Below are 144,179 nucleotides of genomic sequence, written 5' to 3'. Positions count from 1 at the left end.
GCGAAACTCCATCTCAAAAATAAATAAATAAATAAATAAATAAATAAATAAATAAATAAATAATACCACTGCTGGGTGTACCTTCTTTTTAAGCTGTGGTTTGCCTTTCTTAACTGTAGCCATCACCGCATCACCCACACCAGCAGTGGACAGTCTGTTCAGCCATTCCTTGATTCCCTTCACAGAGATAATACACAGATTTTTCAGCTCCTGTGTGGTCAGCATGGTTGATTCCACTCCTAACAGAAGACCCAGGGAAATCCAGAATTTCATAGTGGAAGATCCATCACGTCCTCCCTTCAACATCTTAAAAGCTGGAAAAAGACAGAAAGCTGTATACCTTTTTTGATGAAGTGTTTGTTCAAATATTTTGCCCCTTTAAAAAACTGAGTATTTGTTTAATTATTAAGTTGTGAACTTTTATACATCTGAAATAAAAATTCTGTAAAAATAGGTGTTTTGCAAATGTTTTCTCCCAGTCTGTGGCTTAAGCTTTTTATTTTCTTAACTGTGTCTTTGAAAAGTAAAAGTTTTTATTTTTGATGTAATTCAATGTATCCATTTTTTGTGGTTCATGTTTTTGTGTCCTATCTAAGAAATTTCTGCCTAACCCAAAGATGTTCCCTATGTTTTATTCCAGATTTTTTATGGCTTTTAAATTGAGGTCTATGATTCATTTCAATTTTTATTTATAAGGTGAGATACAGTTCTTCTTTTTTTTTTTGCTTCTAGATATCCAATTGTTCTGCCATCTTTTTTATTTTTCATTTTTTATTGTGGTAAAATACACATAGCATAAACTTTATCATTGTAACCATTTTTAAGTATACAATTAAATTGCATTAAGTACATTCACAGTGTTGTGTGACCAATTTCCAGACCGCTTTTTACCTTATAAAACTCTGTACCCATTAAACAACAGCTCCCCATTACCCACTCTCTCTAGCCCCTGGCAATGACCTCTCTACTTTCTGTCTCTGTAAATTTTACTACTCCAGGTACTTCATATAAGTGGAGTCAAACAGTGTTTGTATTTTTGTTGTTGGCTTATTTCACTTAGCATAATATTCTCAAGGTTCATCTATGTTGTAGCATGTGTCAGAATTTCTTTCCCTTTTTAAGGCCGAATAATATTCTATCATATGTATATACCACATTTTGTTTGTCTATTCATCCATCAGTGGGTACTTGGGTTGTTTCTACTTCTTGGTTTTTATGAATAATGCTGCTATAAATGGCGCACTTTTTTTTTTTTTTTTTTTCGAAATGGAGTCTCGCTCTGTCGCCCAGGCTGGAGTGCGTTGGCGCGATCTTGGCTCACTGCAACCTCCGCCTCCGGGTTCACGCATTTCTCCTGCTTCAGCCTACTTAGTAGCTGGGATTACAGGCTCCTGCCACCACATCCAGCTAATTTTTGTATTTTTAGTAGAGACGGGGTTTCACCATGTTGGTCAGGCTGATCTCGAACCCCTGACCCCATGATCCACCCACCTCAGCCTCCCAAAGTGTTGGGATTACAGGCATGAGCCACCGCACCCAGGCTAAATGGCGTACTTTTTTAAAAGGCAATTGTTTTTATCATGGAAGTACCTTGGCATTTTATTGCAAATCAATCCACCACACACGTGGATCTATTTTCTGGATTTTCTATTCTGTTCCATTTACCTGTCTATACTCATGGCAATATCACATTGTTTCAACTACTGTAGCCTTATAGAAGTCTTAAAAACAGGGAGTCTGAGTTCTCCAACACTGTTCTTCTTTTCAAAATTATTTTGGCCAATCTAAGTCTTTGCATTTTCATATAATTTTTATGATCAGTTAGTCAATTTCTACCAAAACTCTTGCAGGAATTTTGACTGAGATTACACTGAATCTATAGATGAATTTGAGGGATGTCTCAGTCTGGGCTGCTATAACAAACTATCTTAGACTGGGTAATTTATAAACAACCGAAATTTATTGCTCACAATTTGGGAGGCCAGGAAGTTTGAGATCAAGATGTTAGCAGATTTAGTGTCTGGTGGGGCCTGTTTCTTATAGATGGCACTGGATGTCTAAGTGTGTTTCTCTTTTAATCACGAATTGATGCAGCTGCATTGTCCACAGTCATGAACATTTGGAGGTGCAGTTCTTAGAAATTCTTTAACTTGTGGCCCCTCCAATACAATAATTTCTTCAGGATTCACATTTGAAGGTAAAGACTCTCTTTCGCCTTGGTAGATGGGAGAATGGAGAAGAGGAAAGGGAAAGGTGGGCAGATACAATGGGTTAGGCTCTCAGATCAAGCAGAAAAGTCTTGCATCATGCAAGTGTTGCTGGCAAATGGCAAAAAGTCATGAGAAAGATGTAAAAGCAACTACAAAATATATTATGCTCAGTTTTCTTCTAATTCAGTTTCACACCAAGCAGAAAGTGAGTTTTTCTATTAGTAAGAAAAATGTCTGCAAAGTGCCAGTGATCCATTAAAATAATTGTTGTGAGGTAGGGGAAGGAAAACAATTTCTGAGTCACTTGGCTTATCACTCCAACAGCTTAGGGAAGTTTTGTTAATGGCCTAATGGATCAACAAACTTCAAAGACATTTATTTGCTTGGAGCTGGGTCGTTTCACCAAGCTACTGCAAAAAAAACTACTGTGTGTCTAAAAAGAAAACTAATGAATTCCAAAGGTTATTGTTCCCTACAATTTTTCAATGCATATATTTTTCTTTGACACTAGTTGTTCTCCAGATCCTAACTCCATCTTCAGCATTATTTGTCTGCCAATAGTTATTTCAGGAGTATCTCTCATTGTGAAATCAGATTGTTTTTCTTTGCATTATTCTCCCATCCACTCAAAGCCATGTTGAACAAGAAGAAAATAGTGCAATTCAATGCCAAAATCATTTGTTCATTCACAAAATATTTATTGAGCACTTAATATGTGCCAGGCACTGTTCTAGGCACTGGGAATATCAGCAGCGAGGCAAAGTCCCTGCCTTTACATTCTATTGGGAGAGACAGACAATAAACCAATAAACATAATATATTATATTCCTTGGTAGTTGGTATTCTAAAACAAAGCAAAGCAGAGTAAGGGGGAATAGAGAGTGATGCTTTGGAGTTGGGGCATAAAATTGATCATTTAAGTCAGGGAGATATTCAGTTTAACAGAACTTTATATGGTTTAGCTGTGTTCCCACCCAAATCTCATCCTGAATTTTAGCTGCTGTAATTCCCAGATGTTATGAGAGGGACCTGGTGGGAGGTAATTGAATCATGCGGGCTATGTCTCTCATACTATTCTCATGGTAGTGAATAAGTCTCATGGGATTTGATGGTTTTATAAGGCGTTTCCTTTTTAGTTTGGCTCTCACCCTCTCTTGTCTGCTGCCATGTAAGACGTGCCTTTCACCTTCCACCATGATTGTGAGGCCTCCTCAGTCACATGGAACTGTGAGTCCATTAAACCTCTTTTCTTTATAAATTACCCAGTCTCGGGTATGTTTTTATCAGCAGTGAGAACAGACTAATACAGAACTCATATACTGATTTATAATTCCATGAAGGCTGATACTGTGGTAATTGTCTTCATTTTTCACCTGGTTTCAGGTTTGACACACAGTAGATGTCCAATAATCCAATAGAAACAGTAATATGTAAAAATACCTACATTCTGCTTGAAACTTGTGTATGTCTTGATATTCCGTGGATGGACTACGATTCTAGTCCATACTTTGGAATAAAATCCATACTTTGCATTCCTTCTTCAGAACTGTGATAGTTAATTTTAGGAGATCCGAAAAAGCAAAAAGGTAGGGAGTCATCAGTAGTCACTTTCCTCCAGACCCATGGAGCCTGCCATCTTCTCATCTGTTCCTTTATTTCATCTCAGGGCTAATATCCCCAAAGCAGCCTTCGATAACGTCATCAGTCAAAGAGGAGTTTCTGCAGCCCAGTTAATCAGCAAGCACACCACAAATGATGAAAAGCAGTTACAAAATGCTTCCCGGATTCATTATTCACTTAACAATGATTTCCATTTTTATTTATTTTGTTTTATTTTTTGAGACACAGTCTTGCTCTGTCACCCAGGCTGGAGTACAGTGCCTTGATTTCGGCTCACTGTAAACTCCGCCTCCTGGGTTCAAGCGATTCTCCTGCCTCAGCCTCCTGAGTAGCTGGGATTATAAGTGCCTGCCACCACACCTGGCTAATTTTTGTATTTTTAGTAGAGACGGGGTTTCACCATGTTGGCCAGGCTGGTCTTGAACTCCTGAGCTCAGGTGATCTGCCCACCTTGACCTCCCAAAGTGCTGGAATTACAGGTGTGAGCCACCATGCCAGGCCGACAATAATTTTTAAAGCAACTACTCTGTACCAAGAAGTATTCTAGGGGTAGAGCAGATTATTTCACCTTAGTCCAGAATCTAGCCCTCAGCTACTTCGATGCAGAAAAATCGTATTGTTCATATATCAGAGATCATTAGATTTTTAATGACAAACTACCTATAATTAACTGTATAATTAAAATCACTGGAAAAGGCTAAGTCACTCATTTCCAGAGTGATTTCAAATACCCCCAGCTGGGTTTGCCTCTAAAAGTTGTGGGGTCAGAGCAAGAGTATAAATGGAGGCCCATGTATTATAGGTTTAAATATTTAAAAGTTTGAAATCTTGCTAACAGATTGTACATATATCCCATCTTCCTAACTTGACAAATATATCTTGTTAATGACCTAGGAGGTCAAGTCGTTTGGAGTTCTTTGCAGGAAAGGTGGTGGTGAGCAGAGCCCCTTCTCTGTTCCCCACCGCAGGGTGGAACCAGCCTAGACATCCAGGTTCTGCTCACATCCTCCTGCTGCAATCCCTTGCTTGACCACCCCTTGTGCCTAGAGATGTGCAACTCTGCAGTGAGGTTACTCCTGAGAAGGTGGTCATGAGGAAGAGGCCAAACAGACCCTGGAAGCAGACTCAGGAATTTGGGCAGAGAACTTGAGTGTTCTAGAAGGAGGATGGGGGTCTCCATACGTGCACCCTGTCTCCTTGGCCCATGGACTCCTCAGAGGAGGAGAGCCAAAGTAGGACCCTCAAAATGGGGCCCAAGGCCATGATTCCGGGCACTCCCTACCGACAGGTGAGGTACTAGAAAGGCAAACAAAATGCTGCTGGGAATTAGTGGAAAAGAGGACGGTTCACCAGCTCTAGAGCTGAGGCCTAGTTGACCATCCCTCCTGGCATAGAATACCCCCTAGCCAGAGAAGATACTTGTCCCCCAAATTCAGGTGTGTACCTCCTGTGATGGGGCTGACACAGTTTGCTTCCTCAACAACTCCCTTTTCTCTGAGGCTCAGGGGCTGCAAAGGTTCCCTGCAGACTGGGAGATTACACAGGGTTCACCACATAGCTGCTTTAGCTCAGAGGAGTGCTCTTTTTTTTTTTTTTTAATTCACATAAAGTGCTATACAAGGTAGCTGAGACCTGCTGCCAACCCATTTCCAGCTATACGGACCTGGGCGATTCAGAGCTCTGAGCACCCCTTGTGGTAGGAGAGAGTAAAATACAATCTTTTGTCTTTTTTCCCTTTTATGTTATTATTTTTTTATTTGCAGAAATTTATGGGGTACATGTAAATTTTGTCACATGTATATAATGCATATTGATCAAGTCAGGTATTTAGTGTGGCCCATCACCTCAGGACAATACACTTTTGTTAACTATAGTCACCCCACTCTGTTATCAAACATTGAATTTACTCCTTCGATCTAACTGTATGTTTGTGCCCTTTAACCTACTTCTCTTCATCCTCCCTCTCCCACCACTCACCTTTTCCAGTCTCTGTTATCTGTCTTTCCACTCTCCACCTCTATGTGATCAAACTTTTTAGCTCCCACATATAAGTGAGAACGTACAACATTTGTCTTTTTTTGCCTGGCTTGTTTCACTTAAGATAATGACCTCCAGTTCCATCCATGTTGTTGCAAATGATCTTTTATTATTATTATTTATAATTGACACATAATAATTGTACGTATTTGTGTGCTACAGTGGGATATTTTATTACATGTGTGCCATGTGTAATAATCAAATCAGGGTAATTAGCAAATTCATCACTTAAACATTTATCATTCCTTTGTGTTGGTAACATGCAAAAGTTTTTCTTCTAGCTATTTGCAAAGATTCAGTAAAATTATCTTAACTGTAGTCACTGTACAGTGCTACAGAACTTTCAATATGAATCCCTGATACCATTTTTAGTTCATGAGACTCTCAAAAATAGAGAAGACCCCAGAAAGCCACCATAAGTGTTTGGATAATAGACATCTCCATAATCCAAGGGTAAATGGCTTAATTTACTGACACAACTAGGTCTGTGATGAGAATAGAGTATGTAGTGGTATTGGTGACTCTGTCCTCATTATCTTTGTTTTACAGTCATAATTAATCAAAACCTACCCTCTCACCTTTCTCGTGCTCATGACAAAGAATTACCTGCTCTAAGCAGGAATTAACTGAGGGAGTAGATTGGTAGTGATCCTTCTTTGGGATGTGAGACAAGAAGCTTGGAAATATAGTCAAATGCACTATTATTCTAAGATATGACAGCAAGAAGCAATTTCAAAATATGCCTCTCTTGTAAACCATTGGGCCTTAATGACACAAGAGTAATTTTTCCATTACTGACAAGAGCAAATGAGTGCAAACAGAGGTGGATGATTTTTCCTGACAGCTGAACCAGGCTTCAGTTAGTATCAGGGAAACTTTCTATTTGAGTTGACCTGTCCGTGCTGCATCAAGTTGAGCCATCATTTCAACGGATCCAGTGAATAAATCTGGAGGAAATAATGTGCCCAGGACTTAGGTATGGTTTCGTTTTGTTTCTGTTTTCGTTCACTACCTGGTACCTACCTCTGTAGCGTGGCTTACCTTTGATGGCCAATCCCAGCCTCTTTTGGGGCATGATCTGTGCAAGATAAGAATAAGGATGAGGGCCCAGTGCAGTGGCTCATGCCTGCAATCCCAGCACTTTGGGAGGCCGAGGAGAGTGAATCACCTAAGGTTGGGGGTTCGAGACCATCCTGACCAACATGGTGAAACCCTGTCTCTACTAAAAGTACAAAATTAACCGGGAATGGTGGCTCATGCCTGTAATCCCAGCTACTCAGGAGGCTGAGGCAGGAGAATCGCTTGAACCTGGGAGGTGGAGGTTGTAGTGAGCTGAGATCGCACCGTTGCACTCCATCCTGGGCAACGAGAGTGAAACTCCGCCTCAAACAAACAAACAAAAAAAGAATGAGGATGAGGATGAGGATAGCCAGGCGCGGTGGCTCATGCCTGTAATCCCAGCACTTTGGGAGGCCAAGGCAGGTGGATCACCTGAGGTCAGTAGTTCTAAACCAGCCTGGCCAACATGGTGAAACTTCATCTCTACTAAAAATACAAAAATTAGCTAGGCATGGTGGTGCATGCCTGTAATCCCAGTTACTCGGGAGGCTGAGGCAGGAGAATCACTTGAACTTCGGAGGTGGAGGTTGCAATGAACCAGATCATGACACTGCACTCCAGCCTGGGTGACAGAGTGAAACTCCATCTCCAAACAAACAAACAAATAAACAGAATGAGGATGAGGGGAAGCCACAAGAGGGAAGAAGAGGGAAGAGCTAACTGTTTGGATCTAAAGAGAGGCTTTGCAGAGTGAGGGCTATCAGCAACTGTGGGGAGATATCTGATACAAATATAACGTCTATTTCCTTGGGCTCCTCAGATACTTTTCGACTCCAGTTCCATGGAGTTTTCTCCCTATGGCCCTCTAACCTCTCTCCATGCTGAGGATGCTCTCTAACGTATACTTGTATTGTTGGGAAAAAATAAGTATTGTTAATCTGAGTTCAGTCAGGGAAGCAAAACCATGATGAGCTGTGGAGGAAGCGATTTATCACAAGAATAGTCCGGCCCATGTTTGAGAGGGATGGGTGATGGAGGTCCAGGAGGAAATTGGAAGATGGGAGGAGCCACCCACCATCAGTCTGAGAAGCCCAGCACATCCAGCTGTGCAAGGGAAGGGGAAGCCGGGTTGGGGAGACCTATGGGAAGCTGTTCCTACCTCTATGGTCTGCAGCCAAGTGTCCGGTGGTGGCCCTGGGGCCTCTGTTAGTCACAGGGTCAGCACTCAGAAAAAAAAATCTGGACACAGAGTGAGGGGGAGTGAGGACAAGCGGGATCCCCTTTCACCTCTACCTCTGTTTGTAACCATGCCTAACCACAACAACTTTTGGAAAGTAACGGCTCCTGCTTCACTCCTACCTCCCATCTCTTGTGCAAATTCTCTTTTGGTCAACTCTAACCCAACGCCTTCAGGGACGGGGATCCTGGGAAATGTGATTCCAGCTTAGCAAGTCAGAACACTACGCACTACCACGCTAGGAAACACAGTGTGGCCACCGGGAGAGCTCCCCCAGTGACTGGCAGGGTACCAGATGGAGAAGATATAGATGAGTGAATGGTGGGGAGGGATGGGGGAGTCTGGAAAAGCATCCTTCGACCAATCAGAGCACGTTTTACTGTCCTGGAGATTGAAATAGAGGAGAAAGCTCATAAGAGTTTCCTGCTAGGATGGGACAAAGGATATCTTTACTTGGCAAAGGTGAGTTTAGGTGGAGCAGCTGCCTTCCCTCTGAACTGAGGTAACAGTCTGCAGCCAAAGTTTCCATAGCCCTTTGGTGCAGCTAGATTTAAAAAGAATCTTGTTCTCAGAAAGACTGAAGCACATGCATATTTAAAGAGTTCTTTTAACACAGAGTTATCTGAGAGAAAATTACCTTAACACAAATTCCAAAGACTCTACATAGTTAAGATGCACAAATTCATCATCAATGGTGCTGAGAATAGCTCCTTGGAAGGGATAAAATGTTTATTAGAATCAATTAAAATATGTTTGAGAGATTTATATTCTCCATCTTTATTCTCCTATTTAAAGAAAGTGCTGAGTTGTATATTAACACTTCAAGGTCTCAGTCACTGTTTGTCTTGAAAAAAAGAGAGAGAAAATGTTTGTCATTCTAGGAGCATAATCAGTTGAGCCAGTGCACAATGACATAGTTAATTCACCAACGGAATTTGTTGCCATAGCTTCAGCGAGGGACGGGGTAGATTAAACAATAGCCTTTTTCACGACTGCAGCTTTCACTACAACCTGCCTGTCCCCACACAACAGGCCATCATAGCACTAGTTCAGAGCACAGCAATTGTCAATGAACAACAGCCCAGAGGGGACAAGAGGAGGCTTGTGGTAAATAAAGCAAGAGTCCCCGCAACTCAAATCTCTCCTTATCCATAACTGGGACACTCTGAGCTCCTCCGAGCTTATCTTTTTTTTTTTTTTTTTTTTTTTTTTTTTTTTTTTTTTTTGAGACGGAGGCGTCTCTGCCGCCCATGCTGGAGTGCAGTGGCGGCTCTCACGAGCTTATCTTTGAGCGCTGGGCACAGAGAGCCTGCTTGACCTTTGGTCAAGTAGCAACAAAAATTTCATCCTGTGACTCAAAAGAACTCCAAAGGGAGGAGGCCTCTACAGAAGATAAAAAGATCAGGAGCAGGCATGGTAGGCCATCAGGAGTGCATCATGGAAGAGGACAATCGCGCTCCGCAATTGTGGCGCAAGGTAATGTGAATACTTTCTTACTGATTTTTGCCTTATTGAAGACCAAAGTCAGTTCAAAAAGTAAAGTCCTATGTATCGCGAGTGTAATGAATCTGTACTAATTAGTAGTCGCACTAAAAATGGAATTATTATCTTCTCCATCTTAAGGTGATAAAAAAAAAAAACAAAGAAAACGAATTGTGACTAATATTTATTTATCCCCTTGCAGAGTATGTCAGCTCCCTGGATAGACTTAGATGACAAGAACAAATCTGCTTACTAAAAAAAAAGGTCAGATCGATATGCTATGGGAGCCTGAGGGTGTTGCAGAAATGTTTTAACAAAATGTTCTTTATCCTATGAAATGAGAAATTCTTCTAGTAGAAACGTCACAAAATCCTGATTAGAATATCCATTCCTTTTATTCTGAGATGGAGTTACGCTCTTGCTGCCCAGGCTGGAGTGCAATGGTGCGATCTCGGCTCACTGCAACCTCCGCCTCCCGGATTCAAGCGATTCTCCTGCCTCAGCCTCCCGAGTAGCTGGGACTACAGGCATGCACCACCATGCCCAGCTAATTTTTGTACTTTTAGTAGAGATGGGATTTCACCATGTTGGCCAGGCTTGTCTCAAACTCCTGACCTCAAGTGAAGACTATCCATTTCTGGATTCAATGTTATGCAACTGTCACGTAAGTGAGACCTGTTTATATGGTCTTTTCTCTTGGGGAGAGGGTGCCCGGGGAACGTGTTTCTAGGGGAGCCTTGTTAAACTGAATGAGTTCTAGATGGAGAAAGTTTAGGCAGTGGGACAAAGTGTTAAGAAGGACCCCAGATGATGTGAAGAAGAGATTGAGGGCCAGAGGCAACTTCCCAACAACGAGGCAGAGGGAATTTCTTTGCTTAACTATGAAACTGGTTTCACTCCACTACCCTGAGAATGAACACTGGCCCTGCTCTCTCCTGTCCCAGCATCCTGTCAAAAGCTTCTCATGTCCCTTGGAATGGATATGGGTGGCTGGTTTAAGCACCATATTCCTCAGAAAGTAGTCTAGGTCATATTCAGCAGACACTTGAGCTACATGACTGATTGATCATTTTGCCCAGTTGGTCCCTTCCCCAGTTGCCTCCATGTTATCTTAAATTTGGAGAAATTTGTACTGTATATTGAAGACTCATGAGTTTTACTAGCTGATTGTATTGAGTTAATGGGGGAATCAGGAGGCATTGATTGATTGATTGATTCATTCATTCATTCATGCCTCATTTCAAAATTAGATTTGAAGTGGTATCAAAACAACTAGAGTCAGGCTGGCCATGGTAGCTGACACCTGTAATCTCAGCACTTTGGGAGGCCGAGGCAGGCGAATCACTTGAGGTAAGGAGTTCGAAACCAGCCTGACCAACATGGTGAAACCCCCTCTTGACTAAAAATACAAAAAACATTAGCCAGGCATGGTGGCAGGTGCCTATAATCCCAGCTACTTGGGAGGCGGAGGCAGGAGAATTGCTTGAACCCAGGAGGTGGAGGTTACAGTGAGCCAAGATCGTGCCACTGTACTCCAGCCTGGGTGACAGAGTGAGACTCTGTTTCAAAAAAAACAACTAGATTCAGTTCTGGACTGGTGCAGATATGGAAAGTTGAGATGATTCTTCTATGTTCCAGTCATGTAAATTAAATCTGTGCAAATATCATTCTGCATTCCAATACCTTTTGCAAATTGAAAATAGACAAAGGCCTAATTTCATGGTCTCCCAAATGCATCACTTATCATCATTATAATAGTTGACATTTTAGGGTGACATGCCCTGGACTAAGTACTTTCCATGCCTTATTTTATGTAATTATATTCAACAAAAGGACTCAAGCTCCTGACCACTTGCCTATGCTGCTAATTTATGCCTTGATTTCTCTATTAAATTGAATAGGCTTATTTAACCTCCTTGGGCAATTAAAATGGATTACATTATTAATGGTAACAATAATAAAGAAGTGATTTCATTAACATTTTTCTCATGCTTTTCGGTTCTCAGTGTACTTTTCCAACAGGCAGGCTCAACTTCTGTAAATTAAACTTTCGGACTACCAGCCCTTTGTGTACTATACATTGATACCCCCAAGCTGTCACACGACCATTTCTGGTTACTGCTGGTGGTGCTACTTAACAGCCAATAGTTATAAGCATTGCTGCTAAATATTGAATCTGAAAGGTGAAAATAATCATGAACTTAATAATCTTTTATAGCTCTCTGGGGATGGAAACTACCTTTAAAATAAAGAGTTGAGTATTTATTTTCCACATATTTAATTTTGTACTCGGTGGTACTTATTTGGAAATAAGAGAATGCCCAAACATTACCTCAATTCCTCTTACCCCAAATACTGTGATGTAGATATTATTTATATTCCTCCCTCCGTCTTTATTTTATTTTATTTTATTTTTGAGACAAGGTCTTACTCTGTTGCCCAGGCTGGAGTGCAGTGGTGCAGTCATAGCTCACTGTAACTTCAAACTACTGGGCTCAAGTGATCCTCTTGCCTCAGCCCCCTAAGGAGCTAAGACTGCAGGCATGCCCCCCACACCTGGATGATTTTTAAATATTTTGTAGAGATGGGGGTTTTGCTGTGTTTCTCAGGCTGGTCTTGAACTCTGGCCTCAAGCGATCCTTCCACCTGAACCTCCCAATGCACTGGGATTTCAGGTGTGCGCCACTGAGCCCTAGCCTATATTCCCATTTTAAGTGAGAAAATTAAAGCTCACAGAGCTTAATTGTCCAAGATAGCAAGGATAGAGCTGGATTTTGGGTTCCCAGCATCCAATTTCACTTTTTCTTTAAACCTATACTGTTGAATAAGGTAGCCACTAACCATACACAGCTGTTTAAAATTAATTAATTGGTGGGTGGGGTGGCTCAGGCCTGTAATCCTGGCACTTTGGGAGGTCGAGGCAAGTGGATCACAAGATCAGGAGATCGAGACCATTCTGGTAACACGGTGAAAACCGTCTCTACTAAAAGACAAAAAAATTAGCCGCGTGGTGGCAGACGACTGTAGTCCCAGCTACTCGGGAGGCTGAGGCAGGAGAATGGCATGAACCAGGAGGTGGAGCTGCAGTGAGCCGAGGATTGCGCCACTGCACTCCAGACTGGGCAACAGAGCCAGACTCCGTCTCAATTTAAAACAAAAAATTAATTAATTAATTAATTAAAATTTAAAATTCAGTTCCTCAGTCACACTAGCCACTCTTTTTTTGAGACGGAGTCTCACTGTGTCACCCAGGCTGGAGAGCAATGGCATGATCTTGGCTCCTGGGTGCAAGTGATTCTCCTGCCTCAGCCTCCCGAGTAGCTGGGATTACAGGTACCCACCACCACACCCAGCTAATTTTTGTAGTTTTAGTAGAGATGGGGTTTTGCCATGTTGGCCAGGCTGGTCTCGAACTCCTGACCTCACGTGATCTGCCCACCTTGGCCTCCCAAAGTGCTGGGATTACAGGCATGAGCCACTAACACTAGCCACATTTTAAGTGCTCAGTAGTTATATGTGGCTCGTGACTATTGTATTTGGACAACGTAGATATGGAATATTCCATCAGTGCAGAAAATTCTATTGAATAACACTGCTTTAAACCATAATGTCTCTTTTAGATGTGTTGAGGTATGTCCTCAAAATATATTGCAGCTCTGTTACAAGTAATATGGATTTTAAATTTTACAGTAAAATCTCATTCATTTGAAGTCCCTTCATTTGCATAGCACCACGTTAACTTTGATCTGCAAATTAATAATATAGATAAGAGTTAAGAAGATGGTTAAATGCACTTCAGAGACCAAAGATTTTTAAGCACTATCAAATAACTCCAGAAGCACTCACTTAGATGCAAGCAATTGATATGATAATTACACATCATTTTTATTTATTCATTAAAACAGGGATCCCTAAGGTGCCCTTGTAGGAAATAATGTGGTTAGCCTTGTTATTTCTAGCAACCCTTCTGCTGTTTCGAAATTCTATGTGAAATCATTTTATACTACTGGTTTACCTTCCTCCTTGCCTTTGGATCACAAAGTGAAATGGTAGCATAAAACACTTTCACACTGAAATTTTGACTGGTTCAAGGTCTAATTCCAAAGCCCTCACTTCTTCCACTATATTGCGTGATTCCCTGGAAAAGGTACTGCTGTGGGCCCTGCATGGTGCCTGGTATGCAGTAAGGGTTCAATAAATATCTGTTGATGGACTGACAGACACAGTTCTTTCAAGAGACCAGTCATTGAAGTGGACTCCGATTTTCTACAGTGAATACATGTATCAAATGGAAAACTGCCTCCCAGTTTGTTCTTTCCTCTTTACCAGTCTTTGCTGCCAAGACTTCATGGTGAGATAAGGGCTTCCTGTCTGTGAAAAAGAGATGATTCCCAGGCATTCAGCTTGGGGGAGGGGGAGTGTGATCTGGCCAGAGGCTTTGGAAACGAAATCTTCCAGCTCCTTCAGAAGTGAGAACAGGGTGGCAAACATGCTGCCTTCCCAGGCACCAGTCATCAGTTAGCTCCATCAGTCCTCAAATATGTGGGGCACATGTTCCAGATCCCATGCTGGTTCTAGGTAATAAATAGGTGAGAAGAGAGAATGTTGAGTTGTTAGAGGAGAACGGCACTTGCATTTCCATAATATCCTTAGTGGAGGTGGTTTCTTACAGCTTGCTGGGACTGGTCATAGCAAACATTAATGCCATGTCTTTTTAGCGAAAATACAACCCAATTCCTCAATTTAGCAGTGAGCATCAAAGGATATGGCTTGTCTCTTCCTTGTCTTCTTTAAGGAAAATTTTTAGCCACGGTAAGGAAAGAAAAATTAATAGAAACAATGTAAATGTTCATTAAATATTTAGTCCTTATTGGAAGGAATTGAACAACTTAAAACTCTCCAAATTATGAAGCTTAGATATCTGAACATTTTTTAAAAACCACTTAAAGGGAAAGGAGATATTATTTTTACCTTTTTTTTTTGAAATGGAGTCTTATCATGTTGCTCAGGCTAGAGTGCAGTGGTGCGATCTCAGCTCACCTCAACCTCCATCTCCCGGATTCAAGCAATTCTCTGCCTCAGGCTCCTGAGTAGCTGGGATTACAGGCACCCACCACCATGCCTGGCTAATTTTTGTACTTTTAGTAGAGATGGGATTTTACCATGTTGGCAAGGCTGGTCCTGAACTCCTGACCTCAAATGATCTGCCCGCCTCGGCCTCCCAAAGTGTTGGGATTACAGGCGTAAGCCACTGCGTCCGGCCTTATTTTTACCTTTTGTTCCAAACATCAGTAGGCCTTCTTTCCTCTTATCTATCTCCCTGTAATTCCTCTACATAAGCTCTAATACTACAGGTATGTATGTGCATAGCCTTCAAGCTAACTCAACGCAGTTTTGTCGCCTTCAGAAACTATGGGGTAGGCTGATTCAAGAGTCCTCTTAACTCACTTAGTGGATGTATAATCACTGCCATAGGCTGCTCTGCTGATAGTTCTCACTCTGAACATTGACAGGTAGAGCAGAGGCTAATTCTGAATCTGGTTCTCCACTTGATCTTAGCCAAAAGGCTGAGAAGCGACGTGAATCTGGCTCTCTAGAGTGCACTAACCTCTTCCTGGCAGACCCTAGATCCCTACCCAATGTGGTCCTCTAACGCAAGTCTTGGTGACCATGCCTTCCCTAACTCCTCCTTGGCTCCCTGAAACGGCCCAATTACCATGCAAGCAGATGTGGAATGAGAGGCTAGATTTGTGTGTCTCTTGTGAAACCTGGGGTTTCCCCAGTCTTCCCAGTGCTGGGAACTATGGGGGAGAAAAATAAGTCTCGTTAGTCTCTTATTTTTGTCCTTGGAGAAAAGGACTTGGAGCCAGCTCTCAAATACTATGGGGTAAAGAAAATGGTGCAATTGGCATAAAATTAATTTTGCCCCATTCTCACAACGAGGCCTCAAAAAGTGAAATATACTTTTTATTCAGTCCTGCCCCAGGTATTAGAACATTTTAAAGTTTTCTTGTCTTCCATGAACTACAAATTCTTTCTCTCTCTCTCTCTCTCTCTCTCTCTCACACACCACACACACACACACACACGTGGAAAGAGAAAAGAAAATTTAAAAATTGGTAAATATGGCCCAGGAGAAAGAGAAAAATAATACCTGTTTCAAATCTTTTTCCTTAGCTCCATTGATTTAAGTCAAAATAAAGGTACAGAATAACTTAATGATAATTTCTTTTGAAAGAATAACATAATTTGTAATAGTACCATTATATTTACCAAAAAATCAATCTTTAAGAGTTTGTCCTACATATATCTTTACATATGTCTTCTTGTTCTATATATCCTTTGAGAGTGGAGATGATCACATTTATCTTGGATGCATGACTTCCAACATGCTTAGTAAATGTTTGTTGAATGAGTGAAAGGAATTTAAATCACTGTTATTCTGTATCCTCCTTGCCCAGAGAGACTCCTGAGTTTGTCCATCTAAGGTCATCTCTAGGCTGTTCAGGAGAATGAGTGGTTTTCAACCCAGATTTTGAGTGAGACATGGATCAATGTTGGATGGACCAACTCCAACTTGACTCCAGCCTCTAAACTGATTAACATTATCATTAACATCAGCAACATAGACGTTGTGATCACTGTTTACAAGGCTCTCCACCTCAACCCTGCCAGACTTCTAGGGTTGTTAGAGGTTTCTGATGTCTGAAGGCCAGGTGAGACCCACCTAGAGATACCACAGATGGCTGACTCAACCTTCTACAACTCCTCAGCTCTCTCAGAGGTGGGCAGGAGCTGGGCCAGCCTCGAAGAGAGATAGGTAAGACTTGTGCACCTACCTGCCTCATAAATTTTCTTCCATGTGGTTATTACATCTTTCCTTAGGATGGCAAATGAAGGACTTTCTTAAGTATCACACAAAGAATTCAAGACAAAAAATGGAGAATTAATAAAAAAGCTCTGTAGGGCTTTCTACATTATACAAGGTAGGAGAGAGTTATAATCACCAGGAAGTACAGTAGAAGTTTTTTTAACCTCTACAGTGGGGACCAGTTGGTCAGTTAATTGAAAAATAAAATGGGGCCGGTCGCAGTGATTCACGACTGTAATCCCAGCACTTTGGAAGGCCAAGGCGGGCGGATCACCTACAGTCAGGAGTTCGAGACCAGCCTGGCCAACATGATGAAACCCTGTCTCTACTAAAAATACAAAAATTAGCCGGGCGTGGTGGCATGCGCCTGTAATCCCAGCTACTCGGGAGGCTGAGGCAAGAGAATCACTTAAACCCAGGAGGTGGAGGTTGCAGTGAGCCGAGAACACACCACTGCACTCCAGCCTGGGTGACAGAGTGAGACTCTGTCTCAAAAAAGAAAAGAAAAGAAAAAGAAAATGGGTATAATGGGGACTCACTTAAAAATGATAAATGCATACATCAAACATTGTATTTAAATTTAAAATAAATATATTATTAATTTGCCAAACCTTTGATTGGGCCACTGATTAGAGCTCTGTGTTGTATTTTTTCATTAGGCAGACACATATGCACTGCCTATTACTTCCATTTTTAGTTTATTCTAAATTGTGTGAAAACTTAAGATATCTTCAAAACACTTTGAACATGGAATCCTAGGTGTTTTGCAATTTTGTCCCTTAGCTTTTATAGTTGTCTTGCCCTCACCTAATTCAACAGTAATTTTAAATTTTATTTATTTATTTTTTTGAGACAGAGTCTTGCTCTGTCGCCAGGCTGGAGTGCAGTGGTGCGATCTCGGCTCTCTGAAACCTCTGCCTCCCGGGTTCAAGCGATTGTCCTGCCTCAGGTTCCCGAGTAGCTGGCACCACAGGCGTGTGCCGGCATGCCCAGGTAATTTTTGTATGTTTAGCGGTGATGGGGTTTCACCATGTTGGCCAGGCTGGTCTCAAACTCCTGACCTCAAGTGATCTGTCCGCCTCGACCTCTCAAAGTGCTGGAATTACAGGCATGAGCCACTGCACCTGGCCAGAGATGGGCTATTTTAACAAGAGAAATATAATCTGTTTGTGGAGCAGTGTCTGAATCCCCTTCATCTCAATCCTCCCCCATTGGTAATAGTTGGAAACAAAGACTAAAGAGCTGTCAGGAGATGGTACATCCTTTCCACGAGTTATAAAGTGATGCCCCGCTTCACAGTCTATTAATTAAGAAGGTAATCAGTGCATGCTTTGAGTTTGGTAAGTGAAACTTGAAGGCAATAAAATCAGAACACTACTTGGATTTTTTTTTTCTCATAAAGAAATGAATAACAAATTAGGGCTACAGAGCTAGAGTAATCACATTTTGAATTTCTCCTGAGCATGTCTTTAATAACCTGTATGTGTTAGGTAAGAAGAACAAAGAAAGGCAAAGTTAATTGCCCAGGAAAAACTTCACCAAGAAATTTTGGTTACATTAGCCCAGGGTTTCTCAACCTTGGTATGACTGATATTTTGGGCCAGATAATTCTTTGTTGTAGGGGCTGTCCTGTGCATAGGACTTAGGATGTTTAATAGCATCCCTGGTCTCTAACCACTAGATACCGGTAGTATTCCCCTTCCCCAAGTCATGACAACCAAAAATGTCTCCAGACATTGTTAAATGTCTCCTGTGGGACAAAATCACCCCCATTCAGTAGCTGAAAACTACTGAATTCACCATATACATTCCTTCTCATTCCCCATCCCCTGGAGCCCTCCAGGGTTTGCTGTGTGTGGTTTTTTTATTTGTTTGTTTGAGACAGAATCTCGCTCTGTCACCCAGGCTGGAGTGCAGTGAAGTGATCTTGGCTTAGTACAACCTCTGCCTCCTGGGTTCAAGTGATTCTTCTGTTTCAGCTTCCTGAGTAGCTGGGATCACAAGTGCCCATCACTACGTGGCGGCTAGTTTTTGTATTTTTAGTACAGATGGGGTGTCACCATGTTGGCCAGGCTGGTCTCGAACTCCTGACCTCAAGTCATCCCCCCAAACCTTGGCCTCCCAAAGTGCTGGGATTACAGGTATGAGCCACTGCGCCCGGTCAGTTTGCTGTTTTAAACACTTAGAATAAAACCTTTCAGATCAAGGCCATCTATCTACATTTTCCAGGGAATTATTTGGAAAGAAATTGACTAGATCAAAATTACTTGTACAGATAACAAGAAGGGCTCTTTGCCTTTCTGTATTGAAAAGTAGCAGGCAAAAAGAACAAAGGAAGATGGTCTAATAAAGGTATTTATTAAGGCATTCAGCCAAACACTTGACTTATATTTAATCCCCACAAAACCCCCAGGGGGCATTAATAGTTTTATTTTATTGTGGAAGAAACTGAGGCTTAAAGAGGTCAAGTACTTGCTCAAGAACACACAGTTTGTAACTTACTGGTGGAGCTAGAAATCTGACAGCAAAGTTTGTGCATTTGTGCATATTGCCTCAGTGTATGTACTTAGAATGTCATACATCTAAAAAAGCAAGGTGACCAGCTTTTATCCTTCTTAAAATATAATTTTTTATTAGGGAGAGCTTCAAGCATACACAAAATTAGACAAGATATTAATAGTACATTACCATTTGTACTGTTCATGTACTTGCCACCTACTTCAACAGTAATCAACTCATGACCAATCTTGCTTCATCTAGAGCTTCTCAACCTCAGCATAACGACATTTTGGGCTAGAAAATTGTTTATCACGGGTGTCAAGCACACACAAGACAAGGCAAGGTCTGAATGACTTGACTGGTAAAGTAAACTAATCACTTTAGATGAAGACAGTTTATTACTTACATAGCAAAGAAAACAGTAGCCAATGGTGCCAGCTTCGTACTGTGCTTATCCCATACCAAAAAGGACACTACAACAAAAGGGGCCAGATAACCTCGACTCCCATTGCTGAGGACCCACTGTAGATTGCAACTGTTTTTCTGTTCTGTAACTTTGTACTAGGAGGGGCAGGGCAGGAAGCCCCATATCCCAACCCAACAAAGTGACTATTAGAACTGCTTCATGACAGTTTCTCAGGGAGATAAGGAGGTGAGTGGCAAATGGCCCTGGAGCAACTCCTCACAGGCCTCTCTGTTCCAGGAGAGCTTGTTCCAGGAGGCTCACAAGGCATTCTCCAACACTCAGATGAGCTGCACGTCAAGCCTTTGCCTCTATGGACACATTCAAGGTCGTTAGGGTGCCATTATCTTACAGTGGACGATTGTCCTGTGCATTGTAAGATGTTTAGCAGCATTTATGGCCTTCACCCACTAGATGTCTAAAGCACCCCCAGCCCCAAGATGGGACAACCAAAACTGTCTCCAGACATTGCTAAATGTACCTTGCGGCAAAATCATATCCAGTTGAGAACCACTGATCTTGAGCTCTATTCACTCCCCACATCCAAACAACATACTTCATCTGCAAATATTTCAGTATGTATTTCTAAAATAAAGTTTTGAAAACATAAGCACAATACCTGGTGGGTTTTTTTTGTTTATTTTTGTTCTTTTTTTGTTTGTTTGTTTGTTTTTGTTCATTTGTTTTTGAGACAGTCTCACTCTGTTGCCCAGGCTGGAGTGCAGTGGCGCAATCACAGCTTACTGCAGCCTCAACCTCTTGGGCTCAAACAATCCTCCCATTTCAGCCTAGCAAGTAACTGGGACTACAGGTGCATGCCACCACACCCAACTAGTTTTGCTTTTTTATTTTTAGTAGAGATGAAGTCTCACAATTTGCCCAGGCTGTTCTCAAACTCCTGGGCTCAAGAGATTCTCTGGTCCTGGCCTCCTTAAGTGCTAGTATTACAGGTGTGAGCGACCTCAAGCAGCTACAGTATCATTATTATACCTAATAAATTAACAATATTCCTTCATAGAATCCAGAAATTGTTGAAATTTCTAATTGTTTTATAAACATTGTCATTTTTACAGTGTTTTGAATTAGGATTCAAATAATACAGTGTACATATTGCAATTGATTGATATGTCTTTTAGATCTCATTTAATCCATAGGCTTCTTGCAATTTTTTGGTTGAAGAAACAAGGTTTGTTCTACAGAGTTTTCCACAATCTAGATTTCGCTGATTGCATCCTGTGGTGTTAACATACTCCTTTATCCCTTCTGTATTTCCTGTAAATTGGCCTCAGATCAAGAGGTGTGATCAAAGCCGGTTTCTATTTACTTGGCAGACTATTTCATAGGTAGCACATGTACTTCTATCAGGAGTACATAATGTTTGGGATTGCCTGTCTTTCTGTCATGTTAGCAGTAGTTGTGCTAAGTGCCTAAACCCAATCTTTCCTTAGGGGTTATAAAGTGGAGATAATTCATACCATCTTACCTTCTTCATTACTCATTCTAAGACAAGATACTTCTCTTGTGTGGTGACCTAGAGGGACAGTTTGTATAGGAAAGTTTAAATAAAGGCTTATTTCCCAGTTTTCAAAATGCTTTTCTCCAGCATCTTTCAATGCAGACAAATGAGGCTTGGGGGTTTCTTTCGATAGTATTATGAACTCATGCATTGAAAATATTAGATAGGTTTCAATCAATTGCAATTCTTATCCTTATTGATACTTAAACTTTTCATCTTTGGCTGTCAGGAGTCTCCTAAGTCCTTCTGACGATTCTTATCTTTTTTAAAAAAAGGAAATAGAACTTATATATTCATATGAGTATTGTTATCTTCACACTTTCAAATGATGACCAAAGACTTATTCCAAAAATGTTTTGAGCAATGGTAATACCGTATGTGCTAGAGACTGCCATGGTTCACTGCTAATGGTTTTGTTCCTGTTGAGTTCCTGCAATTGAATGGTGGAGTGAGGTTATCCAGACCATTTTGTAGAAATAAAGGATTATTTTTCTTTGAAGATATGCTTATACCATACTTGGCTTACTCAAGAGAATATCTTCACAAAGCAAGGGTAGACTTCTGCGAAAGACCATTGACCGCATATAGCTCTCTAAGACACCTTAGTGTCCTTTTTTTTTTTTTTTTTGAGATGGAGTGTTGCTCCTGTTGACCAGGATGGAGTGCAATGGTGAGATCTGGCTCACTGAAACCTCTACCTCCTGGGTTCAAGCGATTCTCCTGCCTCAGCCTCCCAAGTAGCTGGAATTACAGGCACATGCCACCACATCCAGCTAATTTTTGTATTTTTAGTAGAGACAAGGTTTCACCATGTTTGCCAGGCTGGTTTCGAACTCCTGACCTCAAATGATCTGCCCGCCTCGGTCTCCCAAAGTGCTGAGATTACAGGCGTGGGCCACCGCACCTGGCCTCCTTAGTGTCATTTGACATGGCCTCTCATCTGGCATTTTAGTAGACTAGGTGTTTAAAATGATTGCTTTTGGAGATATTGAAAGTTTTTACATAGCCAGCTTCCTGGGACACATACGCAAATAGGATTTCTTACTCTTGATGCAAACAAAATAGAGATTCTTCTTTGCTTTTTGAGAGCCAAATAGTTTCTTTTTGAGAGCCAAATTCATGTATGAATAAAGTCTCTCATCATCTCTCCTTCATCACAGTGGTTCTGAACTTTTTTTTGTTCTAAACTTTTAAAAGCCCTGATGCTAAACCCAAGGACAATTAGATCAGAATCTTTAGGGAGCAGGAATCAGCCCTCAGTGCTTTTGAAAGCCCCTAAGGTGATTCTAATGCACAACCAAGGTTGAGAACATTCCAGAGTAGAGCAAAGAGGATAAGAGTCTTTATTAAGAGATTAACTTAGACTTCCTGCTATGGTTTGAATGTGCCCCCCAAAGTTTATGTGTTAGAAACTTAATCTCCAATGCAACAGTGTCTAATAACAGGTGATTAGGTCATGAGGGCTCTGACCTCATGAATGGATTAAAGTCATTAACACAGGAGAGGTTTAGTTACCACAAGGGTGGATTGTTATAAAAGCAAGTTCAACTCCCTCTTGCTTTCTTACTCTTGCCTTCTCTTGCCCTTCTGCTTTCTGCCATGGGATGATGGAACACAAAGGCCCTCACCAGATGCTGGAACCATGCTCTTGGACTTCCCAGCTTCCAGAACTATAAGCCAAATACATTTCTGTTCATTATAAATTACCCACTCTGAGGCAGTCTGTTATAGCAGCATAAAACAGACTAAGACACCCCTAAAGTGTTAGACACTCTTTTGTCAATAATAGGATATTTGTATACTTGTGGCTTTTGGAAAGATCATTTTCACCAGCACCACCTGTTATTCACAGATTTACACATTGCCCACAGAGAAGAAAACCTGGTGAGGCCACTTCTGCTTGTATTGCAGAGGAAGAACCCATCTGATGCCACTTTTAGAAGATTTATTAGAGGATGTGGAGACATTATCTTCAATGTGGTTTTGTGATGACATCCTGCACTGGCACTTACTGAATGAGTCAAATATGATATTTATAGGGCCTTAATAAAAGCTTTTATCTAGCTAGGTTGTATTATTAAATGTCAAACAAACTAAATTAAAAGCTTTCAACATGAAGGCTACCCAAAGAGAGCAGAATGAGAAAAGCATAAAAAATGTTGAGATACCGAGGCAGCATGCATTGAGTGGGGGCTTTGAGGTCCCACAGTCCTAAATGTGAAACTCAGTTCTGACACGGACCAGCTCTGTGACCTTGGGCAAATTATTTAATGTCTCTAAGCCCCAGTTGTTATCTGCAAACTGGACATAATTCCTGTTTCTGATACAGAGAAGGATGTCATAAATTACTAAGTATTAAATTTGCAGACAATGTTAGCAATTTTCTGCAATTGAATGACATTTTGTTAGCTTAATTTCCAGAATATCTGGAGATGAGATACCAGGCCCAGCTCATGCTAAGGAGGATGTGATAGGAAGAATAAGGGCCTCCCAAAGATGTCTACATTGTAATTTCCAGAACCTGTGAATGTGTTACCTTGTATGGCAAAAGAGACTTTATAGATGTGATTAAGTTAAGGGTCTTGAGATGGGAGAGATTATCCTGGATTATCCAAAGGAACTCAATGTAATTACAAGAGTCTTTTGAAGTGAAAGAGGAAGGCAGGAGACTCAGAGAATGTGTGACCAGTGAAGCAGAGGCCGGAGTGATGCAATTGCTGTCTTTGAAGATAGAAGAAAGCAGGCCAGGAGCCAAGGAATGCATGTAGCTTCTAGAAGCTAAAAAAAAAAAAAAAAAAAAAAAAAGGCAAAGAACAACTCCCCTAGAGCCTCCAGAAGAAATGCAGTCCTGCAGGTACATTGATTTTAGCCCACTGAGACCCATTTCAGACTTCTGACCCTGGTCCAGAACTTTAAGATAATATATTTGTGTTGTTTTAAGCCACCAAATTTCTGGTACATTGTTACAGCAGCCGTAGAAAACACACGGAAGCACAGAAGATTAAACTGAATCTCTCTTTGAGCATTCAAAGATTCTGAGTGCAGATTTTGCAAGACAAAGCGTCACTTTGGAGACCATGTCATTCAAAATCTAATAGTATAAAGTTCAAGGATTGTAATCATAGTTTACTTGCGAATGAATGTATCCCTCCTGGCATCAGACGGTCCTGATGACTCACTTGTCAATCAAGCTCACATGTATCATATGCAGAAGGCCCCCCAGCACAATGCTCAGGACCCTGCAGTACTCGCTGTAGTACTGGGAAACTGCCTGGTAGGACAGCAAGGAAGAAATCTCGTTATGGTACACCAATAATCAAGAAAGACCACTCTTTAGGGGTATACAAAGAAGTGTACATATGGTCAACCATGCTGGAGAATAATTTGATAACTGTGTCCAAAAACCATGTATCAAAAACTTTAAAAACATAAATACTCTGATTCAGCAATTCTACTTTAAGAAAATTCATCCTAGAAGGAAAAAAATTGGATTAATATGCACATCATTCACCTGCTTAAAAAAATCCATTCCTGGTTCCTATAATTGCTTATAGAATAACACTTGGGGAGACTGAAGGAGATAGCAGTACATCCACTTATGTTGGCTAATTAAGACTGGCAGGTGTTCATACTGGGTGTAGCTTGGTGTAGACTTGAACCTGGTTAGATTATTAACCTTGAAGGTCTCTGAGCCACCTTTGCTACATTTGCTCTTTTTCACTAAAATGACTGAAACAGTGATTGTGACTGAGAGTTTCAATGTTAAGTCAGTGCCTGGCCTTGTACATTTATCATAAACTATCATCCAATTTTGTGGGTTAAATAAATTACAACTTTATATATGTGTGCAACTGAGCCCTTAAGTGTTGAAAATTACCTATGGTCTTACTCATCCATTGACATTCAGATATATATTTGGCATGCAAAAATTGTGAATCCAAATTATGTTCAAATACAAGTGAGGAATATTTATCCATCTTTTTTTCTGATGTATTATCTGTTTCAATTGCATGTCTGGCTCAAACCCCATAAAGAAGGGACCAAAATTTACATGGCACTCTTGAGTATGATGGCGGCTGTATTTGGAGTTTTGATTAAACTGCGCTACATGTGTGATTATTACTTGTAAACAGATGATTAGATATTAATTAGACAATAAGTGATTGTAAAGCACTTAGAAAATAAAAGTGTTTATAAATACCACCAAGTAATAGCAACAATCATTCTTTACTGACTACACAGCTGCTAATGTCAATAAGAATGATTTATTCCAGCTAAGGGCAACTTTAATTTACGCAAAAAACCCACCATCATATTTGTTTTGCTACAGCAAAACAAAATATATCATATATACAACTGATTTTATCATCATTTAAATAAATACGTCTTGTTTTGATTTTAAAAATCTCTCTTTTAAGACCTTCTTACACACAGGTGCAATGTCTGGTGTCCTTGAGTGCTAAAAATATTGGAGCTGGGTCTGGTGCAGAGGCTCACGCCTGTAATACCAGAGTTTTGGAAGGCTGAGGTGGGGGGATCATTTGAGGTCAGGAGTTCGAGACCTGTCTCTACTAAAAATACAAAAATTAGCTGGGTGCGGTGCCACACGCCTGTAATCCCAGCTACACGGGAGGCTGAGGCAGGAGTACTGCTTGAACCGGAAGGCAGAGGTTGCAGTGAGCCGATCATGCCAGTGCACTCCAGCCTGGAGACAGAGCAAGACTCTGTCTCAAAAAAAAAAAAAAAAAAAAAGGAAAAAGAAAAAAAAGAATATGGAGCTCCTTGCTGTTCATCTCTCCAACCAGTTACAATACATATGCAAGACGTAAAATGACATTTTGTTAGCCGCATTTTCATGTATGCAATAGGTTTGTCATGTTGGGTCTGTGCAGTTTTTCCCTAGCTCCTTAAAACTGCGCTTACATTCAATTTTGGTCACATTGATGAGTGAAGGTCAATTCTTTTTTGATTATTATAGAAGTTAGAAAAAGAAGAAAATAAATTTTAATGATAAAACAAAACACTTTCTTTCTATCTTCTTGATTACCTCCCACCCTCCGCAAAAATAGATTTTGAAGCCCTGACTATTTTCATGTCTCACCATTATTTTTTTTCCCTAATGGGCTTTTTTGTTTTGGAAATGGAGTTTCACTCTTGTTGCCCAGGCTGGAGGGCAATGACGCGATCTTGGCTCACTGTAGCCTCTGCCTCCCGGGTTCAAGCAATTCTCCTGCCTCAGCGTCCCGAGTAGCTGCGATTACAGGCACCCGCCACCATGTCCGGCTAATTTTTTTTTTTTGTATTTTTAGTAGAGACGGGATTTCGCCATGTTGGGCAGGCTTGTCTGGAACTTCTGGCCTCAGGTGATCCACCTGCCTTGGCCTCCCCCTAATGGCCTTTATAGGTCATAAGCCTGTATCAGCTGTGCTCTTGACCCACTGGTAAGCCTGGCAATGCAACTGTGTTTTGTTTTGTTTTTGACACAGGGTCTCACTCCGTCACCCAGGCTGGAGTGCAACGGCACAATCTTGGCTCACTGCAACCTCTGCCTCCCAGGTTCAAGTGATTCTCCTGCCTCAGCCTCCTGAGTAGCCACCTGGAATTACAGGTGTCCACCACCACACCGGCTAATTTTTGTATTTTTAGTGGAGGCAGAATTTCACCATGTTGACGAGGCTGGTTTTGAACTCCTGACCGCAGGTGATCCGCCCACCTCGGGCTCCCAAATTGTTGGGATTACAGGCATGAGCCACTGCACTTGGCTGCAACTGTGTTTATTTTTCTTGTCGTTAGTAAATTCAAGCATCTAAAATGAGTCCAGATCCACAGTTGCACAAATATGAAATGAACTGAATGAATAAAAGTGAAGAATGCTTCACGTACATGAATTCAATAGAAAAGGGGTTAAGGGGTTATATTAGATGATGAGAGCTGCATGAGTTAGCTCAGCAGGCTTGTTAATAAAGCAAATCTAACTACTGTGTATCACACAATGAGGCAGTGTAGTTTAGTGGAAAAGAGTGTTGAACTTTGATTCAAGAGACCTGGATTCAAGTGATACTTCTACCACTTCTGCTTATTATGTGACCATGGTCAAATCACTTAACTGCTCTGAGTTTGTTCATTCATTTGAAATGTTTCAGTTTTAAAGCATGTCAGTCTCATAGTGCTATTATAAGTCAATGTGTGTAAAAGCACCAAGGGAGGGGTGAAATGCTTTCTACTGAAAAATGTTTTTACTACTATAATTTTCCTGGAATGGGTGGAAAGGATTTATGTATGGATTTCATTACTTAGTATGGTACAGTCTTTTCCTGGACTATTAGGCCCAGACCTTAAGCCACATGTGGATTGAGGTGGGGAAGTGGCTCAAAACAGAGACATAAAAGTATCAAAATTCCATAGGAGGTAATAACGCTTCCTGGGAAATCTGAAATTCTTCTGTCATCTCTACCCTGTGTTTTCCATCTCTCTTCCTCCCTTCCTTCATGATACATTTCTTTCTTTCTCTTTTTTTTTTTTGAGACAGGGTCTTACTCTGTTGCCCAGGTTGGAGTGCACTGGCGCAATCTCGGCTCACTGCAACCTCTGCCTACCAGGTTCAAGCAAACCTGCCTAAGCCCCCAGAGCAGCTGGGACTACGGGTACATGCCACCATGCCTGGCTCATGTTTTTGTATTTTTAGTAGAGACCAGGTTTTGCCATGTTACCCAATCTAGTCTCTAACTCCTGGATAGCTGAACAGCTGGATAGCTGCAGCTATCCACCTGCCTCGGCCTCCCAAAGTGCTAGGATTACAGGTGTGAGTCATGCCACCCGGCCATAAATTTCTTGTTTGGTGAATCTGAGGCAGTGAGAAGAAAATGAATAAAAACGGAAAGGTGGGCTGCACGTGGTGGCTCATGCCTATAATCTCAGCACTTTGGGAGGCCGAGGCAGGAGGATCACAAGTTCAGGAGTTCGAGACCAGCCTGGCCAATATGGTGAAACCCCCGTCTCTACTAATAATACCAAAAAAATTAGCCGGGCGTGGTGGCGCATGCCTGTAATCCCAGCTACTCGGGAGGCTGAGGCAGGAGAATTGCTTGAACCCGGAGGCAGAGGTTTAGTGAGCAGAGATTGCACCACACTACACTCCAGCTGGGAGACAGAGTGAGACTTTGTCAAAAAAAAAAAAAAGAAAGAAAGAAAGAAAGAAAGAGAGAGAAAGAAAGAAACATGGAAAGAATAGTAGTCAGGCCTGGCCATAGTGGCTCATTCTATAATCCCAGCACTTTGGGAGGCTGAGGCGGGCAGATCATTTGAGGTCAAGAGTTTGAGACTAGCCCGGCCAATATGGTAACATGGTGAAACCCGGTCTCTACTAAAAGTACAAAAAAACTGTCTGGGCATGGTGGCATGTGCCTGCAATCCCAGCTACTCGGGAGGCTGAGGCAGGAGAATCGCTTGAACCCGGGAGATAGAAGTTGCAGTAAGCCAACATGATCACACTCTACACTCCAGCCTGGGTGACAGAGTGAGGCTCTGTCTCAAAAGCAAACAAACAAAACAAAACAAAACAAAAAACAACTTTATGGTGGGCACCCCTTAATGGTATCTTGAGACCTTTTGAGATGCCCCAGAAGCCGGCTCTGCAAGAAAGATTCAAGTTCAAGTAGTTTATTTGGGAGACGATCTATCCCAGGAAATACTCACAGGAGCATGGGTAAGTGAAACAAGGAAAGGAAGGCAGTCGATAAAGGGTGCCCTGTGGCAAGTGGAACTTAATCCCACTGGAGGACTCTGGGAGTTAATATAGAACATGCAATTCAGAGTTATTTCACTTGAGGGCTGAGGGAACTAGGGTATGTATACTTTGACTTCTATCAGTCATTGGTTGAAAGCTCTTAGGGATATGGGCTGTTAATTTTCTGGCCCTTTAGTTCTGACTCAGTGGTGGTGTTGGGAGGGCAGGGCTTTGTAAAGGCCAGATAAAGCCCCCAGGCAGAGAGATGCAGGTGCTGGCAGTTGGCAGTGGGTCAGGTATTGACTATGGTAACATCATAGTCATTATGGTAAGGCCTGAGGGGATTTCGGCAGGATTGAGACAGCGTCTGCTCGAAAGAGGTTATTTTATTAGGTTGGTGCCAAAGTAATTGTGGTTTTGTCATTATTTTCAATGGCAAAAACTGCATTTACTTTTGCACCAACCTAATAGTTCTTCTTTGCAGATCTTTGAAAATAATGGTTTTTTTTCTTTTTTCTTTTTTTTCTTTTTTTGAGATGGAGTCTCCTCTGTTGTCCAGGCTGGAGTGCAGTGGTGCAATGTCAGCTCACTGACAACTCCGCCTCCTGGGTTCGAGTGATTCTCCTGCCTCAGCCTCCCTAGTAGCTGGGATTACAGGCATGTGCCACCACGCCCGGCTAATTTTCTGTATTTTTAATAGAGATAGGGTTTCATCATGTTGGCCAGGCTGGTCTTGAACTCCTGACCTCAAGTGATCTGCCCACCTCAGCCTCCCAAAGTGCTGGGATTACAGGCATGAGCCACTGTGCCCGGCCAAAAATAATGTTTTCAACAATTTGATGATGTTTATGTGAGGACTGCTTATAGGAAGGTAGATGTCATTTGTAGGTGTCTTCCAAGCTGAAGTTAAGGTCTCTATGGCTTGGCTTCCTCATCTGCAAAGTGGGGCAACTATACCTATCTGATTGGGTGTTGTCGGGGCTACAGGTAGGCTATGATAAGCATTAGGTTGGTGCAAAAATAATTGCAGTTTTTGTCATTTTATTTATTTATTTATTTATTTTGAGACAGAGTTTTGCTCTTGTCACCCAGGCTGGAGTGCAACGGTGTGGTCTCTGCTCACTGCAACCTCCGCCTCCTGGGTTCAAGTGATTCTCCCGCCTCAGCCTCCCTGGTAGCTGGGATTACAGGCACCCACCAACACGCCTGGCTAATTTTTGTATTTTTAATAGAGAAGGGTTTTGTTATGTTGGCCAAGCTGGTCTTGAACTCCTGACCTCAGGTGATCCGCCCGCCTCGGCACCCAAAATATTGGGATTACAGGCATGAGCCACCATGCGTGGCTGTCATTACTTTTAATGGAAAAAACTGCAATTACTTTTGCACCAACCTAATACCTAGCATAGTGCTAGAGACATAAGAGGTACTCAATAAACAGTAGAAATAATCATGATAGTTCTTGTTAGGGACAGCACTGATCTGACAAGTTCTCACAGAAGGCATGCCCTTCTTGTTGAGGTCACAAGACTCAGAAGCCCTGTCCCTAAACATTCTCTGGGACTTTTCTGAACAGCCTGCCTCCAACATGTTTCCTCTACCTCTGCCAACTGGAGATAGGATTTTAGGACTTTGCTCCAGCTTTGTTCCTCAGTTTCAGCTTTCTTGTTTCCTCTCACTGAGGTCTGTGCATCTTCTATTTGCTCATGACCTAACCACGCCTGTCTCACCCCAACCCTAATACCCAGCTCTTGATGTCTTTGGGGAGGAGAGTAATGTTCAGTGTTTTTTCCTAATCATAAGACTAATATAGGATTGGTGCAGTGCCTCATGCCTGTAATCTCAGCACTTTGGGAGCCAAGGCAGGCAGATCGCTTGAGCTCAGGAGTTCAAGACTAGCCTGGGCAACATGGCGAAACACCATCTCTACGAAAAATTAGCCAGGCGTGGTTGCACGTCCTGTAGTCCCAGCTACCAGGAAGACTGAGGTGGGAGGATCACCTGAGCCTGGGAGGTCGAGACTGCTGTGATCACGCCACTGCACTTCAGCCTGGGCAACAGAGTGAGACCCTGTCTCAAAAAAAAAAAAATGTTCATTTTGAATATATATATATTTTGAGACGGTGTCTCACTCTGTCGCCCAGGCTGGAGTGCAATGGCGTGATCTCCGCTCACTGTAACCTCTGCCTCCCAGGTTCAAGTGATTCTCCTGCCTCAGCCTCCTGAGTAGCTGGGACTACAGGTGCCCGCCACCACGCCCAGCTAATTTTTATATTTTGAATAGAGACAGGGTTTCGCCATGTTGGCCAGGATGGTCTTGATCTCTTGACCTCGTGATTCACCCACCTCGCCCTCCCAAAGTGCTGGGATTATAGGCATGAGCCACCACGCCCGGCCTTGAATATTTGTTGTGGGCAGAAATTTTTTTTTAAAAGTAAAACAAAAATCTTCCATAACCCCACAGTTTAAAGATTTCACTTTTAGCATCTTGATATATTTCCTTGCAATGCTTTTTTCTGTGCATGTACATATCACATAATTGGGCTCATGTTTTTGGAATCACATTTTGCAGCCTGCTTTTCTAACACTATAATGCTAACATGTGCCCATAACATTAGAATTTCTTCAAAAACGTGACTCTTAGTGAGTGTACAATACTATATTATATGGACTTATTTTAGCAATTCCAACTATTGCTGTAAGTTGTATCTTTTTTGCCTTTTATAAATAATTCTGCATTAAGCATCTTTGTACATAATTATTTGTGTGCTTCTCTATTTCTTTTGGGATAAATTACCAAGTGGAATCCCTAGGTCAAAGGGTATGAATATTCCAAAGGCTGTTAGCATATACTGACAAATATCCTCTATGAAATTTCTAATGAAGTTAACACATGCATAGATTTTGTGCAATCATTACCATAATCAAGATACGTAACGATTCTTGGCCGACCACGGTGTCTCACGTCTGTAATCCTAGCACTTTGGGAGGCCGAGGCAGGTGAATCACTTGAGGCCAGAAGTTCCAGATCAGCCCGGGCGACACAGTGAAACCCTGTCTCTACCAAAAATACAAAAAGATTAGACAGGAGTGGTGGCACACACCTGTGGTCCCAGATACTTGGGAGGCTCAGTGAGAGGATCGCTTGAGCCTGGGAGGCAGAGGCTGCAGTGAGCTGAGATTGCACCACTGCATTCCAGTCTGGGCAACAGAGAAAGATCCTGTCTCAAAAAAAAAAGCTACATAATAATTCCATTACCCCAATAAACTCTCTCCTGCTATCCCTTCATAGTCATCCCCTTCATAACCCTTATGGAATATTTAGCTCTGTAGTGTGGAATTAACTGATCATTCTTAGCTAATTGTCTTGATAGCATTACAATGCCCCCAAGTTAAAATACCCATTCAAGTATTACCAAGAAGTTTCTGAGTCAGGTTGCAGCAGCTGCCAGGACTGGTCTCCGAAGTGGGTGGATCTGATAAGGACTCCTCTCAGAGTGGTGCCTGACAGAGTCTATTTCTGCCGTTAAGACTGCAAGACATGCTGAGATTCAATCACAGGACTGTGGAGAGAGGAGCAGGAAGAAGCCAGGACTAGGCTGGAGTAGGACTAGTGGGAATGGAATTAGTTATAGAGCTTACCCTCAGGGCAGTTAGAAGTCTAAATTGCAAAGTTCAAGGACTTGGATGAGTAAGTTGTCAGGTGTGACTTGGACTTAGCACAAAGTGGCACTGAAAGCTAAGGATTTGATGTGGGTAACACAATGAAGATATCCTAGGCAGAGGCAGTATCTTGGTTCAATGGGACAGAGGAGGATTAGGAGGAGAGGAAGGTGAGGAAGGGAGACAGAAAATATTGGGAGTCTAAAGGAATCGTCTAGGCTCTTGGACAAGAGTTCACAAGGACCCAGCTAGACATCAGAACTCTGTGAAATGGGCAGGTGAACAGGTGAACCTCTCATTCTGGAGAGAGAATTAGGTGACCAATTAGGAACCAAGGGGTGGCTCAGTGGCCCAGAACACAGTGGTGGTTAGGTGCTTTCCAATGTGAACAGTGACTCTAAGGCAGTGGTTTATAAACTTTAGCATGGGCCAGAATGCCTCCCAAACCAGGAGGTTTTGATTCAGTAGGTCTGGGGTGGGGATCTAGAATTTCTGGCAAATAACCAGGGCTGCTGCCGCTACTTCTCGGAGAAGCACACTTTGAGAACCACTGCTCAAAGGCAAAAATACATATATTGAGTTTAGAATAAACATGTCATTTGCACGTCACCCAGTACATGTAGGAAAAGGTCTCCTAAATGTAATACAGGGCTTGGCTCTTCCAGGTGATGAGCTGGTAGAGCTAAACCTGCTGCTGGAAGTGTTTTGTGCTTCCACAAGGGCAAATAGGGTAGGAGGCAACTGGTCCCTTTTAGATAACCCAAGCGTCAGTGGAATTCTCACATCACTGGAGTTCTGTCCTGTATAGGACAGATAATACTCTTAAGTGATGTTATTCTGACTTAAAGGGCCAGTATCTGAAACTGTCAAACTGTAATTCTCTGCTACAGAATCCATTTTCTTCTTCTTTTAGGGCTAGCCCTCTTTGCTTATTGAGGAGTAACAAAAATAATGTCCCTTATATTAGCATAGCATGCTCCAATTCAAAAAGTGCAATGACATGATATCTCTTTTGATCTCCTTTCTGTGATGGAGGCAAGCCGGGTATTTGTATCCCATCCTTTGGGCTACTGATTCTCAAAGTATAGTTCCCAGACCTGCAGCATTAAGAACACCCAGAAACTCTCTAGAAAAGCAAATTCTGACCCTACCCCAGACTTACTGAATCAGGTCTGGGGTCTGACAGGGGGCCAATAATTCGCATTTCTAACAAGTTCCCTGGTGATGCTGATGTTGGTGCTGCTGGTCCCAGACCACACTTGGATGAAAACCACTGCTATAGATAAAAATGAAAGATGTAGAAGCCCAGGGACTTGTCCTAAGAGAACTCCTGCCTAGATCCTTTTCTTACTACACCTGCTGCATCCCTGGTCCCTACGCACCCGCCCCACCCCCACCCCCCGCCCTTCGCAAAAAAAAAAAAAAAAAATTCCTTCAAATGCCAGCTGCATTATTTTAGAATTATGTAAATGTGAATACCTGTAAAATGAGGAAAACAATAGGATCTACCTCTTTGGGTTCTTACAAAGATTAAACAAGAAGTAGGTAAAGTACTTAGCACAGTGCTTGTGCTTAATAAATGCCAGCGATCATCATGATTTTTTATTAATATTGAAAGTGACAATTCACAATGAATACCTTGGTAAGTTCTTTGGGTGTGTGTCTTCAGAATGCTCCTCTTAAAGTGTGAATGTCCCTAGATAATGTAGACATTAAAGCACCTGATCGTTAACGTTCCATCTCTGATTGCCATGAGCATTTGGCTGAGGGCAGGATACTTAGGAAATGGGATCCACGACAAGTAAAGTAGGAGCCAAGAGATAATAGAGCAGTGCATGGAACAGTGTATTGAAAAGCACCCAACAGCAAGACTTCTTGAGGAAACTTTGAATAGCTGGGGACGGGGAAGAGTGGCTGACAGTGGAAGCAACTGGAAAGGGCAGCCAGGAGTAGGAGGCAGACTGTTAAAGACAATCTACCTCCTTCAAAGTTCCCCTTTGGACAGCCCCAGGGGAGGGCTCCAGGGCTACACCAGGCCACAAGGGGATCTGCCAGGGTTCGCGTTGCATGAAGTCCAGGGGGTGAACACTCAGGTGCCCATAGTGAATGCCTGGAGGGGCCCCCCACAGGCAATTAGCACAATGAATTTGGGCCCAAACGTGGCTTTGTCTTCAGGGTGACTCCTATTTGGCAAATATCCTGACTATGGCACATCATGCACCAGCTCATCCCAGGGACACGGTCCTTTATTAGTGGAGGTCTGCTATGTTGTTTCTCAAGGCGCCCTAGGCCCCTCAGGAAGCGGTTTTATGTTATCTGGGTAGCGCAGCCCGGGTCCCGTGCCCAGAGAGGACGCAGACCTTTGCAACTGAATTAAACAGAAGAAACAAAAGCAGTAAGTTCGGGCCCGTGGGTACGGCGGGCCAGCCAATGGGGCCCGGCCGCTCCCCGGCGGAGTGGTACTATGATGACAGTAGCCAACCAGCGCGCTCTATGCAAATGAACTACTGTATCCCGCACCAGCCGCTTCAGTGTCGTCTGGTTGTTATAGTGATAAACTGAGGCCTTGCCTCTTGCCTTCTGACAGAGAGAGAGAGAAAGGGGCGGGGGGGGGGGTAACCTCTTTACTTCCCCCAGGGAAGACAGAAAAAAGGGGAGAAGAAGCGGGGGATGGTGGAGGGTGGCGGGGAGAAAAATACGTGACAAAGAAAACATTCTCTGCCTGGGAGGAGACTCTCTGAGGGTGTAGAGCTAGAGGGAGCATTCACTGGCCATGCCAGTAGTTACCACTGATGCTGAGTCAGAAACAGGTATCCCAAAATCCCTTTCCAATGAGCCTCCCTCAGAAACCATGGAGGAAATAGAGCACACATGCCCACAGCCTCGACTGGTAAGTAAAGACAAAGGATGGAAATGTATGCGTGGCTATGGCATAAAAGAGTTCCTTATGCGCCCGCAGCCAGCGAGGAAAACGATGCCTAGAGGATTTTCATGTAAATGAGAAGAGCGCTACCGCCTAATCCTTCTCAGCTGTTTATACTTAGCTTCTATACCGGGCGCTGCTCTCAGTTTACAAAGCGTTATTGTATTGGCTGGGTAGGAAACGGGCTGCTTGGGATATGCTGTGTTTTTGTGCTTCGGGAGGAGGGGAGGGCCTTTTTCCTTTTAGGTGTGTTCTTGTCTGAAGGTAAAAAAATCCTACAGTGCAATTTTAAAATGGTATTCTCTTCACCAAGCTCGGGACGAGTCCCTTGTTAAGTTTTAAATTCTAGCTAAGGAATGATTCGTTCCTCAACTGATTTTGGTGCCTAATGCCAATTTGGGGGAAAAAAATGGAAACGACATGGAAGCAAAACTTCCCCATCCGTTTGAAAATGTTCAAAATAAATAAATAAATACATAGGAGTCCCTCAATGATTTACTTAGAAATAATACGCATTTAAAATGAATTGTAAAACATTTCCAGAGTGTGCTGTGAGGGTTTCTCTTCAGGTAGTGGAACCTGGGGACACTACATTTATTTAGAAAGGGGCTGCATGCCTTAAGAATGAAAGTGTGGAAACGGGGTACTGAGAGCGTCCTTCCGCCTCCATAACTGCACCGTAACTGCTCTCCCAAATTTGGTCGTTTCTCTACCACTGGTCATGATCTTTTAGGTAGATGTGAAACTTCGTTCCCAACCACCGCAGCATGTGTCCTCAAGGAATCAAAAACACGCATGGGTGGTGGGTTTTCTGTGGTCCGAAGTCTTGTGGAACTTGGGGACACCTCTCTTTGAGCCCCCCAATCCAAAAGACACACTAAAGCTATCCTTTCCTTTAGCGACTTCCCTCAAGTTAAGAGGTGGAATATTTTGATTGGCTGTGGAGTTTGACCCTGGGAAGAGTTTTTTTAAAAAGGATTTTGTGATGTAGCATTTTCTCTGAACCTGCAAAATTAGGGCTCACAGTTGAGAAGGCCAACCCACCATAAAACTGTTATTTCTTAATACGAGTTAATAAGCGTTCAAAGGAGGCTTAGAACAACTTCCTAAAAAGCACAAATACAGAGGAAGTTATATTAGAGCCCTGTGGACTTTTTTTCCCCTATGCTTCTATTTTTAAAAATATTTTCTCTTAGGACAGTTTAATAGTAACTGTACCCTAACACTTTAGCCACTTACTGAATGACATACACAATGTAGTGTCTATGTTCTCATGAGACACAAACCATCCCAATAAGTTTGTTACTAAGGGATTCCTTTGAGTCACTAAACAACTCATGGGTTTAGCATAAAGAAAAATGACCACTGAAAGCATATTACAAGATCATCATATGCACATATACATATATATACATAAATACAGAGAGAGAGACTCACTCTGTTGTCCAGGCTGGCCTCAAACTTGAACTCCTGGACTCAAGTGATCCTCCTGCCTCAGCCTCCCAAGTACCTGGGATTACAGGCTTGTGCCACAGCACTATATATGTGTGTGTGTATGTGTGTGTGTGCATGCGTGTGCCCATGCTAACCCAAAAATATATTTTTAAAGTAACCGCAATCTTCAAATTTGCATCACATACCTTCCTGACAGAGGTAAAGGGCAGAGGAGAGAAAGACAGCATCCAGCTCCAGTTTGTGCATCATTTCAGTCTCTTTTGTCTACTAGTTTTCCTTCCATTTTTACCTCTTAGCTATGCTGCTTCTTGGTTGCTAATGCCTGAGGGAATGGGCAGAGAAATTTAAGGGAAAGAAGAAAGTTCAAGTTACTTTTTTTTATAAGATGGAGTCTCACTCTGTCCTCCAGGCTAGAGTACAGTGGCCTGATCTTGGCTCACCACAGCCTCCACCTCCCAGGTTCAAGTGATTCTCCTGCCTCAGCCTCCTGAGTAGCTGGGATTAGAGGTGGGCAGCACCATGCCTGGCTAATTTTTTTTGTATTTTTGGTATAGACGGGGTTTTGCCATGTTGGCCAGGCTGGTCTCGAACTCCTGCCCTCAGGTGTACCCACCTCGGCCTCCCAAAGTATTAGGATTACAGGTGTGAGCCACTGCGCCTGGCCAAGTTACTTTCCACTTTCACTTGTGACAGCTTATTCCAGATGGTAACTCACAAGAACCACGCTAAGCTGGCAATGTGCTCTACAGCCTCACCTCCTACCCATTGTAGAAATAAGGAAACTGAGGTTCAGAGAGAGTAAGTGACTTGCCCAAGGGTCACACTGCTTTGAAGAGGGGAGAGCTAGGATTTGAACCCAGAGCTCTACACCTGAAAAGTGGAAGATCTTTCTTCTATAACAAACTCGTAAATGAGATACATTCCCTTCCCATCATTTTGGCAGTTCTGGTTTGTCTGTGTGTGTGTGTGTGTGTGTGTGTGTGTGTGTGTATCATACACATGCATAGGTATGATAGGGATGTACAGAAGTTGAACTGTTGAAACACCTGCTTTGATTTACTTATGATACAAAATTTTCCATGTTGTTCATCATTATCATGGGCTACTGAAATTTGACTGTTTAAATAGGGGCTTGCAACCAATTTATAAAACACTACTAAAATTGTTAAAGTCCCTTCTCTTATAAGCTAACTTTGATACTGTAGGGTTATATTCTAAATTTAGATTTATACTTCATAGCCTAACTTTACTTTGCTAATGATCTTACTTTAATAATGAAGGCACATGCTAACTACTTAACAAAAAAGTTTGTTGATGAAGAGAGTGAGCAGCAAGTGAAAACATGAAATTAACATTTCTTTCTGGTTTTTAGTAGTTTCTGTTGATCTTGTAGCTTTGCTAGTGTCTTCATATTTCAAACTGTATAAATTCTGCATTTCTCCCAGCACCCAGGCATATAGCTCCAAATTGCATGTGGGTCACTGACACCACAGCCATCATCAGAGTGTGGCTACTGAGTTGCTTAACTAACTACGGAAGGTGTATGAAATGTTTGCAGGGGGCCTGTTTAGGATTGAAGCTCCACACTTGGATTCTCCTTCAGAGGTCAGGCTCCTTCTCCCAGTTGCTGAAATGAAGTGGGGAGCTGGCATACGTGAGTGAATAAACAGGACTTTAAAGCAGTCTAAATTTTAGATCCCTGCAAGTAACAAATTGATAATAATATTGCGGATATGATTGAATTATATTTCAGGGGGAAGTTTTTCTGACAGGAATACTTGTAGTTACTCTACCTGCCTTATTCTTCATTAGAGGAACATATAAGAAAGGAGACGATTAAATAGAATGCAATAACTCTGATAAAGAAATTAGAAAAGAAATAACAAAAACATTACCTAGGTTTTATGATAGAGCCTGTATTTTAGGAATGTAATCTTACTACCCTTACCATTTTACCATGATGCTCTGATTTGAGATGCTTTTGAGAACTCTTTACATTGCTACAGTGTTTACTCTTGATTCTTGACTTGTTTTCTGTTCTTTACTATTTTCCTGATTAAACACGATGCAAGGTGACTCATAAGCTTGACTGTCAAGATGAGAAACTGAGTGACCTTGGGTGATATGATGTATAGCCCTTCTTGGAAACCTAGCCCCTGAGATACAAGGACTCCTCTGAGCAAGGACTGTGTCCTCATATCTTCCTAGCCCTCAGATTATGCCTAGAAAGATCCTCTGGGCTCAGCAGGTGTCCCAGAAGCCCTTTCTAACAAGGCCCAGCCACCCTGAAAGTTGTCTGCTTGAGGATTTGGTTAATGACCTTGGTCAAGTTCTTCTAGAGGTGCATTCTGTTGTCAGAAGGAATTGTAATTCTAGCCTGCAATAGTCACTTCCATGAAGATGGATATACTATGGATCAACTGAGAAGGCTTTGGAAATAAAAAAGGGCTGGTTCGATATGCCACGTTAGCAGGAGGAGTTCATTTCGGGTTTTACTTCAAAGCGGAGCAGTGCCAAGAGACTGCTGTCTTGCAGAAGGTTCATTATGTCAGTTTGGAGGTAGCATGCTCATCTGCTAGTGTTCAGAAAGATGATCAGATTTCCAGAGACGTCAATGGCTTTCCTTTGCTAATATTGCCATCTATTTAGCCACCCAGAACAGCATACATTTTAAAGTGAAACACTCTTAATGTGCAATATTGGCGAAAATAAACAAACATGAGCTTCCTTGGGCATTTACTGTGGTCAACTGGAATTCTGCCTAAGGTTATTATTAGATATCTTCCTGCTGGTCTCTATCCAAATGCAACATCCATGTCTTGCAAATTGATACTAGTCAGGTGTATTTAGCATGGAATCAGTCAATTAGTTTCTTTGATTCTTTTAGGTTTGTTCTCTCACTACCCCTCCAACCCCTATTTGCCTAATGCTAAACCCTTATGGAAGAAATAAATCTAAATCAAATATGATAGGTAGTTTCTGTGTTTTATTTTGGTGATTTAGCATATAGAAATCAAAAGAGTGCATGTATATCTCCTCAATCAGGCAGTGAGGAAGATTTAAAGTATTTAGCAATGCAGAGCTTTGGAAGATAACTGAGAGAAAACTGAGTCTCCTACCAATCTTTACCAACCCCTACCATTCCCCTTACCCATGGGATCCACAGTCAGCCAGGTGGTTAACCACTTCCAGACACAGCAATGCACCAGGTGCTGTGGAGAGAAATAAAAGAAGTGAATCCAAAGCCCTTGCCCCTAAAGGGGCATTTCCATTTGATAGAAGGTAGTAGTTTGGTTTGTGGAAGCATGCTAGGATGCTGAAATCCCTTAAGAGAGCTTTTTTGTAAGTTTGACTTTAACATATTAGACTTTCTTAAAAGCTGTATTTTATCCATTGAGCAGAAGTACTTCTCGGCAGGGAGGACTCTGTTAACCCAATCCCAAAGTTAAGACAAGTCCCTGCATTTGAATAAAAGGTTTCACTTGCTGACCCCAAAACATATTTTGGGACATGGAAAGGATCAATCTATTTTTGAGTGGATCTTAAGCCCCCATTGTGGGTGGCACATACTGGCCTAGAACACTAAAACAGCTCTGCCCAGTAGAAATACAGCATGAGCCACATGTGTAATTGAAAATTTTCAAGTGTCCACAGTTTTAAAAGTTAAAAAAAGGTGAAATTAATTTTGTATCCAAAATATTATCATGTCAGCATGCAATATAAAAATTATTAGTGAGATCTTACATTATTTTCTTCATACTAAGTCTGAAATCCAATATGTATATTGTATTTGCAACACATCTCAATTTGGACTAGCTAATTTCAAGTGCTCAATGGCTACATGTGGCTTTACAGGGAGCTTAGACACTTACCCAGCCCTGTTAGGATCAGTTCTGAGGACCTACAGTGATAAATAGTTTCACATTGCACAGTTCACATATACATATATGTAGTCATAACTAAAACCAAACATCACTTTTCCTTACTTCATGTTTTGCACTCTTATACTTTCTATGCTATCCTTTCTTATTCTATTTCAGTTAGGAGACTATTGCAGTAATCTAGACGAGAGTTAATAAGTTTGAAGTTATAGAAGGACAGTGGGAAAGGAGAGAACTAGATAGATTGGGAAACACTAAGGAGGTAAATGCCCTAGGATTTGATAACTAAGTCTGAGCATGGGGCAGGTTCAATGAAAGATCAAGGGACCAGGCGCAGTGGCTCATGCCTGTAATCGCAACACTTTGGGAGGTGAGGCAGGCGGATCACTTGAGGTCAGGAGTTCGAGACCAGCTTGGCCAACATGGCAAAAACCTGTCTCTACTAAAAATACAAAAATTAGCGGGGCGTGGTAGTGTGCTCCTGTAATCCCAGCTACTCGGGAGGCTGAGGCAGGAGAATCGCTTGAACCTGGGAGGCGGAGGTTGCAGTGAGCTGAGATCGTGCCACTGCACTCCAGCCTGGGTGACAGAGCGAGACTCCATCTCAAAAAAAAAAAAAAAAAAAACCATCAAGGAAGGCACAGTTGGTTTTCTGGCTCCAGCTAGTGAGTGTCATCACTGAGATGGGTGCGCCAGGGAAGTAGAGTTTGTGAGAATTATGTCTGAGGTGCCATGGGGACTTCCACTTGGAGATGTCTGGTTCATGTTTGGTTGGAGAATTCAGGAGAGAGTTCTGAGCTGGAGATACAGATCTGGGAAATAGCATGGAGGAGATGGAAGTGAAATGAGGCAGTGAAATGAATGAGAGTGAAATTGAGTTAGTTTCTGGACTGAGAAGGAAGTGAATGGAAATGGTTACCTAGGAAGAGTGCCTCAGGATAATCCACTACAGGGCTAATTCTAGAAAGTAACTGACCCTGAGCCATCCTATCAGGCTCTTAGAGGGAGAAAATAGAGGAGCTGTAATTAAAGCTATTAGATCTTCCTTCTATTCATCTGTCTCTACATGAAATCTGGTTAAGCTAATCTACTTCATCCCAGAATCTTCCCAGGTTGGAACCCTGAGAAAGACTACTTAAAGGGCCAATAGAAGAAGGATCATGAAAAGAAGACAGAGGAGTATTTCTCAAATAGTTGGGAGATCAAGGGACCAAGGGCAGTGTAAGTTTCATGGAGGGAAGAGGAAGCTTGACTGAGTGAGGAAGCAGATAGAATGTATAGTACCCAGAGGTGGACAAATCAGGCCTTAGGGTTACTAGAGACTAGGTATTCCCCTTCCTTCTTTTGTAACTTTCATCTTCCCTCCCTTCATCTTTTTTTCCTTGTATTTTTCATTCCTTTCATCCACCCAAGATGTCAAATCTTTTGGTTGGCTCATTCTTTTAAGATGATAGCAACTTGTGCCTAAATATAAATGGGAAAGAGCCAGTGGGAGAGGGAAAGGGTGATGGTGATGGGGACAACTGATGAAGGGAATGTCTCTTAGGCTGTACAGGTTGGACTCCAGTGCACAAGTTGAAGGATTGGCTTCAGGGAGAAAAAAAGACACCTCTCCCACTGTGGTGGTGAGGAAGCTGGCAAGGATGGTTTGGGTAAGAATAAGCTATAAGAGGAAGGGTACTGAAAGTTGAAGGCCTCTCCATCTGATAGCCTTTGTTTTTCATCTGTGAAGGTGGAAGCAAAATCATGGTGGTTTATTTCTGGCTAATGCAGAAGTATAATTCTGGGATATCCTGGGTAGTTGAGTCCAGCCCCAGGATATGTCCTCTCCTGAGGCCTCCAGGCTGTGAGTAGGGAGAAGTGGAAAGGCTGGGATGGTTCCTGATGAGGGCAAATGGATCTGCTTCCTTGTGGCCTCTGGGGCTCCACACCAATGCCCATCAAGCCAAATCTAGATCTGGCCAGGGAGAGCTAAACTAGCCCACAGTGAAAGGACAGGGGACTGGCAAGACAAATATGCTGAAGCTTGATCTCGACTTGCTGGAGCCCATAGTCTTGTTCCAGTGTCAGTTTTGCCATTGAATTATTGTGTGCACTTGAGCAAATCACTTTCCTCTCTGGATTCCATTCTGTCCCCCACAATGGATTGGATAGATCCTTAGACTGTGATTCTAGCTTTCATTGCCTTGGAACTTGGTCTACTGCAGTATGTTCTGTTTGAGCTCATGCTCCTATCAAAAGTCTGGGCTACCCCATTCCTTACCCCCTGTTGGTTTTATCCATTTGGGGTAAAAACAGGTTGCATGATCTTATGGTAAGACACATTGGCTAAATATGAATAACAAATGTTCACAAGCACTTTGAAATTTTACATTGATGTTGTACAAACCACTTCAGCTGTCTTCTGTTTTATTCTTCAGATGCTTCCTCAGAAAGGTTGAATGTATTCCAAATAATATATGGAGTGTTCTATTCATTGTTTAGAGAAACCTGTGTTGAATCTCTTCTTAATGTGAACAGTAGCCTCCTAATTTATCTATTTCATGCTACAGAAGTTTGAAACATTGGACCTTCTTTGAGGCATGGCAGTATGGGCTTGAAGTATAGGGGCCTTTTTTTTTTTTTTTTTTTTTTGAGACAGAGTCTCGCTCTGTCGCCCAGGCTGGAGTGCAGTGGCCAGATCTTGGCTCACTGCAAGCTCCGCCTCCCAGGTTTACACCATTCTCCTGCCTCAGCCTCCCGAGTAGCTGGGACTACAGGCACCCGCCACCTTGCCCAGCTAGTTTTTTTGTATTTTTTTAGTAGAGACAGGGTTTCACCGTGTTAGCCAGGATGGTCTCCATCTCCTGACCTCGTGATCCACCCGTCTCGGCCTCCCAAACTGCTGGGATTACAGGCTTGATATAGGGGACTTTCTTAACCAATGCTATCCATCTAAGCTTGCTACTTAGGGTTCAAGTCCAGCAATGGGTTAGGCCATAGTACCAAAGCTCTTGCATCTTTAGTTGGTGCCCCACACAAAGCATTTTAGTGACCCTAAGGGAAATGAATGCAGGAAAAGAGTTACTCCATCAGATCACTGGGGGGAAGAACGGAAAGGAAAAAAGCAAGGAAGGTAGAAACAAACTAAGTCATTGCAAGCTAGGCCTATTTTCTTCCAATAATCTCACAGGTAACAGCCTCTACCTTGCTAGGATCTGATTACCCGTTGCTGGCCTCAGACCATAGCATTATTGTTTTAACATTCCTACCTTCCTCTTTATCCCAGCATGAACCTGGTTGTATGGGAGGCTGGGAAGCTGACCTTGCTTGGGGATAAAGAGACAGTTTAGCACTCAATGATCTTGAAGTCAGACTTGAAAACACAGTGATTAGAAAATAAAGCAGTGAGCCCTGGTAGTGTGTGCCTGTGTAATAATGTGCAGGGCCACACGGGGCTAGTCTTTTGAGCAGAATTCATTTTCATATAATCTCCTCCCTCCCGCCAAAGTCTTTGACTTGGTGTTTTTGTTTTCTACTCGGTAATTCATGCATGCTGAACCTGACATCAGTGTAAAAGGACGCTGAGGGTTATTTAAGCTGTCATTTAAGAAAAATAACAACAACGATAATAGGTTAATAGAAACATCATGAATGATGTGTACAGCCTATTGCCAACCAAATGATGTTGAAAGCCCATTCCTGGTACATGCAGGCTTCTGTGTTTCATCTCTAGTGTGCCTAATATTGACTGTAGGCACAGTCACATAATAATAAATTATATTGTACCTCCAAATTGTTTAGTTATAAGGTAATTGTTCTATATGGGATTCGAGGCTAGTGGTCTCACTCCTTTTTCTCCATGGGCAAGTCGGGGAATTGAACAACCATTCACAGTGCACACTGTATTGGGCACTGTGTTGAATGCTCTATATGTATTATCTCATTTAATTAGGCTGCAGAACCATGAAATGAGCATTACTATTCCTCATGTTATAAGTAAGGAAATGAAGAATCAAGTAATTTCCCAAAGATCCAAATACATACATATATGTGTGTGTGTGTGTGTGTGTGTGTATTTTTTTTTTTTTTTTGAGATGGAGTCTTGCTCTGTCACCCAGGCTGGGTGCAGTGGCATGATCTCAGCTCATTGCAACCTCTGCCTCCCAGGTTCAAACGATTCTTCTGCCTCAGCCTCCCCAGTAGCTGGGATTACAGGTGCACACCACCACGCCTGGCTAATTTTTGTATTTTTTTTTTAGTAGAGACGAGGTTTTACCATGTTGGCCAGGATGGTCTAGAACTCCTGACCTCAAGTGACCCTCCCGCTTCGGCCTCCCAAAGTGCTGTGATTACGGGCGTGAGCCACTGTGCCCAGCCCCAAAGGTCAAATATTAACTGATTAAGCTGGGAGTTAAAATTAGGTTTGTCTGACTTCTAAAGCCCCTATTTCCATGACACATAGTTCTCAAACTTCAGTGAGCAGAGAATTGCCTGCTCAAGCTTCCAGGTGATTCAGAAGAAAGATGTGCCTAGATGCACTTTGAGAGATGCTTTATTTAGCCCTCCCAGTCATATCTTCTGTATTTGGGAACAGGAGTAGAAATAAATCAGATATCTATGTTCTTTGTAGTAAAACTAGAAATTCAATGTGAATATTTTGACCCAGCAGTTCCATTCCTAAGAAATTTGTACATATGGCCACCAAAAAAGCTAGTATTAGGATGTTCTTAGCAGTGTTATTAGTAATAACCCCAAACTGGAAACGACCCAAATGCCCAGGAGAAGCAGAATGGATAAAACATTGTGGTATACTCACACAATTTAATGCTGGATAGCAGTGAGATTGAAGAATCTACAACCACCTGCAGGAATATGGATGAATCTCACAAATGTCACATTGAATGAAAGAAGCCAGATACAAAATAATATGTACCACATGATTTCATTTCTATAAAATATAAAATAAAAAAGGCAAAGCTCATCTTTTTTTTTTTTTTTTTTGAGACGGAGTCTGGCTCTGTCGCCCAGGCTGGAGTGCGGTGGCGGATCTCAGCTCACTGCAAGCTCCACCTTCCAGGTTTACGCCATTCTCCTGCCTCCGCCTCCAAGTAGCTGGGACTACAGGCGCCCGCCTCGTCGCCCGGCTAGTTGTTTGTATTCTTTAGTAGAGACGGGGTTTCACCATATTAGCCAGGGTGGTCTCGATCTCCTGACCTTGTGATCCGCCCGTCTCGGCCTCCCAAAGTGCTGGGATTACAGGCTTGAGCCACCGCGCCCGGCCAGCTCATCTTTGATGTTAGAAATCAGTGTAGTGGCAGGAGCATGGATGGACACTGGAAGTGTTAGGTTACTTGATGTGTGGCTGTGTGTACTTAGCTTGTGAAAGTCCACTGAGCTGCACTTAGGATATGTGTACTTTTCTTTTCTTTTTCTTTTTTTTTTCTTTTTTTTTTTGAGACGGATTCTCGCTCTGTCACCCAGGCTGGAGTGCAGTGGTGTGATCTCGGCTGACTGCAACCTCTGCCTCCCAGTTTCAAGCGATTCTCCTGCCTCAGCCTCCTGAGTAGCTGGGATTACAGGCGTGTGCCACCACACCCAGCTGATTTTCTTATTTTTAGTAGAGACCAGGTTTCACCATGTTGGCCAGGCTGGTCTTGAACTCGTGACCTCAGGTGACCCACCTGCCTCGGCCTCCCAAAGTGCTGGAATTACAGGCATGAGCCACCATACCCAGCCGATATGTGTACTTTTCTGTATGTCTATTATTCTTTAGTACAAAGTTTAAAAATATTGTTATTCACAATAATCAAGAAAGGGAAACTCTACAATGTATTTCCCATTTCCAAATAATTCTGGTGATCTAATAAACTCTAAGGAATGGCATCAGATCCTTCTTACAATTATAGCTCTTGGCTGCTAACAGAGCTTCAAAGTGCTCAGGCCTTCCAGAGGCCAGTATATCCAGCCCCACAGAGAGCCTAGGTGAGCCCTTGAACAAAACACCTTATGCTTAGACCACTCCAGCCCTAGTCAGGTAATCTGTGAATTAAAATCCATGGCCCCAATTGTATACTATGCCTGGCCTCACAGTCAGACAGGTTGTGGGCTGAGGAAATGGATGGCATTGGTTAGGCAGCAAGAGTACCTCAGAATAATTCTGCTACAGGGTGAATTCTAGAAAATAGCTGACCCAGAGCCTTTGCATCAGGGTTTGGGAGGGTGAAAAATAGAAGAGCTGTAATTAAAGCTTTTAGAATCCTCCCTTTATCTGCCTATTGCTATAGGAAATCTGGTTAAATTAATCTACTTTACCCCACAATCTTCCAGGATGGAACCCTGAGGGTCAACATTTAGAGATCCAATAGACAAAGAGTCAGGAAAAGAAGACGGAGAGTACTTCTCAAATAGGTGGGAGATCAGAGGTCCAAGGGTAAAGCAATCACCTTACTGGTAGTTACACAGTTTTCTTGTAAAATATTGTTTTTGTTAAAGAAATCATCCACTTTGCAGAAAATATCATCTTTGAACATCTTTCCTTTAGTGACTCAGAAAAAAAGAGGTTTTATTATTGAAATAGAATCTAGCAAATACCTCAGGCTGAGACATGTTAGAAATATCTGTACTTCTATCTAAGTGTATTACAAACCTCCCACACTGCATAATTTGTTCTAATGCTTGTTTCTTTCAATCTTCAACAATGTTTTCTATATGTCTTCTAAATATATTTGCTGACAAAGGAATACATTTTAGTTTGACATGAGTTTTTTTTCCCTACACATTAGAGCAGCTAGTTTTACTGTAGCATGAAGAACAGATGATTTTGCAATGGTATGAGACTTTTGTTTTTTCTCTGTTAAATTATGGAAACTCAAAAAGGCTTCTAAACATTTATCATTACATGTAAAACAGTGTTTTGTGACATACTGGATTGAGTATCACATGACTCGCAACATTGAAACATTAAACATGAAAAAATCGTAGAGGTTTGTCTTCATGTTCTGGATGCTTCATTTTAAAATATGTTAATTACAATAACTTCATACCATCATTAGCTAATATCTCAAGGTGATATTTAATGTTATTGGTAGCAGATATTTCTAATGGTCTTCTGTGAGATAATTTTCAATTCAACTATCTTCTTGTCAGATCAGATTGGGTTGTCGTTGTTCGTACCTGATAATATGGTGGCTGCTGAACTTATGCAGGGAGTAGAAGGGTCAGCTCTGCCATTTTCTTGTTGTCCACTTATGCTTGCATTATCTTTGCTTTCCTATTTCATTGCAGGAAATGTTTTTCTTGTTGTTGTTGTTTGTTTGTTTTTGAGATGGAGTCTCACTCTGTCGCCAGCCTAGAGTGCAGTGGCGTGATCCTGGCTCAGTGCAACCTCTGCCTCCCGGGTTCAAGTGATTCTCTTGCCTCAGCCTCCCAAGTAGCTGGGACTACAGGCGTGAACCACCATGCCCAGCTAATTTTTGTATTTTTAGTACAGATGGGGTTTCACCATGTTGGTCAGGCTGGTCTCGAACTCCTGACCTTGTGATCCACCTGCCTCAGCCTCTCAAAGTGCTGGGATTACAGGTGTGAGCCACCACGCACGGCCTGCAGGAAATATTTTAAGCCACCTGCTGATTTGTGTGCATTGGTTTAGTTAAAACTAGATAATATAATCCACAAATACCTTTATCTAGGCTCAGGTGAACTGCGGTATATTGCAATAAGCTGAAAGCAAATGAAAAAATGTCAGGTGATGCAGGCTACCCAACTTTCAAGTTCCCTTTAGGATACCTCATGTATTTGATGTTGACAGAGATGGGGCACCAGTGTAAGCCCATGTGTTAGAATTAGAGGGCCAGGCATCATGGCTCATGCCTGTAATTCCAACACTTTGGGACGCTGAGGTGGAAGGATCACTTGAGCCTAGGAGTTCCAGACCATCCTGAGCAACATAGTAAGACACTATCTCTACAAATGGTTTTTTAAATTAGATGAACATGGTGATATGTGCCTGTAGTCCTAGGAGGCTGACGCAAGAGGATCCCTTGTGCTTAGGAGTTGGAGGGCATGGTGAGTGGTGATTGTGCCACCGCGCTCCAACTTGGGTGACAGAGTGAGATCCTGTCTCAAAACAAGCAAACAAAAATAGATATTTTTCTTGGTTTTTATAAAACTTTTTTTCTAATTTTTTGACGTGAAAAATAAACACAGTAAGTCCTCACATAACATTATCAAGTGGTTCTTGGGAACTGTGACTTTAAGCAGAATGATATAGAATGAAACCAGTTTTACTATAGGCTAATTTATGTAAACAAGAGTTAAGTTCCTATGGTATATTTCTGGCTACAAAAACATCACCAAACTTCTTTTTAAATTTTTTTATTGATATATATATTGAGACGGAGCCTCGCTCCATTGTCCAGGCTGGAGTGCAATGGTGTGATTTTGGCTCACTGCAACCTCCATCTCCTGGGTTCAAGGGATTCTCTCACCTCAGCCTCCGGAGTAGCTGGGACTACAGGTGCATGCAACCATGCCCGGCTAATTTTTTTATTTTTTAGTAGAGACGGGGTTCACCATGTTGGCCGGGCTGGTCTTGAACTCCTGACCTCAAGTGGCCTGCCCACCTTGGCCTCCCAAAGTGCTGGGATTACAGGCGTGAGCCACTGCACCCGGCCTGATTACACTATATTTCTACATACTTATGGGGTACATGTGAAATTTTGTTACATGCATAGAATGTGTAATGATCAAGCCAGGGTATTTAGGGTGTCCATCACCTTGAGTATTTATCATTTCTATGTATTGAGAACATTTCAATCTTCTAGCTTTTTTTTTTTTTTTTTTTGAGACGGTCTTGCCCTGTTGCCCAGACTGGAGTGCAGTGGTATGATCTTGGCTCAGTGCAACCTCCACCTCCCAGGTTCAAGCGATTCTCTTGCCTCAGCCTCCTGAGTAGCTGGGATTACCGGCATGCGCCACCATGCCCAGTTAATTTTTGTATTTTTAGTAGAGACGGGGTTTCACCATGATGATCAGGCTCATCTCGAACTCCTGACCTCAGGTGATCCACCCACCTTGGCCTCCCAAAGTGCTGGGATTACAGGCGTGAGCCACCATGCCCAGTCACTTTTCAAGCTATTTTGAAATATGTAATACATTGTTGTTAACTATAATCATCCTACTCTGCTATCAAATGTTAGAACTTATTCCTTCTATCTAACTGTATGTTTGTACCCAGTAACCAACCTCTCTTCATCCCAACCCCGCTCACCCACACACCCTTCCCAGCCACTATCTCAATGATAGTGGTATCTATCATTCCACTCTCTACCTCCATATGATCAACTTGTTTAGCTCCCACTTATGAGTGAGAACATGCAATATTTGTCTTTCTGTACCTGGCTTAAGTGGCTCTGAAAAGAACCTTTGGTTTTTGAAAGTAGAAGTTGTTTATTTGGAGCTGGTGTACTTGGTGAGGGCCTTGGTGTTGTCAGACACAGTGTGCTTGGCCATCTCCCTAGGCAGCAGGCGCAAGCTGTATGGATCTCCCTGGAGGTGATTGTCGAGTACTTGTAATGCATCAAGAATGATGCACTTGAAGATATTGACAAATGAGTTCATGATGCCCATGGTGTTCGATGAGATACCAGAGTTGAGATGGACCTGCTTCAGTACCTTGTAAATGTAAATAGAGTAGCTTTCCTTGTGGCTATGCTTGTGATTCTTGCCATCCTTCTTCTGGCTCTTGGTCACACCGCCTTCTTGGCACCCTTCTTTGGAGCAGGAACAGACTTGGCTGATTCAGGCATGTCACCACAAATCAATAACTGTACTGAGAAAGAAGCCACTTCAACACCACTACACTTCTAAATAAAGACCAAAACACTCCTAGTATCATTCAACATTGAAATACATGTGAGCTGTGTATACATTTAAGAAAGACTAATAAAAACAAGATAATCATTTACCAACTTATTCCAGTTCAGGGTAATGGGTGACTGGGACCTATCCTGGCACCTCAGGGCACCTGGTGGGAACCAGACCTGGACAGGACACCATCCCATCGCAGGGCACACTCACACACACACCACACTCATAACACTGGGACAATTTTTTTTTTTTTTTTTTGAGACAGAGTATTGCTCTGTCACCGAGGCTGGAGTGCAGTGGTGCAATCCTGGCTCACTGCAACCTCCCCCTCCCGGGTTCAGGCAATTCTCTTGCCTCAGCCTCCTGAGTAGCTGGGATTACAGGCATGTGCCACCGTGCCCAGCTAATTTTTGTATTTTTAGTAGAGAAGGGATTTCACCATGTTGGCCAGGCTGGCCTCAAACTCCTGACCTCAGGTGATCCGCCTGCCTTGGCCTCCCGTAGTGCTGGAGTTACAGGCATGAGCCACTGCGCCCAGCCCACATTGGGACAATTTAAAGACATTAATTAACCTGATGTGTACATCTTTGGGATGTGGGAGGAAACCAGAGTACCCCGAGAAAACCTACACAGGTATGGGGAGAATGTGAAAATGCTTCACAGACAGTGGCCCTGACCCGGAACCAAATTTTTTTTTTTTTTCTCATCCACGTTATAATGAAAGGACATTGAACAAGATAGCGTTATTCAAGGATCTGAAGTATAAACACAAGTGTTGCTGTCTAATGGATTGTCTTGCCCATCCCACATTAGAAAATATTGGTCTAGGCATTCTAAATCTTACCCTTGGATCCAACCATCAGGGAGAAAAAACTGTATTTTCAGTGTGCACGTTCGTTTGGCCCCTTGAAGAAAATGCTTTTCTGAACTACTTTTTGGTGCTGGGGTTCTGCCTTGCTTGGAAAGTACTATGGAGACAAATATGAAAAAAAAAAAAAAAAAAAAAAAAAACAGGATTTTTCTGGCCAGGTGCAGTGGCTCATGCCTGTAATCCCAGCACTTTGGGAGCCCGAGGCAGGTGGATCATGAGGTCAGGAGATTGAGACCATCCTGGCTAACACGGTGAAACCCCATCTCTACTAAAAGTACAAAAAATTAGCCGGGTGTGGTGGTGGGCGCTGTAGTCCCAGCTACTCGGGAGGCTGAGACAGGAGAATAGTGTGAACCCAGGATGCGGAGCTTGCAGTGAGCCAAGATCGTGCCACTGCACTCCAGCCTGGGCAACAGTGCAAGAGTCCGTCTCAAAAACAAACAAAAAAACCAGGACTTTCTCTACTAGGGGGCTGTTGTTGAATGTGTCAGTACCGATGTCACTACAGCACCACGTAGCATGCCCTATAAGGTGGCACCACGGGAGGAATTTCTCTCAGAACTCAGCATCAGGAAAATGCTATGCTTTTTCCTCAATAGCTATTTTGCTTTGTACTTAAGGACAATATTAACTTTGTTTTCCTCTTTGCTGTGACTGCTGGGAGCTTAAAGCCATTTTTATAGTCTTACCTTTTTGAAATGTAGAGGACTGTGATAAGCATTTCTTTGGGCTCATTTCACCCCTGACCTTTAAAAAACAAGCATATTTTGGCTGGGCACGGTGGTTCACGCCTGTAATCCCAGCACTTTGGGAGGCCGAGGCAGGCAGATCACGAGGTCAGGAGATCGAGACCATCCTGGCTGACACAGTGAAACCCCATCTCTAGCAAAAATACAAAAAATTAGCTGGGTGTGGTGGTGGACGCCTGGGGTCCCAGCTACTTGGGAGGCTGAGCGTGAACCTGGGAGGTGGAGGTTGCAGTGAGCTGAGATCCGGCCACTGCACTCCAGCCTGGGTGACAGAGCGAGACTCTGTCTCAAAAAAAAAAAAAAGAAAAACCAAAATAAACAAAAAAACATATTTCTCCTCCTCGCCCCAGATCTTGCAACTATTATTTTAAACTTTCAAATTTTATTTTTTAAGTCACCTCAAGTCCTTGGGGAAGGAGTTGGGATGTGAATATGATATAACATTGTTACTGATGTTCACTAATAAATTCCTTAAGTTCAATTGCCTAAGAAAAAATTATTTAGAATGTGGAATTTTTATCTCTCGGTAAAGATTGTTTTCTATTGTTAATAGCATCTATGTATTTCATGAGTCTAAGAGGTTATTCATGGTAAGTTGCACTTCCATTTCAAAGGTGTTACAATGTGGAAAAAATGGCCAACACTGATTTTAAGATAATATCTATTGTAAGATCCCTCCTACTCTCAGAGATGTTAAAATGTGAGGAGAAATGTACATTTTAGAATCAATGAAATGTGGTTTTACTTATAGTATTATGAGTGTTCTAACTATTTGATGTTCACTCACTGCTGCTGTGAGGTTGGAAAGTGGCCGCATGAGATGGAGTTATGGTTTATGAGTGGTCAGTGTTTTAAGGAAGCCTGTATCTCCAGGGCATAATAAAAATTCTGATCTCTGATCACCAGAAGGGCAGTATGTACTAGGCTGACCAAGATGTGAGCATTCAGGCACTGGTTTACTGGTTTACAAAATGAAGTTATTATGTGGGAACTCCAAATAAAGTTGGAAAATGCGTGGTTTTGTTGTTGTTGTTGTTTTGTTTTTTTGAGACAAGACTCACTCTGTCACCCAGGCTGGAGTGCAGTGGCATGCAATCACAGCTTATTGCAGCCTTGACCTGCTGGGACCAAGCAGTCCTCCCACATCAGCCTCCAGAGTAGCTAGGACTACAGGCGTACGCCACCATGCCCGGCTAATTTTTCGTAGAGAGAGGGTTTCGCCATGGTCCCCAGGCTGCTCTCGAACTCCTGAACTCAGGCGATCTGCCTGCCTCTGCCTCCCAACGAGCTGGGATTACAACAGTGAGCTACTGAGCCCAGCCTGGAAATGTGTCTTTAAAAGACATTTAAGATGATTTTTAAACTGTGCTATTGTTTTGCTTTTAACCAACTTCAAAACACTTATTCTCAACAATAGAAAAATGGGCAAAGGACAGATTATTCTCTGACGAAAATACAAATGGCTAATAAACATTTGAAAAATGTTCAATCTTTTTGTAATCAAAATAATGCAAATTGAAACAGCATGCTACCATTTTTTGGTCTATAAAACTGACAAAGGTAATACTCAATGCCAGTGAGATGGCAGCAAGATAGGTGCTTTCATACATTGTAATGTGAGTATAAATGATACAGCTTTTGTAGGAGGTAATTTACCAATACATGTTGAAATGTTCTTCAAATATTATCTTTAAAATGTTCATACCCCTGATCTAAGTAATTCAGTTTCTAGGCATCTATCATAAGGAAATAATCAGAGGTTCAGAATTATGTTTAGAATGTTATTATATTAGTGAAATATAATAATTTAATATTCAATGATAGAGAAGTATTTAAATTACGGTTCTTTTTCAGTGAAATGTTTTACGGCTATCAAAATTAGTGAGATTGAAAACTATTTAAATGACATGATAAGATAATCATGATATATTGAGTGAAAAAAACTGTCTATCCAGCAAGATTCCAAACTTGTTAATATGTATATATGCCATACCAGAAAGCCTGAAATGAAATATAGAAAGCTAACTATGGTTGTCTCTGGGAAGTAGAAAGAATTATTGGTAACTTTTATTTTCCTCTCTTAACTTTCCCAAATTTTCTATGATATATATTATGATGATGATAAGAAAAAGCTATGAAAGATTGACAATGTATTTATTTTATTATTGAGTTTAAAGTCTGTATTTGTCTTTATCAATTATCATTCTCTCTCCTGTGACTTTAAATTCCCCCATTCAACAAATATTCTTAAGGACCTTCTATATGCCAGGTACTGCCTGGTGAATAGGGATACAGCAATGAATAGACAGACCAAGTCCTTGCTTTCTTAGAGCTTCCCTAATAGCAGGGAGAGACTGAGCTTAAATATACAATGTTTCCTCATCTGATGACCTGGACCTCTCTTCTACCTGCCTCCATGCCCTTAGCTGAATGAGTGAATCTAGTCTAATGGCTTTATATATCACATACTCTGTCAGTTTCTAAACCTGCATCTCTAGTTAGTCCTTTCTCCCAAACACCAGACTTATACATCCAATTGTCTACCTGACATCTCCACTTGGAGATCTAACAGGTATGTCAAACCAAATCTGTGAGAACGAAATTGTTAATTCCTTGTTGTCCCTCCCACCCCTAGATCTACTCTTTCAGTGTTTTACCCCTCCTAGGAATGGCAATGCCATTTTTCCAGTTCTTCAGGCCAGCAGCTTTGGAATTATCCTGACTCCTCTCATTCTTTCACACCCTACACCCAATCTATTTCAAGTTTTATATATCCAAACTCTAACCAGAATCTGGCCACTTCTTACCACCTCCACTGCGATCACCCTGACCCCTGCCTCTGTCTTCTTTTGCCTGATTATTACACCAGACACCTCAGTGCTTTTCTTGTTTCTACCTTTGACCTCTTACAGTTTATTCTCAACAAATTAGCCAGATGGTCTTACTAAAGCTAAGCCGGATCATTATCATGCCTTGTTCAAAACGCTCTGATGCCCAGGACTTTGGGAGGCTGAAGCAGGTGGATCACCTGAGGTTAGGAGTTCGAGACCAGCATGGCGAAACCCTGTCTCTACTAAAAATACAAAAATTAGCCGGGTGGGGTGGCGCATGCCTGTAGTCCCAGCTAGTTGGGAGACTGAGGCAGGAGAACCGCTTGAACCCAGGAGGCAGAGGTTGTAGTGAGCCGAGATCGCACCACTGCACTCCACCCTGGGCGACAGAGTGAGACTCCGACTCAAAAATGAAACAAAGCAAAACGCTCTGATGGCTCCCATCTCCCTAGAGTGAAAGCCAGTCTTTACAGTGTCCTAAAAGGCTCACGCGACTGGGTGCCTCTCATCTCCTTTCTTCCTGCCTCACCTCTGGCTACATCTTTTCTTTTTTGCTCGCTTCCTCCAAGCATACTGGCCTTCTAGTTATTCCTGGAAGAAGCCAGGCATGTTCCTGCCTCATGGCCTTTGCCCTTGCTGTTTTATCTGCCAGGAATGCTCTTTCTCTGCATGGCTCACTTGATCCTTTATATATTTACACATACATCAACTTCTCTGACTATCCTATTTACAGTGATACCCCCAACACTCCCTATTCCCTTTCCTTGCCTTATTTTTTTCTATAACACGTAATCACCCTTTAACTAAAATACTACATGTTTTATGTTCTTTTTTGTTGCTTGTTTATTATCTTTAAGTATTATGAGGTCAAAATTTTTTGTTTTGTTTTGTTTCCTGATGTATCCTCAGAAGCTAGAACAGTGCCTGGCATACCGCAAGGACTCAAAAGTGTTTGTCTGATGTTAGAAAAATGAATGATGGGTAGATACCATGAAAGTAATTTAAACATTTTTAAAAGCTCAGATGAGTTTTAAATATTCCATATACCTGCAAGCCATATCATTTAACAGTTATTTTTGGGTAATAGTTTTTTATTTTTCAAAATACTCCTCTCTTCTTAATATAGGCCTCTCTCCCCCACCCCTGCCCCATTTGGGACACCTGAACCTTGATTAAATTTTCTGCCTCTCTGAATTTAAAGAAGAGGAGATATTTCTTTAAATTCATTTTTGCATTATGAACATTGCATGAATACATTCTCATTTTAAAATAAAACAGAATGACAGACATATATGGAATAAACAATGAAATCCCTTCATCTCTTCTCCAAAATATTATCTTCTTCCCAAGAGGTAACCCCAATTAACAATTCAATGTGTATCATTCAAGTCCAGTGTTTTCCAGTAGAACTTTCTGTGATGATAGAAATGTTCTGTATCTGCACTGCCCAATATTGTACCCAGTACCCGGTAGTCACATGGGTTATTGAGCACATGAAATGTGGCTAATGTGAATGACAAACTGCTTTTAATTTTATTTAATTTTAATTAACTATAATTTGAATTTAAATAGCCACATGTGACTAATGGCTACCATATTAGCAAAGTTCTAAACTATTTCTTTTTCTTTTCTTTTTTTTTTTTTTGAGACAGTTTCACTCTTGTCGCCCAGGCTGGAGTGCAGTGGCATGATCTCAGCTCACTGCAACCTCCGCCTCCCAGGTTCAAGCAATTATCCTGCCTCAGCCTTCCGAGTAGCTGGGATTACAGGCATGCACCATCAGACTCAGCTAATTTTTGTATTTTTAGTAGAAATGGGGTTTCACCATGTTGGCCAGGCTGGTCTTGAACTCCTGACCTCAGGCGATCCACCCGCCTCAGCCTCCCAAAGTGCTGGGATTACAAACGTGAGCCACTGCGCCCAGCCCTAAACTATTTCTACACAATTACCTCTCTCTTTTCTTCTTTTTCTCTCTCTTCCCCCTTCTCTCTCTTTTTACTATAAATGACATCATACTAGATAGCATGTATACATACATATTATACATATTGCTTTGTGACTTGCTTTTTGCGTTCAACAAAATGTCTTAGATATCATCTCTGTCAGTACATATGTATCTGTCTTGCTGTTTTCAATGGTGCCTGTTACTTATAACATGTGCGTACCATACATAACTAAATGAAAAAAATGGATATTTCTTGGTGCTGAATCACATACTGGGTCTCTTTTTTCTTCTCTCCAGTGACATTTATTGGTGACGACTTTGCACCAGCTGCCTGATTTAAGAGTCTACATAATCAATGACACAGTCTAAGAATCCAGTGATTCGTGTGTGTTGGGCCCATGGTCAACTATATTATCTATTTTTTTCTGTCCTCTCTATCTTCAAAAGACAAAATATTCTGATTCCATAATAAATAAGGCTTTAAAAATATGTTCAGAAACAAGTAAATAACCTAACAGTATGAGGCTGCTGGATGAGATTTTGTGACGTCTTTTTGTAATTCTGAATTTGTGGTTCTAAAGCTGATGAGTTTCATAGCAAAAGGCCTACCTGGAAGAAGTAGATTCTTTCTGAAGTCCTGTTCTTATCCTTTTTTTTTTTGGCATAAAATGTTCTGTCTTTGTATAATTCTTTTCTACTAGAGACATTCTTGAGATGGTTATAACTTTAGTTACTCCGGTAATTCACTTTTCAATTGATCTCTGTGCTTCTAACATACCTCATCAGCATTTTCTAGCTAATGTTGGAGCCTGACAACTGTTATAGACACTGTATTAACCAGGCTCTGTCAAGACACAGATGGCTCACTCTAAAGGTGAAATTTAAAGAGAGTTTAATAAAGGTAGTAGTTATAAAGGTATGGGCAGGGTTTAAGGAAACCTCAAGGAATAGTATAGTATCCTTGGCCTAGAAACAATGGGGAGTTGCCATCCCCCAGACTGGTAGGGGCAAGGGGTGAGTGTGGTTACCAGAACCTCACACAGACAGCTCTATAAAGAGGGCCCCCTCACAGAAGCTGCGAATTTTGGTAAAAGGACAGAACCAACACACTGCTTCCTAGCAGAGAGGAAGCCAGGGAGACAAATACCCTGAGCTCACTCTTGTCCTGCCCTCCACTGTTTCACACGCTTCCCAATCCAACTGGAAGCAGGAGGCAGAGATCCCATTGGTGCAGTCATAGGGGAAACCATACAGAAAAGAGTAGAGGAAAAGCATAGAGAAGGGTAGAAAGAGAGTGGATTCTGGAGAGGCAAAAGGGAAGATATGTATTACCCACACATTCTTTTAGTTAATCCTCACAACAGCTTATCCTCCTTTCATAGACAAGGATACTAAGGCTTGAGAGATTAAGAACCAGCAATTTGCTAAAAATCAAATGTAAAAATAGGGAAAGGGATATTAAATAATGGAGGTAGGATTTGAACTCAGGCCTGTCTGACAGGATTGCCCCACTGGAGTTAAGAATAGCTTCACTTAAACAAGCAACTCTGCAGTTGGCCTATCACCATCAGCAGTACTGTGCTAAGTTCTGATTGGTTGATTAGCTTGTTGTCTGATTGGTCCAGTTGTCAGTCAGTGATGTACATTGCATAAATGCAGATTCTAGCAACCATTTTTTTTCACTTAAGTAATATTTGCATTGTCCATTGTCCAGTACCTTATAACTTTTGTTTTAAGTCAATATTTGACAATGTCCAACTGAAGGGATTCTATACATGAAATGCCCAACATGTAATGTCTTCTTTAAAAGCCTGATGAAATGTGGCTTTGGTATGATTCTATGGCATAGTTTATATAACCAGAACTTGTGTGACAAATAGGTAACATATTCATCTTGTAGTGACTGAGTATTCTGAAATCTTCAATTAGGTAGAAAGAAGTTTTATTGCAATCTAGCTCCAAGTCTTTGGTCTGGCAAGGCCCTTGCATATGTGAGGTTCAGGGCACTGGGCCAGGGCTTCTTAACTCTTTATGATCCTTGCTGTCTTCTGCTAAACATAAAAATCTCATGTGCCAACCGAACCCCAAATTTGGAATATGGCTCTCTAGAGGGACATAGTCTTGTCTTCTGACAATCTTCACCAGTTCAGAAGCTTAGTTTCTATTATTTTCAGGCTCAAAAGAGTAGTGGTTTCCCCAAATATGAAATTATTGAAAACTGAACATGCCTTTTCAAACTAATACCTTCTCCCATTCTAAAAGGATCATTCTTCATTTTAGAAGATTGCTGCTGCAAAGCCAATTCTGTTCCTTTCTTATCTCTCTCCTCCATTTCTCTACCCTCCAAGCAGCTAGCATCATATTAAACATATATCATGTGCTAATACACACTACAAAATGTGATCTGGCTGATTTATAATCTAACCTGAGGCTTGCAAATAACTACAAGTAAGTCATTTGACCTGCTTCACTAAGTCTGGGCAAAAATATGGTTACATGGTTTTATTTCTTCAGTTAATTATTTGAGTACCCCCTTCTCTATCAGGAAATCATGTATCTCCTTTTTGAGGTTTCTCCATCCTTATAGTCTAAAAATCCTGAGGGTTTCCTCAGCTCACAGGGAACCAAAAAGGTAACTGAGTTTGAGGGATCTACCATTGCTGTTGCTTCTTGCTGTCACTTGGTGTCACCTTGAAAACTGATTCAGTGACGATAATATCTACCTCACAGAGGTGTTGTACAAATTAAATGAGCAAATACATTTAAAGTGCTTAGTATATCGATGGATACATGGCACTAAGTAGATACTCAAAGATTTAGCTATTACCTTATGTTATCAGGCCTCAGTTTTATGTAGGGTCTACACCAGAGGATCCCTGGAAGCATTTCAGCTTTGGCAAATGGTGAACTTAGCTCAGTCCCTGCCCCTCCCAGAAGCCTTTATCTTACTCATATTGTCCTGAAGTTGATGTGCCTCTAGTATATGGAAGAAGCAGAACCTAAGGAGCATAGAATTTTTATAAAGCAAATGATTTTTTCTGGCTCAGAGAAAGAGTTTTTTTGTTTTTGTTTTTTTTTTAATTGTAATCTGGGGTGTTTGGACTGACAATTTTTTTTTTTTTTTTTTTTTTTTTGAGACAGAGTCTCGCTCTGTCGCCCAGGCTGGAGTGCAGTGGCCGGATTTCAGCTCACTGCAAGCTCCGCCTCCCGGGTTCACGCCATTCTCCTGCCTCAGCCTCCTGAGTAGCTGGGACTACAGGCGCCCGCCACCTCGCCCGGCTAGTTTTCTGTATTTTTTTTTAGTAGAGACGGGGTTTCACCGTGTTAGCCAGGATGGTCTCCATCTCCTGACCTCGTGATCCGCCCGTCTCGGCCTCCCAAAGTGCTGGGATTACAGGCTTGAGCCACCGTGCCCGGCCGGACTGACAAAATTTTGTCTCAGGTCACAGGGCTGGTTGGTAGTAGCTGGGCCTTAACCAAGTCTTCCTGAATGCAGAGCTTGATCAACTCTAGAAGTATCCTGCTGTGCTTTAGAAAGCAATGTTCTGGAGAGCAAGGCTGTGGCTCATTTATTTTTGCATTCTCCCCATTCTGAGCACATTGCTTTATACATAACAAGAAATAGCTCTTCTTCATATCAACTGCTGTTAAAGATAGTCACCTGTGCACACATGCAAACACAAACACATTCACACACTTAGGCATTCTCTCTGCCTTCCATCTCTTTGTTTCTCTTCTTTCCTACTTCTAGGCCATAATAATTAAGAACGAAATGCACAGTGCATATAAACCTTTTCTTCCCCTTTGAGTAACTATTGTTGCTTTACAACTGTCCCTATCCCTGTTTTTATTAACAGATTTCATACCCTCAAGAACACACTGTTCTTGGAAAATGGCAACACTATCTCCTCTTTAATAAACTTTGTGACTAGCACATACAAGATCTCCAAATAGTAATTTATTTTAGGTCATGTGGAAAAGGTTCATTGCGCACATATACTAGCAGGTAATGAATCATTAATATAAGCTAATCCCACTTGCCAATCCATTTACTCAGTTGGGATGTGTGCTAAAAGTCCATTTATAAGTCAGTTTGCGGCCAAGTGTGGTAGTGCATACCTGTAGTCCCAGCTACTTGGGAAGCTGAGGCGGGAGAATCACTTGAACCCAGGAGACGGATGTGGCAGTGAGGTGAGATCACACCACTGCACTCCAACCTGGGAGACAGAATGAGACTCCGTCTCAAAAAAATAAATAAAGTAAATAAAAACGAGTCAGTTTGCTTGTTTCTATGGGTAACTATATTATCTATTATTATATCACATTATATATAATAGTGAATAATAATAGCAGTAAAAATAGCTACAGTTTATTAAGTACCAGGTATGTTACACATATCTCTGCTTTTCACAACAGCCTTGCAAGATGAATAGCCCATTTTACAGATGAAACTGAGGTTCAAATAAGTTAAGGAACTTGCTTTTAAGCACACAAAGTCAAAGATATTTCCTGCCTCAAGTATAACTCCTTCTGAAGTGGTAGTGGTGGGCCACTCATGACTTTCCTCACCACATCTGTTGGGCCCCAGGGTGGGCGCCTGACCCAATGCCAGCCAATCCTGATTAAGGCCTGATTTGAAAAGATGAATTTGGCCAATCAGATTCTCCCTTAGGAATTTGAATTAGAAAACATGGAAAGAGGCAATAAGTTGGTAGGAGGCTAGGGCTGAAAGGCACAATGGAAAGTTGTTAAATGAGTGTTGTGAAGAGAGGCTGAGGAGGCCATGATGGGCCGGCCTATTAGAGCTGAAGCTGTGAGGCAGTGGAAAGCAAGCAGTGGCTTTAATGTAGTAGAAGGAAATGGAGTCAATGGGGGTGGGACAGAAAGGATCATGTGCAGAGAGCAGCCAAGTTGGTGCAGAGCACTCTCTCTGGGGCCACGTTCTGCCCTTTCCTCCTTTTCCAGTTTTAGTTCCAGGGTAGTCTTAAAAGAAATCCTCCATCCTTTGAGCTAATGTTAGTGAGTGTCAGTTCCCTTCAACCAGAAGAGCCAAATTAAAATACATGGCCAGTAAGTGCTGGAGAGGGGATTTGAACCCTGGGTTTGTGGCTACAGAGTTTTTGTTCTTTTCACTGCACCCCTTTGCCACATTACAAATGCCACTGTGGTCTACCATAGCCTATGAGGTCACCATAATGTATCTGAAAAAGAACCAATAGTGAACCCAAGTTTCCTGAATCCTTGTCCCAAGTCTTGGTTTGCTTCCAGAGCCCTGAAGGAGAAAGTGAGGGCTAAGAAAATCTCAGATAACTGGCAGGCCTCCAGACAACATTGAGCTTCTCGGGTGGAAGAGATTGCAATGGGGAGAGGGGATGGGGACAGGGGAGGGATCAGTTCTCGTCAGTGCAGAGAATGGGGGCTCCCCAAGGGCAGGGATTATTGGTCTTATCCCTACTTCTATCCCCAGATTCCAAGATAGTGCCTGTCACATATTTGAATGAGTGAGCAAATGGATAAATAAATGGCAGAAGTGAGTCACAGCCCCTGTCCAAATGTATGGATCATTCTTCAGTCTAGTGTCCCCAGGTTAAGGAACACATCTTAACCTGTCTCCATCTCTAAGAAACAATTGATGCAGCGCTGTGAATAATGTTTACTGTGACTAATCCACTTTAGCTTTAAAAATCACAAAGATGATGTAGTGGTGACTGCGTTCACAGCACAGTTCAAAGACTACAAATGGACAACTCTGGATTGCATTTGCCTTGTTTACAAAAACACCGCTTGCTTTGTCTGGAGAGAGTGAGGTTTTCATTTTAAGAGGCTGGCTAAAAAATGCAGGGCCACTTCCTGGGCAGGCTTCCAAGTGACTACATCTTTCTCACAGCGTTCCCCAGAGCCCCAGTCCAAGCTGCCTGGGGCGGGGCCTCTAGCCGCTGGTCGCTGTTGAAGCTACCACAGTAGCAGTCATCTGCAGCCTGCCCGAATTACTGAGCTTTTAAGCCTTCCCAAGGCACAGATAACAGCTTTGGCCTTTGCATTGAAAGAGACATCAGAGTTTGTCATTGGCCAAGCTGGTGTGTGTGAAATATAGGAGATGTCGCACCACGCTTCTGAGTATGGCATTCTTTCCAGCCGAGTCTCGTGGGTGTGGGTGAGTCTAAATGTTTGAAGACTGCCCTCGTTGGTTGTGAAATGTTCGAAAGTGGGCATTGTGACTTTCCAAGGGCATGACTTGGCATATTTCTTAACCCTAATGAGCCTCAGCTTCCTTTTTGTGAAATAAGGATAGTATTATCCTATGCTCTAGAAGGACAGAAGTATCTATGCATCACAGGGGGCTGTGAAACCTAAAAGAGATAACAGCAGAGTATCTCATCTAGTATCTGGCATACTAGAGACACTGAAGAGCCTTTCTTTCTGAAGCATCCGTAAAAAACAAACAAAAAGGTTTCAGTGATGACGCCCTATTTTTATGTCTAACAGTACAGTATTTCTCTGAAAGACTCAGCGGATATATTTGACGTCTTAATCACACCTGTGTAGCCAACAGGACTAAAACTTCAGAGCAAGTTAGTGCCAAAGGAAAGTTCATCAGACTGTATTCCCTTTCTCTTTCTCCCTTCTAGACCCTGACCGCACCTGCCCCATTTGCTGATGAAACCAACTGCCAGTGTCGAGCACCCCATGAAAAATTGACCATTGCTCAGGCCCGCTTAGGAACACCAGGTGAGGCTGTACCTTTTTTTTTCTCAAATGGGTCCTGTCTTGACATTTAAAGTATCAGAAAGGGGCCGGGAGCGGTGGCTCACACCTGTGATCCCAGCACTTTTGGTGGCTGAGGTGGGTGGATCACCTTGAGGTCAGGAGTTCGAGACTAGCCTGGCCAACATGGTGAAACCCTATCTCTACTAAAAATACAAAAATTAGCCAGGTGTGGTGGCTCACGCCTGTAGTACCAGCTACTCACTTTGGGAGGCTGAGGTGGGAGGACTGCTTGAACCTGGGACATGGAGATTGCAGTGAGCCAAGATTGTGCCACTGCACTCCAGCCTAGGCGACAGAGCAAGACTCCATCTCAAAAAAAAAAAAAAGTATCAGAAAGGCCCATCATTAAGGAGCAGCACTTGCTTTCAAGCAGAGAGTTGAACTTAGAGGTTATAACACAGTGCAAGGGTAAAGAAGGGTAAACATTAGCAGTGATAAACCAGACCAACCAAAGGAGCCAAGAAAAAGATGCATCAGAATATGGGGAGTTTGAGCCCCGGCTTTATCACTTGTTAGTTCTACAGCCTTGGGCAAGTCACTAGAAAGATCTCAATCTGTTTCCTCAAAACAGCGACAACAATACCTACCTCACAAGGTTTCTGTGATAACTAGATTCGTTGAAAGTTCCAAAGCATTTTTAAAACCATGAAGGCATATACAAACCTAAGCTACTATAATTATTACCATTCTTTAAAGAATGCATTTTTTAAAAACATTTCAAGTGTGCCTTAAAAAGAGTGGGGTGTGCTATAGAAGTTTGTTCATTCATTCATCCCTTTAGCATTGTGCCAGAGGATGGATAGGGAAGAGATTTGGAAAGAATTATAAGGTACCATCTGTTTTTCAAGAGACAAGACAACTAGATGTGAAATAAAAAACACATCTTAGGCGTTAAAACCTGCAACACAGATGATAATTGATTCTTAGAGAATGGCAGATTCATTTGGCCTAAGTGATCAGGCAGGACTTCCGGAAGGAAGCAGAACAGACCTTTTAAGAGAACTAAGATTTGGACTCTGTGGGCAAAAGATGCAAAGGTATTGCAGGCAGGTAGAAGGGGAATAGTGAAGACACAGAAATAGAGAGCTGTGTAGGAGTAAGTGAGTGTTGTTTTAGTTGATTGGGATGGGGTGAAAAACAAGACTAGTTGAACAGGTAAACTTTAAGCCATTTAACATGGCATAACTCGGCCGGGCGCGGTGGCTCACGCCTGTAATCCCAGCACTTTGGGAGGCTGAGGCAGGCAGATCACTTGAGGTCAGGAGTTCCAGACCAGCCTGGCCAACATGGTGAAACCCCATCTCTACTAAAAATGCAAAAATTAGCCAGGCGTGATGGCAGGCACCTGTAATCCCAGCTGCTTGGGAGGCAGAGGTGAGAGAATCACTTGAACCAAGAAGGTGGAGGTTGCAGTAAGCTGAGATCCCACCATTGCGCTCCAGCCTGGGTGACAGAGTGAGGCTCTGTCTCAAAAAATAATAATAAAATAAAATAAAAAGAACATGGCATAACTCAGTGGTTTCTAGTTGCCACTGCAAAAAAAAAAAAAAAAAAAAAAACTTGAAAGAATCCATGGAATGAAGAACAGCTTGCCTAATAATAATAATAATGGATATTTATTAAGTACTTACTATGTACTAAGGTCTTTATATGTATCATGTCATTTCACTATCACAACTCTGTGTGATTAGTAGTTTTAGTATTTCACAGATGAGGAAATGAAGGCTCAGAGAAGTTGTGAATCTGCACAAGGTCATTCACTAGTAAATGGCAGTGGTTCACACTGGAGCCTGTATTAGAATCTGCTGGAGGGCTTCTTAAAACCCAAATGGGTGGGCTCTACTCCTAAAGTTTCTGATTTGGTCCAACTAAGGTGGGGCCCAAGAAGTTACATCTCTAACAAGTTTCCAGGTGATGCTACTGCTCCAGGGATCACACTGGGAGAACCATTGGTAAGTGGTAAAGTTGGGATTTGGTCTCAAACCTATTTGTCTTGGAGCTTGACCTCTCAACCATGACACTGTGCTTCCTATAAGAATAGCCTTCAATAGAGTGAAGTGAGAAGCAGAGTAGGCAGAGTTAGGAAGCTTTTGTGTGAGTTGCTTTTGAAAAAGGCAAAACAAGGTTGGGGAGGTAGTACAGAGCAGCCAAACCTGTTGTTCCCAGGCTTCAGTGTACAAAGAATCACCTGGTAAGCTTGTTAAACAAGTAGATTTCCTGTTTCATTCCCTTCTTCCCAAATCTGGGATGGGCCCAGGCAAGGCATCTGCATTTTAAACAGACAGTCAGGGTGATTCTAAAGTTAGTGATCTGGAGACCACACACAGTAATACTAACCAAGTAATATATCCAAGGGATGCCAAAGAAAAGTTCAGGTGGCCAGCCGGGCATGGTGGCTCATGCCTGTAACTCTAGCACTTTGGGAGGCCGAGGTGGGCAGATCACCTGAGGTCAGGAGTTAGGGACCAGCCTGGCCAACATGGTGAAACCTCGTGTCTACCAAAAATACAAAAACTTAGCCAGGCGTGGTGGCACATGCCTGTAATCCCAGCTACTCAGGAGTCTCAGGCAGGGGAAGCACTTGAACCCAGGAGGCAGAGGTTGCAGTGAGCCGATATGAACCACTGCACTCCAGCCTAGGCAACAATGCAAGACTCCATTTCAAAAAAAAAAAAAAAAAAAGTCCAGGTGGTCATGAAGAAAACAGACTTGACCTAAAGTTAAAGAATGAGCATCAGGCCCAAACTGAAAGGGCCTCTACCTTTCTAGGGAAAGGAAAGGGAAGTAGAACTTACTATATATCTGTATATATCTGCTCAATGTGATGCTGTGTATTCTTTGCAAAGACCATATGAGATAACTATTATTGTATCCTTTCTGAAGAGGAGGCAAAGGAGACTTACAGAACTGAAAAGTAACTTGTCAGATGTCCTAGCTGACTGGGTAGAGCTGGGATTTGACCCCCAAGTCGATTTCGCCTCAAACCCCTGCTTTGCCTACCGCAATGAACTCTCTTATGAATCATGGTCCACAGCAGGCCATGGAGCTAAGTGAAAACATGCTCAGACAGACAGTAGCTGTGATCTTCTGTAGTGGCAGGACTATGCCATGCTCACTGCTGTTTTATCAGTATCTAGAGAAACACTTGTTGCATACTGTGTGCTCAATAAATATTTTGTGAGTGAATGAATGAAAATTTGGAGGCAAGCAGATCACCTGAAGTCAGGAGTTTGAGACCACCTTGGCCAACATGATGAAACCCTGTTTCTACTAAAAATATAAAATTAGCCAGGTGTGGTGGTGCATGTCTGTAGTCCCAGCTACTTGGGAGGCTGAGGCAGGAGAATTGCCTGAATCTGGGAGGCAGAGGTTGCAGCGAGCTGAGATCGAGCCGCTGTACTCTAGCCTGGGCAACAAGAATGAAACTCCATCTCAAAAGAAAAAAAAAGAAAGAAAGAAAGTTGGGACAAGAGAAGTAGTTCTTCCTCTGGAAATAGAAGCAGAGAGAGTTTGTTCTGGTATTTTGAGCTGGTATCAAGCTAACGGGGTGAAATTGGGCACCTGTGCATTGCCTACTGCCAAGCAGTTTAAGCAGTAATAAGATGGTGGTGTATTTTGAAATAACCGTGTGGTGGATTCTGTGGAATACAGGTCATTAGAGGGGGAGTGAGATGGAACAAAGATGAACTCCTGATCTTTAGAAGAGAAATTCTGCCCCCTAACCTTAGGTGATAACCCTGGGAAATTATATAAGAAAATCTGTGATGTTGATGAGTACCTAGCCAGGATACTTCTGTTGGAAATTTCTTTATTTAGAACTTCAAATATCAGGCCGGGTGCGGTGGCTCATGCCTGTAATCCTAGCACTTTGGGAGGCCGAGGCAAGCAGATCACTTGAGGTCAGGAGTTCAAGACCAGCCTGGCCAACATGGTGAAACCCTATGTCTACTAAAAATACAAAAGTTAGCCGGGCATGGTGGTGTGTTCCCAGGTGATGCTGCTGCTGCTACTAGTCCTGGGACCACACTTTGAGTGCCACTGCATAAGAGCAACTGTTGGCAGTGGTTAGAAGGAGTGGCAGGGAGATTATCCAATATCTTAATTGTTGGAGCATTGTACTGTTAGCAGAAAAGCTCAGAGAATTTTTAAGAATCTTGCTGTTTGATTACCATTTAAGAAAACAAGAAAAACGTTACTTTTTTGAAGGGTTTGGTCAAGAATTTCAAGAAGGGTTTGGTCAAGAAGGGTTTGCTTTCAAGAGTTTCAAGAAGGGTTTGGTTTCAAGAGTCGTAAGCAATTTACCTGTTTGTGGCACTGTCTTGAGCGTGCCCTCAAAAAAGACAAAACATAGCAGAATTTGGTATTTGATAATGCTCTTCAAGATTATAGTTTTTTGGGTTTTTTTTCTTTTGTATTTTTAGTGGAGCTGGTTTCGCCACGTTGACCAAGCTGATCTTGAACTCTTGGCCTCAAGTGATCTGCCCATCTCAGCCTCCCAAAGTACTGGGATTACAGGCAGGAGCCACTGTGCCTGGCCTAGATTATAGCTATAACTGGACTCTCTTACCATCTCCTACACTAGCCATATTTTGTGACATAATATAATCGCCTAAAATATGTTTTACAAATTTAGAACTGCCCAAACAGGGGCTGGGGTACAATTCTAGAAGAGGTAATGACAAACTCTGCCCATACCTCTTAGCTTTTTGACCTTGTTTGTGAGGTCACAAGGGTGATGAAACTGCAAGAGAAAGAGCAGAATAAAGCGAAATAGCAATCAGAATTGGCACCTTTGGTCTTAGCTAGTCCAGCTGTGGAGCTATGCGCATACACGGTGCTGTATGTATTCCGATGCATGGAGAATTAATCCTCTGTCTTGACATAAAGGAAAAGTCTGGGAGATTGTTTCATAGGCTCCTTTTCATTAAAACTGCCTTTTCCTTTCTTTTCTTTTTCTTTTTCTTTCTTTCTTTCTTTTCTTTTCTTTTTCTTTTTCTTTTTTTTTTTTTTTTGAGACAGGGTCTCGCTCTGTCATCCAGGCTGGAATGCAGTGATGTGATCACAGCTCACTGCAGTCTTAACCTCCCAGGCTCAAGCGATTGATCCTGCCACTTCAACCTCCCAAGTAGCTTGGACCACAGGCATGTGCCACCATGCCTGGCTATTTTTTGTATGTTTTGTATAGATGGGGTTTCGCTATGTTGCCCAGGCTGGTCTCAAACTCCTGGGCTTGAGCCATCTACCCACCTTAGCTTCCCAAAGTGCTGGGATTACAGGCATGAGCCACTGTACCCGGCCTTAAACTGACTTTTTTTTAAAGGGAATCTCGGTTTTGATTTTCTATTTTCCTTTTCAAAAAGGAAGTTTGTATTATCTGTTTCCACAGTGTGTAGAATTTCCCTGACTACATTTTTCAAGAGCCGCCTTAATGAATCTGCCTTATTCATGTACCATCTGTGATGTAATTTACTTAATACTTTTTCTTTATATATACTCTCTGTTCTAAAACTTTAACGTATTTTAAAAAGCAAACATCAATCACAATCATTTACAGAAAATAGTATCATTAGCTGGTATCACTGGCTAGTGATAAGCAGATGGTAATTGCAAAGTTTATATAAAACTAAATAGTACACAATAAGTATGTAACTATAAGATTTTAAAAGCTTAACTTGTGCCACCTTTTTCACATATCAGTTGTACAAAAACAGTACTAATTGCAATAATTACTGGGTGTTTAATAATAGTTTCTGTTTTGTTTTAAAGACAAGAATTCATATCAGCATGTAGTTTTCTAGCAGGTGTCAACAAGGTAGAAGAAAGAGTGGTGAGTTTGATTTGCACTCAAACATCATGGTAAATTGGTTGTATGACATTTGGTAAGCTGCTTAACTTCGCTGAGCCTCCATTTGCCCCTCCATGAAATGATAAGTCTACTTTCACCTGACTACCTCATAGGGTTGATGCAAAGATTAAGTGAAATATATGTGTTTTGTGAATTGTATGTATTTCTAAGGTACGGTTTAAATGCCTTAAAATAGCCACAATCCAAGCCTTGTTAATAGCCATAATCAAAGATGATCAATCACCCTTTTATTGTTGCTTGAATCTGAAGCAAATACCAAGAAACTCCTAATATACCCCACAATAGTGTGAATTTAAACGTCACGTGGTTGGTGATTGCCTCCTGTTTGGCTGTACGGCAGATGTGTGTTTAACTTTTTAACCAACTGCCAAACTGCTTTCCAAAGCGATTGTACCACTTTAAATTCCTATCTGCAGTTTATTAGTGTTCCGGTTGCTCTGCATTCTCAACATCACTTGGTATGGTCAATTAAAAAACTTTTTTTAGCCATTCTAGTGTGTATGAAATGTTATCTCATTGTGGTTTTCATTTGTATTTCCCTAATGACTAATGTTATTGAGGATCTTCTCTTGTATTTATTTGCCATCCTTGTATTTATTTTCTTTGGTGAAAGGTCTGTTCAATATTTTTTCTTTATTTAACTGAGTGGTGGGTTGTTCATCTTACTGAGTTTTGAGAGTTCTTCATATATTCTAGATACAAGTCCTATATTTCACAAATATTTTCTCCCAGTCCATGACTCACCTTTTCATTTTTGTAAAAATGTCTTTTGAAGAGCAAACGTCATGAGTCTCACAGGCTGCATTTAAGGTGTCACCCCAGGCTCAGTTCTCATCTGGAGGTTGACTGGTGTTAGATCTGCTTCCAGGCTCACTCAGGTTGTTACCACAATTTATTTCCTTGTGACTGTAAGATCAAGGGCTCAGCTTCTTACCAGTTGTCGACCAGAGGCCACCCTCAGCTCCTAGAAGCCACCTGCAGGTCCTTGCCATGTGGCCCTCTCCATAAGCCCTTTCACAACATGGCAGCTTGCTTCTTCAAAGCCACCAGTGCAGAAAGAGAGTGAGTCTGTTAGCAAGATGGACTCTTTTTTTTTTCTTTTCTTTTCTCTCTCTCTTTTTTTTTCTTTTTTTTGGAGACAAGTTTCATTCTTGTTGCCCAGGCTGGAATGCAGTGGTGTGATCTCAGCTCACTGCAACCTCCGCCTCCCAGGTTCGAGAGATTCTCCTGCCTCAGCCTCCCAAGTAGCTAGAATTACAAGTGTCCGTCACCACACCAGGCTAATTTTTTTTTTGTATTTTTAGTAGATACGGGGTTTCACCGTGTTCGCCAGGCTGCTCTCAAACTTCTGACCTCAGGTGATCCACCCGCCTCTGCCTCCCAAAGTGCTGGGATTACAAGTGTGAGCCACCACGCCCAGCCAAGATGGAGTCTTATAATGTAACATAATCATGGAATAATGTCTACCACCTTTTCCATATTCTACTGGTTAGAAGCAAGGCACAGGTCCCATACACACTTCAAAGGGAGGGAATTACACAAAGGCATGAGCACCAGGAGGCAGAGATCATTCGAAGCCACCTTAATGTCTCTCCACCATGCCATGGAATAGTTGTACTCTGACATCTTTTTTTGTTTTCAATTGACTTCTGGTCATTGCCAAACCTCCAGCTTCACAGGTCAGTGGTATCTCACATATATGCTCTGGAGAGTCACCAGATGCTTAAAAGCATATCCAGAATCTCAAACAAAAGATTAAAACAGATCAATACACAAACTAAAAAGCCATACTCTTTTTTTTTTTTAAAGCTTTATTATAGAGTATTTCAAACACACACAGTAGAAGAACAGTATAATGAACTTTCCTGTGCTTGTCACTCATACGTAACAACCACTAACCCATGGCCAGTCTTGCACCATGCACACCTCTGTCTACTCTGTCCTCTTGAACGATTTGAAACAAAATCCCAGACTTCCTAGCATTCTGTATATATGTCCGAAAAATAAGAACTCTGGTTTTATTAAACATAACCACTGTATCATCATCTTACCTGAAAAATTAACAATAATTCTTTGATATCACCAAATATCCAGTGTTCCAATTTCTAATTATCTTATGTCATCATTTATATATAGCTTGTTTGAATCCAATCCAAATAATGTCCATACTTTACAGCAGGATGATGTGTTTTTAAAATCTCTTTCAATCTGCAGATCCCCCTTTTGTTTCTCTTTTTCTTTCTCTCTCTCTTTTGCCTTGAAGTTTATTTGTTGAAGAGATGAAAGATCAGGGTCCTTTTTTGGCAGGGGAGGGGAGTCCTGGAGAGTTTCCCACAGTCTGGAAATTGCTGACACACCACAATTTTTAAAAGTGAGCTTATTGCAAAATCAACTTTGTAATGCTCTTCAGATTTACTAAATGGCCTTTTTTCTCAGTAATTGCATCTTCTTTCTTTACTTTTCTTTCCTCCCTGCTTCCTGAATTCATTTCTCTTGATCACCTCTGAACCAATAACAAAAAGTTTTACAAAACTGCCATCTGCTTTCCCCTGGGGTTTATATCTTAAAACAAATTTTCCTCAATTGAATTCAAATTGAATAAGAACATTCAAAGCAAGGCTCCCTCATTAGACAGTTTGTTATTTCAAAGCATTTTCTATTTACTGTGCCTTATTTAGAATACAGTATAATCCTATGAAGGCAATTCTGTTTGTTCAAAATTGTGTATAATTGGAAATAATTGCAATTCCCTATCTGACATAAGTCTCTCAACTTTTTTTATTAGAGAAATTTAATTTATTAGAAACATTGTACCATCTGAATCTATTAATGTAACATTTCTTTATGTTCCAAATTAATGCGGTTGCATTGCATCAAGAGATAATCACAATTTTAAATATAAGTCTTAAAGATCATTCAACAGAAGTTGGCATTGATTTCTGTCTTTTTAGAAAATTTATTTTTATAACATCAATGTAATACATGCATATATATATATATATATATATTTTTTTTTTTTTTTTTTTTTTTGAGACAAGGTCTATCTCTGCCACCCAGGCTGGAGTACAGTGGCGCAATCTCAGCTCATTGCAACCTCCGCCTCCCAAGTTCAAGTGATTCTACTGCCTCAGCCTCCCAAGTAGCAAGGATTACAGGCACCTACCACCATATCTGGCTAATTTTTGTATTTTTAGTAGAAACAGGGTTTCACCATGTTGGCCAGGCTGGTCTGGAACTCCTGACCTCAGGTGATCTGCCCGCCTCAGCCTCCCCAAAGTGCGAGGATTACAGGCTTGAGCCACCACGCCCGACCATTTTTAAAAGTCAGTAGTACTCTTAGCTTATAAAGAAAACTAGTGGTCCCTTTCTCTACCCTCTTCACCCTTGATTCTTATTCCCTGTAGGCACTCAACACTTGACAATCAACTTTCCATAATGTTGTTGATGTCTCTCATCCATTGTCATTGCCTTTCTTGTTTTCTCTGCCCTTGGGGGGATTCTATCTTTTTAACTTAACTTTTGACTTTAACTTTTAACTCTTTAACTTTTAACTCTTAGTAATTGTTGTGGTGTTTCTGGGAGAAAGTAGAGATAATCTGTGTGTTCAATTCACCATATTTAACTGATAGTCCTTGTATTTCTTTTTAAAGAACATTATTAGCTCACACCTGTAATCCCAGCACTTTGGGAGGCTAAGGTGGGCAGATCTCAAGGTCAGGAGTTTGAGACCAGCCTGGCCACCATGGTGAAACACCGTCTCTACTAAAAATACAAAAATTAGCCAGATGTGGTGCTGAGCGCCTGTAATCCCAGCTACTCAGGAGGCTGAGGCAAGAGAATTGCTTGAACCCGGGAGGTGGAGGTTGCAGTGAGCCAAGATTGCACCATTGCACTCCAGCCTGGGTGACAGAGCAAGACTCTGTCTCAAAAAAAAAAAAAAAGAAAGAAAAGAAAAAAAAGAAAAAAAAAAGAAAAGAAAAGAAAAGAAAAACAACAACAACAACAACAAAACACTATTGTGGCCACATATGTCTCTTTCCTTCTCACTGCAAGAATAAAATGTCTCTATGTTGTTTGTAGCCATGGAGAAGAGGTGACAAGGGTGCTTAAAATGCACTTTGATATGAGAAACTACTTCTTTCTCCTGTCATCTATTTTTGAATCCCCTTCTTGGATTTTCACATTCTAGTTCCTTTGTTGAGAGTCTAGAAAGGTGTCAAGGTTGGCAAAATATATAGAATTTTCTATATAAATGTAGCAGGCATCTTCCAGACTATCAGGATGGGGATATAATAGAGCTGCAACGTCCTTCCTCCAACCAGCTAAAAATGATAATTTTGTGACTTGCTTTGTCTACCAAATTGATGGAAGTCTATACCCAATTTCTCTCTTTGACCTGAAGGGGATGGGTCTTTGGCCTGGCTGAGCAATACTGTTATCCCAGTCTCCTGGTTCCCAGGGGTGCTGTACTGAAGTGTGTCCCTCTTGCTCTTGGAACAGCACTTTTTAAAGCACTGTATGCCACTGTCTGTGAGACCTCTTCACTTTTGGCCTTTCTCCCTAGGAAGGACTATAGTGTTTGTTGCTCATCTTCAGCCCTGAGCACCACTTCTACATGCAACATTACATCCTGACTTTCCTCCCTTTGAGGCATATGTCCCTCATCTCTTATTATACCGAAGAGGTTAGGGAGTGGCCTTGCAGTGGTATGCTGGTAAAGGTTTAATAGCTGGTCCTCCAGCAGGAAATAAGCCCTGATTTGTAGCATTTGCCAGTTTCTGTCGTGGAAGCATTCTGCCGTGGCTGACTTCAGGCTACCAACATGACTTGGAGTTGGGAAGAAAGGTGTAAGGTGAGCCATGTGAGCAGATTCCAGTACATCATTGCCCTTGGGAACAGGGACTTGGGGTCTTCATTCAGGACTGCCAGACTCAAGGATGAAGCCATTTGCTGTTTCCATTGAGCTCCTCAGTTACTCCTGCCTATGTGTCTCAGCTGGGCTGACTCTGCTGGCTCAGTCACCTAGACTCCAGTCCGGGTCAAGACAACTCCCTAGTGCTCTGTGTTTGTCTCTTCTGTTGGCTAAAAATGTGTGTTCCCTGGTTTGATCTTAATTTTGTTATGTTTTTGCTCTGCTTTGATGTCTTCAGAAGAACCTCTTTAAAATTAGTTTCATGCACTGATCTGAAACTGATGGTATGTAGAGATTGTGTCTTATCTAGAAAGTTTCTTATGACTGATGGAAGGTAGCTGAGATTCCTCATTCTGCAGTTCTGTTAACAGTGTTTTCTTTCTCCCACAGCTGACAGGCCTGTCAGAGTATACGCTGATGGAATATTTGACCTCTTCCACTCGGGTCACGCAAGGGCCCTTATGCAAGCAAAAACACTGTTTCCCAACAGCTATTTGTTGGTAGGAGGTAAGAAGTGCATTTTCTTTTTGTCTAGAAAACTCTTTTATAATATGCTTTCTGAAAAGAGCCCCTTTCAGTTCCATCAGTAAAATCTCACATTGTTAATGCTTCCAATTCAGCCCATACTGGTTCTCTTGTTCAATGCCTAAAATTTAAAATGATGTTTGAAAAACCATAGGGGAAGTTACATCATGGGATTGTATAACCCTGATCCTCAGAGAGAGATGGACTGATAGTACTACTAAGGGTAAATGCTTCATGTTTTCCATTAGTTCCTTTCTCCTAGTGTTTAAGGCTTGATCCAAATTATGTTTCTAAAATTTTCTAGAGGGATAAGAGAAGCAATATTATTCTGATTTCAAATCTCAAAGAACTGAAGGGAGTTAGGATGACGAAGAACAAACAAGGTCATTATCTATTTCTTTCGTGTGATCCACACACTTAGGACAATGTTGTGCTAACACTAGTGGCTTGTAACAGCCCCACTTAGTTGAATTTGTGGCAGTGTGTTAAAGACATGGAGATTTATATACTGAGGTAATCTTGGTTCACAACGAAGGGACCAATTTACTCGCTAAGTCCATGCAAAGAGAAGGATCGTTAGATGTGGATTGAAATTTTCCTCCTCCAGGAGGCCTAACTATTTCAATTTGGCTAAAACGGAGAGTACCTGACTCAGAAGACCTGTATCTCACTTGTGTACCTTCTGGAAGGAGCATATTCATTCAGAGTAATCAGTTTTTGTGGCATATAAACTAGGCACCATCACATCTTACACCTCTACTGGGAGAAAAAAAAGTACTGGTAAAAGACTACATAACTGTTTTTTAAAGCATTTTGTTACCTTCTGCAATTAAAAACCACTTGTTGTTTGTTTGTTTGTTTGAGGCGGAATCTCACTCTGTCACCCAGACTAGAGTGCAGTGGCACAATCTTGACTCACCGCAACCTCCACCTCCTGGGTTCAAGCAATTCTCCCACCTCAGCTTCCTGAGTAGCTGGGATTACAGGCACGTGCCACCAAACCCAGCTAATTTTTATATTTTTAGTAGAGATGGGGTTTCAGCATGTTGTCCAGGCTGGTCTTGAACTCCTGACCTCAGGTGATCCACCTGCCTCAGCCTCCCAAAGTGCTGGCATTACAGGCATGAGCCGCCGTGCCCAGCCAAAAACCACTTGTTGGATATTTAAGAGGAACTCTTCTGCAGATTTTGCCAAGGATGGTGACCACAGGATCATTGAATGGAGTTCTTTCCAGAAGGAAGAGATGGTGAAAGGCAACGGTTACTGGGCAAGTCATGCAGAGGGAACCCAAAACAGGCAGAGAACCCAACCCTTGCTTACCTCCCTTTAGCCTGAAAACCATTCCTTGAGAGAGCACTACCACCTGGAATCTGGTCCTAGGCTACTGGGGCCTGGAGAGACCTCTACTATATTTGGGCTTTGGTCATTTCGGTGGCCTAAGTTTGGAGGTGGTTAGGTGTGGGTCACAGTTAACAGGAACACTAGCTGTGGCCCTGTGTTATCACAACCAAGGTAAGATCAAAGGAAATGTGTAGCTTTCAGTATGTTCTTGTAATTGGAGAAGGCAGTCAGTTAATATCAGTAGCTCTCTAGGTCGTTAGGCAACAGTGATTTAACTGATTCACTGAATGATTTCTTTATCCAACAACTTTTTTTTTTTTTTTGAGATGGAGTCTTGCTCTGTCACCCAGGCTGGAGTGCAATGGCACGATCTCGGCTCACTGCAACCTCTGCCTCCCAGGTTCAAGTGATTCTCCTGCCTCAGCTTCCCAAGTAGCAGGGATTATAGGCACGTGCCACCATGACTGGCTAATTTTTGTATTTTTAGTAGAGATGGGGTTTCACCATGTTGGTCAGGCTGGTCTCAAACGCCTGACCTCATGATCCACCTGCCTCGGCCTCCCAAAGTGCTGGATTACAGGCACATGCCACCATGCCTGGCTAATTTTTTGTATTTTTAGTAGAAATGGTGTTTCATCATGTTGGCCAGGCTGGTCTCAAACTCCTGGCCTTAGGTGATCCACCTGCCTTAGCCTCCCAAAATGCTAGGATTACAGGCATGAGCCACCACTCCCGGCCCCTTCATCTAACAACTCTTTATTGAACTCTTACTATGTGCCAGGCATTTTTCTATATACTGGGGTTGCAGCCATGAACAAAATAGACTGTCTATGTCCTCAGAGAACTTGGAGTCTGAGGGAAAGGCAGTCATTGCCCACTAAACAAGTAAATATGTAGTAGTGGTACTATGAAGAAATATAGGATAAGAGAAAAGAGTGGACTGGGTGGAGGAAGGAGGGATGTTTTAGATATAAAGGTCAGGGAAGACCTCTCTGAGGAGGTGACATTTGTGCAGAGACCTGAATGAAATAAAAGCACTCAAAAGCCAGAACATCCGGTCTTCCTTGTGCAGGGTTCTCATCAGTCAAGACGACAGTGTGGGACAAGCAGAGAAGACATGGTGACGTGTTAGTTTTTTGATTTGTGTATCTTAAGGAGGCTTTCCATAAAAGCACAGATGATTCAATACTCAGAGAAATTAATATGGGCAGAAGTTTGGAGCCAAGAAATAAAGCAGAATAAAAGGAGAAACATTTCAGTAAGAAATCCTGGACTTTTTAGCAGCTATAGCAAAGGGAGCCACATAGTCATTCTATCACTCTCAAAATCTAGAAGCTGAATTGTGCCATCAGGAAGAACTAGTTTTTCCTGCCTGAGTTCTGAGATAACTGTTTCAGAGGGTCACTGTGTAAGGGGCATTGAGTAATCCAAAGAACAATGTCCTCTATAGCAGGTTTACAAAGAAATTCAGATATTCCCTCAATGGCTATTACATGGTTGTAGAAGCCAAGGGCATATTGAACTACTAGGATGACCACAAGACCGTGTCCTTTGGTAAGTGACAGGGACTGGAGTACAGAAAGAAAATAAAACAATACAACATGAAGCTATAAAGAAATAGTACGTAGACTTCTGGGAACAGTGACAGAGTAAGAGTGAAAGCTGGGCATGGTGGTGCATGTCTGAGGTGCCGGCTACCCAGGAGACTGAGGCAAGAGGATCACCTGGGCCCAGGAGTTCAAGGGTATAGTGAGCTATGATCGTACCTGTACATAGCTATTGCACTCCAGCCTGCACAACACAGTGAGATTTCATCTCTAAAACAAACAAACAAGAAAAACACCAACCATGGGCAACACAAACAATAGTAATTTCAGTGTGTTCTTTTCTTTGTAGATTTCTTGTTCTTATTATCTCATATAAAATAATTGAATGGTAATACTATGAAATATCTTCTAACCACTCTGTTAATAAAATCCAGTGACATCCTGGCTGGGTGCAGTGGCTCGCACCTGTAATCCCAGCACTTTGGGAGGCTGAGGTGGGTGAATTATCTGAGGTCAGGAGTTTGAGACCAGCCTGGCCAACGTGGTGAAACCCCGTCTCTACTAAAAATCCAACAAAAAATTAGCCTGGCATGGTGGTGCATGCCTGTAGTCCCAGCTACTCAGGAGGCTGAGGCAGGAGGATCGCTTGAACCCGGAGGTGGAGGTTGCAGTGAGCCGAGTTCGTGCCACTGCACTCCAGCCTGGACCACCGAGTGAGATTCTGTCTTAAAAAAAAAAAAAAATTCAGTGACATCCTATATTTCATATGTCTCCATTAATTTAATATTTGATCCCAAGTCTGTTAAATGGAATCTCTAACCTCCTGTGTATAGGCAGACTGCTATGGGGGCATGGTATAAGAGCTCAAATCCCAAGAGTGGCATTGCTGTCAGGGTGTGATTTCCCAAATGGTGAATGCCTTTTGGTAAAATTGTAAACAAAACAAAGTGCAATCTTCCTTGATGTACATAGTAATTGCCTTCCTCTAAAATTCTGTGTCTATCATAACTGTTGCAGAAATACTTTGTGATTGTATGCAAAACAAAGGCAGATTCTAGACTCAAATAATTCTATTTTTCTAAGTTTTTTATTTAATCATTTTTTTTTTTAGAGATAGCGTCTTGCTCTGTCTCCCAGGCTGAAGTGCAATGGAGCGATCACAGCTCACTGCAGCCTCAAACTCCTGGGCTCAAGTGATCCTCCCATCTTAGCCTCCCAAGTAGCTGGGACTACAGGCACATGCCACCATGCCTGGCTAATTTTTTTGTTTTTGGTTTTTGTAGAGATGGGATTTCGCTGTGTTGCCCAGGCTGGTCTCAAACTCTTGGGCTCAAGTGATCCTCTGGCCTAGGCCTCCCAAAATGCTGGGACTACAGGCATGAGCTAGCACACTCAAGCTCAAATAATTTTAAATGTTATGCAGGGACTTTCAGAAATCTTGCAGGATGTGGGAAAATTCTCATGTGGAGCTGCCACATGCATTGCAAGATGTCTAGCTTCATTGGCCCCTGCCCACTAAATGCTGGTAGCTGCCTCCAACCATTATGACAACTGAAGATGGCCCACAGATTTCCAAAATGCTTCCTACAGGATGATGAAATCCTTGTTGAGGACCACTGTCTTAGACTAGGAGTCTTGAAATTTTGTTCCCCACAATCTCTAAAGGAATTTTGAAAAAACTGTATACCTTTTTATACAACTTAAAGTAGACGTCTAAAATTTAGATATCAGGCTGGGTGTGGTGGCTCCCGCCTGTAATCCCGGCACTTTTTGAGGCCGAGGCAGGCAGATCACAAGAGGTCAGGAGTTCTAAACCAGCCTGGCCAACATGGCAAAACCCCGTCTCTACTAAAAATACAAAAATTAGCTGGGTATGGTGGCAGGCACCTGTAATCCCAGATACTCAGGAGGTTGAGGCACTAGAATCGCTGAACCTGGGAGGTGGAGATTTCAGGGAGCCGAGATCGCACCACTGCACTCCAGACTGAGTGACAGAGCGAGACGCCATCTCAAATAATAAATAAAATAAGTAAATAACATTTAGGTATCTGCTTCTTAATTTAAGTAGTTATAAAAGATGTAATTTCTGGAATATTGTAAGTATTAACCTTTTTACAAATTCATAAACTTTATTTTTAGAGAAATTTTAGGTTCATGGCAAAATTGAATGGAAAGTACATAGAATTCCTGTATACTCCTTTCCTGCACAGGCACAACCTCCCCTGCTATGAATATCCTGCCCCAGCCTGATGCATTTGTTACAATCCATTAACCTACATTGACACATCGTTATCACCTAAAGTCCATAGTTTACATTAGGGTTCACTCTTAACGTTATACTTTCTATGGGTTTAGATAACATTGTACATTGTCCAAACTCATAGCTATATTGTATAATGACAGGTATCCACAATGATAGTACCATACAGATAATATTTTACTGCCCTAAAATTCCTCTGTGCTCTACCTATTCATCTCTTCCTCCTTTAACCCCTGACAACCACTGTTCTTTTTAGTATAGTTTACTTTTTGTAGAACATCATATAATTCACATTATACAGCATGTAGTTTTATCAGATGGGCTTATTTTACTTCATAAAATTCAATTAATATTCCTCAATGTCTTTTCATGGCTTGCTAGCTCATTTCTTTTTGGTGCTGAATAATGTTCCATTGTCTGGATGTACCACAGTGTATCCATTCATCTGCCGAAGGACATCTTAGTGGCTTCCACATTTTGGAAAATATAAAGTTGCTATAAGCATCCGTGTGCAGGTTTTTGTATGGACATACATTTTCAGTTCATTCGGATAAATACCAAGGAGTGTGATTGCTAGATTGCATGGTAGGAATATGTTTAGTTTTGTAAGAAACTGCCAAACTGTTTTCCAAAATGGCTGTACCAGGAGCGGGTATAGCCCAGAGGTAAAGCATTCGACTGCAGATTGAAGTGGCTGTACCATTTTACATTCCTACCAGCAATAAATGAGAGCTCCTATTGCTTCATGTCCTTGCCAGCATTTGGTGGTATCAATGTTTTCAATTTTTGCCATTCTAATAGGTGTATAGTAGGTTGTTTTAATTTTTAATTTCCTACTGACATATGATATTGAACATTTTTCATGTGCTTCCTGGCCATCTGTAGATCTTCTTTGGAGAGGTACCTGTTAAGGTCTTTAGCACATTTTTAAAAATCCAGCTGTTTGTTTTCTTATTGTTGAGTTTTAGAGTTCTTTGTATATTTTGGGTAACAGTCCTTTATCAGTTGTATCATTTTAAAATAATTTCTCCCAGTCTATGTCTTTTTTTTTTTCGAGACAGAGTTTCACTCTGTTGCCTGGGCTGAAGTGCAGTGGCACGATCTCGGCTTACTACAACCTCTGCCTCCCAGGTTCAAGCGATTCTTGTGCCTCAGCCTCCCGAGTAGCTGGGATTACAGACATGTGCCACCACACCTGGCTAATTTTTATATTTTTAATAGAGAAGGAGTTTCACCATGTTGGCCAGGCCAGTCTTGAACTCCTGATCTCAGGTGATCCGCCCACCTCAGCCTCCCAAAGTGCTGGGACTACAGGCATGAGTCACCGCGCCTGGCCCCCAGTCTATGCCTTGTTTCCTCATTCTCCTAACATAGTCTCTTGCAGAACAGGAGTTTTTAATTTTAATGAAGTCCACCTTATCAATTGTTTCTGTCATGGTTCATGCCTTTGGTGTTGTATCTAAAAAGTCATCACCATACCCAGAAGAAACCAATCTGGGTTTTCTTCTGTAGAGTTTTATAGTTTGGTATTTTACATCTACATATAGTTTGGCATTTACATTTGATTTTTGTGAAGGATGTAAGCTTGTGTCTAGGTTAATTTTTTCTTTTTTTTTCTTTTTTTTTGCATGTGAATGTCCATTTGTTCCAGCACCATTTGTTGAAAGGTTTATATTTGCTTGCCTTTGCTCCTTTGTCAAAGATTGGTTCTCTATATATTTGTCTGGGTCTATTTCTGGGCTTTCTGTCTGTTCCATTGATGTATTTGTCTGTTCTTTTTGCCAGTACCACACTGTCTTGATTATTGTAGCTTTATAGTAAGTTTTGAAGTCAGATAGTGTCAGTTTTCTGACATTTTCTTCTCCTTCATATCAGTTGGTTTTTCTAGATCTTTTTCCTTTCCATATAAACTTTTATTTTTATTTTTATGTATTTTTTAAGAGAGAGGGTCTTGCTCTTTCACTCTGAGGCCCTGCTTGAGCTCCTGGAGGTAAAAGTCACAAAAGTATTTGTCCCCATGGCTTCTTGAACTCTTAGACTTGTCCACACTGAGGTGCCAGCGATTTGTCAGTTTAAATTTTCCTATCCCAGCATTGGTTCCTGGGGAGGTAGCTCTGTTTGTGGGTTTCTGCTTTAGTAAGCTAATATTCTCTCTATCTGCCTGTTTCTCTCTCCAATTTTGGGAGTAGTGGTTTGCCCTGTAACCTCAGTTCTCTGATGGATTTAAGAAGAGTTGTAGATTTGTCGATTCGTTCGTTTTTTACTTGTTGTCAGGACCGAGTGGCCACTTTTAAGCTCCTTACATACCAGACTGGAAACCAGAAATTCAATATTGACATTTTAAAACAAAATTGTGGGCCTGGCACAATGGCTCATGCCTGTCATCCCAGCACTTTGGGAGGCCGAGGTGGGTGGATCACTTGAGGTCAAGAGTTCGAGACCAGACCAGCCTGGCCAACATGATGAAACCCCATCTCTACTAAAAATACAAAAATACTAGCCGGGCGTGGTGGCGTGCACCTGTAGTTCCAGCTACTCGGGAGGCTGAGGCAGGAGAATTGCTTGAACCCAGGAAGCGGAGGTTGCCATGAGCTGAGATTGCACCACTGGACTCCAGCCTGGGTGACACAGCAAGACTCTATCTCCAATAAATAAATAAATACATAAATAAAAAACAAAATTGTTACCCAAACACTTTAATGCATCTATTGGCATCTAAATACTGTAATGCTTTGAAACATCATCATAAATTTACAAAACATATAACAAGTTATTTTTTAACTTTTAAATATTTATACATTTCATTTTTTCTCCTCAAACTTATATTTTTATTCTGCTTCTTTCCCATATTTTTTCCTAATGGGATATGTTTTAATGTTTGCAAATCTTTTAGTGATCACTGTATCATACTTCTCGGAAACAAAAATATGTATATATGATTGTATATTTAGAAAACCCCATCGTCTCAGCCCAAAATCTCCTTAAGCTGATAAGCAACTTCAGCAAAGTCTCAGGATACAAAATTAATGTGCAAAAATCACAAGCATTCTTATACACCAGTAACAGACAAGCAGAGAGCCAAATCAGGAATCAACTTCCATTCACAATTGCTTCAAGAGAATAAAATACCTAGGAATCCAGCTTACAAGGGATGTAAAGGACCTCTTCAAGGAGAACTACAAACCACTGCTCAGTGAAATAAAAGAGGACACAAACAATGGAAGAACATACCATGCTCATGGATAGGAAGAATCAATATCGTGAAAATGGCCATACTGCCCAAGGTTATTTATAGATTCAATGCCATCCCCATCAAGCTACCAATGACTTTCTTCACAGAATTGGAAAAAACTGCTTTAAAGTTCATATGGAACCAAAAAAGAGCCGCATTGCCAAGACAATCCTAGGTCAAAAGGACAAAGCTGGAGGCATCCCGCTACCTGACTTCAACTATACTACAAGGCTACAGTAACCAAAACAGCATGGTACTAGTACCACAACAGAGAAATAGACCAATGGAACAGAACAGAGTCCTCAGAAATATACCACACATCTACAGCCATCTGATCTTTGACAAACCTGAGAGAAACAAGAAATGGGGAAAGGATTCCCTATTTAATAAATGGTGCTGGGAAAATTGGCTAGCCATAAGTAGAACGCTGAAACTGGATCCTTTCCTTACCCCTTATATGAAAATTAATTCAAGATGGATTAGAGACTTAAATGTTAGACCTAATACCATAAAAACCCTAGAAGAAAATCTAGGTAGTACCATTCAGGACATAGGCATGGGCAAGGATTTCATGTCTAAAACACCAAAAGCAATGGCAGCAAAAGCAAAAATTGACAAATGGGATCTAATTAAACTAAAGAGCTTCTGCACAGCAAAAGAAACTACCATCAGAGTGAACAGGCAACCTACAGAATGGAGAAAATTTTTGCAACCTACTCATCTGACAAGGGCTAATATCCAGAATCTACAAAGAACTCAAACAAATATACAAGAAAAAAACAAACAACCCCATCAAAAGTGGGGAAAGGATATGAACAGACATTTCTCAAAAGAAGACATCCATACAGCCAACAGACACATGAAAAAATGCTCATCATCACTGGCCATCAGAGAAATGCAAATCAAAACCACAATGAGATACCATCTCACACCAGTTAGAATGGCAATCATTAAGAAGTCAGGAAACAACAGATGTTGGAGAGGATGTGGAGAAATAGGAACACTTTTACACTGTTGGTGGGATTGTAAACTAGTTCAACCATTATGGAAAACAGTATGGCGATTCCTCAAGGATCTAGAACTAGATGTACCATATGACCCAGCCATCCCACTACTGGTATATACCCAAAGGATTATAAATTACTCTACTACAAAGACACATGCACACGTATGTTTATTGCGGCACTATTCACAATAGCAAAGACCTGGAATCAACCCAAATGTCCATCTGTGACAGACTGGATTAAGAAAATGTGGCACATATACACCATGGAATACTATGCAGCCATAAAAAAGGATGAGTTTGTGTCCTTTGTAGGGACATGGATGCAGCTGGAAACCATCATTCTTAGCAAACTATCACAAAAGAGAAAACCAAACACCGCATGTTCTCACTTATAGGTGGGAACTGAACAATGAGATCACTTGGACTCGGAAGGGGAACATCACACACTGGGGCCTATCAGGGGGAGGGGGGAGGAGGGAGGGATTGCATTGGGGAGTTATACATGATATAAACGTTATGCACATGTACCCTAGAACTTAAAGTATAATAATAATTAAAAAAAACCAAAAATATGTATATAAATTAGAGCATAACTAACCAAAGCACCACATTATATATACTTTGATAAATAATTAACAACCTAAACATAAATTTGGACAGCAATGTATCTCTTAATGAGATGATAGTATGTACCTGTAGATGTACTTACGGATGAATATAACTTACTGCTAAAATTGACATCAATTTTTTCCCAATTTTACTTGTTATAGTTATAAGTGCTGAAATATGTTGTCCATGCAAATGTGTAGATAGAATGGAAGGAGTTTGTTACAGTGATGCCACTCAATTCTTTGAACTTCTGAGTTATTTACCAAAAATAACAACATAATTTATTACTATTATTGCCATCAAAAGTAATTTTAATGGTCTATCGAGTGACAATTTGTTAAGATCCTCCTTCAAATTTGTTGCAAGCAATGGATTAGAAATGACCTGACCTGCAAAAGGATTTGTTGCCAAGCTATTAGAATCATTTGCTTTTTCTCTTTCTGGGAATTCTAACAAAAGGCTATATCAAGACTTATTAAATGACTCTTAATTATATCCCTTATTGTTTTACTTGAAAGCAACTTATTCAACTAGATATAGCCAGAAAGGGTTGGGGAAATGGTAATATTAGTAATTTAATTATGCCATTGCCAATCAAGTAATTTTTGATAAAATGTTTTTATCGGTTGCTTACAACCTTTTTTAAAAAACAAAATCTCAGGGCTACAGTTTTAGATTACTAACTTTGCAGAAAACACCATCCAACCGAATTGGCAAAACCAGTCCTCATTGTCAAACCTGCTAAAAACCTACAAACCAAGAAAATGTCTTTTCAATTCAAATGCATTAATGTATTTTCAGTTCAAATGTATTAATGTATTTTCAGTTCAAAAGTATTAATGTATTTCAAGAAGCTTTGTAAAAAACACTGGGAAATAAATGATAGAATGGATTGTGTAAAATAGAATCAGTCAAGATTAAAATAATGTAGATCTAATATAATAAGTTATAAACAAGACAAGACAGTAAATCGATTCACTTAATTTGTAGTAATGCAATGTAATTTATAGATAAAATTATGTGATATTATAGGAAGAAGCATATGATTTTTAAAAGGCATGTTATTCCTTCTCTAAATATTGGCACGTGTGTGTGTGTGTGTGTGTGTTTGTGTGTGTATCAAATTGTAGTGTTTGCCTTTTGGAAATAATCAAATAAATATGAAAAACAGAAATAGTTATCTTTAGTAGATACCATGACTACACTTTTCCTATATATTTCAAGATAGAAAGGGGGCATATATTATTCAAAAGTAATTGGTCTGGAGGCAGATAATAATTTGATTTTTTGTTATAAAGAGGTAGAAAATAAACATAGAGAATGAGATGAATTAGGATGACTTGTAAATAGAATAAATATCTTATGATGTAAATTGATAACACAGGTTTTTAACGTCCTTTTTAAATAATGCATATGAAGTCTATAAAAAATTATGTGAATGTTTTACCCATGTATCTATTCCAATGTATCTCAAAAAATTGATCATTCTAGAAAAATTCTAGTCACATTTCTAAGAAGCAGCAGTACCAGCCTATATAGCTTTGGTTTATTGAAGTGATTTTAAAGTAAATAGCTGGAAAAAAATGCTTACTCTTAACTACAAGAGAAAAGCCATTTTTAGGATTCAATACAAGTGTTAAGAATAGCTGAAAAAATGCTTACCCTTAACTACATGAAAAAGCCATTTTTTTTAGCATTCAATATTTCTTTCCAGTGCTCCTTTTGCTTTGAGTTCTTGGGCCTTATCCCTAAAGATCCATGTGTTCTTTGACAATAGTTGGGAGAAGAAGAGGCAAAGTTGTTAGGCAAAAATTTGCATTATTCTCCACTCTACCATATTGAGTTTCTAACACTAGGCTTCACCTGTAACAGAAATGTGTGTAAGACAGGGAAAGACAGGAAGCTTTCATAGGTTCATGGTGCTTTGAATGGTCACTAACTGAGACTTCCATTTGGTTTGCCCTGAAGGCTAAATCGCCCTCCACCCCTTCCAATGCAACATATTAAGGTTTGGGTGGTGCCTTTCTTTTGTAAAGTGGAGTAAGCATGGCTTTGGACCCAAAGACTTTCTTGACCTAGTTAATATTAGGGAAGTGAACCATTGGAAGTTGAATCTGGACATTGATTCATTTAAAACTACCTGTTCATGGGTACCTTTTGGAAAGTCTTTGTGGCTGGGTGAGGTGGCTCACACCTGTAATCCAGCACTTTGGGAGGCTGAATGGGCGGATCATGAGGTCAGGAGTTCGAGACCAGCCTGACCAACGTGGTGAAACCCCGTCTCTACTAGAAATACAAAAATTAGCCAGGTGTGGTGGCACACGCCTGTAATCCCATCTACTTGGGAGGCTAAGGCAGGAGAATTGCTTGAACCTGGGAGGTGGAGGTTGCAGTCAGCCGAGATCGCACCACTGCACTCCAGCCTAGGCAACAGAGTGAGACTCCATCTCAAAAAAAGAAAAGAAAAGAAAAGAAAAGTCTTTGTGTGTCCATGAGGGTATATGTATCCTAGTTAAGGAGACCTTTATCTTAGACTATCTTTCTGGAGTATGACAAACCAACCAACTTAATGGCAGACAATTCTATACTGAGGAAAGTTAGGGAGCTCTTCAAGAATAGATGTCCTGTGTTGTTGGTTGAAAGGCTGGTTCTTGATAACTGTATGTGTGGTCAACATGTAAAATGCTTACAGTGAGTTAGATGGATCTGTCATATTAACTAGGGTCCCCTTTACATATGCAGGTAGGTTTGCTATAGGAGTTCCCCTGGGTGGAGCAAAGACTTCACTCACGAAACCACTTTGGTCAGGGCAAGTATAGGGACAGGTATTTGGTAGAAATACTAGGTATTTGTCAGAAATCATTTATTAAAAGACCAGAAACTGATAACTGGAGGTACTATAGTCTATTTCTCAACCTTAGGCAGTAAAAGACACCACAATTGTCATGGTTTTGCACTATGATTATAACACCTGCACTTTTTTTTTTTTTTTTTTTTTGAGATGGAGTCTCACTCTGTTGCCCAGGCTGGAGTGCAGTAGCATGATCTTGGTTCACTGCAACCTCCACCTCCTGGGTTCAAGCAATCCTCCCACCTCAGCCACCCCAGTAACTGGGATTACAAGCATGCACCACCACACCTGGTTAATTTTTCTATTTTTAGTAGAGACAGGGTTTCACCATGTTGGCCAGGATGGTCTCGAACTACTTACCTCAAGTGATCTGCCCACCTCGGCCTCCCAAAGTGCTGGGATTACAGGCATGAGCCACCGCACCCAGCCCAATGCCTGCACTTCTAATTTTTTAAGCATGTAGCCAGTAACAATTTGAAAATTCTTCTATGCAAGCTTATCTTGTTGGCATTATTTTAGTGAATTGAGACTCTCCACTTGTAAAGCTCTTTTTTCCTCCACTTTAATTTGCAAGTTTGTGTCATTTAAAAACAGGCCAAAGAATTAAAATTAAAATTAAAATTTATACTAGAGTGTTTTTTTCTCTAAAAAAATTTTTAAAGAGTCACCAAATAGCCACCTTTGCTTCACAGGAGGGCAATAAAAATAACAACAGTAAACATACTACTACTACTATAGAAGACATAAAGATTACTCCACAAACTTGGATTTATTTTATTATATTTTAATTGAAACTAAATATTCTTTAAGAGTCCATTTTGCCTGACTGGTAGGAAATTCAGTCTCGGTCTTTTTTTTTTTTTTTTTTGGGGGGGCGGGCAGAGTCTCACTCTCTCACCCAGACTGAAGTGCAGTGGTGTGATCTCGGTTCACTGCAACCTCCGCCTCCCAGGCTCAAGCAATTCTCCTGCCTCAGCCTCCTGAGTAGCTGGAATTACAGGCACGCACCGCTACCACCCGGCTAATTTTTGTGTTTTTAGTAGAGATGGGGTTTCACCATGTTGGCCCGGCTGGTCTCGAATTCCTGACCTCAAATGATCCACCCACCTCCGTCTCCCAAAGTGCTGGGATTACAGGCATGAGCCACTGTGCCTGGCCTAGTCTCAGACTTTGCTGGGCTCTCTTTACCTCCCCAAAGTCAAACAAGTGTCCACAATGTTTATAGAAACAGGAGAGGGGCCTCCAGTCTTCAACCCAGGGCCATTTTTGCACTGCCCTCACTGTCTGAGCCCACATAATTACTAGAAGGGAGCAGATTCGTTGCACTTATCACGGGTCAGGTACCTGCAGTCTGTTCCCAGGTGGAACTCCCATGCCTAGGGCCTCACATTCTCATATCTCCTGAGGTCCTGCCACTGGCACCTGCTGCTTATGGGATCCATAGACATTTGGCCCTTTCCCTGCAATTTGGAGAGTTCTTGTCTCTCATTGTCTTCTTCTTTCCAGAATACCCCCCAAGTTGCTCTGGCTTCAGGAAAACAGCAGCCAGGAAGTCAGGCTGTCTACCAGCAACTTGAGTTCACAGCACCTACAAAGGAGTCTGTACCACGGGGCCCTCATACCTTCTTGGAGTAGGGGGCAGGGAAAAGACAGAACACAAAATCTGAAGTAATAGATCCATGAATGATCCTATTTTCCTACTACTATTAATAAATGGCTAACATTATTCAGCATTACTCTCTGCTCATAAAGATGATCAAATTTAATTCTCAGAACTTCACCATGTTTTAAAGACCAGACAACTGAGGCTCAGAGAGTTTGAGTAACTTTCCCGGTAATAGCAGAGCTGGGATTAGAACCTGAGTCTGTTGGGCTCCCAAGTTCAACCCCTATGTTGTATTTTCTCTCCTGTGGGAACACAGTGAGGTGCCAGCATAGGTTAGCTGCAGCATGAGTTCCCAGATAGCTCAATGAATTCATCCATGGAATACCGCTGCCCAGAGCTCTCCATCTGGTTGTCAGAGTGCATTTGCCAAGACTCAAGAACAACAGTGCTGCTTTGGGCGTAATTAATGTTTAGACAATAACTGGTCAGCATGTTCAGCTGCTTCTTGAGGTCACTCCTGGGATAGGAAAATAGGACCCCGTATTGGCATAAACAGGATGTTTGTTTTCTTTGTGCTCTATCAGTAGGCCATTATCTCGGTCATGTAGAAGTTATACCAAATTGCTCAGGTGCAGATTCAGAAAGGGGGAGGATGTGGCGCGGCCTAGTTTTGTGCTGTTTAAAATAGAAAATGGAGTCTGAAATCCATTTCTGCTCAATATGATTCTTGGGGTAGTATTTTAATAAAGTCCTAAAAGAACATTCAAAAAGTCTTAGATCAGTTTTAAAATCATATTGCATGGCCCATAAAGAATTCCTGTTTATGGGGTCAAAAGCTAATATAGTCAGTAAATCAATACATAGTTATTATGGCCCTACTACCTGCCACCTCCTGCCCACCTTTCCCCCCACCCCCACCTCTGGGCATGATGGGTGATTCGAAGACAGATAGAGCTCTTGACTTAAGTTATTTATAATATGCTTCAGGGTTTTCAAATGTTGTATTAATCAGAATCATCTCTGAAGCTTGTCAAAGACAGAGCTATCTGGGCCCCACTACAGACCCACTGAATCAAAATCTCACGGAGTGGGCTGGGTTTCTTTATATGTATTTAACAAGTTCCTTGGGTGATTCTGATTCTCAGCAGTTTTCAAGCCAGACTTATGGTTGATGTTGTTTTGGTAATATAAACTGCTATAATAGAAAACATCTCAGGAAGTATGTATAGGAGATATAGAGGCATATGTGTGTGTGTATATATATATATCTAGAAACTCATTAGTCTCTCATTTGCATGTATGTTGTTGAAATGTTCCTGTAGGCCAGACACGGTGGCTCACGCCTGTAATCCCAGCATTTTGGGAGGCTGAGGCAGGTGGATCACTTGAAGTCAGGACTTTGAGACCAGCCTGGCCAACATGGCGAAACCCTGTCTCTACTAAAAATACAAAAATTAGCCAGGTGTGGTGGCAGGCACCTGTAATCCCAGCTACTCGGGAGGCGAGGCTGAGGCAGGAGAATTGCTTGAACCCAGAAGGTAAAGGTTGCAGTGAGCTGAGATCGCACCATTGCACTCCAGCCTGGGCAACAGAGGGAGACTCTGTGTCAAGAAAAAAAAAAAAAAAAAAAGAAAGAAAGAAAGAAAGAAGGAAAGAGAGAGAGAGAGAGAAAGAAACCTGTAGATAATATACATCTATTATTGTAAATAATAATAATATTTGTTGATTTGTTGAGTATCTATATGTATCAGGCTTTGTTAATTCATTCAAGAAATATCGTTAAAAGCCTACTAGGGGCCAGGTATGGTACATCAGAAAATAAAACAAAAGTCCCTGCCCTCGGGAATTTATAGGGGAACACCAACAATAAAACTAAATAAGACAGCTACATGAGACAAGTGTCATGAGGAGAAGTAACGCAGCAGAGGATCACAATTCAGAAGAGGGTGGGGCTACTTGGGAGACTGAGGCAGGAGAATCGCTTGAACCCGGGAGGCGGAGGTTGCAGTGAGCCGAAATCGTGCCGTTGCACTCCAGCCTGGGCAACAAGAGCAAAGCTCTGTCAAAAAAAAGAGAAGAAGATAGGGGGAAAGACTTGAGGGAGAGGAGGAGGTGAGCTCTATGAGTATTTGGAGCACAATTATTCCAGTTTTGGGGAATAGTGCAAGGCCCTGACCTGAGGAGAAGTATTCAAGAAACTGCAAGGCCAGGGAGCTGGGAGACACTAGGAGGTTGGTCAGGGAGGCAAGGAGTGGGCAGAGGCATGGGTCTTGTGGGCCACTGGAGGACTTTGGTTTTACCCTGAGTGAGATGGGAAGGGTTCTGAGTTTGGGAATGACACAGACTGACAAGCTTCAACAGGCTCATTCTGGCCAATGAGAATAAGTTGTTGGGAGTGGGCAAGGCCGGAATCAGGAGATCAGTTAAGAGGCTACTACAGTCATCCCTGGGAGAGATGATGAAGGGGCGGGGATGGGAGCAGTGGAGGTGCTGAGAAAAACATGGCTTCCGGGTGTGCTTTGAAGGCAGAGCCTGCAGTTTTCCTGATGGCTTGGGTGTGGATTATGTGAAGGGACTACAACAGAAGGCTTTCTAAGGATGCTGAGTGTGGCCGTTGGCTATGCTTACTCTGTGGCCAGATTTGATTCTGGGTGTGGGCCATCATTCTGTTCCAAGAAAATGATCATATTTTTGTTTTTAAAACACATCTTGTGAGATTAGGCAGTATCGATTAGGCATATCTGTCTTCCTGTGTCTGGCTTACTTCACTTAATGAAATATCCTCCAGATTCATCCATGTTGCCATAAATGACAGGATTTCATTCTTTTTCATAGCTAAATAGTATTGCATTGTGTTTATATACCAATACCACTTATATATGGAATCTAAAGAAGTTGATCTCATGGAAATAGAGAGTAGAACAGTGGTTACCAGAGGCTGGGGAAGGTAGGTGACAGGGGACAGGGAGAAGTTAATCAACGAGTACCAAGTTACAGTTAGGAGGAATAAGTTCCGGTGTTCTATTGCACATTAGGGTGACTATGGTTAACAATATTGTATATTCAAAACACCTATAAGACAGAATTTCGAATGTTCTTACCACAAAGAAATGATAAAGATATGAGGTGATGGATATGCTAAATATCCTGATTAGATTATTATACAATGTATACATGCATGGAAACATCACAGTCTACCCCATAAATATGTTAATTATTATGCATCAATTAAATTTTTTTTAATTAAACACATATTGTGCACTTACTGTTAGTGAATTTATTGCCTGGGGACAGTGCCTCACGTCTGTAATCCCAACACTTTGGGAGGCTGAGGCCGGTGGATCACTTGCAGTCAGGAGTTCGAGACCAGCCTGGCCAACATGGTGAAACCCCATCTCTACTAAAATACAAAAAATAGCTGGGTGTTGCGGCACACACTTGTAATCCCAGCTGCTCAGGGGGCTGAAGCAGGAGAATCACTTGAACCTAGGAGGTGGAGGTTGCAGTGAGCCAAGATCACGCCACTGCACTCCAGCCTGGGTGACAGAACAAGACTTTGTCTAAAAAAAAAAAAAAAAAAAAAAAAAAAATTAGTGAATTTATTGTAAGTACATAATACTTTAAAGAAAAAAAAAATTCATTGCAAAGATCAGTAAAGGTAGTTCTGACTGGCCACTGCAAGGCTTTCACTGGGATCTTGGTAAACAGGGACTGTACCCACAATGGTATTTCTTCCTGTCACATAGGAGATCTTAGGAAAGCTGCCTTTGCCAGCCAAAAGATAGGATAGTGAATAGTATTTATTGTTCAGTTTGTTTAAAAGCGCTTTTTTTGTAAGTTCTCAAAAAATGATTTCTAAGGCTGATAGTGGAAGATATCCCCATTTGAGGGTCCAGTAACCTGAGATCTAGAAAGGATAAGAGATGTGGAAAGGATGAACTCTACTAGATCAAACCTTTGATTTTATGACTTTCTCCTCTTGATTGAATGGCCTGATGTGTAGTGACTGGCCCTCAATCCAGAAACAGAAGTACATGTATTTGTGTGTGTGTGTGTGTCTGTCTGTCTGTCTCACACTGGGGTTACAAAGTACAATGATCTAGTAAAATAATTGGAACTGATTGTTCAAACCATTCAAACCTCCTATAAATCAGGCCTCTTGGTTCCTCTCCTTCTCTCCCTTCTGTGTCTGTTCATTTGGTCATTTTATTTCTGAATGGTAATTTTCACTGAGGAGTGGGATAGGAAAATAAAAAGATATGAAAGTCACATTAGGTAGTGTAGAGAATAATTTTAATAGAAGCCTCCATGGAGAATGCAGATGTAATTAGCACTAAAATGAAATTCTGAATTGTCAGTGGATTTCAGCTTACTTTGCTCTCCAAATCCTTTGTTCCCTTAAAAAGCTGAGTTCAATTATGACAAGCACCTAGCAAAGCTGTGTTCTTTTGTCCTGCTGAAGAAGCCTTGTCTGAACCAGGGTGGCTGTGAGCAGGTCCTGGCTGAGTAATGGCATTTAATGCATTTGCTTGTTTCAGTTTGCAGTGATGATCTCACCCACAAATTCAAAGGTTTCACCGTGATGAATGAAGCCGAGAGATACGAAGCTCTCAGACACTGTCGCTACGTAGACGAAGTAATCAGAGATGCTCCCTGGACACTCACGCCAGAGTTTCTGGAAAAACACAAGGTACTTGTCATTCTCCCACATTCTCTAAGTAGCAAGATTAGGGAGTCTGGTTCTGCAGCTAAGACTACAGAAAGCCCAAAGTCTCTCTCAATTTCTAAAAGAGGTAATTTCAGAAACTGTCATGTGGAACTGCTTGATGTGGCACCTTTCTTTTCCGCCCAAGCCTGAGGGCTGGTCCTCTCACTTCTTTGATTATGGGCCCTGGAGCTAAACCACCCAGGTCCAAATCCTGCCTCTATCTCTTCCTAGTTGTGAGACCTTAAACAAGATATCTAACCACACTGTACTCGCTTACCTCAACCGTAAAATGGGGTGATGTTAGTATCTTCCTTGTGGGCATGTTTTGAAGATCTAAGAGACAATCTTAGTTAAGCAGTTAGAACACTGGCTGGCCCATAGCAAGAGCTCCAAAAATGTCATTGTCACTGCCATCACCACCGTCATTATTGATGCTTATTGATTCATAGGCATTCTTTTTCATGGAACAAATGAACACACATCTTATCCAGAAAGTCACAGGTCAGCCTTTAAAGAAAGAACTTTATATCTATGATTTTGTGACCCTGAGAATCCTACTGACATAAGATTTTTATTAGTTGGAAACATGAGAGATTCTTTTGATCTGCATCAAATTATGTGCTTTGTATCTCCCTACCAGCCCCACATTAGGAGCTATTCTTTCCTTTTATAAGCAGTACAAAAAAAAAAATAAGATTAAGCTGTTCTAAGAATTTTCTTTTCTATTTTTAAAGCCACGATGCAGAAGAGAATAGAGAACACTGATAAATGTGCATGAGTAATAGCTGAAGAGACAATTTCCCAGTGAGAATAAAAAGAAAAAGGAAAAACTACATACAATATGATTTACTTCCAGTAATCACTACCACATTTTTACTAAGCATCTATTGTATATTCAACATGTGCTAGGCATTATGGGGGATACTTATAATGATAATGATGGCTGTAATTTATTGAGTGTTTACCATGTGCCGGCACTGTGCTAAGGGCTTTGTCATTATATGAATTGAATTCAATCTCACAGCTACCCTGAGAAGTTGTTATTATACATTGGAGAGGAAAAGGAATTAAGTTTGAGTGCTAAGAATAGAATTAATAATAATAATAAGCATTTATTGAGGATATACTCCGTACTAATTATTTTTCAGCATTTTTACATAATTATATCATTTAATCCAGTGATTCTCAACTGGGGCGAGTTTGCCTGAGGAACATTTGGCAATGTCTTGAGACATTTGGGGTTGTCACAGCTAGAGGGGTGCTACCGGCATCTAGTGGGTAAAAGTCAGGGATGCTGCTAAGCACGTGCCAATGCACAGGACAACTCCTGACACCAAAGAATTCTCCAGTCCTGAATGTCACTAGTACTGAGCTTGAGAAATCCTGATTGAATCCTTTCCCCCAACTTATGAGTTATATAGCTAGCAAGTAGTGGGGCAGGGAATCATACTATGCTAAACTACCTCTCAAGTATTTAACTACTACTACTCTAAATTACCTCTCAAGGTAGAGTGAAACCCCATTATAAAGGACTTGTTATAAAGGGTTTTAAAATCTAGGCAAGGAGTGTTTACTTGATGTTGCAGGAAACAGGAATAAAGATGAGCAGGCATAAGGATGACCAGAAAATAAATAAATAAATAAATAAAAACCAAAAAAACCCTGTTTAAGGAGGATACCCCATGTGACAGCAGGATGGCTTGGAGAGAAGGAGGCTACAGTGAGGAAGGCCAGATACAAGTTGGTGTCAGTAATCTGGGTAACCAGGTCCTAGATTTGGTGTAGTCTCCATGGAGAGAAGATGATGGGTACACACCTACATATGCATGTGTGCACACACACACACACACACACACACATCCCAGCGGAACCTAGGGTGAGTGAAATAAGTAGAGAAAAGAGGCTTATTCCAAGGTTTGGGTCTCCCCAAGACCCAAAATGAATAAAATAAAAGTGCCATTTGAAGGGGTCACTCATTTTCAGAAAGGTGAAGTGAATTCAGGACAGGATGATTTAAAGTGACAGCAAGAGGTGGTAAAAGAGAGGGCTGCGGTGGGAATTAAGAGCACCTGGCCTGGTGCCCTGGCAGCCCACTAAACCTGGCCTGGTACCCCGGTAGCCCACTCCAGTCTTTAAGCCTCGGATAAATCTAACAAATTTTCTAGTTTCAGCACCTTTTGTCCCAACTGAAGTAGTAACATGTGGCCTGCCCACCTCACAAAGTGGTTATGAGGATCAAATGAGGAAAGAGACAAATTTCTTTTCACAGTATAAAATGTGACCTAAGTGTGAGTGCCCATTGCCATCAATGGGACAGGAAATGAAGATTTGGGTTCCTCATCATAGGAGGGATGATAAAAATTCAAAGAATGAATGGGTTCTCAAAGGATAAACTTTAGATGCAGAAGGACAGAAGGCCAAGAAAACCTACTCTCTGGGATAGGACAGAAAGAGGGACCAGCAAAGGAGAGAAACCAAAACATTTATTCTTCTAGTTCCCATTATCTCATAGAAATGAAAATAGTTGGAAATACATTTCAGCCAAAGGATTCAGGTCTCCACTATAAATGTAACATACAACTGCCTTATTTTGAAAAGGCATTCTGAAGTCACCATTCCGCCCTTCAAATCTGCAGACATGCACATCCATCCCAGTGGTGACATCACTCTTCTCTCTCTTCAACAGATTGATTTTGTGGCTCATGATGACATTCCGTATTCCTCTGCTGGCTCTGATGATGTTTACAAGCACATAAAGGAAGCAGGTGAGGCATTCCCCTCTGCTCACCTGTCAAACACATCACAATAATCAGGTGTAATAAGAGACATCTGCCCTGGGACATCTGCAGTGTATACAAACAGGGAGTTACAACTTTAGATGTCCCCCAAACAGCTTCTACAAGCCACTGTTAACATGTGCTAAGGCTCAGTTATGGCACAGATACCATTTAGGTATTTATGTAGGAATGAACCTGAGCACCAAAGTGCTCAACTTTAGGTCTGAGGCTTAATTTCCGGGCTCATCAGACGAAAAGTGCAGGACCCCATTACTTAAAGGGCAGCCATTTTCCCCATTCATAATTAAGTCTTCACAATGAAATTACAGGATACTCCCAAGAAATTTCCTTCCAAAAGAAGATAGATAACTGGCTAGTTAATAATCTGGACTCCTTGTGTCCAAAGTTAGTCCTGCCATATTTCTAGTGTCATCCTGTCACATGTTAGTAATATTATCAGGTACCACATGTAGAGGCAAAGAAAATGGGTAAATGTTTTAATGGCTTGGCTTATTTTCTGCTATTTTACTATCTACCATGCATCTCATCTATAGGCACTGTAGGTACACCCATGCATACCTTCCTACATACATTAAACCATTATCTGGCAGGTGCAGATACTATAGTGAGTTACCATATGCATAGGGATTTCAAGAAGTCTAATGCTCCCTGCATTATACTAGAGCCATTGTTGACATGTGCCATCAGAGCCATCTTCCCCACTCCTGGGGACCAATGAGACTCCACTCAGCTTGCTCCCACCATTTCCCACTCAGCCGCTGCCACTACAGCCTTTTCCTGGTACTCATGGACCTTCAGATTCTTGAGGTAGGGTGGGCTCCTAAGGGTCACTGACCCAGGCTCCTATCTCCTTCTTGGCATCATTGCCAGCTCCTGGCAGAACTGATGCTTTTACATTTCCCATGACAGGGAGCTCCCTGCCTTCTGAGGCAGCCTGTTCCATCTTTGGATGGTTTTGGCTGTCATTGTTTAATATATGAATCCCCTGAATGCATCTATAAGCCAGGAATTGTATGAGAGAAAATGAATAAGACATAGACCTCACCCTTGAGAGAGAGCAGAGAAAGATATAAATAATTACCCAAAATATAACCAGCCTGTGGCAGAGTATGTACAGCAGGCCAGGGCAGCGTGTTCGAAGGTGGAACTGTATGAAGCACAGCGTATCTGGAGAAAATAAACATGTTAATGTAGTGTAGGGTGTGTGGAGGTGGGAGGCAGAGATGGAGACTGGCAGGACAAGCTGGTTGAGGCTTGCTTCCATATGATGTTACATGGAACCAAATACTGTTCTGAGGCAGGGGAATCTGTGATCAGGTCTTTTGTGTGGGAAGGAGCAACTGAGGGGCCATAAGTGGTTTCCGTAACTAAACTTAACTAGGAAACCCCATTTCCACAGCTGACAGGAAAAAAAAACACTTGACATGTGAAATCATTGAGACTCTTCTAAGTTTGTACTTAGACTGTGTAGAGTAAACTTTTTGCCTTTTTCTCCTGAGGTGATCTAAGTTTCTGGAACACTCTGGCCTGGCATGGGTTGGGGATCTTTAGTTGTGAGGTCTCAAGACCTGCTCAGCCATCAGCCCCACCTACCAGACCCCTGTGGCAGCCTCTGAGACTCTGTCACCTCCCTGCTTTGGCCTGTCCTGGCCACAGCCTCTGTCGCAGGATTCCCTTCCCTGGGCTATAGGTGTGCTGCCCAGCAGTCATGCTGATCTTATATCTTGGACTTCCTTCCATGTTCCTCTAGAGAGTCCCCAGGAAACTTAAAAAATGTCCTCCATAATCTACTAGAGGGCAAGGGAAACCAGGCAATGTGAGTAAGCCTGTCACGCCCTGTCTGACTTGTCCGCATGTTGGCCTCTGTAAAAGTATTTCCTTCCAAAATTCCTGACCATAAGCAAGGTACCAGTGGCCCTGCACTGAGCCTTCTAAGGGGGTCTCTTCCCTGCCCCTGCCCCTGAGATTTGAACCTGAGTCAGAGCAAGGGACAGACCGCACTCCTGTTCCCTCACTTCTGCTGTCTGCCTCCCCATCCCTCTCTGCACTCCTCCCCTCAACTCCCAGAGGTCCTTTTCTTCTTCCTGGAGAGCAGAAAACTGCCCCTAATTAATTTCATGCCTTCCCGGGTTAACATACACTCCAGGCTTATAGTCAACATTCTGTACCCTGAGTCTACTCAGCCTCTGGTTCTTAATAGTTCAAAAGACACTTCTGGATTTAGAACACCCTTTTTATACTCCTCAAAGCCTGGCTCTTCCTAGTGAAATTCTTGCCTTTCTTAACTCTTCTTTTTAAATGAGCCTTAAAAAGAGACTGTTTAGAAGTTGAAGGCTGAACACGGTCTCCTGTACTCTCAGCTTCATCTGCCTCCCCTGAAGTCATCGAGGTCTCAGTGTCCATGAGAACAGGCCTCAGGACAGACATGATCCCTAGAAATGAAAACAATATTGGATACTAGTTTGAAAAATGATTGTTACATAGAATGTATGTATTCTCCCTGATGGCATTTTTGTTGGTTCACACTCCTTGGGGGCCAGCCTGGGAAGCTCCATGCCATCCCCTGCAGGGCTGGTGGTGGGAACTGTACCATCCTCTTAGGAAGGACTTCTTCAGAAGTCAAGAACATTGGATAATGGGAGGTCTGACATTCTCAAGTCTCAATCTTGTTTGTGAGGAGTTCCAAGGAAGGAAACCTCATACGCTTCGGACTTGGAAGTCTGCTCTAGAACTGGAGAAGAAACTGGCAGATGCCTCAGTTACATCAAGATGGGTTATAGCATGGCGTGATTAATATTTATTTATTTACTTACTTTACTTACTTATTTATGAGACAAAGTCTCACTCTGTCACCCAGGCTGGAGTACAGTGGTATGATCATAGCTTACTGCAACCTCAACCTCCTGGACTCAGACGATCCTCCCACCTCAGTCTCTCAAGTAGCTGGGACTACAGTCACACACCACCATGCCCAGATAATTTTAAAATTTTTTGTAGAGTCTCCCTATGTTGCCCAGACTGGTCTCAAACTCCTGGGCTCAAGTGATGCTCCCACCTCGGCCTGCCAAAGTGCTGGGATTATAAGTATGAGCCACCATGCCTGGCCTGATTAATACCCTTTAAAGTTGTTGTAAGATCTGAGCCGTGAGCCAGCTGCTCCTTTCCTAAAATTGCCATAAGGATTTGTTATAGACCAGTGCTTATGAAACTTAGATATGCCTCAGATCATCTGTGGAATCTTGCGAAAATTCATATTCAGATTCAGTAGGTCTGGTGGGGCCAGAGATTCCCATTTCTAGTGAGCTCTCAGGTTGTTAGATGCTGTAGGTCCATAGGCCTCACTTAGAGTAGCAAAGATCTGGACCAGGCATTCTCATCCAGCTGAGTTATCCCCAGTGTTTCTTGAATCAGTGTTTCCTGGGGGCAGTAGTTCCTTGGCTACCTTATAGTGTATAGGAATAAGCACTTGGTGGAGGTTTTCTTTTTGTGTGAGTGGCCGTCAGTGAGCTAAGAATATGTTGCTTTCCTGATTTGGGGAATAAAATATCAAGTTCCAGTTGTTTAGGTGTAGGGACAGGTCCAACATTTTTCTAACTCTAGCAATCCAGCATCCTTATTGTTGCATAAGAAAGTGACTCCCAAAGTTAGTGACTTAAAAGAACCTCTTGATGTCACTCATGATTTTGTGGGGCAGGATTTTAGCAGAGGCTTAACTGTGTAGTTCTTGCTCGGGGTCTCTCAAACAGTTGTCAGATGCTGGTGGGGGCTGTGGTCGTCTGAAGGCTGACCTTGGATGCTGGCTATGATCACAGAGCTCAATTGAAGTTGTCACTGGGGCATACAGGTGGCCTCTTCATGTTGCTTGGGCTTCTCACAGCATGGCAGCTGAGAGGCAATATCTAGAGAGAAAGCAATCTTGACAGAAGCCACAAGGCTTCTTCTGACTTAGTCTTGGAAGTCACACAGAGTCACTCTTGCCACATTCATTTGGTATAAGCAAGTCACTGAGGCCAGCCCAGATTCCAGGGGAAGGGAATTGGGCCATCTTTAATCCACCACAATGCCCTTTCCAAATTGAATAGTCAGGTAGTATTTTACTTGCCCTAGTAGCACAGGCTAAGACTCAGTGTGACTTTTCCTATGTGCAAGGACCCTTCCTTGTGCTCCATCAAATCTGCTCTGCTGATTCCTTAGCAGGAGGGAGAATCACAGTAATGATCTATTTGGAACCCAGGTAGAGAAGGCCAGAATTCATCATGGGAGAAAGATGCTCAGAAAGGGCCTCAGCATCTATATTTGGCTTTCATACTCAAATCATGGCTTATTTTGAAAGTCAAAAGTCTCTTTAAATGAAGCCAGAGATACCAAGGACATGACTTAAGCTTTACAACACTCTGCTCTGCTTGTCAGAACTATGTGTCAAAATCCTCTAGCAAAGCTGGATGAAAAGATGGAGCTTAAATTAAATAGACTGTAAGGTCCACATTACTCATCACCATTCTAATATTGCCTACTACTGTTGAAAGTTTCCTTCATTAACATGTGCTTTGCTGCTTCTTAAAATAGCTCCATAACCAATGCTGCAATTCTGAAAAGCATGATAAAAAAGGTTCTCTGATCGTGCTCATTACTGAATATTTTTAGCAGAGCAATAATTAGGATTTGAAGGAAGCCGGGTATCTCATTATGTCAACAGAGGGCTTGGCTTCTTTCAGAGACCTACCTCCCAACCAGCCAAAGCAAATCTCTCCCTAAGCCAAATCTACTTTCAGTTACTCAAACACAGAGACTTCACCTTCTGGCTTCAAAGAAAGGGTAGGCTCATGGCATCAATGTCTTACATGACTTGCTAAAATCCATTAGTCACTAGAGAATTGTCTTATTATTTCAGCAGGAGGGGTGTGGGTAAAATATCTGCCTGCTGAAAGATGGGATGGATTTCTCACCAGAATGTTCCCCACTGTTCCCACAAAGGTGGGTATGTTGTCTCAGGGTTCCCCCACCCACCAGAGCCTCCTGCACAGCTGGGTCAATTTGGGTGCTATTTATGTTCGTGTGTGTAGATGTTTACATCTTCTGCCTTCCATTTGGTTTTCCGTGTTAGATTCTTCCCTCCTAGAAGGTGATAAAAGAAGTGTTTGGCCTAGTGGCAAACCCCAACTGTCCTCTGACCATGGAACATAAGAAACTGGATGTTTTGTCTCTAACATCAGCAGAGCCACTCTGCTAGTGATACTATAAACGTGCAAATGACATCAAAAGAAAGCTCCAAAGAGACACCGTCACTGGGGCTGCAAGATGGAAACATTCAGAGAGAACTGGATTTGGAAGGGCACTTAGAGATCAATATTCATCTGGTCATTCATTCAACAAATATTCCTATGGTGCCTGTTTGTCACCCAGTGATGAGAATGTAGAAGAGGATGAGAAAGGCATGATCCCTTCCCTAGTGTAGTTTATAGTCAACAAGACAGTTGTTGAACAAGTTATTTTATAAAGATCTTGCTGTATTTGGAGGGAAGGGGAGTGGTCCATGGGAAGGAACAACACACCAGAAGACCTAGTCTGAAGGTTGAGATATTTGCTTGAGGAAGTGACACTAAAGCTGAAGCCCAGTGGATGCCCAAGAGTTAACCAGGTAGAGATTGTGTCTGTGGCAGAGTGAGGGGAGGGGAGCCAACCCTTTCAGGACACTGAAGAAATCCAGCATGGCTGGGCTGAGGCAGGGTCAGCCTACTGCCCAACTCCACAGAATACAACAGCAGTGCCCCCGCTGCAGTTGTATAGCACCGGAGCCTTGGTTTAGGGAGTGAAGGGGAGAGGGTCTGAGATAAATTGGAGACAAGCACAGGGAATAGACCATGCAAGCTGCTGCACAGCCAGTTAAGGATTTGGCTCTGAATCCAGAGAACAGCACAAAGCCAGTGGAGGGTTTCGAGCAGACCTCTGACTTGCATTTAGTAAGAACGCTCTGTAGAACTTGCTCTATGGGTTGAGGCAGACAAAAATGGCATCGCTGGAGACTGGTTTTGAGGTTCTTGCTGTGATCTTTGGCCAAGATGGTGTTGAACTGGTTTAGGATGGAGGAAAGTGGGCGAATTAGGGAAACATTTAAGAAGTAGATTGGGAACTCGGTTGGATGTGGGGAGTGAGAGAGAAAGAAATGGCACAGATGAGTCCCAGGTCATCATGTCCAATCACCTTTTTCTCAGCTGAGGAGGCTACAGTTAAGTAACTTGCTTTCAGAGGGTTTGAGTGACTTGCCCACATCTACAAACCAAGAACCCAGTGCCTGTGTCCCCAGGCTTTGTCCATCATACTGTCCCATGCCTGATGCCTCTGATTGAGTGGCTGTAATGATATGGGGTAGAAAGATCTCAGTTGCCAACAACATGTCATTTCAGTTCACAACAGAAGTGTGAGCATAAACCTGATTCTTGTCTTTGTTAATATTTGTGACCTCTTTATAGCCCTATATTTGTTGATATACCCACATTTATCTTTGAAGACTTTAAGAAAGTTCTATTAGAACTTGGCATCCTCTGTGCTTGTTTATTTTTACTCAGCCCCACATATTCTAGATGAAAGGGCCTTTGAGTGGTGAAACTACCATGTATAGTAGACTGTTCTTAGGAAGATAAATCATCTAACCATCCCTACAGGCATGCCTTCAGATCAGAGACGACACAAATAGTACACTTTTTCTTCTTTTCCTTCAGTATAACATGAGCAGACTTCCTTAGGGATGAAGCAGAGTTGCTGTGATCTAATTCATTGACTCAGTTGTTAGTCTTCATTTACTTTCTCACTCAATTTGCATTTATTGAACACCTTCCATGTGCTAGACACAGGGGCTGAGCTGGGTGCTGGGGGTGCAAAGACAATTAAGGCACTATCAGTGCTTTCAAAATGTGCATTTTCTACGTGGAGACAATTCTTTAAATTTTTTTTTTGAGATGGGGTCAGGCTAGAGTGCAGTGGCGCAGTCACTGCTCACAGCAGCCTTGACCTTGGACTCAAGTGATCCTCTCACTTCAGTCTCCCAAGTAGCTGGGACCACAGGCATGCACCATCACACCCAGCTAACTTTTGTATTTTTCATAAAGACAGGGTTTTGCCATGTTGCCCAGGCTGGTCTTGAACTCCTGGACTCAAATGGTCTGCCTGCCTTGGCCTTCCAAAGTACTGGGATTATAGGCATGAGCCACCATGCCTGGCCCAATATTTTTGTTAATGAAAGATAAGTTAGGTTCTGAATGTTGTGGATTCTGCCTGGTGATGTCAGAAAAGACTTCCCAGAGACATAACCTTGAAGCTGGACTTTGCAGGATGAGGAAGAGCTTTGCAGTTAACATGAGCAGGGAAGGGGTGTCCAGGGCAGAAATGAAAGGCTCAGCATGGCTAAACAGCAGGGGCCAGACAAGTGGATGGTACATCCTGGAAACAGGTCTGGGATGATGAACATGTAGCATTTAAGGTAGGGAGGAATTCCACGGAACTGAGACTGGAAGAGTCACTTGGGGCCAGAGATAAAGTCTTCATTGGCATACCCAGGAGCTCCAACTTTGTCCTGTAAAGGGGAACCATTAAAGGAGATGGGTCAACTGAGGTGATCTTAATTTTTTCTCTATCCGCTCTTTTATGCTTAAACAGGGATGTTCGTTCCAACACAGAGAACAGAAGGCATCTCAACATCGGACATCATTACCAGAATTGTTCGTGACTATGATGTTTATGCCCGACGTAACCTCCAGAGAGGGTATACAGCCAAGGAACTGAATGTCAGCTTTATAAATGTAAGCATGCCACCTCAAACCGTCTGAAGACCACCATGCCACACCACCACCACCACTGCTGCTGTTTATTGAGCACTTACTAAGTGCTTTGCAGTGTTCTGTGTTCTCTCTCTCTCTCTTTGTTTTTTTTTTTTTTTTTTGTAGAGATGCGGTCTCACTATGTATAATATTTTAAGTTTGATTTAACTTTTTTTTTTTTTTGAGACAGGGTCTCACTACATTGTCCAGACTGGTCTTGAACTCCTGGGCTCAAGTGATCCTCCTGCCTCAGCCTCCTGAGTAGCTAGGATTACAGGCATTTATTTGCCACCGTGCCTGTGCAGTGTCCTTAATGCTTTGTATTTATTTTCTCATTTAACCCACACAATAACCCATGATGTATTATTATCCCCATTCTACAGGTAACAAAACCAGTGTCCACAGGGGTAACATAAATTAACCAAAGGACACGGGTAGTGAGCTTCACATTTTATAAAGGTGCTTCCTTGCTTCCCTCCCCTTACCCCAAACTCTCTCTTTAGAGTTTTTAGACTTGATTGAAGGATTTCTGGGAGATCTGCCCCTTGTAAAAAGTAAGAGTTATCTTCTGCTGAAAGGAAAGGGAGGAGGGCAGAGGCAATGAAAAGCTAAACCCAGAGAAACTTTTTTATTCTAACGTTTTAAAATTTTCATTTGATTAAGGCCTTACAGATGCTCATTAGAAACCTTAATGGCCATTTTTCATTGTCCAAAGAAATTACAGCTGCTTAAATAAAGCTTAAAGTCTTTGGCTTCCTTTTGTAGTTCTACCATATTGTTCCCACAGGGCTGCTGTTAGTTTAATAATAGAGCAACTGTTAAAACAATATTTAAGTTCTGGCGTACATGTGCAGAACATGCAGGTTTGTTACATAGGTATACATGTGCCATGGTAGTTTGCTGCACCCATCAACCTGTCATCTAGATTAGGTATTTCTCCTAATGCTATCCCTCCCCTAGCCCCCCACCCCCTGACAGGCCACAGTGTGTGATGTTCCCCTCCCTGTGTCCATGTGTTCTCATTGTTCAGCTCCCACTTGTGAGTGAGAACATGTGGTGTTTGGTTTTCTGTTCCCGTGTTAGTTTGCTGAGAATGATGGTTTCCAGCTTCATCCATGTCCCTGCAAAGGACATGAACTCACCCTTTTTTTATGGATGCATAGTATTCCATGGTGTATATGTGCCACATTTTCTTTATGCAGTCTATCATTGATGATGGGCATTTGGGTTGGTTCCAAGTCTTTGCTATTGTGAATAGTGCTGCAACAAGCATAATGTGCATTTGTCTTTATAGTAGACAAAGAACATTAACAGTGACTTAGATTCCCTCAGGATGTCATTTTTTATATAATAATAATAATAATAATAAATAATCTTTAAAACAAGCAAAACAAGCTGTTAAAAAGCAAAGAGCGCAGCCCAATTGCTGGAGATGATATTAGTGATTCTGAACAACTGTATTCGCCTGGGCTCTGAGGTGCCGATATCTTTGATTAAAATGAGAACCCTCCATACATACAGAATTCTAACCCCCCAAAATAGACGCTGCATTTTCAAAGGATGATTCATCTTCAAAGCAAGATACTTAAAATTACATGCAGCTATAATTATCCCATGGCTCACACGATTGATCATTGGTACCTTCAAAATAGGAGGGGCTCATTAATTGTGAATTGGTGAACATGAATTGTCCTCACAAGGCAGGGAGCGTTGAGAGTCTAGGCTCTGTGACTTCATATAAGCCGGGCAACAGAACGTCAGGAAATGTCGGAAAATGTCGGGTTTGAGTGGCACCAGAACAAGTGGCTGAACATAATTCAGTCAAAGTGATTATTTAGTATCTGATAGAGAATAAAGCCCTGGTTATTTCAATAAATTAAACTGTCTGTTCTTTCAAATTGAATTCGGTCAACCATCCAAGCATGTCAAGCCGTTTCCAAAAGTTATTGCTCACTCTCTTTAAACGGCGTTTAGATAAGCCACTTAGCTCAAGGAACCGTGCAGGCAGTTCGGATGCACTCGCTGCCTTCCTGTGACGACAAACCTGGCTGCAGTTCAGAGATGAAATCTAATGTGTTGCATGGGCGTGTAGACAAATCACGGAGCCTCAGAGGTGACAGGGACCTGATGCCAGTCAGTCACCCAGTCCAAGTCCCTCAGTTTAGAGATGAGGAATGCTGAGCCCAAAAAGGGAGCCTGTCCAAGGTCCTTCAGGTCAGGGAGAGGTAGAGGCAGCAGCAACTTCCCAGTCTCATGACTCCCAGCCCAGTGCTCATTCAGCTATTCTGTGCTGCCCTGAGAGCCATATATAGTAACTATTTCCAGTGCAGAATGAACTGTGGAAAAGAGTGATATAAAGCCAACAGCTAACACTTGCCAAGAGCTCATCATATGCTCATCTAAGTGTTTTACTTGGGTTATATCATTTAATCCTCATGATGAGACTACAAGGGTGGGTAGGATGACTATGCCCAACACAGAGATGAGGAAACAAAGGCCCAGAGAGGTTGAACAACTCACCTAAGGTCACATAGTAAGTAATGGAAGACAGAGTCACCTCCCGTAGCATGTATATGTGTATATATATATCTCAGTGGCAACACACATAGCTCACATCCTACCCTGAGGCTGCAGGAAGGTTTGGAAGGTCGAAATCAAGGACTCTTGACCCAGTTTTGCAATATTCCAGGTGTTTTAAAAAATTCTGAAACACAGGCCAGGTACGGTGGCTCATGCCTGTAATCCCAGCACTTTGGGAGGCTGAGGCGAGTTGATCACTTCAGGTCAGGAGTTCAAGACCAGCCTGGCCAACATGGTGAAACCCCGTCCCTACTAAAAATACAAAAAATTAGCCGGGTGTGGTGGTGCGTGCCTGTTATTCCAGCTACTCAGGAGGCTGAGGCACAAGAATTGCTTGAACCCGGGAAGCAGAGGTTGCAGTGAGCTGAGATTGTGACATTGCACTCCAGCCTGGGCAACAGAGTGAGACTCCATCTCAAAAAAAAAAAAAAAAAAAAATTTCTGAAACACAAAATGAACTTTAGTCCACAAAGTAAAGAAAAACGATAAGCCTTACCACTTTAGGGGAAACATCATGATTTCATGGGAAGAGCCTCATGTTATTTTCATGGTTTTAATGCTGCTCTCATCAGGTAACACAGACAAATGCCTCTGCCACTTAATACTAATAAAACAGCCAACACACACTGAGCATTTACTAAATGCTGGCCTTTTTACCAAGTACTTTGCATGCATTGTCACAGCAACCCTAAGGTAGGGATGATTATTATCCCCAATTTACAGATGAGGAAACTGAGGTTTAGAGGTGACATGTGACTTGCCCAGCATACGATGGTTTCCAAGCACATAAGTAGACATTGCTGCAGAAAGACTATAAGAAGAACAAAATCTGAGTCTAGAGAAACTATCAGTACAAAAGCTTTCATCACCACCAAGGAATCAATACAGTTAAATTAGTGTAGTGGAAAATATCATTACAGTGGAAATTTTAGTATAACACATAGGTTCTAAGGCCCAGTCAATGGCCCATTTATTTCAAGCAATATTGTTTTAACCGTATCCCAGTAAAACAGAGAACTCAGGCAGCTTCTGAATAGTCATTGTGTACACAATTCATACTTCTGTCTAAGTCCCAGCAATTGAATGGGGTTATTTGCCAATATCTACCCACAACAAAAGATAGCTGTGTGTTTTTTATTCTCTTATATAAGTGAATCCAACTCAAAGACGTTTAAAAGAAAGACGATATTAAAACCACTTGTACTTCCCTTTACTTCCCTTTACATATCCAGATGGATTAATGGCAGATGACTTTTCTTACAAGAGATGTGCCTTTCCATCAACCTAGCCCTTGGGAAATGGCAACATCGTGACTCTTCAGGTTAGGAACAAATACAAATTGAAATAAAATGTGACCTTTAATGTGAATGATTGATCTCTCTCATGTCCTCTTGGATAAATCTGTTTTTTTTTTTTTTTTTTTTTTTTTTTTCCTGTAAACTTTCACCAGGAGAAGAGGTACCGTTTCCAGAACCAGGTGGACAAAATGAAGGAAAAAGTCAAGAATGTGGAGGAAAGATCAAAGGAATTTGTGAACAGAGTGGAAGAAAAGAGCCATGATCTAATTCAAAAGTGGGAAGAGAAGTCAAGGGAATTCATTGGCAACTTCCTAGAACTGTTTGGACCTGATGGAGCATGGGTATGTAATTATTTCACTTTACTCCACAATGATGAGTGTTTTCAGTTTATCCTCCTTTTTATGGAGCCACTCAAGGGTGCCCCTTATCTCAGATCCACTGTGTGCCCTCTACGTTAGGCATCAGCCTGAACGACTTCAAGTCCATGTCACTTCCTTCCTGAGTTTCTGCTTTACTCATCAATATGGCACCCAGTAGCACACAAAGCCAGGTCTGGTCTCAGTTTCTAGTTCTTATCCAGAGCTTGGAAGCCATTTGGTGATCTTTGAGTGTCTATTACTTCAGGGGTTGATGCTGTCACTCATCTCAGTCTCCTCATTGGAGATGATGAAAGTTTGGGAGTACAGATGAAGTGAGATAGTGGCAGCATGGAGCTTGTGTTACAAGACATGGATGATGGGCTCTTGGATCAACTACTGGCAATTACGTTTTGGGGAGGAGAATCCAAAGAAATGTACTATGTCAGTCAGTTTTTGTTGTCAGGAGCCCTCCTCTTTTACTGGTTGGAAGAGAGAGAGAGAAGAAGTAGGAGTTAGCCCTACATCTGTGTCCATCGTGCCCTGATTTTCCCCTGGTTTTTCATGACATGCAAGTGTTGGGATAAGGCACAGCAGTCTTTCGTAACTGGGGCCATGATCTGAATCTTAAAACTGAGAGGAAATGTAGAGGGTCTCCTTGCCTAAAATCTGAACGACTCTGAATGATAACTATGGAAGGGGAAAAGAAAATTCTGGAAACCTCCACTGGTACTTTATTGGTATTTCTATTGTGCATGCCCTTCCCAAGTAAATACCAGTATTGTCAGGAGAGTTGATGAGGGGTCTGTAAAGGAGATACCAAAAGTTTACTTTAGAGACACTAAAGGATTGACGAGGGTTCTATGAAAGAGATACCAAAAATGAAATTTCCTTCTACAACAAAAAGACATAATTCCATTTGATTTCTCTGATTTTCAAGTAGCCTGGGTTTCCTATTATAACATGAGAAGTCTGTACCAAAATCCACTTTGACTTAATTATTTTATTGGCAGGTTGTCAGTGCTACCTCTGCTTGTTTGAGCTCATTCATTATAGGATTATCTAAAAGTAAAACACTCATTAGTAATAGAAAAAGAACAATGTTGGGAAGTTGGGAGAGATGTTTTGCTTAATACCTGGCGGCCTCTAAGTGATTATAGAGGTGGGTGTTATAGGCCAACCGTGTCCTATCGGCTGAGTCTGAGAGGGGTGAAAGGTTTACAAGGATTGCATGAGCCTTTGAAGACTCCTAGAAAGAGCTGGCAAAGGTGGAAGAGCCAAGGGCTGGGCTCCTTTTCATTTTCTGCAGGCCTGTTAAAAATTTCAGCTCAGATAATTTAATTCCTGGTGCATTTCTTAATGTTCTTGTCTATGCATGGCACTATGCATAAAGAAGAACATAAAAACAGACAAAGTACAGACCCTGTTCTCTGGTGTCTATGACATATGGTCTGAAATTTCCTATTTAATCTAGTGTGTATTTTAATAGTTCACATTTTCACAACTAATTTCCAGGCTCTGAAGAAGCAGCTAGAAGTTTTTAATGAAACCATGTAGGTGTTCATTCGTTTACAGGGATTCAGAAACCTGTCTCTGCTGATAAGAGCTGGTATAATAACTCAAGGGGGTGGATGTTTTCTCCACTTGGAGTGAGTAAAGTCAAGGAAAAAATGTAATTTCCCACTTTGGGAGGCCGAGGTGGACGGATCACCTGAGGCCAGGCGTTTGAGGCCAGCCTGGCCAACATGGTGAAACCCCATCTCTACTAAAAATATAAAAAAAATTAGCCAGGTGTGGTGGCGCATACTTGTAGTCCCAGCTATTCAGGAGGCTGAGGCAGGAGAGTTGCTTGAGCCCAGGAGGCAGAGGTTGCAGTGAGCCTACATCATGCCACTATACTCCAGCCTGGGTGACAGAGCGACACTCTGTCTCAAAAAATATATATGTGTGTGTGTGTGTGTATGTGTGTATATATGTGTATATGTGTGTATGTGTGTATATATGTGTATGTATGTGTATATGTATGTGTGTGTATATATGTGTATGTATGTGTATATATGTGTGTGTATATAGTGTATATCTGTGTGTGTATATCTATGTGTGTGTATATCTGTGTGTGAACATATGTGTATATGTATGTGTGTATATATGTGTTTGTATATATGTGTATATATATGTATGTGTGTATTTGTATATATGTGTATATGTGTGTATATGTGTGTATGTGTGTGTGTTATATATATATATAATTTCATAAAAACTATAGACCTTAGTTATTTCAGGCTCCCAGTGAAGGTGAAATAGTAGCTGGAATTGTTCTTGGGAGTCTGATGACAGCAAGCCAAGGTGATTTTTAAGAAATGAAACCCAGTGTAGAGACTGGAGGTTTTTCTTTTTAAAACTTGCTATTAGTGTCAAAACTGTTATTACCATTAATTTACTGTATCAGCCAGACTAAGACATTACTTTTTTTCTGTTGACATTAAAAATACAGGAATAGTTACAAGGATGTTAAACGCCAAGATAAGCAATTTGCTTTTCATGAATATGCTATTATTATAATTCTTTATTTGTGAATTTGGGACTGGAACTCATTTCTTAAAATAGAGGATCTGTATTACCGGCAAATACAGTACTGTTACAAACAACCCAAACTTGGACAGGCACAAAATAGAAGGATTTAAGATACAAATTCTGGTACAATGAGACTGGTATGCAGCATAGTATGTAACTTATAGTGGATATTCCATAAATGTTTCTGGGTTAAATTAATGTATGAATGAATGGATGTATGAGGAAGACCTATTCACGGAACCTTCCAGCATCTGCAAAGGATTGTATGGTAAGACCTAAATCCCCAACCCCATATACATGTGTGTGTGTGTGTGTGTGTGTGTGTGTGTGTGTTTAGACAGATAGATCGATGATAAATAGATAGATAGCCTTAGCCTTTCCTTGCTCATGGTGCTAGGTACAGGACTTTATTACAACTTGGTGTTTGGTGGATCAAATTCAGTATGCAGACGTAGTGTGCTTTGCCCTTAACAATGTTTTAAAATTTATTTTAGGGAAGGCATGAGCTCTTGTTTGCCATAGTCACACCTTGCTCCGCTGCTCCTTCGCCCTCCCTAACCTGACTCACACATTTATGCAGCCCATCTGGCCCCAGGGAATATTTGAGTTTGCTCCTTGTGGTATAGTCTTTTTTAAAGCTGGGTCTCACTCTGTTGCCCAGGCTGGAGTGCAGTGGCATGATCATGGCTCACTGTAACCTCAAATTCCTGGGCTCAAGCAATCCTCCCACCTCAGCCTCCCAGATAGCTGGGACTACAGGTGTGTGCCACCATGCCCAGCTAATTTTTAAATTTTTTGTAGAGATACAGTCTTACTCTGTTGCCCAGACTGGAGTGCAGTGGTGTGATCATGACTCACTGTAACCTCGAACTCCTGGGCTCAAGAGACCCTCTTGCCTTGGCCTACCAAGGCGCTGGGGTTACAGGCATGAGCCACCATGCCTGGCCATAGTCTTTAAGTCTCCCCAAGTGACCTCATATTTGACATTAAGGATGGCAATCTAAAATTGAAACCCTTACATGCTATCTCTGAGTAGGAAGTAGTGATGATGATGATGATCATAGTAAACAAGAAGAAGATGATGACGATGCTATTGTCTGAAAGTTGTATAGCAGGTTAAATTCTTTTTTCAATGTCCTTGCACATTTATTCTACCCATTTTATTTATTCATTTGTTTTTATTTATTTATTTTTGAGATGGAGTCTCACTCACTCTGTCACCCCGGGTGGAGTGCAATGGCATGATCTCTGTTCACTGCAACCTCTGCCTCCTGGGCTCAAGCGATTCTCCTGCCTCAGCCTCCCGAGTAGCTGGGACTACAGGCATGTGCTACCATGCCCGGCTAATTTTTGTATTTTTAGTAGAAACGGGGTTTCACCATGTTGGCCAGGCTGGTCTCAAACTCCTGACCTCAAGTGATCCACTCACCTTGGCCTCCCCTCACCCATTTTAACCACACAAGAAGGTAGTACTATAGCCATTTTATAGATAAATATATAGATATCGACAAAGGCCTAAAAAATTATACTATGAAACATTCCCATGGTCTCACAGGAGTTGGTAGGCACTAGGGTGGAGCCTGGGGCTAGCCTCTTTCTCCTGGTCATGTCTGTATCCTTCACCATAGGAATGTCCACATGATGCAGTCATTTTGCTTCATTTTCCTTTGGTCAGGGTGTGTCACTGTAGAGAAACTGAGGTCTACCAACATCCCCCTAAGGCCTGTGACAATGCCGGGTGCCAGAATTGTACTTGAGACCAGGCCATCTAGATTTATGATAGGCACTCAGCCCTCTACTGCTGTCTCTAGGCTTTCTCAGCAAGCAGAAAGTGTGGTGTCTATGGCTACATTAGTTAGCTTTTGGTGGCAACAAATTACCTCAAAACTTGGTGGCTTAAAATGACAAACATTTATTATCTCACAGTCTCTGAGGGTCAGGAATCAGGAAGCAGCCAGATGGATGGTTCTGACTCGGTCTTTCATGAAGTTTCAGTCAAGATGTCAGCTGGCGGCCGGGCACAGTAGTTCACGCCTGTAATCCAGTACTTTGGGAGGCTGAAGCAGGTGGATCACCTGAGGTCAGGAGTTCAAGACCAGTCTGGCCAACATGGTGAAACCCCATCTTTACTACGTTTGTAGTCTCAGCTACTTGGGAGGCTGATGCAGGAGAATCGCTTGAACCCGGGAGGCAGAGATTGCAATGAATCGAGATCACACCATTGCACTCCAGCCTGGGGGACAAGAGTGAAATTCTGTCTCAAAGAACAAATTTGTGACAAATATATTCATAAACATAAAATGTACCATTTTAACCTTTCTTTTTTCTTTTTCTTTTTCTTTTTTTTTTTTTCTGAGACTGAGCCTCGCTCTTGTCTACCAGGCTGGAGTGCAATGACATGATCTCGGCTCACTGCAACGTCCACCTCCTAGGTTCAACTGATTCCCCTGTCTCAGCCTCCCAAGTAGCTGGAATTACAGGCATGTGCCACCACCATGCCCCGGCTACTATTTATATTTTTAGTAGAGACGGGGTTTTGCCATGTTGGCCAGGCTAGTCTTGAACTCCTGACCTTAGGTGATCCGCCTGCCTCAACCTCCCAAAGAGCTGGGATTACAGGCATGAGCCACTGTGCCTGGCCCATTTTAACCATTTTAAGTGCACAGTTTAGTGGGATTAAATGGTTGCGTTCACATTGTCCTGCAACCATCACCACCATCCATCTCCAGAACTTCTTCATCATCCCAAACAAAAATTGTAACCATTAAACAAGAACTCCCTATCCCCTTCTGCCCCCAGCCCCTGGCAGCCAGCCTTCTACTTTCTGCCTCTATAAATTTGACCACTCTATGTACGTCATATGAGTGGATACAAATACAGTATTTGTCCTTCTGTGGCTGGCATATTTCACTTAACATGATGTCTTCAGGGTTCATCCATGTTGTAGCGTGTGTCAGAATTTTCTTTCTTTTGAAGGCTGAATGATATTCCATTTTATGTGTACATCACATCTTTTTTATCCATTATTCCATTGATGGACGTTCGGGTTGTTGTGAACACTGGTGTTCAAATTCTGCTTTCAATTCTTTTGGGTATATACTGAGAAATAGAATTGCTGGACTGCATGGTAATTCTATGTTTAATTTTTTTGAGGAGCTGCCTTACTGTTTTCCATAGTGGCCGCACAGTTTTACATTTCCACTAGCAATGCACAGGATTCTAATTTCTCCACATCCTCACCAACACTTGTTATTTTCTGTTTGTTTGTTTTTTTAAATAATCATCCTAATTTTAGGCATTGCTAATTTTTAAGATTTTTGATTTTGAGAAAAGAGCTACAAAATACAGTTTGTGGATCTGAATTAGATTTCCCACCTGAGACTTTGACAGTTTTAAAATTTGTGTCTTTTTTTTTAAAAAAATAAAAAGGTTATTGTTGTTGTTTTTAAGACAGAGTCTTGCTCTGTCGCCCAGGCTGGAATGCAATGGCGCAATCTTGGCTCACTGCAACTTTCGCCTCCTGGGTTCAAGTGATTCTTCTGCCTCAGCCTCCTGAGTAGCTGGACTACAGGCATACGCCACCATGCCTGACTAATTTTTGTGTTTTTAGTAGAGATAGGGTTTCACCATGTTGGCCAGGCTGGTCTCAAACTCCTGACCTGACCTCAAGTGATCCACCCACCTTGGCCTCCTGAAGAGCTGGGATTACAGGCATGAGCCACTGAGCCCGGCCTAAAATTTTTATCCTTAAACAAAGGTACAAGTAAAATGTGAATAAACATGAAAAGTTTCTTACTATGCAACTAGCTAATTACAAGAGAGGTGGTCATGAGCAAGGGGTCACTTTCTGAGTAGGTGGCTTAAGGCAAGTTCATTTGCCTCTCTGGGACTTAGTCATAGCATCAGTGAATGGGGAATGTAAACATAGCTGCCACATAGGGCTGTTGCGAGGATTACATAGGTTCATACTTCATTTTTAAAAATGTTATTTTTTGAGACAGGGTCTTGCTTTGTTGCCCAGGCTAGAGTGTAGTGGTACAATCACGGGTCACTGTAACCTTGAACTCCCAGGCTCAAGCGATCTTCCCACCTAAACCCTCTCCCCGCTCCACCTGAGTACCTGGGACTACAGGTGCATACCACTATGCCCAGCTAAGTTTTTCAAAATTGTTTGTAGAGATGGGGGTCTCACTATGTTGCCCAGGCTGATCTCAAACTCCTGGACTCAAGCAGTCCACCCACCTCAGCCTCCCAAAGTGTTGGGATCATAGGCATGAGCCACCACACCCAGCCTGGCTCACACTTCAACGCCCTTAGAGCAGTGCCTGGCACCCATGCCGGGCACCGTGTAAGGGTTAGTTGTTGTTATTGATTTGGCCAGAACTGAAGCATGGGCCCTTTTCTCTCCTTGAGTTTCCTCTTGCTTACCCAAGGCCCAAACCAAACCAGATCGTACTAGGAACTTTTTCATTTCTTTTTGGCAGATATACCAGAATATATCTGAAATACTGAAACCTTTAAAGGCATTTGTCAAGACATTTATTGCCCCACTAGATGTTAAGTACTTCTGGTTTTTTGTTTGTTTGTTTTTGATTTTTGAGACGGAGTCTTGCTCTGTCGCCCAGGCTGGAGCGCAATGGCATGATCTCGCCTCACTGCAACCTCCACCTCCTGGGTTCAAATGATTCTCCTGCCTCAGCATCCCACGTAGCTAGGATTACAGACACCCGCCACCACACCCAGGTAATTTTTGTATTTTTAGTAGAGACAGGGTTTCACCATGTTGGCCAGGTTGCTCTCGAACTCTCGAACTCATGATCCGCCCGCCTCGGCCTCCTAAAGTGCTGGGATTACAGGCATGAGGCACCACACCTGACTGATGTTAAGTACTTCTCAAAAGGGAAAACTTTGTAGGAGAGAAATAGAAAATTACTTTCATATGGACAGGACTATAAATGGGATTATTTTCTTGGGGGAAAACTTTATAAATGGAAACCTCTTAATACAGTGAGAGACTGAATTTAAATACCTTTACTCTTGGAAAATGCCATGCATGCTCTTCCTTATTTGTTATATTTGTAAAGTGCTTTTCTTCCCAGGAAGCTCATTACAAACTGTCTCCTGTCTGTATTGAATTCAGCTCCTTTGCAGGGGAACCACCCTTCAAAATGCACCAGAAACAGATCAGAGAGCTGGCAAATTGAGGCTGGGAGTTATTTTGCATGGATATTGCATTTTATGAAGTGCGACACCGTTGTTTATCATTGAAGATTCAAGTTCTTTCATCCCCTCAGGCAGAATATTCTCAGCTATGAGCTTGATTCAAACTACAGTAGACAAGTCGTAGATTTCTTAGAAAGTGAACTTCTAATGGAAATGCTGACAATCCATTAACAGCAGGAGGGCTAATGGCTGCCACAAAAAATATACTTAAAGATTACAGTAATAAAAACACGTATTTTAAAGTGCCTGCTAGAAGTTCAAGAATGTTTTTAAATGTTGCTGTTAATAATAGGCCACCCAATCCTTATGGCATTTGATTTTGTCTCATAAATGGGTTTAATCTAAGGGAGTGCTGTTGTACTGCACCTTTTTTTTCTGTTTGAGGGGGGTTTGATGTCTTTTGGCAGAATTATCAATGCCTTAATGGAAGGTAAATAATTGGTATATTAGCAGACGTGTAGAATTTTAAATCTGGAAAAGACCTGAGCAATCAGCCATCATATGTTATTATATCTGCTAGAGGAAACTTGGGACTCTAAAAAGTAAGGGGCTAGAGCTTAGAAAGGAAAAATGAGTGTTGGGGGCAGGCAGTGCTATTGGTGATGTGCCTGTGGCGTTAATAGTTCCTTACCAGTGTCATTAGTGTAACACCTGCCCTTCTGCCTAATCTCCTTGCTTGGGTTACCTGAGTTCTTTCTTCCTACTGTGATGCTTTTTTATGATGATAAAAGTAATATATATTCATTATATAACTATTAGAAAGTAAAGAAGGGGCTGAAAATCACTCGCAGTCTCATCACCCAGAGCAGTCTCTGTTAACATTTCGGGTTATCACTCCCATCTGTTTCCCATCTCCATATATGTACATTCCTTCTACAAACTTGAGATCATGCAGAACATAGTGTTCTAAAATCATTTTGGCTTTGCAGTTGCTCATGAGCATTTTCTTACATGATGAAACATTATTTAAGAACCTGATTCTCCTCATCTGCTTATTATATCATCTTGGAGTTGTACAGGTTTCTCTAACCTAGTTAGAGAATTGCAGTGTTGTTTGTTATACATTGCATTGAATATTCATTATACACAATAAAGATTTACTTACATCTCTGATTATCTCCTCAGAAAATAGAAATTTTTGCATCTATTGCCAAATTACCCCTCAGAAAGGCATTGCTATTTTATCCTCTTACCAGCAGTAACATGAGGGTAACCCTTTTCCTGAGTTCTCACTAGCTGTAACAAATTTTTAAAACTTTAGCAATCTGATATATAAAATGTATCTCATTTCAGCCATTTGCATTTGTTCGACTACTAGTGATGATGAACAGTTTTTCTAGCTCATTTACAAATTTCTCTTGTGACTTGCCTATACAGGCCATATGCTCATTTTTCTACTAAGCTTTTCACCTTCTTCTTTTTGATTTATAAGCTCTGTCTATATACCGAGATCTATCATTTGTAGGTAAACATTGCAAAAAATTCCACGATTTTTCATTTGCCTTTTATCTTATTTCATGGTGAGTTTTTTTTTTTTTTTTTTTTGAGGTACAGAAATTTAAAAATTTTGTGTAGTTAAATGTCAATGTTTTTCTTCATGGTTTCCTTCTTTGCTTTTATGCTGACACCCAAAGGTATTTCCAAAACACAGATCTGATCAAACTCCGCCCTTGATTAAAATCTTTCTGGGGTTCTTGAGTAGGAAATCCAGTCTCCTTGTGGTGCTCTAGGTCCAGACCATTGCCAGCCCATGGGCATTTGGGATTCTGACCACACCAAGCAACTTAGACTTAGTACTCCTTACTTAGCGTGCTCTGCTTGGAAAGGCCATCCTCTACCAGCTCCCATGGACCCAATCTCCATCTCCACCCACCTCTTCCTGGTCATTATCAAAGACCCAGCTGAGACATGACTACCTCTTCTACCCTCTTCTTCCTCCCCTTCCTCCTGTGTAGCACCTGGTCCCCAGAAGATCTCTGTAATGGTTTGTAAAATGAATAATCCAAAGGACAAGTCTAAGATGGTAAATAGGAGAATTGGCTTTCAGGGCCAGTTTCGTATCAAAAGATTGAACTGAGTGGCTGGGGGCTAAGGCTCAAATGTGAGCAATTGAAAGACCCCAGGCAGCACAGGCAGGATGCCCAGGAGTTGGTGGGATGCAGCATCTGGGGGACTGAGCAGCAGGCAGCAGGCACGGTAGGCTGGCGGCTCTGGAGGCCCAGTGGGAGCATCAGGGAAGGGCTCCATTCTGAAAGCACCCAGCAACCATCACATGAGGTCCCAAACTGGTAAACTGATCTTAACCACCAAAATCTCCTCCCACCCCACAGTCTTCCCCAAACTGGGAAATGGCATCACTGCTTTCCAATTCCTTGGGCCTGAGACTGGAGTCACTTGATTCCCGTTCCTCCCACACCCCATGTCCCATCTGTCAGTGAGTCCTGTTGGCTCTACCGTGAAAACATAGCCAGACCACATACTGTAGGATTCCATTTTGATGACATTCTAGAAAAGGCACAACTGTAGGGTCAAAAAACAGATCTGTTGCCAGTGGCTGGGGGAGGGGAGACTCCAAAGGGTCACAAGGGAATTTGGGAACTGATGGGACCCTTCTATGCCTTGATTGCAGTGGTGGTCACTCAACTGTATGCATTTGTCAAAACTCACAGAACTGGCCGGGCACGGTGGCTCACGCCTGTGATCCCAGCACTTTGGGAGGCTGAAGCGGGTGGATCACGAGGTCAGGAGATAGAGAACTTCCTGGCTAATATGGTGAAACCCCGTCTCTACTAAAACTACAAAAAATTAGCTGGGCGGGGTGGTGGACACCTATAGTCCCAGCTACTCGGGAGGCTGAGGCAGGAGAAGGGTGTGAACCTGGGAGGCGGAGCTTGCAGTGAGCCGAGATCGCGTCACTGCACTCCAGCCTGGGCGACAGAGTGAGACTCCATCTCAAAAAACAAACAAACAAACAAACAAAACCTCACAGAACTATACACTAAAAAGGGTGAGTTTATTTTACCCCAGTAAAATATGGGGGAAAATATACTAGGAATCCTGCCATTTTTCACCACACTGCCGTCATCCTGGGCCAGGCCAGGCTCCATCACCATCTTGGAATTTTTTTTTTTTCTCTTGAGACAGAGTCTCACTCTGTTGCCCAGGCTGGAGTGCAGTGGCGCCATCTCGGCTCACTGCAACCTCCGCCTTCTGTGTTCAAGTGATTCTCCTGCCTCAGCCTCCCGAGTAGCTGGGATTACAGGTGCCCGCCACCATGCCCAGCTAATTTTTTTGTATTTCTAGTAGAGACAGGGTTTCACCATGTTGGCCAGGCTAGTCTCAAACTCCTGACCTCAAATCATCTGCCCGACTTGAACTTCGAAAGTGCTGGGATTACAGGCATAAGCCACCATGCCTAGCCTTGGATTCTTATTGCAATGGGCTCATAACTGGGCTCCCTGCTCCTGCCCCCGCCTCACTGCCATCTGTTCCTAACACAGCAGTCAGAATGGTCCTTTGAAAACAAGCAGCAGATTGTTAATCCTTTGCTCAGAACTCTCCAGAGGTTTCTCTTCTCAGACTGTACGTGAAACTGCCGCCTGATATGTCTCTGGCCTGATCTCCCGCAGTGCCTCCCACTCTCCCTTCCCCACCAGCTGGCTCCACACTGCCACGATGGCCTCCTCCTTTCCTGGGACCTGTTGCGTGGGTCCCTTCAGACTGAAAGGCAGAGTTCTCACAATGGCTGCCAAGGCCCTCCGTGGCATAGCCCTCTGTGCCTTCTCTGGCAACCTCTTCCTAACCCCCTCCCTCAGCTCCTCCCCTCCCTCAGCTCCTCCCCACCCGTCAGTCCTGGAGGCAGCTGCAGTGCCCTGCCTACGCTTCCTGGGTGTGCATTCCATGCTCCTTTCTTGGGGTACTCTGTCTGGAGTCGCCGCCCTCTGATTTCCATTCACCTGGTCCCTCCCCTCATCTCTTCCAGGTTCTTCGCTCAAGAAGCGTTTTCTCAGTGGGGCCTTCCCTGAGCACCTGTTTGCAATAGCAGCCGCCCTGCCCCCAGCCCCACTTGCTATCATCTCACCCTCTTTTTCTCACAGACCACAGATCCATCTGACTTACCATATTTTGTTTATTGTGTGATTCCTCCTATCTGTGAAGGTATGAGGTCAGGGGTTTTGTTTTCTGTCACCCCTCCAGTCCGTAGATCATGGCTGCTTGCCTGGCTATCAGAGACACTCAGTTAAATTTTGTGGATGGAAGAAAAGAAGGGAAGAAGGAAAGAGTGTTAAGAACCAGCAGTAGCTGGGCATGGTGGCTCATGCCTGTAATCCCAGCACTTTAGGAAGCCGAGGTGGGTGGATCACCTGAGGTCAGGAGTTCAAGACCAGCCTGACCAACATGGTGAAACCCCGTTTCTACTAAAAATACAAAATTAGCCATGCATGGTGGCAAGTGCCTGTAATCCCAGCTACTTGGGAGGCTGAGGCAGGAGAATTGCTTGAACCTGGGAGGCTGAGGTTGCAGTGAGCCAAGATCAGGCCACTGCACTCCAGCCTGGGTGACAGAGCGAGACTCTGTCTCAATAAAAAAAGAACCAGCGGTGACTGTACTCTTCTGTCACTGCCCCGAATGTCACTCAGTTCCTTACTATACATAGTCTTGGACAACATGGGATGTGGTACGAGTGTAGGTTTGTGAGCTCAGGAGTTTTGGGGTAGTGGCTCTCCTGCCTGCCTTACCTTTTTGTTTTGCTGCTGTCTCAGATGGTGAAGTTAACAGATGCCTTCTCTCCAATTTCTCTTTAGAAGCAGATGTTCCAAGAGAGGAGCAGCCGGATGCTGCAGGCCTTATCCCCGAAGCAGAGCCCTGTGAGCAGCCCAACCCGGAGCCGGTCCCCTTCCCGCTCCCCATCGCCCACCTTCTCATGGCTTCCACTCAAAACCTCACCCCCTTCCTCACCCAAAGCAGCCTCAGCCTCCATCAGCAGCATGAGTGAGGGGGATGAGGATGAGAAGTAGAGGCTGCTGGCAGGCAAGAGCCGCACCACGCAGGATGGGGAGGAGGGCGAGGGTCACAGGGTTGCCTGGGTGATGTTTGAAGGGTAATAGTCACAGGAGCTGCAGCTCAGCAGAGAGGCCCTGAACTCTGCTAAGGGAAGGTCTTGGGACCAGTTCTCTCTCACTCTCCATACAGCTCAAGAGTTGGGCAAGGTGCAGAGATTTCCGGCCGGACAACCTACACAAACTTAGCGTCATCTAGAATCACTCTAACCTTGCTAAGGAAGGATGCAGAGTTCCCTAGAGAGACTTGCACTGATGGGGTGACTTCTGCTTTTGTCCTTCCACCACCCCCACCAAGTAAACCACCTGTGGAAGCGGCTGTTCCCTCAACCTGCTACTTCTGCGTCCGTAAGGGTCCTGCACGTTGCCTCCCACCACCCCAGCTCTGCCAGAATAAAATTGTTTCCAATAGAGGTGGCAAAGTGCTTCTGAAATAGTCGAGTTAAAGACAAATTCCAACCTTCTCAGTCCAGCCACTGAGACCTGATGTTGGAACGCATCAACTCCTTCCAGTTCCATGAACGTGGCTCATAGACAAAGCCTTGCTTTAGGCCGGTTATAAAAGGTCATCTAGTGTGAACCTTAACTTTTTATTCAAAGGACAGTTTTGTCAAGAATTCCACGTAAGGCCTGATGTGCTCCTGGTTGTACTTTCTCATCACTGGTTTGACTTCATTGTTTTGCAGAAATTACCTTAATCTGTGGGAACTGCAACAAAGAAAAACTTTCTAATATATGAAAAAGAGGAGCTGCTTTGCTTTGGCTCCAGGTTTAGCAGACAAGAAATGTCTCCTGAAGCTTCTCCTTAAAGGATGCTATTATGGAATGGCTTTTCCCATTTCTGACCAGTTAACGGTTTCATAGACCTCAAGTAACAGTTTGAGGTATCAAACATAGTATACCGATAGGGGGTGCTACCTGCACGTATCTGTTCTATATATGCTCCAATATGCCATCCCCATGTGTATCCCATGTGCAATATGAGTATATAGTGGTGGCATTTTATAATAGACCCCACACCTGTGCTCCACCATAATACTCCTCTGAAATCCTTGGTCTCAAGAACCATCTGTTCTCTTGTGACTTGGGCACTTTGTCAAGCTCATTCCAGATTCCTGTGGAAACGTTTTATCCCAACCAGGAAATTAGTATGTTGTTCTTGTGACCTCCTATAACATTTTTGGGTGAAGAAGAACTCGGAAGACTTTTTACAGAGAACTGTGGGCTCAGTTATGATCTCAGCATCTGAGTGGTCTAGGTAGTATCACCATTATCTCTGGCCCTAGGTTTGCCAAGTGAGATGAGGACTCTAAGTGTTCCTGCTGAGTTGTCTGAAATTCCTGCTCCTTAGTCACCTGTGTGAAATGAGCAGGGAGAGTTAAGGTCTAGAACCAAACTCTTTGGGTTGTTGTATGGGTATGCCGGTAAAGTCAGAGACAGAGCTGGGGTCTGGCTGAATAGAGGCCCAAACCAGCGACTTGCAGGCAGAGCCCAGAATCTCTTGTGATAGAAATACCCCTTTTCAGAGGCCTTGGGAACCAGCCTTCTAGGTGACAAGGGGGCAACCAATGAACGAAGGCGGCATGTGTTTCCCCTTTGTTTTGGGGTTGAACTACCCCCTATTCACCTGGAGATGAGTGCTGTCCACTGGGAAGCAAAACTATGAGGCTGAGCTGGCTTGGAACCTCTTTGTTCTTGGCACTTTCCTTCTCCAGGACTCTGGGAAGCACTCATGTGGGACAGAGAGCTGGCAGGAACATGGCATGTGAAGAAGAAAACGTCTTTTTGCAGTCAAGGGCCACCCAGAATATTGCTCTTCTGAGAGGGACAAGGGCCCCGTTCTTCTATTGTGTCCATTTGGTCTCCATCTTCCATCACACACTCAGGTCAAACCATGCAAGTCTGCCTACCATTTGAGTTAGTTGGCACTTGTACCAGTGAAGGATGAGGCCAACCAGGCAAGGGAAGGTGGTGGGAACAGGGGAAAAGGAGGAAAGAAGTTCCTGGAGGGAGGAAAGGAGGACAAAGAAAATCTGCTCTCATAAAACCATTTCAGGACCTCACTTTATAAGTGAGCCTCTCTTGGGAAGGCCTTTTGTGCCCCTACTCCATGGCCCAGGGCAGATAGATCCACTTTTACCTGAATCCTACACTCTGGAGCAAATAGTGTATCCGGCTGACTATACATTTGCAGGCCTTACACGCCATACTGACAGTGCCACTTACGTGACTCATCAGATAATGTCACCATTGCTGCCAATTATGGGAAACAACCATTGCTCATTCCAGGGATGAACCTAAACCACACATAAATGGGTTCTAAATCTCACCCTCCTAACCTGCGGTGAGACCCCCCACCCCCCCTCTTGAGGCTGCAAATCTACTGAGAAGGAATGGGGAGGATTCTGCAACCCAACTTTTGATACTTTTTGGCCATCTCTCAGTCTCTCCCAGCCCCTACCCCCACACCACCTCCCTACTCCCAGGCGGAGACCGGGTTGCACTTTGTTAAGGTCAGCTGGTCAACTGTAATGGCCAAGAGTGAGTTAAGGCTGGAATGAGAAATATGCCCCAAGCTTGGAGGGGTAAGCAGGAATGACACAAAGCAAGGAAAGAGATTCTTTTTGCCCTAGTGAGGAAGCTTCAGACTGAGGAAGGCTAGAGGATAGCAACTTAGGATGGCAGAAGAGGGCAGCTTATGAAGAGGGGAGAAAGTGGGACTGAAGTTGTGGGGGAGCAGGAGGGTAGTGATTTTCTGCTCGCTTTCTTCCTTTTCTTTCTTTCTTTCTTTCTTTCTTTCTTTCTTTCTTTCTTCTTTCTTTCTTTCTTTCTTCTTTCTTTCTCTTTCTTTTTCTTCTTTCTTCTTTCTTCTTCTTTTCTTTTTTTTTTTTTTGAGACAGAGTTTTGCTCTTGTTGCTCAGGCTGGAGTGCAATGGCGCAATCTCGGCTCACTACAACCTCCACCTCCCAGGTTCAAGGGGTTCTGCCTCAGCCTCCCAAGTAGCTGGAATTACAGGCACCTGCCACGTTACAGGCGCCTGCCATGACGCCCAGCTAATTTTGTATGTTTAGTAGAGACTGGTTTTCACCATGTTAGCCAGGCTGGTCTCAAACTCCTGACCTCAGGTGATTCGCCTGCCTCGGCCTCCCAAAGTGCTGGGATTACCGGCATGAGCCACCGCGTCCAGCCGATTTTCCGCTCCTTTCAAGTGTTAACTCACCCCCTGACAGGTGAAGATGGAAGAGTTCCTTTTACGCACAACCAAGGTTAGTAATGCCCACGCAGGATGTGGGGTCCCTGCCTCTCTGGTTGCTTCATTTCAGCACTTCTACATTAGCTGCTTATGGGGACCCTAAAATGAACTGGTTACCCCTCCACCAGGTAAGAAACAAGGGTGGAATTGCTGTGCCGTAAGTCACACTGAATGACTTGCTTCTGGCAAGCATGCTCCTGTGTGTCGGGACCTTACCAAGGCAAAGGAATGCCAGGCTCAAGAGGAGCAGGACATGAGACATTGGCCTGGCTTCTAACCGGTCTGAGTGGAAGAGACACAGCTTAGGGATTTGAGTTTTGCTCTTAGGCTACTAGATACTGTGATTTCACCCCCTGGGGGAGGGACAGGAAGAGCACGGATTATTTTCTCTCCGTGTCTTCAGTACTTATTTTAGCATCTAGTCATACCCCAGGAGAGATGCAAGACAGTGTCACTGGCTCAGCTGAAGCAGATGAGCCTGTCTCTAGCAGAGACGTGCGTGTTTCTTAGGCATCCGTTCAGCACTAGTCTTGGCCATCAGATTTTTAAAAAAGAAATAGCTCATGAGGCATTTGCAACTTCTCCTCTCTTAGACTTCTTTCTAGTTTTCTTCTGTTGTGTCACTGCGATGAGTCCAGGGACAAAGCCATAAGTAGAGCATACATACTTAAGACTATGCTGTACATATAAGATAAGACCCGTCTGGGTTAAAGCACGACCTTATGCCCAAGCATTTGCTCTGGTGCTGAATAACGCGAACTACTGGAATCAGCCTCCCCCAACTCCACGCGCCCCCTGCCCTCCCTGCTCCTATCCCATTCTGGCTCTCAAATGGACCACACCATTCTCAACTCGTTTATAAATAAAGGGATGCAGAATTGCACTTTGGTATGTCACTGTCATGTTTCTTAAAAGTGTGCTGCTGTGTGTTCCTATTTATGAACTCTAGCTCAATGGGGAAAAATACAGGCACTGTAGCAGCTGTCCTGGCCCACTGGCTGGCTCTGCCCAGCTGTGGCCCCAGCACTTCAGAAGGATGTGACTCTGTACCGTACAGAGCAGGGCAAAGCCCTGGAGTTGCCAAAGGCCCCACGTTTGACTTGAAAGCTAGTTAGGAATAGCACCACGTGGAGGGAAGCTCACATGGTGAACCCAGTCAGAACCCTGAATTGTAGGCTCCACTACCAACTGACTTTGTGACCTTGGCCTAACCTTTTCACTTCTTTGGCCTCAAGGAAATTATTTCTAAGGTCTCCTTTGCCTGTAAAGGTCTCTGAACGTATGAGGCAGCCTGCATCGCCCCAAGCTTCTCCCAGCTGTGATGCTGTCACTGAACGACCATGAGAAAGTACTGAACTCTCACCGGAGAGGTGGTCTTCCAGTCCCTTGGGGCCTCCACAGCTGATGGCATTGGTGGCTGGTTTCATGCCTTCAGCCTCTGCACTTCTAGCATCAAGATAAAAGGCTCTCGAGTTCCATCCGCTTTTCTTATCTTGTAACTTGACAGAATGCTTCCCAAGTGTACCTAAACTTTGGGAAGTGGCCATTTCAACCACTTTTCCATCTTTGGGGAAAAAAAAGCTTCTTTGATCAGCTAGACGCAGATAGATGGGGTGGAAGCACTAAATCTGGATCCCAAATGTCAACAGTGAAGGCAGATGTCAATATTCTGAGAACTGTGCTGGTGCCCTCCACTTGCCAAGTTAAGGAGATTCCATTAACTCCATCTGGAGAGGTTGAGCTTTTTGAAATGACCACAGTTCTGACATTAGCCTCGGGTCCAGAATAAATAAAGCCAGTCTGGTGGTTAGCAAGGGAATGAATTTAAAAACGGAATACCTATTATTTATACACCATATTATTTGGTTTCGCCACATAGATCAAACGCATTCTTGACAGGTTGTATTTCAAGCAACAGTTACAAGTTTCTTCTTGACTTTCATGATGCCTCAAATGTGTTCTCAAGGGGAAAACAATCAGCTACAAGGTGTAATAAAACCCATATTTAAGAACCTTGATATTTGCCCCCACGAGAATTAGCCTTTGTTAATGAACATAATTTCTGGGGGAAAAGGTACACTATCAAAAATGTTCCCACACACATCACACACACAGTCCTCTTGGAGTCTTCATTGGTTACTGGAGTTGAATGACGACTTCTCCAGGTATTCAGCAGGAACAATTAGATTAAAAGGACTCCCGCAGAGATGCTTTTGAGACAGAGTGTGACAGTACATAAGCATCAAAGTATACTTGGTGGTCAACTTCTTTAAGAAACCATCAAGTTAAAACCAATCAACAGTAAAATCTGAAGATTTCATTAACAGCCCAAATATCTATAGTTAATAGAACCCTTATGTTAGTTTTCGACACTATTATAATTTGTATTCTAGAAAAGGCACCATATTGGCTAAATTTCAGCTGCAGTTGACCAAAATGTGAGAAACTTGGAGAAATGTACAGAGCAGGGTTAACATATACTGTTCCTAGAAACTATTTTTATTTTTATTTTTATTTTTTGACACGGAGTCTCACTCTGTCACTCAGGCTGGAGTGCAGTGGCAGAATCTCAGCTCACTGCAACCTCCACCTTCCAGGTTCAAGTGATTCTCCTGCCTCAGCCTCCTGAGTAGCTAGGATTACAGGCACTCGCCACCACGCCTGGCTTATTATTATTATTATTATTATTTGTATTTTTAGTAGAGATGGGGTTTTATCATGTTGGCCAGGCCGGTCTCGAACTTTTGACCTCAAGTGATCTGCCTGTCTCGGCCTCCCAAAGTGCTAAGATTTACAGGCATGAGTCACCACCCCCGGCTTCACCTATAAACCATTTCTATTCTCCTTAACGTTACAATCTTTCTTGAGTGGAGGAGAAATAATTAAGCTGCAAGGTTCCTGTACTCTATTCATAAAGAGTTCTGATGGAGGGATTAGATACAAGTAAAATATTTGATCTGTAACCTTCCATTTAAAAAGAATTGATGATTCTCTACTTGAAAGAGTTGCAGTACTTTACCCTTTCCACAGGGACCTTTTCAACGGACTATACTTGCAAATAACCCTGTCACTCTAAAATGTTCAAGTCCAAGGAAAACTTGTCATCATCTGCCTTGTGCGTAGCAGGACATGACCCATTACATAGATTGAGAAGATAACCAGTCTTTTTAATCTGTTTGGTGGTCATGTTCCACTGGGAATATGTTGACAAAATGCCATTTACCAGCCTGATCACAGATCCACCTTAATACCACTGAGTCACTGATTCTTTTTCTATTTGTTTCTATATCTGGTACCCAGGGATTAATGATAGATGAAAGAAGTGGAAGAGGTGTGTATTCGTTTCCTACTGCTGTAACAAATTACAACAAACACAGCAGCTTAAGACAACACAAATTTATTAAATTACAGTTCTGAAGGTCAGAAGTCCAAAATGAGCCTTATTGGGCTAAAATTAAGGTGTTGGCAAGTGGCAGCTGTTCCTGTCTGGAGGCTCTAGGGGAGAATCTATTTTCTTGCCCTTTCCAGCTTCTAGAGGTTACCTGCATTTCTTGGCTCATGGCCCCCTAACATCTTCAAAGCCAGCAGTAGCCACTCCAGTCTTTCTCATGTCACATCACTCTGACACTGACTCTTCTTTTGCCTCCTCCACTTATAAGAGCCCTTGTAATCACATTGGGCCTATCCAGATAACCCCAGGAGCATTTTCCTATTTTCAGGTCATCAGCATTTCATCAGCAACTTTAATTCCTTCTTCGTATGTAATACAACATATTCCTAGGTTCTGAGGATTAGGATATGGACATTTTTGGGGAACCATTATTTTGTCTAACTCAAGGTGTCTGAGGACAGTGGTCACAAACCCTTGAATCTTTTCCCAAGTCCTGACAGAGTTGAGGAGCAGTAACTCTCATGCAGATAGAGATAATTTCTTCTTTTTACCACTCTTATTTAACAAAGTTCCTATTTAACAGCTACCAGTGATGACCTTGCTAAAATGTTTGAGTTTTGATGTCCACAAGAGAAGCATGGGCCAGGTGCGGTGGCTCATGCCTGTAATCCCAGCACTTTGAGAGGCCGAGGTGGGCGAATCATTTGAGGTCAAGAGTTCGAGACCAACCTGGCCAACATGGGGAAACCCCATCTCTACTAAAAACACAAAAATTAGGCATGGTGGCATGCGCCTGTAGTCCCAGCTACTCGGGAGGCTGAGGCAGGAGAATCACTTGAACCTGGGAGGTGGAGGTTGCAGTGAGCCAAGATCGTGCCACTGCACTGCAGCCTGAGAGACAGAGCAAGACTCTGTCTAAAACACACACACACACACACACACACACACACACACACACACACACACGAGAAGCATGGAATAGATATAATGGGGATATCTGACCCAAAGGAACATGCTCCCTGGTCCATGAGGAGAGGAACTGTTGAAACCTCAACTCATGAACATGGAGCCATGGCCAGTAAGGAAGGAAGTTAAAGGACCCCACCCCCCATTACCTTGTACATATCCTCCAATCCATACTTGGCTATAACAAGAAGTGAAAATGGTAACTAATCAGTCTTTGACCATTGGATATGTTCCCACTAAAACAAACCCAGGGATACAGATTCTGGCTGTCAGGCACAATCTGTTTCCTGCCTATTCGCCCTCTATTTTTTTTTTTTTCTGGTTCTTTGGATGCTGATCACAGCCAGTTTAAGCTAGGAATCACGTTCAGCCACAACAGTGTCAAGCTACTCCATGCTCCTTTCTAGAGTAACTTATTTTCCTTTGAAAGTTGTGACCCTTGATCCACATTTTAACTTAAGGTCTGGCACACATTCCCATCCGAAGTACTCAACAAACATTTGAGTGGGCCACTAGGTGCTGCGGATACAAAGACTAGAGGTGACACAACCCCTGTCCCTTGCCCCCAATTTCAGTTTACTAGTCTGGCTCTCAGTCTCCTGACTGGCCCTATCTTTGACTTTACTGAGCTCTTAAGGAAAACTTCATGTTTCTGGCCACTGAAACTTCTGATTCTACCAATAGAATCTTACAATTATTTTACTTACTAATTTACATGATTTTACTCATCTCTTTGTGGGGTGATGTGCTCTGTCACTGAGTACAAAGATTACCAACTCTGAGAGTCAGGGAAAATAGGAAAAGCAGATTTTTAAAAGATGTTCTATTCATTTGAAACTATTCTCTGAGTATGCTGAAAAGAGGAGACTGACAATGATATCCCTTAGCTAGGCCCATGAATGGCAGTAAGGTTCTGTTTTGTGAGGGCCTTGCATGGAATAGTTTAAATGCTCCTAATTGGACAGGGCCGCTTGATGGATGAGATGGTCATTCTCAGTTTCACCTACATTCTTTGATTGCAGAGTGCCTGATGGGCCTCCCTCACCTAAATAATGGGGCATTTATTTGCCCTTATAAACTGTTATTTCATGACCAGTTGAAGCCCTAGGAGAAGAGCAATTTTCATATAGGAAGCTCCATTCCAATTATTGTGCTAAGGTGACAATAATTATCTCTAACTTTAGAAATAATTACACTATTATATTAAGCTGTCACTAAGGAACTGTTGAAAGCTTCTGCATCCATCACTGTTGTTGAAATCATTAACATGTTTATTTTGTTTGAGGACTTGCAAATACTGTTTGGACAAGAATGCCAGAGAACATAAGAGTAGCATTAGCCTAACTTAGAGTTTCTTGCAGAGAAGGAAATGGCAAGGCTGCTTAGTTGGCCCAAATCCAAACTGACAAAGCCTTTTCTCCTTTTTAAGTATTTCCCGATTGCCATTAGGCAGATTATCAAGAAAGTCACAAAGCTCGTAGCCCTGCTCTGTGCCAGGGAGACATGACTTGGTGCGGCCAGCATTCTAGCTATTCCCGATGACTGGTCTATAGTGTGAACTTTATCGGTGGTTTTCAACCCTGTTGCATGTTAGAATCTCCCAGGGAGCTCATAAAAAGACTCCCCAGCACCCCTCTAATGGATCTGAAGTGGAGCCAGATTGAGACCCTCTGGGCTATGGTAATAAGTCAGCTCAGGGAACAAAATAAGCCCGAAAGTAAATGGATTCAAAGAGATGGATGATCAATGGCTTGTGTAGCAAAGACGAGAACTGATCTGCCATGTGGCCACAGTAGGAAATGGTCTAAATATCATTTTATCTTTTTTAACCAAGGAGAGAGAGAGAGGATTATGTTGATGAAAGTGTCATCAGTGGGCAGAGGGCAAAGGATTCATTGACGAAGGATTCACTTTAACACCAACGTTTAAAAATGACACAATTGCTGCAAAGCACCCAGCCTGGTGACTGGTGAAAATGGGTGCTCAACATTAATTTTAAATAATTCAACAGATGAAATGGCTGTCCAATATGGTTGCCACTAGCCACATGTGGCTATTTAAATTCAGAAAATTAAATAAAATGTAAAATTCAGTTCCTCAGCTGCACGAGCCACATTTTCACTGTTGAGGTGGCTAGTGGTGGCCATATTGGACAGCACAGATATAGCACATTTCCAGCACTGTAGAGAGTCCTAGTGGTGGATGGTGGTGTACAGAAACCCTTCTCAGAGGCAACCCCTTTGCCTTATGATTTATTCATGTGATCAAAGTGTAAGTATGTTATTATGAAGCGAATATCTGAAAATATCAGCAGGTAATCACTTGTAAGCATGCATTATTAAGTCATTGTAAAGGATTTTGAAATGAAGGACAAAGAAGTAAAACTATACACTAAAGTGTGATGCTCTGCAGCAGCTACATGGAACTGTGCAAACTTGAGTTAAAGAGTCTCTTTGTGAGCCTAAACTGCACATACTTTATGGATTTCAAATGAGGGCAGGAGTGACTGCTACGAAAATAAGATTCCCAAGTCATCGATGATGTCTTAACACAGCAGCTGACCTTTGGTAAAATACAGATGGATAATACTAAAATTCTGAGTAAAACCACTGTCAATTTCAAGAGTCACTGCTTTTGTATTCCATATACATAGATATATAAAAACAACATGAAAGTAGATTAGTAATTGCTTCCCATTTTAGGTTTTTAAAGAATGCGACAAAACGTCAAACCTGGAGTCTGGAATCCACGTAGTCCAATTCCCTAATTTTATTCATTCATTCATTCATTCATTCATTTTTGAGACAGGGTCTCACTCTGTCACCCAGGCTGGAGTGCAGTGATGCAATCATGGCTCACTTTAGCCTCGACCTTCCAGGCTCAAGCGATCCTCCTGTTTCAACTTCCTGAGTAGCTGGGCCTACAAGTGTGCACCACCACACCCGGCTAATTTTTGTATTTTTTTCTAGAAATGGGGTTTCGCTATGTTGCCCAGGCTGGTCTCAAACTCCTGGGCTCAAGTGATCTTCTCGCCTTGACCTCCCAAAATGTTGGGATTACAGGCATGTGCTGCTCTGCCCAGAAACTCCCTAATTTTATAGATGAGGAAACTAAGGTGCAGTTAACAGAGATAATTGGTAGCTGAACAAAGACAAACGTGATTTCCTGATATGAACACTCCCCAAGGACCAAACCCAAGGCATTTGCCTCAAATTTTTGAGAACTTTTGTTTTTTAGCATTAAACATGGAAGAGAGCAGTTACGTGGCTCTCCGATTAAAAAATGAAGAGGCACCTCTTCACCATGAAAGGTTTAGTAAAAGAATTACACACTGCTAAAGAGCATGAGGACTACATCTGTTAATTATTGGGGAAGCACTTAACTGCACCCAAATGTCTTTGGAGGCACCAGGTTCTGGTGTCGGTGCTGCCCAGTTCATTATAAAAGACTATGGAACCAATAGCACTTTCACTGAAAAACTCAAGTTGTTTGTCTTCTGAAGATGCAGTGTGGCAGCAGTTTGCAAAGTTAGGTTTTAAAACAATTCCCCCGGAGCATTTGTCAATACAGATTCCTGGGCCTACACTCTATCCCCTAGAGAATCAATCAGTAGAAGAGCTGAGGTAGGGCCCAGGAATCTGTGTAAGCCAGCATTTCAGGTCGTTCTGGTGTGGGTGGGCCATGGCCAGGCCATCTCAGTTTGCCCAGGACAGTGCCAGTATACACCTGCTTACACAGTTTACAGAAATAATTGTTAATAGGGCTCTTTTTCATTCTCAGAAGTGTCCTGACTTAGACAGTACAGTGTATGGCCCTCTTTCTTCTATCCATGGACCATATTTTGAAAAATACCAACTCTAACAGTTTACTATTAATAGCTACTATATTTCACCCATAGGATGCTCCCCCAAAAAGGTGAGTTCCATGTTCCCTGCTAGAGACTCCAAATAACCTATTTTCCTTCGCTCAATCATAAGACTTTAAGTAAGCATCTTTGTCTATTCCCAGCAATTTGCAAAGGTGCTTGGTGCCATTAATGTACTGAATTTCAGAAACCAAGAGAGAGAATTTTATAGGTGGGAGTGATGAAAAATAGACCAGGGTTCACAAAACACCACAGTGACACACAGTGAATCACAACTACCATTTTATTGTTCTGATTATTGGGGTACAGAATTGTCCATATGCTCCAGGACTAGTTTGGCTATGACAGACACCACAGATTGCTCTGCAACTTTCGGGGAACGTTATCTGAGTCACACACTTCTCTGGTCATGTTTTTCCAGCCATCAAAATGAAACACTTTTCTCTGTGGAATGTGGAGTGACAAATATCTCAAACCAAAGTCATCTTTCACTCATGATGGTGTGTACCAACCAGGCCACAGAACAGCATAGAACTCAGGGGACCAAGCTTCTTTCTATAAACAAAGCTGCTTGGGAACACTGGACTTGTGTGTACATTTATCACTGTAAGTAGACTGACAGAGGCACAAAGCGAGCCAGGTCAGATTCTGACTTATGAGTGCAAATATTGTAATGAACTTTTATTTCACGTATAATACTTTTACCCTATTAGCAGCTGTTCCCAGTTTAGACACCGCTTTTATGAGTCAAGGAGTTATGATGAAAAATCACCAAAGTAAGGAACTTTACATTTCATTGCAGCATCAGGTATGTTCACAATGGCATATTTTATTCCACAGTGCTGTTTCTTATTTGGTTCAAGCATTTCTTAGGTAGTCACAAGTTGTTCTAGATCTGGGAAATATTTAAATTTCAAGCACTTGCATACTTTTGAGAGGATGTGAACTCAGAGCAGCAGATGGTGTGTATACAAACCATAAGCAGCAATTATGACCGCAAATGATTTAACTCCAAGGAACTCTGCAGAGATTAGGGTCAGCCAGAATGCCAAAGTGGTATGTTCTGTTCTTCTTAAAAATGGGTCCTGTTTTCCAGGACTGACTCAAGCACAACTCCAGTTTCTAATCAGAGTGTAGCACTCAGTTCTACATGAGAACTGAGCGTCACAATGAGAAGAGAACATCACAATTTTAACAATGAACATAAAGGAAATGAAGGAGGCAACAGAATTCAATTCCTCCAACAGTGAATAAAGCCAATTTGAATTTTTTAAAACACTCCATACTTTATATTTCCTAAGTAAACTTTGCCTTGATTGTCCATTCAAGAGTCAAGATACACTTGGTACTTTTTAAATAGATGCACAATTCATTGGTCAAAATCACACAGCTTGCTTGAAAAGCAAGATACCAAAGGACTTAATATGATGCTTTCCCCAGGAGTTACCCAAGGCACCTAGGAGAAAAGGAGCAGATCTAGGATCTCATCAAGCCCCTTATATTTTTTAATGCTGGTTACAAGGCTGAAAAGATTCTGCCTGGTCCCTCTTCAGCAGCAGGCAGTCTCAAGTTTTGTCAATCCCTAAAGTGACAGACTTTAGCTGTAAATATTCTAAAACATGCTCATTAAACATTTGGGATATTAACTTCAACTTTTTTTCAATGAAGGCATAAGTCGGTTCTTCCTTTAAGTATATAGTGCTTTTAAAAATATGGACTGAGGTTTCCCATGGTTGTAACAGTTCAGAGGACAAAAAGCAAATGGAATATAAGAAAGCGGTGCCACGATAGAAACAACAGTAACATTTTCTACTCATTCTGTTTTCACAAACTCCTTTTGTGACACGACATTTAGCACAGCTCAATGGCGGACACCACTGACTCCAATCAGATTTCACTTTTGTAACTGCCTTTTTCATGTCTAGCATATGTGAAAAGCCAAAACAACTAGAATTGGATGTTAAGATTCTTTTTTTCTCTCAAAAGGAATCTCAAGGTAAGAATATTTTAAAACATTAAGTGGTTCTGTTATTAATATGCATTCCATTCTAAGCTTGCCATTTTCAACCAATTTGGAAAGCAAAGATGAACTAAAGAGTAGTTAAAACCAATGCTATTGCCAGAGTTAGACATTTCTTGAGTTTGCTAACTGGAGGGCAAATATTACTCAGTACATACGTGATTGTTGATACTTGCGCTATTTTGACCCATTTGCAAAAGTTATCCAGAGAATTCAAATTAAGAAGCCACTTTTAGGTTCACTGATGTTAGAATTATCTAATGGAATGTTCTTTTAAGTGAAAGCTTATTATCCCCAAAGGAGTCAGTTCCAATGGGAAATAGAATCCTCACTGAAAAGCCAAAAAGCAAAATTATCAAACAAAATCAAATTGCAGGGTTTTTCTGTGCAAATCCCAGAGAAGTGTGATAAAAGGGATCTGTGCTTATCTCCTAGACAAAGGAAATTTGGATGTCATTTATCATGAAAAGAGCAAGGTTCAGGCTTCTTGGATAATCTTATGTTCCTGAGATTACAATACTCTAGTTTTGAAGCTCTAGCTCTGAAATTTACGTATGAACTAACAAATCTGAACACACTGTAATAGAGTTCCAGATATTTCCATGGGATTCTTATCAAAGGCTATTCCCTGAGACAGGCGGGGGTAGTGAAAATGTAATTCTCTGAGTACAAAAAAAATACATATAAAATCATTTTGATATCTTTACTTTTCCCTTTAAAGAAATTACTAAAATAAAAAAGATTTATCGCTATAGCCTAAGCTCATGTTTTATCTTTGTAAATGTTTTTCTTTTAAATGAATGCTTATTGCAAGGCCAGGCGTGGGCGGGATGCTTTCATATACATTCTCTCTCCTGATACTTCTCTTAAAATCATTATTGTGTAGAAATAAAAATATGGTCTTACAATATACACAAAGTTAGTGAAATATTAAAATAGCTAGAAAACAATTGTAATTCTTTGTTTTTGGAAATTATAACATGAAAAAAGTTAAGCAAACTTAATGGAATCCTAAAATGAGTAGAACTTTTCAAGAATGCAATTGCAATCCTGTACTAGAAAATATAATGTGAAAAACAAATCCAAAATACCTCTCTATGTAAATTAAAGCTCAAGCCATGGTATTCAAAATTAAAATGATTTACATAATCTACTATACTTTGTGGTTTTTTTAGTAATTAACCTTCTGAGGTTGATTTTGTTCTCCTTAGTGTTTGCTTAACTAAAGTGCTTAATAAAATTTCCACAGAATATATTACCCTCTCCATAGATGAATATTATTTTGAACTACAATCTGACAAAAATCTAACTACATTTAATTATGCTTGATTAATCCAAATGTCACTGAGAGATTTATAGAACAGAGAAATACTTTTCAGGTTAAGTTCATACTCTTCACCGTAAGCTTCCTGGATCCGGTATTACCACAAATTTACTATCTCATGTCTCTAATATTGTTTTTAACATCCCACAAAAAATATTCCCAATAGTCCAAACTGGACCATGGGACTCCAGAGATCTCTGCTTCTTCTCATTTTCAAGAGACAGGCAAACCTCTATCAAGAGGAAGTCACCACTTCCAACAGGAGGCACGCTGCCCCTGCAGCGCCACCAACACTTAAGGGGAAAGGACGGAGAGAAGTTAAGTCAATTCTCCACCTTTTGGTGTTTTATGCCAAAAAATGCACATACAGGATGCATTATGAACTTATTAAAACACCGTAAGGATATTAAGGCAAGGTAAGGGGGCTGCTTTTCTTTTAATGCAGGCTCATAACTGTATCAGACATTTGCTTAGACGCTTTCAGTAACCATGTCCTAAGGTGCTTTAGTTTATACGCAAATGTTTGTTTAAAGGGTGACAAATTGGCTCTACCTATAGGGATAAAAACACATCCCATCTTCTTCTCCAGTCGTTAAATCTCCCACTGCTGGGTCACTCAGCTCTACCCCCAGGGACGACCAGACAGACAACATGTTCTAAGGCATGGAGGAACTGTCATGAGGGGCCACCTGTGTCACACACGAAGTAAGAGTGTCCTGGCTGCCCTAACCCTATCATCCAGATCATGGGGAATTCATGTCCCTATCTTAGAAACAGAAAGGTAGAAACACAGGTTTCTCGGGAATTCTGTGACCAAAATATTGTTGTCATTTTATTTTCCTTTTGGGGGATGAACACAGCTGATACCTGTGGACTTGAGAGGGAGGCTTTCCCAGATCATCCTTTCCTCCACCTCTAAAACAAGTTTACAAGTGTTAAATAGGGTCTCTTCTGACAAGCAGCTGTTTTAGCTATAGCATCATCATCCAGATGCTTTCAACTTCTATTCAAATAATGAGTTCTGAAGTCCTAAAAAGACACATCTGGAAACTGCCGTCATTACGGGGTTTTGTTACAAGGAAAGAGCAGCCCACACTATTCAATGAAGTCTGATTGTAAAAGCTGCCTCCTCTCACCTGACCACAGTTCCCCGTTGGTCAGCAAGACAATGAACTGAAATGGGCTCCCATCTGCTCTGTCTACCCAAAGCTACAGTGTGGGGACTTTGACAGGATCCCCTGCAGAGCTGAGTGCAGAGCCAGGCACAGAAAACAGACCCTCCAAATTCAGATCAATCAATGTGAAGGTGAGAAAAATTCAGGAATCACTAACACTTCATCTTCTAAGGAACGCACCTGTCCATGATGAAAACAACATTGAGAAGATCTGGTGCTACCTCCTGCATCTCCCTTTCTGGCTGGATTTTTCTCCATAGCACTCATCTCTCAATTGTACTATTCAATGTCCTTATTGTGTTTCTAGTCTGTCTCCCCTAATAGAAAGTGGGTTCATGAGGCAGGGATTTCTGTCTGCTTTGACTCCTGCCATGTGCCCAGCATTCAGCACAGTTTCTAGCACACTGGAGACACTGGACAGTATTGCAATGGAGGACTAAAGGTAGCTTTCCTTCACGACTCCTCTCTCTGCCACCCTCCCTTCGTTAGCCTCTTTTACATGTGGGTACTGGTCTTCAAGTCTCCATTTCACACCAGGACAGACACTAGGGAAAGGTACTGCCCAGGGTGGAGCTTGGTGCATACAGCAAGGTTGTCACTAGTGCTCCTTGATCTTTATGCCAGAGCTCTGAAGGTGATGAAAGTTTGCTGCTGGATGTCTGGTGCAATGTGCTGACCACCGAGGTAAGGAGGCTTCAATTCTACAAACAGGCCAGATAAAACCCCAGCCCCAGGATCTACCTACAAACGCACTTTCAAAACATTAACTCGGTGTACTTTGGTGGTGGGCTCCAGGTCTCCAAGCCATGGGAATATATATTCATGAAAAACCAAAAGGAATCCTGATGAAGACTTAACACCTTTCTCTTTCTTGATGAACCAAATTTTAAAATGGGTTGATTGAAAAGACAGGTAAGAAAATCTGTGGCACAGTTAAGGTCTCAGAGGTGTTAACCCCCCTCAGTGGCACAGCTCCACCAACAACCTGTTCATAAAGAAGAGGTTAGGCGTCTCTTGGTAACTCTGGTGATATTCTAGTTTGGAGTATTTTAACATATTTAATCAGCTAACTAATAATTGTCAATGGCTGATAACTTAAGTTCATTAAAATGTCAAATGTCCTCTATTTTCAAACCAGAACGTACTGATATCTCTAATCAATGAGACAGGAACCTGACTTAAAAGTTATCTTTCCACACAGAACAGTAAACGAAAATCTCGTATTAAGTTGTTAATCGTCCTTTCTGGCTGGCAATATTGCTTCCTTCTGTTTGCTCAAATGTAGATTATGAAGGACATAAGCTTCAAAGTCAATGTTTAAGCATCTGGACTGCTGAAAAGACAGCAGAATAAACGCATGTTTATATAAGTGCTCTTGCCCTCTGACCCACACATCCAAAAGTTGAACAACAAGCTATCTATAATGAAACTAGTAAAAGTCACAACTCCATACCACGGACTCCAGGGCAATGTCTGACAGATACAATCAAGTTGGGGATGAATCGAAGAAGGGTTCTTGCACTTGCCAGGCATTTCTCCCAGTCTCCAGTGGCCACAATTACTGGGCAGTTAATGAGAGGATTCCCAAGACTCTACTGATCATTTGTTAACTTGGCAAAACAGGACTGGCAACAGTCGGGAGCAGCTGAGAACACTCTGTGCGTGCATGTTTCCAGAAAAATGAGGAAGGGAGGTTGAGATCTCAGATGAACCATGTGTGTTCATCCCCTCTGGTATCCAAAAGAGGAAGAGCGGCGAGAAGCAGGACCAGAGGAGAGAAACCAACTCTGGAACTCATCTCACAAATATGTGCTACATGCAATCCAGGAGAGCAGAAGTACAAACCCACCGAGTTCCTGCTATGATGACCACTAGTTGGAATGGGGAAATGCAAAGAGGATCTGTCTCCCAATGGGACCTGGCCACCCCCAGGGCAGAGGATTCAACAGTGTCTATGGAAGGCACTCACAGACAACATGTTCCAAGGAGGCTTCGTGTCACTCCTTATTCCCCCAAATCCAAACAGAATGAAAACCAAAAACACCCTCCACCACTACAACCCATCAAGAGCTAGCCTTAGGGTTCAGGTGCTAAGGTTATCCTTCAAACATGTCTCGCTCAAAAGAGGAGTCAAGGAGGATTTACCCACATTCTTCTTGGACAGGTAAAACTGGTACCATGCAAAGACAAATAAGAAGCAGAAGGGGTCATCATGATACTTGTGCATCAAGATAAAAGCAAAACAATACAAGAAAAGGAATGAAAGATGCAAAGGATAGATAAATACACTCTAGAAAAAGAATGAGCTCATAAACCATGAAAACTGTAGACAAAATTGTTCAGCCCTGGAAGAAATAAGAAATCAAAGAGGACAACATAATGAGCTAAGGAAAGAAGGAGATAAAAAATGAAACTAGGCTGGGCAAGGTGGCTCACACCTATAATCCAAGAACTTTGGGAGGCCGAGACCAGCGGATCACTTGAGGTCCAGAGTTTGAGACCAGCCTGGGCAACATGGTGAAACCCTGTGTCCACTAAAATACAAAAATTAACCAGGCATGGTGGCATAAGCCTGTAGTCCCAGTTACTTAGGAGGCTGAGGCAGGAGAAACGCTTGAACTTGGGAGGCAGAGGTTGCAGTGAGCACAGATCGCACCACTGCATTCCAGCCTGGGCACAGAGTGAGACGCTGTCTCGAATAAAATAAAATAAAATAAAATAAAACAAAACTGTAACAGAAGTGGAAGCCACATTACAAGGAACAAGCCCTAGAATCAACAGTACAGAAAACTGAGTCAGTCAGTGAAATGGAGGATAAGACTTGAAAAAAATCATACAGCGTGAAGAAAGATGAGATGAGTGGCATCTAAGGAAAGATAACTGTGAAGGACAGATAACAGACAGCCAAAATAAAAATGAAGTTTTCAAGAAGAGAACAGACTAAACTGATACAAAAAGCAGTGAGGCCTGAAATGACCATATCTAACGCTCACTGCATTCCAGAAAAAGGCAACAGACAACAGTCAATCCTGAGATATACTCCAATGAAGTTACTACATTTCAAGGATAAACAAAGAATTCAAGTATCCAGGGCAAACAATCAGGTCATCTACAAAAGGGGAAGAAAAATCCATCAGGACTCAGACCTCTCAGCACCACCAGATATGGACAACAATAAAGTAGCAATAACGCCATGTCTCCAGAGAATTCAAGGAAAAAGGATGTGATCCAAGAATCTGATAGCTAGCCAAGTTATTGTTCGTAAGTAACAGCAACAGGAATACATTTGTAAATATGCGAGAAAACCCAACCGAAGCTGTAATCCAGTCTGCAAAAAAGATAAAAACATCAGCTCTCAAATGTGGAGTCTTTGTATGAAAGGGCTGGCAGTGAGCGCTGAATTCATTCAGACACAGAATTAAGTCTAAATAACTCTAGTAATTACCTACAGCAATCCACTTTAAGTTGCCTGTCTTTTTTGGTAAAAGCTGCCAAATCCATCTGATTATCTCCTCTAACTATGCCAAAATGGAAACACACAAAAGAAACCCTCTCCTGAATGGAATTAACTTGCTCTACAGATAATTTGGGGTTTAGAGCTTACCCTTTGAGGAATAGTATACTGAAGAAATTCCTCAAAAGAGGTAATACAAATCACCTGGTGTATTGTTTCGAGCACCCAACTGCTCGCTTTGGCCCTTCCATTGACTTACCACGCCACCTTGGCAAACTTAACTGCTTTGGGATTCATACGAAAAACAGAGATATACCTGCGTGGTTCACCTCATGGCATCGTAAGGATCAAATGGCATGCTGTATGCAAAAGGTCTTTGGAATCTATTCGCAAGGCTGTAAAACCATGTCACAGTGTTTGGATGGAAAGAATTCTGTATTCAGGAGCCAAATTCAGATACGAGAGACTAGAAAAGGATGAGATGGCTCCTGTGGATCTATCCCTCCACTTCCTTTCATTTCTCCACATTTTAAAGTCATCTCTTAACACTATAAAAAGGAAATTCAGCACTTTCACAGCTCCTGATCTGAACTTCCATACTTTTTTTTTTTTTTTGAGACGGAGTCTCGCTCTGTTGCCCAGGCTGGAGTGCAGTGGCGCAATCTCAGCTCACTGCAAGCTCTGCCTCCCGGGTTTACGCCATTCTCCTGCCTCAGCCTCCTGAGTAGCTGGGACTACAGGCGCCCGCCACCACGCCCGGCTAGTTTTTTCTATTTTTTTAGTAGAGACGGGGTTTCACCGTGTTAGCCAGGATGGTCTGGATCTCCTGACCTCGTGATCCGCCCATCTCGGCCTCCCAAAGTGCTGGGATTACAGGCTTGAGCCACCGCGGCCGGCCAACTTCCATATTTTTAATTTAGACAAGGATGGTAGAGCCCGCATTGCCAAGACAATCCTAAGTCAAAAGGACAAAGCTGGAGGCATCATGCTACCTGACTTCAAACTATACTACAAGGCTACAGTAACCAAAACAGCATGGTACTGGTACCAAAACAGAGATATAGACCAATGGAACAGAACAGAGTCCTCAGAAATAATACCACACATCTACAGCCATCTGATCTTTGACAAACCTGAGAAAAACAAGAAATGGGGAAAGGATTCCCTATTAATAAATGGTGCTGGGAAAACTGGCTAGCCATAAGTAGAAAGCTGAAACTGGATCCTTTCCTTACTCCTTATATGAAAATTAATTCAAGATGGATTAGAGACTTAAATGTTAGACCTAATACCATAAAAACCCTACAAGAAAACCTAGGTAGTACCATTCAGGACATAGGCATGGGCAAGGACTTCATGTCTAAAACACCAAAAGCAATGGCAACAAAAGCCAAAATTGACAAATGGGATCTCATTAAACTAAAGAGCTTCTGCACAGCAAAAGAAACTACCATCAGAGTGAACAGGCAACCTACAGAATGGGAGAACATTTTTGCAACCTACTCATCTGACAAAGGGCTAATATCCAGAATCTACAAAGAACTCAAACAAATATACAAGAAAAAAACAAACAACCCCATCAAAAAGTGGGCAAAGGATATGAACAGACATTTCTCAAAAGAAGACATTCATACAGCCAACAGACACATGAAAAAATGCTCATCATCACTCGCCATCAGAGAAATGCAAATCAAAACCACAATGAGATACCATCTCACACCAGTTAGAATGGCAATCATTAAAAAGTCAGGAAACAACAGGTGCTGGAGAGGATGTGGAGAAATAGGAACACTTTTACACTGTTGGTGGGATTGTAAACTAGTTCAACCAGTATGGAAAACAGTATGGCAATTCCTCAAGGATCTAGAACTAGATGTACCATATGACCCAGCCATCCCACTACTGGGTATATACCCACAGGATTATAAATCATGCTGCTATAAAGACACATGCACACGTATGTTTATTGCGGCACTATTCACAATAGCAAAGACTTGGAATCAACCCAAATGTCCATCTGTGACAGACTGGATTAAGAAAATCTGGCACATATACACCATGGAATATTATGCAGCCATAAAAAAGGATGAGTTTGCATCCTTTGTAGGGACATGGATGCAGCTGGAAACCATCATTCTTAGCAAACTATCACAAGAACAGAAAACCAAACACCGCATGTTCTCACTCATAGGTGGGAACTGAACAATGAGATCACTTGGACTCGGGAAGGGGAACATCACACACTGGGGCCTATCATGGGGAGGGGGGAGGGGGGAGGGATTGCATTGGGGGTTATACCTGATATAAATGATGAATTGATGGGTGCTGACGAGTTGATGGGTGCAGCACACCAACATGGCACAAGTATACATATGTAACAAACCTGCACGTTATGCACATGTACCCTAGAACTTAAAGTATAATAAAAAAAAAAAAAAGCAAAAAAAAAAAAAAAGAACTTAGAAAGATGTTGCCCTACCACCCAAGGAAGATGTCTGACAGTTTTCTATCTTGATTCACCTACTGTTTATGAATATTATTCACTATTTAATAGTATTTATTAATATTGTTTATTAAGCACCTACTATGTGTCAGGCACTATTTTAAATAGACACAGTCCCCACTTAAAATCAAATAGAGTAAATGAGAGAGCAATACAGAGGAATGGGAAAGAATTTAGCTGAAAAAGGTCCATGTCTATTTGTGTTACAACCTATGTGGGGAAATCTGACCATGTGCTTATAGGCAAACCCAGTAAACAGCCAGATTCTCTGCCTAAATTAAGAGAATCATGTACAGTTGACAAAAAGGATAAATGAATACTTGGGTAAAGAGGCTAGTAAGCTAGAAGAACACAGATGTTCCTGAAACTCTTCTTGCAGTTACTTTAGGATTAAAGATAAATTCTTAAT

General features: G+C 42.1%; 1 protein-coding gene across 2 annotated transcripts; it reads left to right on the top strand.

Annotated features, from left to right (window-relative positions):
* Positions 1–34,910: 34,910 nt before the first annotated feature.
* PCYT1B (phosphate cytidylyltransferase 1, choline, beta) lies at positions 34,911–125,955 on the top strand. 2 transcript variants are annotated; one of them, XM_033195638.1, is made up of 9 exons: positions 34,911–35,270; positions 63,514–63,613; positions 74,821–74,937; positions 93,946–94,097; positions 96,802–96,880; positions 104,567–104,709; positions 108,758–108,946; positions 121,564–121,626; positions 121,952–125,955. In XM_033195638.1, the coding sequence occupies exons 1-9, from the start codon at positions 35,154–35,156 to the stop codon at positions 122,015–122,017; spliced, it is 1,026 nt and encodes a 341-aa protein (XP_033051529.1). In that variant the 5' UTR covers positions 34,911–35,153; the 3' UTR covers positions 122,018–125,955. The 2 variants fall into 2 exon arrangements, with proteins under 2 accessions (XP_033051529.1, XP_033051519.1); XM_033195628.1 differs by having other exon boundaries at positions 121,564–125,955.
* Positions 125,956–144,179: the final 18,224 nt, after the last annotated feature.

The sequence above is a fragment of the Trachypithecus francoisi genome, unplaced genomic scaffold, assembly GCF_009764315.1.
Source record: "Trachypithecus francoisi isolate TF-2019V2 unplaced genomic scaffold, Tfra_2.0 Contig01603, whole genome shotgun sequence".
In the NCBI taxonomy this organism is placed as follows: Eukaryota; Metazoa; Chordata; class Mammalia; order Primates; family Cercopithecidae; genus Trachypithecus; species Trachypithecus francoisi.
Note: the sequence above shows the minus strand (reverse complement) of the source record. Positions and strands in the feature narration are given on the sequence as shown.

What these genes read in the sequence shown, in the direction of transcription:
- PCYT1B (XM_033195628.1), top strand. Translation starts at nt 35,154, where the DNA reads ATGCCAGTAGTTACCACTGATGCTGAGTCAGAAACAGGTATCCCAAAA. An exon ending in GGCCCGCTTAGGAACACCAG is followed by an intron (nt 63,614 to 74,820) that starts GTGAGGCTGTAC and finishes TTTCTCCCACAG; the next exon opens with CTGACAGGCCTGTCAGAGTA. An exon ending in CAGCTATTTGTTGGTAGGAG is followed by an intron (nt 74,938 to 93,945) that starts GTAAGAAGTGCA and finishes TGCTTGTTTCAG; the next exon opens with TTTGCAGTGATGATCTCACC.